The sequence below is a fragment of the Engystomops pustulosus genome, chromosome 6, assembly GCF_040894005.1.
Source record: "Engystomops pustulosus chromosome 6, aEngPut4.maternal, whole genome shotgun sequence".
NCBI classification, from domain to species: domain Eukaryota; kingdom Metazoa; phylum Chordata; class Amphibia; order Anura; family Leptodactylidae; genus Engystomops; species Engystomops pustulosus.
In genome coordinates, this window is record NC_092416.1 from 92556839 (window position 1) to 92701017 (window position 144179).

Below are 144179 nucleotides of genomic sequence, written 5' to 3' on the forward strand. Positions count from 1 at the left end.
TCATACTTGGCTAGAAAATAGCCATAGGAGAATCCAAACGTCTTACTTACGCCTACAGTAGCGTTATATATATTTGATTTCTGGTTGATCTGCTGGTGGCTGTAGTTGCTGCAGTGCATCTACTAGGAAATTGTGAGCAATTTGTAGTGAGACTTGCGACCACTGTGTTTTGCGCTTAGTGACGCACATATCCATCGCAAAGACCGAAGTGGGAAAATTTATTAGGGCCCGGGGTTGTATTTCAATTAGGCACAGTCTGCCATTTCCTTTTTTATTTTACGTTTATTTTTTTCATAACTCAGCGTCATCTCATCTGGCATAGTAGTGTGCTTTAATACTTGGCTAGAAAATAGCCATAGGAGAATCCAAACGTCTTACTTACGCCTACAGTAGCGTTATATATATTTGATTTCTGGTTGATCTGCTGGTGGCTGTAGTTGCTGCAGTGCATCTACTAGCAAATTGTGAGCAATTTGTAGTGAGACTTGCGACCACTGTGTTTTGCGCTTAGTGACGCACATATCCATCGCAAAGACCGAAGTGGGAAAATTTATTAGGGCCCAGGGTTGTATTTCAATTAGGCACAGTCTGCCATTTCCTTTTTTATTTTACGTTTATTTTTTTCATAACTCAGCGTCATCTCATCTTGCATAGTAGTGTGCTTTCATACTTGGCTAGAAAATAGCCATAGGAGAATCCAAACGTCTTACTTACGCCTACAGTAGCGTTATATATATTTGATTTCTGGTTGATCTGCTGGTGGCTGTAGTTGCTGCAGTGCATCTACTAGGAAATTGTGAGCAATTTGTAGTGAGACTTGCGACCACTGTGTTTTGCGCTTAGTGACGCACATATCCATCGCAAAGACCGAAGTGGGAAAATTTATTAGGGCCCGGGTTGTATTTCAATTAGGCACAGTCTGCCATTTCCTTTTTTATTTTACGTTTATTTTTTTCATAACTCAGCGTCATCTCATCTGGCATAGCAGTGTGCTTTAATACTTGGCTAGAAAATAGCCATAGGAGAATCCAAACGTCTTACTTACGCCTACAGTAGCGTTATATATATTTGATTTCTGGTTGATCTGCTGGTGGCTGTAGTTGCTGCAGTGCATCTACTAGCAAATTGTGAGCAATTTGTAGTGAGACTTGCGACCACTGTGTTTTGCGCTTAGTGACGCACATATCCATCGCAAAGACCGAAGTGGGAAAATTTATTAGGGCCCGGGGTTGTATTTCAATTAGGCACAGTCTGCCATTTCCTTTTTTATTTTACGTTTATTTTTTTCATAACTCAGCGTCATCTCATCTTGCATAGTAGTGTGCTTTAATACTTGGCTAGAAAATAGCCATAGGAGAATCCAAACGTCTTACTTACGCCTACAGTAGCGTTATATATATTTGATTTCTGGTTGATCTGCTGGTGGCTGTAGTTGCTGCAGTGCATCTACTAGGAAATTGTGAGCAATTTGTAGTGAGACTTGCGACCACTGTGTTTTGCGCTTAGTGACGCACATATCCATCGCAAAGACCGAAGTGGGAAAATTTATTAGGGCCCGGGGTTGTATTTCAATTAGGCACAGTCTGCCATTTCCTTTTTTATTTTACGTTTATTTTTTTCATAACTCAGCGTCATCTCATCTGGCATAGCAGTGTGCTTTAATACTTGGCTAGAAAATAGCCATAGGAGAATCCAAACGTCTTACTTACGCCTACAGTAGCGTTATATATATTTGATTTCTGGTTGATCTGCTGGTGGCTGTAGTTGCTGCAGTGCATCTACTAGGAAATTGTGAGCAATTTGTAGTGAGACTTGCGACCACTGTGTTTTGCGCTTAGTGACGCACATATCCATCGCAAAGACCGAAGTGGGAAAATTTATTAGGGCCCAGGGTTGTATTTCAATTAGGCACAGTCTGCCATTTCCTTTTTTATTTTACGTTTATTTTTTTCATAACTCAGCGTCATCTCATCTTGCATAGTAGTGTGCTTTCATACTTGGCTAGAAAATAGCCATAGGAGAATCCAAACGTCTTACTTACGCCTACAGTAGCGTTATATATATTTGATTTCTGGTTGATCTGCTGGTGGCTGTAGTTGCTGCAGTGCATCTACTAGCAAATTGTGAGCAATTTGTAGTGAGACTTGCGACCACTGTGTTTTGCGCTTAGTGACGCACATATCCATCGCAAAGACCGAAGTGGGAAAATTTATTAGGGCCCGGGGTTGTATTTCAATTAGGCACAGTCTGCCATTTCCTTTTTTATTTTACGTTTATTTTTTTCATAACTCAGCGTCATCTCATCTGGCATAGCAGTGTGCTTTAATACTTGGCTAGAAAATAGCCATAGGAGAATCCAAACGTCTTACTTACGCCTACAGTAGCGTTATATATATTTGATTTCTGGTTGATCTGCTGGTGGCTGTAGTTGCTGCAGTGCATCTACTAGCAAATTGTGAGCAATTTGTAGTGAGACTTGCGACCACTGTGTTTTGCGCTTAGTGACGCACATATCCATCGCAAAGACCGAAGTGGGAAAATTTATTAGGGCCCGGGGTTGTATTTCAATTAGGCACAGTCTGCCATTTCCTTTTTTATTTTACGTTTATTTTTTTCATAACTCAGCGTCATCTCATTTGGCATAGTAGTGTGCTTTCATACTTGGCTAGAAAATAGCCATAGCAATAGGATAGCATCGTTTGGTTTTAAAAACTAAAAAACACACACAAAAAAAAACACAAAAAAAAGTTAAAAAAAAATTAAAGTTATAACTCTCATTTTCAAAATGTTTAACCCGAGGGCTAGGGGTAGAGGACGAGGGCGGGGACGTGGGCGTCCAACTACTGCAGGGGTCAGAGGCCGTGGTCCTGGGCGGGGTGAGACACCACCTGCTTATGAGGGAGCAGGGGAACGCCGCAGAGCTACACTCCCTAGGTTCATGTCTGAAGTTACTGGGACTCGTGGTAGAGCACTGTTGAGGCCAGAACAGTGCGAACAGGTGATGTCGTGGATTGCCGACAATGCTTCGAGCAATTTGTCCACCAGTCAGTCTTCCACCCAGTCCACCCATGTCACCGAAATCGGCACTCCTCCAGCTCCTGCACCTCAGCCTCCTCCCCCCCAGTCTGCCCCCTCCCAGCAAAATTTGCCATTTGAACCGGCATACTCTGAGGAACTGTTTTCTGGACCCTTCCCACAGTCACAAACCACTTGTCCGGTTGCTGATGAGCAATTTTCCGATGCCCAGGTTTTCCACCAGTCGCAGTCTGTGGGTGATGATGACCTTGTTGACGTACTGGAAGAAGTGTGTAAAGAGGTGTCCGACGATGAGGAGACATGGTTGTCAGACAGTGGGGAAGTTGTTGTCAGGGCAGGAAGTCCGAGGGGGGAGCAGACTGAGGGATCGGAGGATGATGAGGTGACAGACCCAAGCTGGGTTGAGAGGCCCGGGTGAACACAGTGCTTCTGAGACGGAGGAGAGTCCTCGACCAGAACAGGTTGGAAGAGGCAGTGGTGGGGCCAGACGGAGAGGCAGGGCCAGAGCTGGTGCATCAGCGCCAAATGTGTCAACTAGTGAAGCTCGCGTGGCGAGGGCTCCTGCGGCGAGGGCTAGATTTTCAGAGGTTCTTTAAGGAAACACCGGATGACCGACGGACTGTGGTGTGCCACATTTGCCAAACCAGGATCAGCAGGGGTTCCACCACTAATAGCTTAACTACCACCAGTATGCGCAGGCATATGAATGCTAAACACCCCACTCAGTGGCAACAAGCGCGTTCACCTCCGGCCGTGCACACCACTGCTCCTTCCCTTGTGTCAGCTGATAGTCAGCCCCCTGCCCAGGACCCTGCCACAAAAACCCCATCGTCGCCTCCACGATCCTCCACAGCATCCACCTGCGTTCAGCTCTCCATACCCCAGACGCTGGAGCGGAAACGCAAATATAGTGCAACCCACCCGCACACCCAAGCCCTTAATGTGCACATCTCCAGATTGCTAAGCCTGGAGATGCTGCCCTATAGGCTAGTAGAGACCGAGGCCTTTCGCAGCCTCATGGCGGCGGCCGCCCCTCGGTATTCGGTCCCCAGCCGCCACTACTTTTCCCGATGTGCCGTCCCAGCCCTGCACCAGCACGTGTCAGACAACATAATCCGTGCCCTGACCAACGCCGTTTCTGACAAGGTCCACCTGACCACGGACACGTGGACGAGTGCTGCCGGGCAGGGCCACTATATATCGCTGACGGCACATTGGGTTAACTTGGTGGAGGCTGGGACCGAGTCTGACCCTGCGGCTGGTCATATACTGCCGACGCCGAGGATTGCGGGGCCTACCTCGGTCCAGGTGTTTCAGGCCTACTATGCCTCCTCCTCCTCCCACCCCTCCTCCACCTCCTCCTCCGAACGACCATCCGTGGGCATGGCGCCATCAGTCGGTAGCTCTAGGCACAGCAGCAGTGCCGTCGCTAAGCGACAGCAGGCGGTGCTGAAACTGCTGAGCCTAGGCGATAAAAGGCACACCGCCCAAGAACTATTACAGGGCATCACGGCGCAGACTGATCTGTGGCTGGCACCGCTGAACCTGAAGCCAGGCATGGTTGTGTGTGACAACGGCCGTAACCTGGTGGCGGCTCTGCAACTTGGCAGACTGACACATGTGCCATGCCTGGCCCATGTGTTAAATCTGATAGTTCAGCGTTTCCTCAAGACATACCCCAATCTGTCTGATTTGCTCACGAAGGTGCGCCGCATCTGTGCGCATTTCAGGAAGTCCAGCACAGATGCTGCCACTCTCAGGGCAGCGCAGCGCCGCCTCCAACTGCCCGCTCACCGACTGTTGTGCGACGTGCCCATGAGGTGGAATTCAACACTGACCATGTTATCCAGAGTTTACCAGCAGCGCCGAGCGATTGTAGACTGCCAGATGTCAACTTCCACCAGAACTGGTAGTCAGGTCAGTCAGCTTCCTCAAGTCTACAATGAGGAGTGGACGTGGATGTCTGATATCTGTCAGGTGCTGAGTAACTTTGAGGAGTCAACACAGATGGTCAGTGGCGATGCCGCCATCATCAGCCTCACCATCCCGCTGCTTGGCCTGTTGAAAAACTCTCTGGTCAGCATGAAGTCGGAAGCTTTGCGCTCCTCACAAGAGACGGGGGAAGAAGATTCCCTTGTTGATAGCCAAAGCACCCTTAGGTCTGTTTCTCAGCGCATATCGGAGGAGGTGGAGGAGGATGAGGAGGAAGAGGAGGAGAATGTTGGCGAGACACAAGAGGGGACCATTGTTGAGTCCTTCACTGTTGAGCGTGTATGGGCAGAAGAAGAGGAGTTGGAGGAGTTGGAGGAGGAGGAAATGGACAGTCAGGCCAGTGAGGGGAGTGAATTCTTACGCGTTGGTACTCTGGCGCATATGGCAGATTTCATGCTAGGCTGCCTATCCCGTGACCCTCGCGTTCAAAGAATTTATTCCAGCACCGATTACTGGGTGTTCACTCTCCTGGACCCACGGTACAAGCAAAATCTTTCCACTCTCATCCCTGGAGAGGAAAGGAGTGTGAGAATGCATGAATACCAGCAGGCCCTGGTGCACAAGCTGAAACAGTATTTCCCTTCTGACAGCGCTAGCGGCAGAGTGCGTAGTTCTGCGGGACAAGTAGCGAGGGAGAGTAGGCGAGCAGGCAGCTTGTCCAGCACTGGCAAGGGTACGCTTTACAAGGCTTTTGCCAGCTTTATGTCACCCCAGCAAGACACTGTCACCTGTCCCCAGTCTCGGCAGAGTAGGGCTGATCTTTACAGAAAGATGGTGAGGGAGTACGTAGCTGACCATACCATCGTCCTAAATGATCACACAGCTCCCTACAACTACTGGGTTTCAAAGCTGGACATGTGGCACGAACTGGCGCTGTACGCCTTGGAGGTTCTTGCCTGCCCTGCCGCTAGCGTCTTGTCCGAGCGGGTTTTCAGTGCAGCTGGTGGCATCATCACCGATAAGCGTACACGCCTGTCGACTGACAGCGCTGACAGGCTGACGCTTATCAAGATGAATAAAGCCTGGATTTCTCCTAATTTCCAATCTCCACCAGGTGAAGGAAGCTCAACCTGAATAATTTATCCACTCCTCCTCCTTCTCATTTTCCTCCTTCTCCTCCTCTTTGTACAGTAAAGCAGAGGAAACTGGCTATTTTTTGACAGGGCCCACTGGCTCTAGCTATAGTACTTTATGCATTTAATTTTTATGGAGGGCCACCGACCCGGTCCTCTGTTTTAAACAATTTTTGGGAGTGCCACATACAGGCACTCAATCTATTCCATTTTTCTGGAGGGCCACCTACCTGCTCCTCTGGTTTGAAAACTTTTTTGGACTGCCACATACAGGCACTCAATCTATTCCATTTTTATGGAGGGCCACCTACCTGCTCCTCTGGTTTGAAAACTTTTTGGGACTGCCACATACAGGCACTCAATCTATTCCATTTTTATGGAGGGCCACCTACCTCCTCCTCTGGTTTGAAAACTTTTTTGGACTGCCACATACAGGCACTCAATCTATTCCATTTTTATGGAGGGCCACCTACCTGCTCCTCTGGTTTGAAAACTTTTTTGGACTGCCACATACAGGCACTCAATCTATTCCATTTTTATGGAGGGCCACCTACCTCCTCCTCTGGTTTGAAAACTTTTTTGGACTGCCACATACAGGCACTCAATCTATTCCATTTTTATGGAGGGCCACCTACCTCCTCCTCTGGTTTGAAAACTTTTTTGGACTGCCACATACAGGCACTCAATCTATTCCATTTTTATGGAGGGCCACCTACCTGCTCCTCTGGTTTGAAAACTTTTTTGGACTGCCACATACAGGCACTCAATCTATTCCATTTTTATGGAGGGCCACCTACCTCCTCCTCTGGTTTGAAAACTTTTTTGGACTGCCACATACAGGCACTCAATCTATTCCATTTTTATGGAGGGCCACCTACCTGCTCCTCTGGTTTGAAAACTTTTTTGGACTGCCACATACAGGCACTATCCAAATTGAATTGTCTCCATAGCAGCCTCCACACGTTGTCTCCATTGCTACCTCCAAAAGTTGTCCATATAGCTGCCTCCATACATCGTCCCTTTATCAAACGAGGTGTGTCAGGCCGAAATTTGGGTTGTTTTCATGGATTCCACATCAAAGTTGTTAACTTTGTCGCCACCCTGCTGTGTTATCCACAAAATACACTGGCAAACTTTTACCATTTACGGATATTATTTCAGCGCTTCTTGCGCATCTGTTTACATTCCCCTCACCCGCCATATCCTAAACTTATAAGAACGCTACTACACTTGATCTTATACAAAAGGTTCTTAGAAGTGCTGTTTGGGGAGTAGCCTAGAGACAGGGGCTTGGATTGGCGAAAGCTCGCCTGGCAGCGGAGCGCCAGCTCCATGCCAAGAACCAACTAACATAGTTTTAACTGCAGCACCTTTAATCTACTACTAGTTCACTGCCTCCATACATGGTCCCCTTATCAAACGAGCTGTGTCAGGCAGAATTTTGGATTGTTTTCATGGCTTCCATGTTAACTTTGTCGCCACCCTGCTGTGTAATCCTCAAAATATACTGGCAAACTTTTACCATTTACGGATATTATTTCAGCGCTTCTTGCGCATCTGTTTACATTCCCCTCACCCGCCATATTCCAAACTTATAAGAACGCTACTACACTTAACTTGGTGCAGGCTGGGACGGAGTCTGACCCTGGGGCTGGTCATATACTGCCGACGCAGAGGATTGCGGGGGCTACCTCGGTCCAGGTGTTTCAGGCCTACTATGCCTCCTCCTCCTCCCACCCCTCCTCCACCTCCTCCTCCTCCGAATTACCATCCGTGGGCATGGCGCCATCAGTCGGTAGCTCTAGGCACAGCAGCAATGCCGTCGCTAAGCGACAGCAGGCGGTGCTCAAACTGCTGAGCCTAGGTGATAAAAGGCACACCGCCCAAGAGCTATTACAGGGCATTCCACATCAAACTTGTTAACTTTGTCGCCACCGTGCTGTGTAAGCCACAAAATATACTGGCAAACTTTTTTCATTTACGGATATTATTTCAGCGCTTCTTGCGCAGATGTTTACATTCCCCTCACCCGCCATATCCCAAACTTATAAGAACGCTACTACACTTGATCTTATACAAAAGGTTCTTAGAAGTGCTGTTTGGGGAGTAGCCTAGAGACAGGGGCTTGGATTGGCGAAAGCTCGCCTGGCAGCGGAGCGCCAGCTCCATGCCAAGATCCAACTAACATAGTTTTAACTGCAACACCTTTAATCTACTACTAGTTCACTGCCTCCATACATGGTCCCCTTATCAAACGAGCTGTGTCAGGCAGAATTTTGGATTGTTTTCATGGCTTCCATGTTAACTTTGTCGCCACCCTGCTGTGTAATCCACAAAATATACTGGCAAACTTTTATCATGTACCGATATTATTTGAGCGCTTCTTGCTCACCTCCTTTGGTTCCTCTCTGCCACCCATTGGTTTGAAGCCTGAGTCCATTTAGGGTATGTTGCCATGACACTCTCTAGCCTGCCGCTGCTGCCGCTGTCGCTGCCTCTGCATGCCGTCCCCTATAGTGTCAGGGTCAATTATTGGATGTTTTAGATGCTATCTAGCCTCATTCGGTCACTCTGTCATGGCCATGCTGTTGCCCATAATTTTGGCATAATGGTGCGATTAAGCAGCCTCAGAGGCATCCATGCATGCTGCCCCTGCTGTTTCCTGTCCATTTCCGTGGTGTTTCCATCCTTTTCTGAGGTTCCCAGGTGTTTGGCCAAGCTTCCCTGTGCAGAGCCTTGGTCCCCTTGAAAAATGCTCGAGTCTCCCATTGACTTCAATGGGGCTCGTTACTCGAAACGAGCACTCGAGCATCGGGAAAAGTTTGTCTCGAATAACGAGTACCCGAGCATTTTAGTGCTCGCTCATCTCTAGTTGTTATCCCTCGCCTCTCTAGAAGCTTTCATATTTTAATGCAACTGCAAGCTGTAATTTGACAGTGCCTTTCAGATTTTGGCACTACTGTGAACTATAGTGAAACAGCATATTTCAGATTTTGATGCAACTGGAAACATTAATGTGACAGCAACTTTCAGACTTTGATGGACCAGCAAATTATACGGCAACAACGCTTTCCAGATTTTGGTGCAACTGCAAACTTTAATGGGACAGCAACTTTCTTATTTTGATGCAACTGCAAACTATATTATGATAGCTTCTTGTAGATGTTGATGCAACTGCAAACTATGATGCAGCAGCTCCTTTCTGATTTTGATGCAACTGCAAACTATGCTGAGATTGTGCCATTAAGATATAATAATATGATCCTGTAAATGCCTCAATACTGACCTCACAGTGACATAAAAAAGACAATTATTTAAGGTTTTCAACTAACCTTAATCAAAACAGCCTCTTGTCCCTACCCAAGTGCCCTGTAAAAGGCAATCATTGGTATTGGAAAGGTGACTGACCCTTGAACAGCAGAAACCTCTCCCCAGCTCTGTCTCCTGTGTAATGGCACCTAAACATGTGACCCTGTTCTTATACTGTCCAAGCTGGCCAATCACAGCGATACCCACAGATTACATGCCTGTGTCTCATAAGGTAGTGGTCTTCAACCACCGGGCTGCAGCCCTAGACCAGGCTGTGAAGCACCGGTTCCGGGCCGCGGTCTGGCAGCTGAAGACCACTGGTATATGAAACTTGGAACTTACCTCTGGCCCTCCAGCTTCTTCTATGCTCTGCTTCCCTGCAGTGTTGGCAGAGGGCAGAGGCGAGTCTATGCACTCTGGCGCATGCACCCGCTATGATGATGTAATCAGACGGCCACACGGCCAAATCATGACGGGTGCACGTGGAAGAGAGCGTAGACTCACCTCTTCCCTCTGCCGAAACTGCAGGGAAGTGGAGGATAGAAGAAGCCGGAGCCGGGCGGTTAAGTGTAGCGCGGAAGGTAAGTGATATTTTTTATTTTTATGTGGCCTCCAATGTGGACATTTATTATGGTGGGTAAGGGGACCAATGCTGGGCACATCTTCTGGGGGGAGCATTTCTGAGGGGGACACTGCTGGGGACATTTCATTGGGGGAGGACTACTGGGGGCATTTCACTGGGGGGCTCTAATGTGGACATTACATTAATGGTGGGGAGGCTGCTGAAAACATTTTATTAATAATGGAGGCTGCTGTTGAACATGTTGTTAGTGAGAAGAGGCTGCTGCTGGACATGTGATTAGTTAAGGGGGGCCTCTGCTGGGACATGTTATTAGTGAAGGGGGGCCGCTGCTGGGACATGTTATTAGTGAAGAGAGGCCGCTGCCGGAACATGTTATAGGTGAGGGAAGCCGGTGCTGGAAATTTTATTAGTGAAGGGAGGCTGCTGCTAGACATGTTATTAGTGAGGGAAGCCGGTGATGGAAATTTTATTACTGAGGGGAGGCCGCTACTGGACATGTTATTAGTGAGAGGAGGCTGCTGCTGGACATGTTATTACTGAGGGGAAGCTCCTGCTGGACATGTTATTGCTGAAAGGAGGCTACTGCTGGACGTGTTATTATTAAGGTGAGACCACTGCTGGACATGTTATTAGTGAGGGGAGGCCACTGCTGGACATGTTATTAGTGAGGGGAGGTCACTCCTGGGACATTTTATTAGTGATGGAAGGCCACTGCTGGACATTTTATTAGTGAGGGGAGGCCACTGCTGGACATGTTATTAGTGAGGGGAGGCCCTGCTGGACATTTTATTAGTGAGGGGAGGTCACTGCTGGACATGTTATTAGTGAGGGAAGGCCGATGCTGGACGTGTTATTATTGATGGGAGGCTCCTGTTGCACCTGTTACTGAAAGGAGGACACTGCTGGACATGTTATTACTGTGGAGAGGCCACTGCTGGACATGTTAATAGTGAGGGGAGGTCACTGCTGGACATGTAATTAGTGAAGGGAGGCTGCTGGGCATGTTATTAGTGAAGGGAGGCCTCTGCTGGACATGTTATTAGTGAAGGGAAGCCACTGCTGGACATGTTATTAGTGAGGGGAGGTCACTGCTGTATATGTTATTAGTGAGGGGAGGCCACTGCTGGACATGTTATTAGTGAGGGGAGGTCACTGCTGGGACATGTCATCATATAATCAACCCATTTTATAATCTGCACCCCTTAAACTATCAGAAACTGTTTTTAGGAAGATAGTTAACCCCTTGAGATCTTCATAGTAATTAAATCAAAATGGAGGGGACATTTGGTCAAATTTTGTCGCTTATACGTTCATTTAACCCTAAAATTTATACATTTGCAAAAGATAAAAACAAAAACCCACCATATAATTTGTTATGCAATTTCTCTTGAGTACAGAGACCCCCCAAATGTGGCTGTTACTTGTTCTATGGGCGCACAGCTAGGCTCAGAAGGGAAGGAGCACCTTGCAGCTGCCAGGATTTTAGCTTTCTCATTGGCCCCTTGTAGGCTATACAATTTTAGCTTTTTTGTTATTGGGGCCATGTGATAGAATTTTTTTAGCTGGATAAGATGCTTTTTCCAGTGTTATCATTTTGGGGGTGGTATCCACTATTGTTGAAAATTTAGGAACTTTTTTTGAGGGCAGGAGTAGAAAAGCATCAATTCTATACTGGATATTTTACTTTTTTTTGTGTCTGTTCCCCATATAGCCTAATAATCATGTTATCTTTATTCTATGGGTCAATACAATTACGGGGATACCATTCATGAATATTTTTTCTTATGATTTACTAAATTTGCCAAGTAAAACCCTAATGTAGGAAAAAATCGATCATTTTTCCAATGCCGTCTTTCAAGTGGCATAACACTAACTTTTTTGGCTATGGAGCTGTTTCATGGCTTGTTTCTTTAGGGACATGTTGTAATTTGCAACAATAGCATTCTGGAGTACATATGTTTTTTTTATCACTTCTTATTGCATTTTTTGTGTGATTCAATAGGTAAAAATCAACATTTTTGGCCGATTTTTCATTTTTTTTTTAACAGCGTTCATCGTGTGGGTTCAATAATTATTCTATGGGTTGTTGTGGGTTGACACTGTGATACTATATATGTGGGGTTTATGTTATGATTAAGACTTTTATTTTAGCGTTATATGTCTCTTTATGTTATGGGGATTATGCTAATTTTTAATGATTTATTGCTTTATTTTTTTTTTTTATAACATTGCTTTCTCTTTTTTATTTTTTCCACCATTGGACATAAGCAAGCAATCATTTGATTGTTTGTTCATGATAATATCCTACAATATTGATGTATTGCAGGGTATTAGCAGTGTCAGCCTATGCACATGCACAGGCTGACACTGTGCCTTTAAGATGTCTCTGACGCCATCTTTCAGGCACTGCACTGATCAGACCTCGGGGCTTCCATAGCAATGATTGGCGCCCCCCTAAGACGGCGTGGGGGCAATCGTGGGAGAAAGACCTCCCCCCGAAAAAGGCAGGTTAAATGCCGCAGTCTAGCTGACCGCGGCATTTAGCGGGTTAAACACCCAGGATCGGAGCACAACCCGACCGCAGATCTTGAGCCGACCGGCATCAGCTCTGCGCCCCATATATCGGACACTGAGCGCTAAGTCACTGCGTCCAGCATCCGATATATCAGACACACAGTGGGAAGGGGTTAGAGAGTAGCAGCATAATTTCTCGTCCTAAGCCTATACTCAAGGTACATTTTTTCCAATTTTTTTGTGGTAAAGTTCAGTACCCCGGTTTAAACTCAGGTCACCTTATACTTGCGTATATGTGGTATGTATATTTTTTCCTCACAGAAAAAGCCCAAAGACAAGGGGACATTATAGGTGAGTGGGGGTTGCTATAGAAAAAGGGATATATTAATGTGCTCTGCTCTTTAGTCATCTTCTTATCAAGACATTAAAATGGCACTACAGAAAAAGGGCAGCTGCAGGACAGGGGGCATTTTAGACCAGGGGCTGCAGGAAAGGTGACATTATATAGCTTGGCGTTAGATATGGACTGTTTGTGGGGCAGACAATTTTCCAGGGACCATGGTAACACTGTGCTAAGGGAGTGAAATTTGGTTAATTGGATGTTCAGCTTCCAACACACAAATGGCAGCATCTTTGGGGGTCATGGACGCAAACCCAAATATTGCAGGTCAGGTTTGCTCATCACTACTCATTATGACAATGAACCCTGGTGACAATTACCCATTATCGCAATAACCCATCCCATGTGTTATAGCTCTATGACTCATTGTTACATCACAATCACCCATTTTAATATCACAATCCTCCATTGTTACAAGGTCGCATTGTAACATCCAAATGCCCCATTGTTTCATCAAAGTTGCTTAGTTGCACTTTCCTGGATGCTCATACTAATTGTGTAAAAGTTCTCCCCAAGATTTCCCCATGAGGTAAATATAGTATGATAGTTCTAGATTGCTGGCTATGGATTTTATTTTTACCCTTAAAAATAAATTTTGCAACACAAGGCGACAGCCAATGTTCTCAATATAATGTTTTTGAAGGAACATCTATTAAATCTTAATTATAAAGACAATAAAATATACAACAAACTAAGTTTTTGCAGCCATAGTATGTTCCAAACCTAACTTTGACATTTAATTAAAATCTCCCAGCTGTGAAGGAGAAACAAAAAATGTAAAAGACGAAAAAGAAAAATCCAGTTAAGAGCAAATGAATTTATTGCTCTACAGTTCCTTCGAATCAATGTGACTTTGGCAAGTCACCCTACACAGTTTCCCAGAGACAGAGAGGAAAGTATCTGAATACCATTTAAGCCTCTAAAGACATAGCTAAATTCCAATTTATCCTTTTATTATTTTTGCTTGTCTTGCAGGATCTACAATGTTTTATCTTAGTTTTTATTGTTTTTGTTCCCAGCCTTGTTTTTTCCAGGAGAACATGTTGTCACTCATGGAACTCCTTTTTTTTTCATAGAAATATTCTTTAGGTTAGTATAATGCTGTGAAACCATTATTTTTATGATTCTTTGCTTTTTAAAAACTTCAGAAACTAAAAAAAAATTATTTTGAACCACCATATTCTGGCACCCAATGCGCCACAAACCGATCGCGTGCGCCAAAATCCCGGGGCAATTCAGAGAAAATCGGCGCAAATCGGAAATATTTGGGTAACACGTTGGGAAAATGCGAATCGGCCCTTGGTAAATGACCACCAAGGCTGACAGCAGGGAAGAGGAACAAGTCCCTGCTGACAGCAGATTCCTGGCAGACAGATCAGAGGTAGAGCCCTAGGCAGGCATATACCTCTGCATACACCATTAATCCAGGAAGAGACAGTCATGCTGCTGGTGGGTGCTGTTATCCGGCCCTGGTGCTCTTCATCAGGCAAGCCTATGATCTCTCTGCATTGCTGATCACACAACACAGTAGGCAGACACTCACCCCACCTTCTGTAGACAGACACAGAGCCAGGACATGCCGTGGTCATAGTTATTTTTAGGCAGCATGTCCTGGCTTATTGGCCCCATACAGTCTCACTCCTCTATAATGCTCCTGTCCCCTATCGTACACCAGGGGTTTTAAACATAAAACATATTTGCAATTTTGCCAAATTCTGAGGCCAATAACTTTTTCACACTTTAATGTATGGACCTATGTAAGGTGTTATTTTTTTGCCGGATATGCTGGCATATCAATTTATATTAATTTGGAACCTATATGACTGTTTGGTAATTTTTTTTTAATAGAAAAATGTGAAAAAGTGGTGATTCGGACATTTGGGCGCTATTTTCTGTTACGGTGTTCTCGGGCGGTAATAAACTTTTTTATATTTTAATAGAACGGGTATTTGGGAAGCGGCAATATGTCAAGTTTATTAACTTTTACCGTTTTTTAAATTTTTATATGTGTTCTAGGGAAAGGGGGTGATTTAAAATTTTACTGTTTTTAAATTTTTTTAAATATAATTTTTTTTACATTATGTCAGACCCACCAGTGTACTTAAACCCCGCAGAGTCTGATTGCTAATACTCTTTATTTTACTGCAATTTTACTGTAGATCTCTAATAGCCTTTCATCTGCTGGCTATTAGACATCATTACACATGACAAGCCTACAAGTTTCAATGAAACGCAGGTTGCCATGGCAATCGAATGGTAAGTTAGGTGGCATGGTCGGCTTCGACTGCAGCATTTAACAGGTTAACTATTGCAATTGGTAGCAGCACGAACCACAGCAGTAACAGGCTGTTGTTAGCTGCATTATACAGCTGACACCTGCTGTGTATGGAGGGAGCTCAGCAGAGATCTCCTCACACACTCCCTACAGCACAATGGCATTATTGTATGCACGTAGGGGTCAGTTTTGGTCCCTGTATGCTCTGCAAACTCATAGTCTTGTAAAGTCTGGTTAGCTGTGTGATTGATAGAGGGCTATGCGTGCTTGTCTAGTGGTGTGACAAGGTGCCATTTCCAGCCTCCGTACAAGGACTCGGGCAACGTGTGATGGAGTTCTCCACATTGTACAGAGCAGGGCAGACAGACGGGTCTTATCTGTCCGATTCTGCATATTAATAGCACATGTGTCTTAACAAGTTTATATGGTATGGACTCCATATTGGTATCAATTGACACTACAACTGGGTGCCAGAATATGGTGGTTCAAAATAATTTTTTTTTAGTTTCTGAAGTTTTTAAAAAGCATGCACGCAACGGAAATCGGGGGCGTGGCCAAACGGTAACCCGACGGATTCGGAAAAACTGACGCATTTTAAAAAAAAAATTGCTCGCACGGGCCATACTCACATGCACCATGATGAAGGCGATGAACTCCGGGGCACCTCGGCGGACTTCAGCACAACAGCGCCACCTAGTGGACATCGGGCGCAGGACCTTCATGAATCGCCGGAAGACCCGAACGCTCGTCAGAGAAGCCGCTGCTGGAACGCGAATGGACCGGGTAAGTAAATGTGCCCCATTGTGTTCAACGAACCGGTATAGATATTGGATAATAATGTTTCATGATGATGTTACAAGTATAAGAATTTTTTTATAAATATTTACATGTGTTTTCTATTATAACGGTTTGTTCTTCACCCTTTCATTCCGGGCTTGATTAGTCTGTTCACCTGTATGTTCCTCAGGTGATCAGCTTGGCTTCCGGTTTGAAAGGGTTTTTTAACAGGAAACACTAAATAATGGGGCACATTTACTTACCCGGCCCATTCGCGATCCAGCGGCGCGTTCTCTGCACAGGATTCGGGTCCGGCTGGGATTTAAGATGGTAGTTCCTCCGCCGTCCACCAGGTGGCGCTGCAGCGCCGAAAATAATCTTAACGCCCCGGAATGCACCATCCCATAGAAGGTGAAGGTGAGCGCTCCCCAAGCGACACATTTTCGGTTTTTAAATGCGGCGGTTTTTCCGAATACGTCGGGTTTTCGTTCGGCCACGCCCCCCGATTTCTGTCGCGCGCATGCCGGCCCCGATGCGCCACAATCCGATCGCGTGCGCCAAAAACCCGGGGCAATTCATGTACAAGCGGCGCAAATCGGAAATATTCGGGTAACACGTCGGGAAAACGCGAATCGGGCCCTTAGTAAATGACCCCCATTGTGTTCAGCCATGAGTAAGACTTTATCGAAACGCGTAGGCTTTGCCTGATTTTTTCTTGTGTGCCTTTCCATGATTATGATCATTTATCAGCCTGTCTGGATGTTTTATCGCGTGTTGGAAATAAAATTTTTGGATTGATATTTTAAAAACCAAGTCTGCAGCGGGATCTTTCTTCAAAAATTTTTCTGCTTGAGTACTGCCTGAGAAGCCCAGGTGATCCTCGCACGGACTAACGGAGTTATAATGGCTATGCGGCAAGAGAGGTGAGCTGAGTCTTCGTGTTGTTGGGTATAATGTTATATAAGTGCTGTGCCTGATGTGATGTAATGTACTATATACACTCTACCTAATAGCGATGTACTATGTGTGCTCTGTCTGATAGTGATGTACTGTGTGCGCATGCCTGATAGTGATGTACTGTTTGTGCTCCGCCTGCTAGCAATGTACTGTGCACGCTGTGCCTGAAAGCGATGTAATATGTTGTGCTCTGCCTGATGGCAATGTACTATATGCAATCTGTCTGATAGCGATGTAATATGTTGCGCTCTGCCTGATGGCAATGTAATATGTTGCGCTCTGCCTGAAGGCAATGTACTATATGCGCTCTGTCTGATTGCGATGTACTATGTGCACTCTGCCTGATACAATGTACTTATGTGGGCTATGCATTATACCAATGCACTATGTGTATTCTGCCTGATAGCGATGTACTATGTGGGCTCTGTCTGATAGCAATGTACTATGTGCACTCTGCCTGATAGCAATGCACTATGTGGGCTCTGCCTGATAGCAATGTACTATGTGGGCTATGCCTTATAGCGATGTACTGTGTGCGCTCTGTCTGATAGAACACTATAGGTGTTCTGTCTGATAGCGATGTATTATGTGCACTCTGCCACATTCATAAGTGCCATTTTTGGATGCTTTTTTTTAATGCATCCCAGAAATGCATGCATCTGAACTTCAGTTTCCACTAGTACACTATGACGGCCACCTGGAGGATGCCCTTTGACCTCTGTGGGAACAGGAAGGAGAGAGGTTAAAAGTCCCCTCCCAGCATCCTCCCACCAGTGTCTACCAAATAACCACACCTGGAATGGATGCAACTATTTATTTAGTATGTTAAGTCACACACAACAATACAATACAGAACAATAAATTTTAGGGAGGGAATATATAGGCGGTCATGGTGGACTAGTGGAAACTGATTTACCAGTAGGTTCTAAATCTGAATTTCCACCACGTCCCCCATGAGACTGGAGACTTATCAAATGAGATGATAAGCTAGGGTGGGATAACCGATTGGAGCACCTTCATTCCGAAGGTCAGATCTTTATTTTTTGGAATGTCCAGTTTGTAGTGTTTGGAGGACGTATTCTGGGAAGCTAAAGTTGCTGCCTTGCAGATTTGGTCTAGTGTATCTCCCCTTCTTTCTGCCCACAAAGTGAACATGGCTCTTGTGGAGTGAGCCCTTATGTTTGATGGTACTGGCGTATTCTGGAGACTGTAGCATTTTGAAATTGCCATTTTGAGCCATCTAGCGATAGTGATCTTGGATACCTTTTTTTCCCCTGTTGGGTCCCTGGAATTGAATGAAGAAGTTATTATCTACAAGCCATGTTTCGGTGGATTGAAGGTATTTTAATACAATGCGCCTTCCGTCAAGCATGTGCCATTCAACCTCCTTGGAGGATGTTGGATTATTGCAAAAAGATGGCAGGACAATCTCCTGATTTCTGTGGAAGTCCGAGACCACCTTAGGAAGAAAAGCAGAGTCAAGAGTTATAATAATTCTGTCATCTAGAATTCTTGGGTAAGGCTCTTGTATAGAGATGGCTTGGAGTTCTCCTAGTCTTCGGGCTGAAGTTATAGCTATCAGAAAAACTGTCTTTAAGGTCAGGTTTTTGATATCAGATCTTTCTATTGGTTCGAATGGACCTTTAGTTAATGCATTGGGAACCAAGGTAAGATCCCAGGTAGGGATTCTGGTAAGGACCTGAGGACGGATTCTAGAAGAGGCGGTTAAGAATCTTTTTACCCACCTATTGTCCATAAAGCAGCAGTCGTGAAAGGCACTTAGGGCAGACGCTTGCACTTTTAAGGTGCTTGTGGATAATCCCTTTTCTAGTCCTGCTTGTAGAAACTCCAACACCTGAAAGATATTAGGGTTATCTTGTGATGGAGGTTTATCCCCCACAAAAGGATACAATTTTTTTCCATATTTTATAATATATGGCAAATGTCACATATTTTCTACTTGCCTGCAGGGTGTTCACCACTTTTGAGGAAAGACCTTTCCTTAACAGGTGTTCCCTTTCAGGATCCATGCCGATAGGTCAAAGTAGTTCGGGCTTGGATGAAGGACTGGGCCCTGAAATAGAAGGTTGTTCTCTGGAGGGAGTATGATGGGTTTCCTGAAGAGCCATGGATCTCAGGAGAGCATACCAACTCTTTTTCCTCCAATTTGGGCAGATTAGTATCACCCTGTCCCTGTCCAGGTAGATCTTGCATAGCACCTTTGAGATCAGGGGAATTGGGGGAAAGGCATAGGCTAGTGGGTGATCCCAAGTATGGCTGAACGCATCCAGATTCGAGAATGGTTCTCTTGTGTCTAGAGATAAAAAAAGATTGCATTTCACTTTTTTTTCTCGTGGCAAACAGATCTATAAGTGATCATTTGATCGTATATATCTCCTGCTTTAGGCACCACTCGTTTGGAAAGAGTGTTTTCCTGCTCAGAAAATCAGCTGTTATATTCTCCTTCCCACGAAGATGAGTTGCAGATAGGGATAGGCAATTGTCTTCTGCCCATCTGAAGATTTTTTGGGATAGAGCCAGTAGGCCTGGGGACCTGGTTCCTCCTTGTCTCTTCAGATATGATACTGTGGTGATGTTGTCGGATAGTATCAGGAGGTGTGCGTTCTTTAGGTGAGTCTTGTTGGATCTCAATGTCTCCCATACCACTCGTAACTCTCTGAAATTCGAGGATACTGGTATTGTTCTCTTGCATCCATTGACCCTGTACTAACTGATCCTGGAAACAAGCGCCCCATGACCTCTGCCTCCCTTGGGGTAGCTCCAGCAGCCTTGTTTTCCCTTTCCTCTAAAGCTCTCCCTTTGGTCCTTGGGGCCATGAAAAAACCTCTTTTTGGTATCAGATTTGTTTTCCGGAAATCCCATCTTCTTGTCGGCTGCTTTCTCTAGATTGGCATCGAGGTCTGGACCGAAGACGAACTCACCGGAAAAGGAGACTCCACACAGTTTCGTCTTGGAATGGATGTTTCCTCCCCCATTGCTTAACCAAAGCATTCTCCTGGATGCGTTAAATAGGGCCCCTTCTTTGGCTGTGAATCTGATCTTCTGAATCCATCTTTTTAGACACTTTAGAAACTTGTACGTCAACCTTCGGACATGCATCCCAAGCCTTCGAATCATTAGGTTCAATCAATAACCATTTCCTGAAATTATTGGAGACCATTATATTCTTTTCAGATACTTGCCATTCTGCTGCAATCAGATTTTTCAGGGCGTCGTTGACAGGAAAGACCCTTCTCTTTTTGCTTCTCAGGCCTCCGAAGAGGTCCTCTTCTACTGATCTGGGAGGGATTAGGTCCTCTATATTTAGAGGATCCCTTACTGCTTTAAGCAGTTTCTCCATTTCCTCAATTGGAAACAATTACCTGACTTCTGAGTCCTGTAAATCAGAATGCGTTGTTTCCCAGTCTTTATAGGAACAAGACGGAGATTCTGAGACATCTGAATCTGACGCAGGAGTGGCTAGATCTAAATCCACACTGGCTTTCTTAGGGGAGAGACCCTGAAGAACCTGAGAGGATGTAGCAAGAAATACGAACTTCTCTTCAATAAACTCTTTAATCTCATCCATAAAAGAGGTTTTTTCATCTATCAATAGCTTATCTATGCAAGATTTACATATCATTTTTTTATGCAGATCAGGTAGTTTGTTAAAGAGCGTATTATATCTTCCGTAACTCTGAGCATCAGATGATCTGGATTTAGATATTGCTACTTTTACCCCTTTCTCCTGCTTCTCCTCCTTGCCTTTCCCCCTTCCACCAGATTCCTCCTGGAAGGGAAGGAGGAGAAAGTTTTGTTGCAGGAGACCATAATTAAACGCATATATAATAACACACTTCTGCACGAGAGTCCAGAACAAACTTTGAACTAAGACCTCAGATCAACGTGTACCTGCAATACTATCAGCTTAAATAGCTTCTAGGGGAGCCCATCCCCCTGTTGAAGGCTACAGCCGCCGTTCATGTTCCGAGACCTAGCATCGGAGCATCACTTCCGGGTTCTGAATAAAATGGCAAGATTTTTGGCAGCAGTTTCACTGACTTTGTCATTTTTACTTTTTTTTACTAGAAAAGTGGGCATGGCTTATTTGCTGAGATTTATCAGCCAACTTCCAGAGTCTAGAAAGTGGGGAGACAAGAAAAAACTGAGGATAAAGCTCCCATATGACATCTCTCATTAAAGAGTTACATGCTGACCACAACTGGTCATATAGTCATCGCACGATCATCTAGTGATTACCAAAAAAAGATTTCTGTCATTTTTTGTTTAAAATTATGTGCCATTAAAATTATTTGCAATCAGTACAAAATTTCCTAAGCTCCTTTATGTTTTATAACTTTCAGATAATAAATGCATTTTAGACAAAAATATTTCATGTTTTGAAAGTCAATTTATTAAAATTTTTCCATTACTAGAGCAGTTTGATTTTTTGATTTTTTTCTGGCAGGGTAAGCTGTATTTTTTGTTTTGTTTTAAAACTGTTTTTATTAGGTACAGTCATAATAGCATACATATTGGTAATTGGCATAAAAGGTGTACCAGTTTTTCTAATGCACAGACATAAACTGCTTACACAAATAACATATTCAAACTCGTCTAGTTCAATTGAGGGGGTGGGGAAATGGTGGGCAGAGGGGGGCGGGAGATGAGTGAAAGCATCTTTAATACATTGGGGCAGATTTACTTACCCGGTCCATTCGCGATCCAGCGGCGCGTTCTCTGTGCTGGATTCGGGTCCGGCCGGGATTTAATAAGGTAGTTCCTCCGACGTCCACAAGGTGGCGCTGTTGCGCTGAAAAGCATCTGAATGCGCCGGAATACACCAGCTCGGACCAAGTGAAGGTAAGCGCTTCGCAAGCGACACTTTTTCGTTTTTTAAATGCGGCGGTTTTTGCGAATACGTCGGGTTTTCGCTCGGCCACGCCCCCCGATTTCTGTCGCGCGCATGCCGGCGCCGATGCGCCACAATCCGATCGCGTGCGCCACAATCCCAGGGCAATTCAGGTACAATCGGCGCAAATCGGAAATATTCGGGTAACACGTCGGGAAAACGCGAATCGGGCCCTTAGTAAATGACCCCCATTGTGTTGCTTTTATACAGTAGGTTAGCCATGGTGACCATGTGTGCAGGAATCTCTTCCTGGTGCCCGCAGACCAGTGGGCAATTTCTTCAAAACTACAAAGCTTGTGGACCTCTCAGGCCATTAGAGGGGGGGGGTGTGTGCAAGATTTCTAATGTCTGAGAATGAGAAGTTTAGCTGCATTTGACAAGTGGGTATGAAGATGGTTGCGACCTAATGTGTCATCTTGATTAGGAATACCTAGGAGAATGGCTTTTGGTGACTTAGGAATATTTTTGGCTCAGATTTTCTCGTTAGCCTCTAACACCGCATCCCAGTAGTCCGAGATAACCGGACAGGACCACAAAATATGTGTCATATTTCCTGTATCGAAACCACATCTCCAACACGTACTAGGGATGGCTGGGTTTATTGTATGTACCCATGATGGTGTTTAATACCATCTTGTTGTTATCATATAATGTTTTTTTTTTTATCCTAATGCATCTTGATGAACCGTTTCGCAGCAGAGCATCGGCCTCCTCTTTAGAAAAAGTAGTCTGTAATTCCCATTACCATTGGTGGATATAGGAGGGTGTCTCAGGCCTCCCCAAATGTAGGATTGCGTCACAACAGCCTGACATAAGTTGTTTATATAGAGGTTTTTTATTTGCTAGGGCTAACAGCCAATCTGCTGACTGATTCTTTTTTTAGAAATTCCTCAGAAACTTAAAAAGGAGGCTACTGAGAGATGGTATAATTGTTTCCAGTACGAGTCTGTGAATTCTCTCCGGATACACTAGATAGGGGAGTAGGCTCAGGGGTAGCAGTCCCTCTGAAATCCTGTCTCTCACTTCGCTCATAGTCTGGAACATTCCCTTGTGTAAGAGGCTGATAGGCTGACTAGAACTTTGTGGTGACTCGAAACCCCACAATTGAACCCTATCCCTCTCGGACATTATGAAATTCTCCAAAGAATTATACAGTGTCATTTCTGGAGTTTATGTGATAGAAGTCATTCTAGCTAACTGTGGGGCTTTGTAATAGCTATGCATTTCTGGGTATCTGATTCCACCCAGTCTGGTACGTAGCGCTAAGAGCCTTTGGGGTAGCCAGGCTCTCCTACCTTGCCAAAGGAAATTGGAGAACACTTTGTCATCCTTAGTAAAAAATTATTTGGGGAGTTTGATGGGTAATATTTGGTAGAGATATAATAGCTTGTTTTTTCTCCAGCACCAGGACTAGAACCTTCAAGGGTTCTAGTTGGGACTTAATTTGAGTGAGCAAAGGTATATAGTTGAGCTCGCGTAGCCTACCTATGTCCGGGAAGAGTTGAATGCCCAGATATTTAATGCTTTGCTTTTGCCATTTGTATGGTGAGTTCTGTCTTAACTCTGCCAAAGTACAGATTTTTTGTTCAGGATTTCTGACCTGGAAATTTACCTTGAAGTTGGATATTTCTCCAAATTCAGAAAATAAGTCAGTGACAATTGGGAAGAAGTGGGATGGATTGGTTGTTATTATCAGCAGATCATCAGCAAAAGTTGTCTTATGGGTGTAGTCCCCATTTGGAAACCATTTAATGAGGAGAGGAATCTTATCTTCCTGATAAGTGTCTCCATGACAAGGATTAATAATGTCGGAGAGAGGGGGAATCCCCGTTCTTAATATCGAATCAGGTAGAAAAGGTGCCATTCACTCTTATACATGCAGTTGGAGCAGTGTATAGCTTCAATATTGCGTGAATGAATTGATCTGGTATGCCAAAACAGGATAGGGTAGCTGTTAGAAAGGACCAACCTACCCGGTCAAATGCTTTCTCGGTGCCGAGAAGGACTAGGGGGGTTCTTTTGCTTAATAGCTAATTCTATTATTTGGATCAACCTGCACTTATTATCTCTTTCTTGTCTACCAGCCACAAAGCCCGTTTGCTCCTGGCCTATAAGATCTGGTAGTCTTAAGACGTTCTGCCATAGCTTTAGCCCACCATTTCAAGTTGCAGTTAAGAAGTTAAATCAGGCGATAACTGTCACAATTCTTAGGGTCTTTGCCCTCTTTATGGATAATTGTTATGTGGGCCTCCTGAGATTGCTTGGCCAGTTGTGATCCCTCCATGAGGGTTACATAGGCAAGTGAAATGGGGCAGGAGTGTGGATTGTAATTTCTTGTAGTAGGAAATATGCAGGCCGTCCAGGCCAGGGCTTTTCTCAAAGAGTATAGATTTTAGTACCTTACCCAACTCCTCTTCTGTAAATGGCTCAGTTAGACTAAGTGCTTGGTCTCTTCCTAGCCTGGGCAGGGCACAGGAGCTCAAGTGCTCCTCCAATTTGGACCGCCACTTATCTTCCAAAAATTTCTGGGCAGGGTCAGGGATTTTATAGAGTTTTTCATAAAAATTGTGAAATGCTGTGGATATCTCCTCCGTACTAGTAACCGTCTCACCTGAGTCTCTATTTATAGCTTTAATGTATGCTTTCTCTCTTTGCTTGTGCACTAAGGTGGACATCATCTTATTACCCCTATCTTGTACTGTTTAAATTGGAAAGACTGCAATGCTTTGAGCGATGCTACATTTAAGAGGTCTTTTACCTTGTTACAAAATACAGTTAAAGATGCTAGAGTCTCAGGACTCCAATGCATATATAAGAGAGAGCAAATCACTGAGCTTCTTATTTCTTGTTTTCTTAACATATGATCCCAATGAGATCATTTCACCTCTAACTTGCATTTTGTGCGCATCCCATAATATAGGGAGCGACAATCCATTATCCCTATTCTCTATTTGGCTATAAGAACTACTATTTTCTCTCTGTGAGCCAAGTCGGCCAAAAGCGTCTCATTCAGCCTCCATCATCACTCTCCTACATGTGTGTTTCTAAGGCTGATTTTGATCAAAATGGGCACGTGGTCCGACACATGTATAAAACCAATGTTTGCAGAGCTGCGAGAGCTGTTTCTAAGGTACAAATTAATAATCCAGCCTGTGGTATGTGTCGAGAAGGAGTAAAAGGTGTAGTTTTTTGTAGTGGGGTCAAGGAGTCTCCACGTATATATCAGGTTCATGTCACCCAGAGCTCTCGTAATCCTGGCTAATTTCCTATGTGAAGGAGGCTGCATGCTTGTGGTGTCTAACGGTGGCTATAAGGAAACATTTATGTCACCTCCCAAAATAATAATACCCTCTGCATAGAGCCGTAATTTCGAAAGGGTAATCCACTTAGCCTGGCCAGTATTGGCGCATATACGTTTGCGAAAGTCACTACTTAATCTCCGATGGCCCCCTTTATAAAGAGGTACCTACCCTCAGGATCTGTTAACTCTGAGAGGAGTGTGAAAGGTAAGTTTTTGTTGATAGCAATACTCACCCCACTAGAGGGTTTGTGGTAAGTGCTATGATACCACCAATGAAAATTCCTGGTGGGAAGTTTGGGAATTTTGTTTCTCTTAAAGTGTGTTTCTTGCAATAGCAAGACATCTGCTTTGAGACTAGTAACTATGCGCAGTACCTGGCTACGTTTCTGTGGAGTACCCATCCCTCTCACATTATAAGATATCACAGTACTATCACTCATCTTAAATTTCCAGTGAGGCTAATACATACAAAATGCATGGATCACCAGGTATACACCTTGTCTTTACATGTGCTCATGTCATGGGAATGAAAAGGGGAATCACATGGGGGGAGGAACAAGGTAACAAGTAATAGAAAACAAGTAAAAATCTAAACTCTTGTTTCTACACATGGGCCAAGATCTTCTTGAATTTTCACATGTCTAAACCTACCTGTGCTCGCTTTGTGGTATGCAAGGGCAGAAACTAGTCACCCCAGAGTAGGTAGGCTGAGTCCTGTTCTCCAGCCTCTGGAGAGTCATGAAGACCCCAGAGGGGGGGGGGGGAGGGTGAGTCGATGTTAGCATGACCTTATCTTGTAACTCCATGTACGGGACCTCAATAAGAAAATAAACATATCTATTATCAACTTATAACACTCAGGTGCCTGAAATGGGGTTAGCAACTTAAAAAGACCAGGGGTAAGGCACCCTGATCCATTTACTATACTCTCAGGTCCTTAATCGGAGTTGTGTCAACCATTTTAACATACGATACCGCAATAGATAAGTTTATCCAGTAGCTCTCACACATGGATAAATCAAATGGATTTCCAGTCCATGTTATTTCACGGCGTCGCTCCAGAATCTCTCGCCTGCCTCTTGTTTCTGGGTGATCTATGCTTCCCCCATGATGTTCCAGATTGTGCCGGTAGCTTGAGATCTTGAAACACTGGTAACCAGGATGGAATGTCCATTGGTTGTAGCCCCAGCAGAGGCCATGCTGTATCTAAATCCTTCGGCGTTCGTATAGTGATTTGTTTGCCATCCTTCTAAATGCTGCGGCCGAAAGGGTATAGCCATCTAAAGGGAGTATGCGAAGCTCGGAGTGCTTCCAGCAGCGGTAGGAGAGCTCTTCTGTTTGCAAGTGTCAAAGGGGCAATGTCCTAGTAAAATGTAATACCAGCATCTTGGTACTTCAGCTCGCCCTGTTCTCTGCTGGCTCGTAAAATGGTGGCTGCGTCTGTGTAGCTCAGAAAGCCGCACATGATGTCCCGTGGCCAGCTCGCCTGCTCTAGCATTGGCCCTAAGGGCCCTGTGGATACGTTCTATTTTAATCATGTCTGCTCTGTCTTGTCCCAGGAGACTTGTGAAAAGTTCTTTGGCCAACGCTGCTCTTTACGTAGCTTCGTTAATCAGGCTGTAGTGGATCTGGAGCAAGCTCTTGACCTTTGCATCAAAAGATAACATGTCAGACTGGATTAACTCCGCTTGCTCCAAGTGGTTCCCCAAGTGCTTCATATCGATTTTATCTCCGAAGATCCTTAGCCAGTGGGGGGAGTAGGGTGCTTCTGCTAGATCACCTGGATGCTGGGGCTACACTTGCTGTGCTGGTCTCTCCACCAGTGTCAGAGAAGTCCCCCATGCTCTCTACCTCTGACTCCTCTTCAATGCCTGATCTCATTCTGAGCGCCATCTTGGACAGCTGTGCGGGAGATTCGCACATCTTCTTCCACAGATATTTCTCCAGGTCAGCTTGGTTTTTCTCTCCCTTAACGGTACCGTGTGTCTCTCTGAGCTTTTCTTTGTAAGACTTGCTCATTATAGCAGCTTTATTTTCACACTAGTAGAGGTCCCATACGAGATGTGGTAAGGAACAAAGAACTATGCAACCATCACACTTTGCGGTCAAGCTTCTCCCCCTAAGCTGTATCTTTTCATGAATAAAATTTTAGGATGCATAATGCTTTTTGGCCACTTTTCGTTACATTTTAAACAAGTAAATAAGCCCCAATATGAGCCCTTTTAAAGTATTAAAGCCACACTTGGATCATTTAGCCTAAGGGACCTAAAATTTTCTACTGCTTCATATGAGGAATCCAGTACTGTACCTTATACATGATAGTAAGGGGAAGTTAAAGGCTACAGGTTACAAATAATTACATTCCTCCAAAAATAAATTCCATTTACTACCCTTCTGGAGGAGATTGAACACCTACTTCCACTTGTTACAGCTTTCCAGCTAACAACTAATCCCTTGGGATCCTATGAAATCAGATAAGTAGGTGCAACAAATTGCCCAAAATACATATCACCTTTCAAAAGCCACTTGTTACATTACATCATTTAAATAAACACCTAAGTTATTTTTTGTACCTCCTCTGTCTGATTTTTTTATCCCAGCTCCTGTATTCTGTAAAACTGAGTGGAGTTGGCAGACAGCCTGTGCGTCTTCCTTGTTGAGATTCTGCATGCCCCTTCTCTTCCCATCTGTTCTGCCAAGAAACAGTCGAAGCTAATCTGTCTTCATCCTCAGTGAACGGTGAGAAAACACAGAGCCAACACAAGCGCCTCCCTTTCCACTCATATATGATATCTGCAGAGACACATTTATAAAGTCTGTTCTCATCTTTCACAGGTACATATGTATAATTAAATCAGGAGTTGTGGACTGTACATGCTTCTCAGCTGTATCGTACCTACTAAGTGTGACAAATTGCGCTCTTAAAGTGATTGACCAATTTATCATTTCTCCACAATGCACAATGTGTAGTGCCAAAGGATTGTGAAGTGAGCAGCTTATGTAAGCAAAAATATCTGTAGTTTTACATCTATGAACCTCAACAGCATCAGAATCATAGGTAGGTCATTAAGGAATATCTTCAGAAAACTGAGTAGCTATTAATTACACTATTTCAATGTTTTTATTCATACCTCTGCATGGTAGTGGAATACTGTATGTCATTTCAAGTTAGTAAAAATGAATAATTGATTCTCTCTGCTACTGGTGTCAGCCTACCTCTTAAATTGGGGGAGGGGGAATCACACGCTTGTTTAAATGTTCCTGTCTTTGGCTAATATCAACCATAGGGTAACAGTGGTGCAATGATTGCACATTTTATATTACCTTTACAGTGCTGACTATTTCAGGGAATGATGGACAAGGGGCATGAACCAACACTCTGTTATTCAATTATTTTAAATTTAGCAAAAATCTTCTTTGTATATCACGCAGCCTGGCAAGTAATCTCACAGCATTTGAAAGATCTGTATTCCCTGATTACCTTGGAGAAGATTGGAGAAGAATAGCTCTAAGAGTACATTTTGAGATCCTACATGTCCCTAAGATAAGATTAAAGCAATCTCTGTTAGCATCCAGTAACCCTGTTCAGTACTGAAGAAGGGTAAGGATCCAGACAAAGGGCTATCTTTAGATGGTTGTTCTTAGTTTGCTTTTTATGGAAAAATTGGCAATATTTTTCCCCATTTCATAGCGCCTTACAAATGTGTCCAGACATTTGCTCTCAAGAGAGGAATTTTCTAAGGTTCTAAGGTTTTCTAAGGTTCTAAGGTATTTCATCCATTCATTCAGTAATACTGTCCTGAGTTGCAGTGTACATTGAAATGGTATAAGTTAATTTGCATACATTTATTCACACGAAGTAATATTTTCTTCAAAGAGAGACAGCATGAAAATAAAGTAGTTGCCTGCTTAATGTATATTGGCTGTGTCTGTCCCTAATAGGTCCTGAACTAGATACCTCTTCTGTTAGGTAGAAATCACTAATAAGGTTTTTACAAATGGTACAGCAAGTGACTACTTTAAATTTCAGATAGAGGGCCAGATTTACTAAAAGACAAACTGTATGCAGAGTGAAAACTGCAAAGTGCACCAGATTCATGAAAGTGCTTAACCTGTTAACAACATTAATGAGCCAGCGGCACATGGACGCCGCCACGTTAGTTTGGGTCATCACTCCCCGTGATGTCATCGCGGAGCGATGATCCATTGCTATGACAGCCTCAGGTCACACAAAGACCCTAGGCTGTTTCGTTTTAACACATTTATGACAATGTACAATTTGTACATATTAATAGATGATATGGAAAATCCCCATGTACCTCAATACGATAGGTTGAAGTACCCCAGGTGGTCTGAAAAATACTAAAAAAATTACATTAAAAAAAAATTTCAAATCACCCCCCTTTTACTAGAACTGATATAAATATAAATAAACAGTAAAAATCATAAGCATATTAGGTATCCTAAAATGTCCGATCTATCAAAATATAACAACGGTTATTCCCAGTGTTTAACCCTGTAAGGGAAAATAGCCATTATGTCAGTGTGCTTGGTTTACAATCCTTCATCTTGGTGGCATATGTCCTTTTAATGTGTTGAAAACTGCGACTAAGCACTAACACGCCTTTAGGTGCACATTTTTTCTTACTTGTTGGCACAAGGCAGTCACGACACAAAACTAACGGAAACACTTCTTAAATACTTGTGCAAGCTCCAAAGATGTTCTTTCTACTGTAACGTCAGAAAGAAAACTGGCACAGCCAGTGTAATAGATCTGGTGCAAGGTCTCATCTTCTGGTGAAATTGTATCATATGTGATCAGAATATCTCCTTTTTAGGCTAAAATCAAATATTTCATGGGATTTAAAGATTTTTTTAAACTAAAACCTGTCAGTTAATCTTTATAAGTAGTTGAGGTAAATATATTCTGCATACTACTATTATTTACGATGAATTGTATTGACGGTTATTGATATAATACTGTATGCAATGAAAATGATTGTACAAAAGTTAATCTGCTCTAAAGTCATCTATGGGACACGTTTCATCATATTTCAAGAACACCAATATTTGACTAAGAATTTTACATATGAAGCAGTGGTAAAAGAAACATTTAGACAGATGATGTGATATCCTTGAGATGCCATACTGCTGCTGCTTAGTCCCTAGAATTACCATACTGAGTTTGTATGCACCGCAGCACTATGTTGCAGTTTCTGCAGCCATTAAATCCACTCTAAATTGATTGCCAGTGAGTTGCTAATGTCTTGGCAGACTTTCATGGAAGCCATATAAGCTATAATGCATTGTCTATTGTTGGATGTCACTTAGTGGAAATTGCATAAAGTACGATAACCTCTTATAATGTATTCCAGTCAGGATATATCTTTTCACTAGTTTGAAGGGTCTTATGTGGATCTCTAACCATAGATGTATGGATTGTGACAATGCACTAAATTCTATAACAGAACCATTACTCTTTTTTTTCAGTTTCTTTTATGAGAAAACTTGCTGAGTACCATGTCCTTGATGATACAAAGGGGCACATTTACTAAGAATGTGGCAAACTGCACTAAAAGTGTTCTGCCCGTGTATAATGCTGGGTGCAACAGATTCATTAAGAACGCGCACCGGAAATCATGAATCTGTCGCTTCCCTGAACTAGCCCCAGGGGCGCACCAGCCATGAGGCGAGTTGAGACTTTCACCTCAGGGCGGTGCGCCTCCTGCTGGTGGAGAGGTGGCATTTTGCACGCTGCGCCGCTACTACTTACAATGGTACTTGCATCATTCAGATGCAAGTACCATTGCTGACAGCACCGCGCAGGACTTCCTGTGCGGTGCTGCTGTGACATAGGAAGCGCTTACTAGCGCTTCCTGTGTCACTAGCACAGAGGCAGCCTGGAGGAGCGAGGGGGAGGAAGAGCGAGGAGGAGGAGCGGGAGCGCCACATTCAAAGATGTGGCTGATCTCCCTGGAAGTGCAGCCCCGGCAGAGCTGACAGGAGAAGCCCCGCCCACCAGCCCGGCCTCCTGCACAGAGGAGACGGCTGCATAGGCCTCCACTGCCTGACCTGGACCTGCTGCTGTATACCAGGTAAGTGTAATGTATATGTGTGTGTGTTCTCTGTTTATATGTGTTTTGTCATGTGTATATGTGTGTAAAACATGTCATGTGTGTGTATTTAGAGGTATAACATGTAAACATGTAACAGGTATGACATGTAATAGCTGTATATATAGGTGTAATCCGTATGTATGTAGAGGTATGACATGTAATAGCTGTATATATATAGATTTAATGCATGTATATATAGAGGTATGACATGTAATAGCTGTATATATATAGGTGTAATGCGTGTATATGTAGAGGTATGACATGTAATAGCTGTGTGTGTGTATATATATATATATGTAATGCTTGTGTATATAGAGGTTTAACATGTAATAGCTGTATATATAGGTGTAATGTGTATGACATGTAATAGCTGTATATATATAGGTGTAATGCGTGTGTATATAGAAGTATGACTTGTAATAGCTGTATATATAGGTGTAATGTATTATATATGTGTGTATATAGTGGTATAACATGTAATAGGTGTGTATATAGAAGTATGACTTGTAATAGCTGTATATATAGGTGTAATGTGTATAACATGTAATAGCTGTATATATATAGGTGTAATGCGTGTGTATATAGAAGTATGACTTGTAATAGCTGTATATATAGGTGTAATGTATTATATATGTGTGTGTATATAGGGGTATAACATGTAATAGGTGTGTATATATAGGTGCCATGTATGTGTATATGCAGGTATACCATGTAAAGGGTGTAGATATAGGTGTAATGCGTGTATACTGTATATACAGGTATAACATGAAATAGGTTTATGTATATATATGTGTGAAATTTGTGATGTGTGTGTGTGATATATATGTATACAGTGATTGCTTGCTTTTGGGGGGAGCTGTATACAGTCATTGCCGGCGTGGGGGGTATATTACTCTTCCCTGTCTGGACTACATTCAATGGGGGCCCTGGCTGTATATGTTTTCTACTACATGACGGTACTCTATGAATTTTATACTACATGGCTGTACACTGTATCTATCTTGTACTACATGGCGGTACTCTGTATGTATTTTCACACCAAACCAATATGATGGATCTGGTCCTGACATTCCCTTATAAATGGCGGCGGGGGGGGGGGGGGGCGTCTCTCTATGGCTCGCCTCAGGCAGCAGACAGGCTTGGTACACCCCTGACTAGCCCGACAAACTTCACCAGCTTTTTTTGTGGTGCATCTTTAACATATGGCTTGCGATAGACTTTGCATGTTAAATCTGGTGCACGGTCCAACTGAGCGCCGAAACACCCCCTAATTTGTGTCGTATGGTGACTAGTGCACCTGCACCACAAAAGGGTTGCGTGCGATACAATCGCAGCACGGATACTTCTTAAAATCCTGTGCAAACAGTTTATACCTAAAAGAAAATGCAAAGTGCATCATAAAACAGGCGCAGAGCCCTTACTAAATTTGCCCCATATTGCTCAGAAATTAACCTAAGCTGAAAGCTGCAAAAACATTTGGGATCACTATATTACATTGCCCAGATCCTGCATACCTTGTTGGTCCAGCATAGAAATTTCACTGCCCTATAGGAAAGTGATTACATTATTAGATTAAAAGATAAGTTAGGAGACTATAATTGAAATGATGTTCTAGAGATGGTTGGACCAGCTCTAGCATGACACATATATAAAATAATATTCCATATGGATTCAAATAATATCTTATTTCATAAAACAATATTTGACAAGCAACTCTTGAGTAAAGGCATTAAATCCTGCACTGATTGCCAACCAGGTAGGTAACATAGGTAAGATAGTTCACAACATATTAAACAGCATAGGAGGCAGATGGGAATGTAATATATATATATATATATATATATATATATATATATATATATATATATATATATATACACAATAGGAAAGTCCATGCAGGACACTCAACCTGTTGACCAGGTGGGTGCATGGTCACATGACCTACAATGATCCGCCCACCATATTTACATATTCATGTTACAATGTATAAAAAATACATAGATACATGTTCCATGTTAGTACATCATTAGTGGTAGTGCATAAAAAATACAAAACAATGGGGGTCATTTACTAAGGGCTCGATTCGCGTTTTCCCGACTTGTTACCCGAATATTTCCGATTTGCGCCGATTGTACCTGAATTGCCCAGGGATTGTGTCGCACGCGATCGGATTGTGGTGCATCGGCACCGGCATGCGCGCGACGGAAATGGGGGGGCGTGGCCGAATGAAAACCCAACGTATTCGGAAAAACCGCCGCATTTAAAAACCGAAAAAGTGTCGCTTGGGGAGCACTTACCTTCACCTGGTCCGAGGTGGTGCATTCCGGCGCGATGAGATGACTTTCAGCGCAGCAGCGCCACCTGGTGGACGGCAGAAGAACTACATTCATAAATCCCGGCCGGACCCGAATCCAGAGCAGAGAACACGCCGCTGGATCGCGACTGAACCGGGTAAGTAAATGTGCCCCAATGTGTAAATACTTATATTTAATTCATTTTTAATGCCAGCGAGTGCATTCTGACCTTGTGACAATAAAGTGCTACAGTACATGTGCCAAAGGGAAAACTTCCGTGCCCGGTCCCTCGATGTGTCCTCATGTTTAGAGTATTCCCCGATCCTCTATGTAATAAGCGTGGCACATTAGAAATAGTGCATTTGCTCTGGAAGGCACCTGTGGAACGCACGCCCTGTGCGTGTCAAGAGCGCGTGCATGGCTATTGCCAGCTTATATACTGGATGTCATGGCAACCAAGTAGGGTAATGCACCACTGGGAATGTACAGAGGCTCACCAAATAAAATCAAAACAATATTTATTGAAAATGTCAAGTATTAGAGCATATGTATTTTTTTAAACCATCTAATGCAGGGGTCAGGAACCTTTTTGGTTGAGAGAGCCATGAACGCCACATATTTGAAAATGTTAGTCCGTAAGAGCCATACAATATGCACATGACCCCCAGTAGATGGGTAGCCACAGCAAAAAAATTAAATAGAAATGAATATACACCTACCTGCGCTCCCTGCAGCCAGCTCCTCATCGCTCCCACGCTCTTCTCTTTGACCCAAACTTAGACGATGGTGACGATGGGTCGCACAAAGGACACACACAGCAGCCATCGCTATTTATTAAAGATCTGTCTGAGAGCCAGATGCAGCCAACAAAAGAGCCATATCTGGCTCCCGAGCCGTAGGTTCCCTACCCCTGATCTAATGCATGCTATATAAAGGAAATCAAGCGAAAATAAAATATAAACTACATAAACTACATGGATCTCACACGTATTTCAACTTTAGCAACAAAAAAGTATGGGAATTTGGGTTATACAGATACCCCACAACATACCTCCCAACATTTGGGAAAAGGAAAGAGGGACAAAATGGCGATCCCCTAAGCCACACCCCCAATCACTCCCTGGCCACGCCCCAAATTTTAGCCATATTAAAAATAATAAAAATCATAATTTAAAAAAAAAAAAAAAATATATTATCCTCATTGGGATTTGAACCCAGAACCTGCAGTGTCCATGTACAATAATAACACAGCGCCTCAACCCACTGAGCTATAACCTCAGTGATTAACAAGTGGAGAATTTTGGTAACTAAGAACTATATACTGCCTTGGTATATAGGGAGGGATCTTCTCAGATTATTGTAATTATTGAGACTATTATTATTATTATTATTATTATTATTGAGATGATTATTATTTTTACCATTATTAATAATCATCTCCATAATAATAAAATTTATAATAATAATAATAATAATAATAGTCTCAATAATTACAATAATAATCTCTGAGAAGATCCCTCTCTATATATCAGTGCATTAGTCTGTGTCACAGTGTAAATGGCAGATAACATGTCTTACTTACCAGAAATCCTCAGCTCTGTATTACTGGGCTTATAGCTCAGTTAGTTAAGCTCATGTCTGCAGTGCAGAGGGTCCCAGGTTCGAATCTCAGCCTGGCCAAAACTTTATTTAATTTAATTATATAAAGAGCTTGTGTCTGGGGAAGACCTGGAGACCATATATGGACAGATAGAGATCTGAGCTGATGACGTGGTCCCTGCTCTCTCCACTAAGCCGACACTTCTCTGAAAAGGATTCCCTGCCCGATGTCTGCTCTGGGGAACCCTAGGAGATGCAGTGACCATATATGGACAGATCTGAAGCTGATGACGTGGTCCCTGCTCTGCGCTAAGCCCGACACTTCTCTGAAAAGGATTCCCTCCCGATGTCTGTAAAAGCCATTCTGTACTGTGAGTTCAGACTTTCAAAGTATTTACTATGTGGACAGACACAGCAGCGGGACACAGCGGGACCTGGGGGGAGAATCCGTGACAATATCATAGCTGCCCGTGACAAGGGGCAGGGGTACGAAAAACGGGAAAGTCCCGTCAAAATCGGGACGGTTGGGAGCTATGCCCACAATAACATTAATAACATTCCACTAGCCATATAACCCTAAGAAACTATAGCTTTCTGAAAACTATTCAAATTTACATGGTCCTTCTTCAATCTAAGTTTGAAGATTCCTTCTCACCCTCCGCCATTCACCCCAGACAGCTCTAATCCCCAAAAGAAATTCTTTTAAACCATAAAATGATTCAAGTCTATTCTATCTCCAACATCCAAACCAACAGCCTTAAATATTTCATAAAACTATCCCAACTTTTTTAAAACCACAGACATTTTCATTTCCCTACCAATAGTTCAAATCCTCTTTAACTATTTTAGCTCCACAAATAAGCTTTCTATAGCTATTGAGATCAGCGCATTATAGCCCTGCACCACATAGGCCCAGTTATAATCTGCTAGAAAACACCTCCTCTGTGGCTTTAGTCTACACACTGCACATGCTCATGGGAGGAATTATTTCAGTGTGATTATCTCAGTCCTTCTGCATCAGAAGAAACTGGCATAGAAGTTTGTTTACATAATTGATATGTAAATATTGGAACTAATTTTAATACTTGGAGCATTAAATTTGCTAAACCTTGTTCATATATGCCCACAGCTCACAGTTTATAATGTTCCCCACAGCCCTCAGTAAGTTATGTCACCAAAGCCCAGTATATGATATCCTCCACAACCCCCAGTATATATTGTCCACAACAGCTTCCAATATATAATGTCCCCCACATTAAAATTCCCTTTGCCCTGTGCTTTCACTCTCAGGTCTTGTAGTGTAGGCTGTAGTGACAGACTGATAGAGTTCAATACTTATTTCACTGTCTGTATCAAGCAAAAAACATGTTTGCAACTGACAGAAATCCAACTATTTATGTGTTACTGAGTGCAACATAAAATGAGCCCAGGTCATAATAACCATTCAGATGATTCATAATAAGATTAATAAACGCAGCCTGCTTTTCAAGTTTTTCTTCTCACACTGACTGCCATTAAAGTGAACTGTAAGTGTGATGAGCAAAATCTGTAAAGAGATATTAAAAAAAAATGTGAGAGTAGTTCATGTACACGGTACATGTACTCTGAAGCAGAGAGATATTCCTCCACTGGACAATTATTTCTTATGGAACAGAGAACTTAATAATATTGGATCCCAGATGTAGTAAATCTCTTCCTGTTCTGGAAAGATTTATCTTTCTGAACGGATATTGAATTCTTTAACAAATGCTCAATATTTGAATCATATTCACTCCAGAAATGTGAGAGCAGGAAGTATACAGGAGCTGCAATTAAATCTTTTCTCTTCCGGCCTCGTTTTGAATGAAAGCCATTGATAGCATATTTCTGAATATCTTCCGTTCCTTTTATATTCATTTTCCAAGAATTAAAATGAATAATCTACCTAAAATCTAACTAAACTAATGTCTCTCAAGCTTCATTCTTTATTTGTATGCATGCTATTTAGTACTTTGAACATCCACAGAGAGAAAACATTTTGTGAGTAATTATAATAATGTAAGGGCCATATTTAGAGATCAGCTGCCCTAGGCACTGAGCCTAAGAACCTTCCCATTTAAGGTCCATTTATACTAAATATATGTCATGATTAAAATGTTTTTTAGCAATTTTGTATTTGTTCACTGTTAACAAAGGTTAACAACAATAAAACTATTTATTATCACCTGTGAACCTGTAGATCAGTGATTTTCAACCTGTATGCCGCGGCACACTAGTGTGCCGCGACACATGGTTGAGTGTGCCGCGGGGAGCCCCTGTGTAGCGCTGCCGCCGCGCCCCCGTGTTTTGGCCCCCATACTTACCAACAAGGCCCGCGTCGGCGATCCGCCCATCTTCCGTAGCTCCTGCACCGCGCGGCCCATGTCACGTGACTGACGTGACCTGACGTCAGGTCGCGTAAGTCACGTGACATGGGCCGCGCGGTGCAGGAGCTACAGAAGATGGGCGGATCGCCATTAGGAGAGAAGTTACGCGGAAGAAGACATCAAGGGTAAGTATATAATGTTATTATTTGTATAGGGAAGGCAGCTAGGGTCTTTTTTTTATTAGTAAAGGGAGGCTGGGGCTTTTTATTAGTTAAGGGGGGCCTCTAGGGCCTTTTAATTAGTAAAGGGAGGCCTTTAGGGCCTTTTAATTAGTAAAGGGGGGCCTCTAGGGCCTTTTAATTAGTAAAGGGGGGCCTCTATGGCCTTTTAATTAGCAAAGGGAGGCCGCTAGGGCCTTTTAATTAGTAAAGGGAGGCTTTTAGGGCCTTTTAATTAGTAAAGGGAGGCCGCTAGGGGCTTTTAATTAGTAAAGGGAGGCCGCTATGAGCTTTTAATTAGTAAAGGGAGGCCGCTAGGGGCTCTTAATTAGTAAAGGGAGGCCGCTAGGGGCTCTTAATTAGTAAAGGGAGGCCGCTAGGGGCTTTTAATTAGTAAAGGGAGGCCGCTAGGTTCTTTTAATTAGTAAAGGGAGGCCGCTAGGGGCTTTTGATTAGTAAAGGGAGGCCGCTAGGGGCTTTTGATTAGTAAAGGGAGGCCGCTAGAGGTTTTTATTAGTAAAGGGAGGGCGCTAGGGGCTTTTGATTAGTAAAGGGGGCCTTTTATGACTGTTTTAGTGTCATTTTGTGCTATTTTGGTTGGTGGTGTGCCTCAGGATTTTCTAAGTATAAAAAGTGTGCCGCGGCTCAAAAAAGATAATACCCTAATCCAAAAAAACTATTACCATGGGTATCCTATCCCTATGGACTAGGGATCTGCAATGTGGCTAAAATGAAAATCTCAAGTATTTTCACAAAACATCTCTGCCAAATGTTTAGATTGCTCCCGCTTAATTCTCTTGGCCCCATCCTCGCTCTATGTGGCGTCCTTACCTCTCCATGACCCTGTCTATGTTGTATTCTCTAATCTCTTTATGTGCCCTCCTCTATGTTGCACCCTTACCTTTATTGCCACTTGTATATCCATGGCTGGAAAGGGGTGATACTTATGTGTCACCCCTTCCTCCTCACAGATTGTTTCATATGACTATGTTATTATTCTATAATCCCTTACTTTGTTTGTATAAGGACAGTATAGTGATGACACTATAAAATTATAGACATTTATTGTAAATATATTATTATATACCACCATCTATATTGAGTCTCACCTTTCTATGTCTCACTTTTAGGCTGTTTGAACAAGTTGCCGAATATCAGCATGAAACTGCATCTAATGTGCAGTGTTTTGTGATTTTTGATGCAGATGTGTGTTACTTGTAGGTTGTTTATGTGTTTTACATGCGTTTTTTCTAGATGTGATTTTACCTGTTTTGTTTTGCATCGTGCAAGTCTGCATCGTGGTGCGGATTTGATTTTCACATGCCCATTGACTTTAATGTTAAAAAAAGGGCATGCAAAAATCCATGAGGATGCACAAGATAAATGACACAATCATTATTTTATTTTCCACATTGAGGAACCTTTTTGTGTGGAAAAAAAACGCATCAATATAAATTTTTTGCGCTGCAATTAAATTTCAGGATGAACCTAAAATGCACCCTAACTTCTATAAATTTTTGAATTTAACTTTTGTCTGTTCAGTTTTTTATTACTTTTTCTACAACTTGCTGTTCGCTTTCAAGAGCTTAGCTGCAAAACTCAAAACTAGAGATGAGCGAACATACTCGTCCGAGCTTGATGCTCGATCGAGCATTAGCGTACTCGTAACTGCTCGTTGCTCGGACGAGTATTTCGCCCGCTCGAGAAAATGGCAGCTCCCGCCGTTTTGCTTTTTGGCGGCCAGAAACAGAGCCAATCACAAGCCAGGAGACTCTGCACTCCACCCAGCATGACGTGGTACCCTTACACGTAGATAGCAGTGGTTGGCTGGCCAGATCAGGTGACCCTGGGATAGACTAGCCGCTGCCCGCGCTGCTCGGATCATTCTCTGTCTGGATGCCGCTAGGGAGAGAGCTGCTGCTGCTCAGGGAAAGCGTTAGGGTGTTCTATTAGCTTACTGTTAGGCAGGAGTGATTCTAAAAGAACCCAACAGCCCTTCTTAGGGCTACAATAACGTTATAATTTTTTTTTTTTTTTATTTGCAGCTAGTACCATATTGTGAGGAATTAGCAGGGGGACTTGCTACCGTTGTGTTTAGCTCTTAGTGACACACATATCCACCTCAAACACCAAAGTGGGAAAATTTATTAGGGGTTTGAGTAGAATTAGGCACAGAGTTTTCATAACTCAGCGTCATCTCATCTGGCATAGTAGTGTGCTGTAATACTTGGCTAGAAAATAGCCATAGGAGAATACAAACGTCTTAATTACGCCTACAGTAGCGTTATATATATTTGATTTCTGGTTGATCTGCTGGTGGCTGTACTTGCTGCAGTGCATCTACTATCAAATTGGGAGCAATTTGGAGTCAGACTTGCGACCACTGTGTTTTAGTGACGCACATATCCATCGCAAAGACCTAAGTGGGAAAATTTATTAGGGCCCGGGGTTGTATTTCAATTAGGCACAGTCTGCCAGTTTCTTTTTATTTTACGTTTATTTTTTTCATAACTCAGCGTCATCTCATCTGGCATAGTAGTGTGCTGTAATACTTGGCTAGAAAATAGCCATAGGAGAATACAAACGTCTTAATTACGCCTGCAGTAGCGTTATATATATTTGATTTCTGGTTGATCTGCTGGTGGCTGTACTTGCTGCAGTGCATCTACTATCAAATTGGGAGCAATTTGGAGTCAGACTTGCGACCACTGTGTTTTAGTGACGCACATATCCATCGCAAAGACCGAAGTGGGAAAATTTATTAGGGCCCGGGGTTGTATTTCAATTAGGCACAGTCTGCCAGTTTCTTTTTATTTTACGTTTATTTTTTTCATAACTCAGCGTCATCTCATCTGGCATAGTAGTGTGCTGTAATACTTGGCTAGAAAATAGCCATAGGAGAATACAAACGTCTTAATTACGCCTACAGTAGCGTTATATATATTTGATTTCTGGTTGATTTGCTGGTGGCTGTACTTGCTGCAGTGCATCTACTATCAAATTGGGAGCAATTTGGAGTCAGACTTGCGACCACTGTGTTTTAGTGACGCACATATCCATCGCAAAGACCGAAGTGGGAAAATTTATTAGGGCCCGGGGTTGTATTTCAATTAGGCACAGTCTGCCAGTTTCTTTTTATTTTACGTTTATTTTTTTCATAACTCAGCGTCATCTCATCTGGCATAGTAGTGTGCTGTAATACTTGGCTAGAAAATAGCCATAGGAGAATACAAACGTCTTAATTACGCCTACAGTAGCGTTATATATATTTGATTTCTGGTTGATCTGCTGGTGGCTGTACTTGCTGCAGTGCATCTACTATCAAATTGGGAGCAATTTGGAGTCAGACTTGCGACCACTGTGTTTTAGTGACGCACATATCCATCGCAAAGACCGAAGTGGGAAAATTTATTAGGGCCCGGGGTTGTATTTCAATTAGGCACAGTCTGCCAGTTTCTTTTTATTTTACGTTTATTTTTTTCATAACTCAGCGTCATCTCATCTGGCATAGTAGTGTGCTGTAATACTTGGCTAGAAAATAGCCATAGGAGAATACAAACGTCTTAATTACGCCTACAGTAGCGTTATATATATTTGATTTCTGGTTGATTTGCTGGTGGCTGTACTTGCTGCAGTGCATCTACTATCAAATTGGGAGCAATTTGGAGTCAGACTTGCGACCACTGTGTTTTAGTGACGCACATATCCATCGCAAAGACCGAAGTGGGAAAATTTATTAGGGCCCGGGGTTGTATTTCAATTAGGCACAGTCTGCCAGTTTCTTTTTATTTTACGTTTATTTTTTTCATAACTCAGCGTCATCTCATCTGGCATAGTAGTGTGCTGTAATACTTGGCTAGAAAATAGCCATAGGAGAATACAAACGTCTTAATTACGCCTACAGTAGCGTTATATATATTTGATTTCTGGTTGATCTGCTGGTGGCTGTACTTGCTGCAGTGCATCTACTATCAAATTGGGAGCAATTTGGAGTCAGACTTGCGACCACTGTGTTTTAGTGACGCACATATCCATCGCAAAGACCGAAGTGGGAAAATTTATTAGGGCCCGGGGTTGTATTTCAATTAGGCACAGTCTGCCAGTTTCTTTTTATTTTACGTTTATTTTTTTCATAACTCAGCGTCATCTCATCTGGCATAGTAGTGTGCTGTAATACTTGGCTAGAAAATAGCCATAGGAGAATACAAACATCTTAATTACGCCTGCAGTAGCGTTATATATATTTGATTTCTGGTTGATCTGCTGGTGGCTGTACTTGCTGCAGTGCATCTACTATCAAATTGGGAGCAATTTGGAGTCAGACTTGCGACCACTGTGTTTTAGTGACGCACATATCCATCGCAAAGACCGAAGTGGGAAAATTTATTAGGACCCGGGGTTGTATTTCAATTAGGCACAGTCTGCCAGTTTCTTTTTATTTTACGTTTATTTTTTTCATAACTCAGCATCATCTCATCTGGCATAGTAGTGTGCTGTAATACTTGGCTAGAAAATAGCCATAGGAGAATACAAACGTCTTAATTACGCCTACAGTAGCGTTATATATATTTGATTTCTGGTTGATCTGCTGGTGGCTGTACTTGCTGCAGTGCATCTACTATCAAATTGGGAGCAATTTGGAGTCAGACTTGCGACCACTGTGTTTTAGTGACGCACATATCCATCGCAAAGACCGAAGTGGGAAAATTTATTAGGGCCCGGGGTTGTATTTCAATTAGGCACAGTCTGCCAGTTTCTTTTTATTTTACGTTTATTTTTTTCATAACTCAGCGTCATCTCATCTGGCATAGTAGTGTGCTGTAATACTTGGCTAGAAAATAGCCATAGGAGAATACAAACGTCTTAATTACGCCTACAGTAGCGTTATATATATTTGATTTCTGGTTGATCTGCTGGTGGCTGTACTTGCTGCAGTGCATCTACTATCAAATTGGGAGCAATTTGGAGTCAGACTTGCGACCACTGTGTTTTAGTGACGCACATATCCATCGCAAAGACCGAAGTGGGAAAATTTATTAGGGCCCGGGGTTGTATTTCAATTAGGCACAGTCTGCCAGTTTCTTTTTATTTTACGTTTATTTTTTTCATAACTCAGCGTCATCTCATCTGGCATAGTAGTGTGCTGTAATACTTGGCTAGAAAATAGCCATAGCAATAGGATAGCATCGTTTGGTTTTAAAAACTAAAAAACACAAAAAAAAAACAAAACAAAAAAAAAAAAAAGGTAAAAAGTTATAACTCTCATTTTCAAAATGTTTAACCCGAGGGCTAGGGGTAGAGGACGAGGGCGGGGACGTGGGCGTCCAACTACTGCAGGGGTCAGAGGCCGTGGTCCTGGGCGGGGTGAGACACCACCTGCTTATGAGGGAGCAGGGGAACGCCGCAGAGCTACACTCCCTAGGTTCATGTCTGAAGTTACTGGGAATCGTGGTAGAGCACTGTTGAGGCCAGAACAGTACGAACAGGTGATGTCGTGGATTGCCGACAATGCTTCGAGCAATTTGTCCACCAGTCAGTCTTCCACGCAGTCCACCCATGTCACCGAAATCGGCACTCCTCCAGCTCCTGCACCTCAGCCTCCTCCCCCCCAGTCTGCCCCCTCCCAGCAAAATTTGCCATTTGAACCGGCATACTCTGAGGAACTGTTTTCTGGACCCTTCCCCCAGTCACAAACCACTTGTCCGGTTGCTGATGAGCAATTTTCCGATGCCCAGGTTTTCCACCAGTCGCAGTCTGTGGGTGATGATGACCTTGTTGACGTAGTGGAAGAAGTGTGTAAAGAGGTGTCCGACGATGAGGAGACACGGTTGTCAGACAGTGGGGAAGTTGTTGTCAGGGCAGGAAGTCCGAGAGGGGAGCAGACTGAGGGATCGGAGGATGATGAGGTGACAGACCCAAGCTGGGTTGAGAGGCCGGGTGAACACAGTGCTTCTGAGACGGAGGAGAGTCCTCGACCAGAACAGGTTGGAAGAGGCAGTGGTGGGGCCAGACGGAGAGGCAGGGCCAGAGCTGGTGCATCTGTGTCAACTAGTGAAGCTCCCGTGGCGAGGGCTCCTGCGGCGAGGGCTAGATTTTCAGAAGTCTGGAGGTTCTTTAAGGAAACACCGGATGACCGACGGACTGTGGTGTGCCACATTTGCCAAACCAGGATCAGCAGGGGTTCCACCACTACTAGCTTAACTACCACCAGTATGCGCAGGCATATGAATGCTAAACACCCCACTCAGTGGCAACAAGCGCGTTCACCTCTGGCCGTGCACACCACTGCTCCTTCCCCTGTGTCAGCTGATAGTCAGCCCCCTGCCCAGGACCCTGCCACAAAAACCCCATCGTCACCTCCACGATCCTCCACAGCATCCACCAGCGTTCAGCTCTCCATACCCCAGACGCTGGAGCGGAAACGCAAATATAGTGCAACCCACCCGCACGCCCAAGCCCTTAATGTGCACATCTCCAGATTGCTAAGCCTGGAGATGCTGCCCTATAGGCTAGTAGAGACCGAGGCCTTTCGCAGCCTCATGGCGGCGGCCGCCCCTCGGTATTCGGTCCCCAGCCGCCACTACTTTTCCCGATGTGCCGTCCCAGCCCTGCACCAGCACGTGTCAGACAACATAATCCGTGCCCTGACCAACGCCGTTTCTGACAAGGTCCACCTGACCACGGACACGTGGACGAGTGCTGCTGGGCAGGGCCACTATATATCTCTGACGGCACATTGGGTTAACTTGGTGGAGGCTGGGACCGAGTGTGACCCTGCGGCTGGTCATATACTGCCGACGCCGAGGATTGCGGGGCCTACCTCGGTCCAGGTGTTTGAGGCCTACTATGCCTCCTCCTCCTCCCACCCCTCCTCCACCTCCTCCTCCGAACGACCATCCGTGGGCAAGGCGCCATCAGTCGGTAGCTCTAGGCACAGCAGCAGTGCCGTCGCTAAGCGACAGCAGGCGGTGCTCAAACTGCTGAGCCTAGGCGATAAAAGGCACACCGCCCAAGAACTATTACAGGGCATCACAGCGCAGACTGATCTGTGGCTGGCACCGCTGAACCTGAAGCCAGGCATGGTTGTGTGTGACAACGGCCGTAACCTGGTGGCGGCTCTGCAACTCGGCAGACTGACACATGTGCCATGCCTGGCCCATGTGTTAAATCTGATAGTTCAGCGTTTCCTCAAGACATACCCCAATCTGTCTGATTTGCTCACGAAGGTGCGCCGCATCTGTGCGCATTTCAGGAAGTCCAGCACAGATGCTGCCACTCTCAGGGCAGCGCAGCGCCGCCTCCAACTGCCCGCTCACCGACTGTTGTGCGACGTGCCCACGAGGTGGAATTCAACACTGACCATGTTATCCAGAGTTTACCAGCAGCGCCGAGCGATTGTAGACTGCCAGATGTCAACTTCCACCAGAACTGGTAGTCAGGTCAGTCAGCTTCCTCAAGTCTACAATGAGGAGTGGACGTGGATGTCTGATATCTGTCAGGTGCTGAGTAACTTTGAGGAGTCAACACAGATGGTCAGTGGCGATGCCGCCATCATCAGCCTCACCATCCCGCTGCTTGGCCTGTTGAAAAACTCTCTGGTCAGCATGAAGTCGGAAGCTTTGCGCTCCTCACAAGAGACAGGGGAAGAAGATTCCCTTGTTGATAGCCAAAGCACCCTTAGGTCTGTTTCTCAGCGCATATCGGAGGAGGTGGAGGTGGAGGAGGATGAGGAGGAAGAGGAGGAGAATGTTGGCGAGACACAAGAGGGGACCATTGTTGAGTCCTACACTGTTGAGCGTGTATGGGCAGAAGAAGAGGAGTTGGAGGAGTTGGAGGAGGAGGAAATGGACAGTCAGGCCAGTGAGGGGAGTGAATTCTTACGCGTTGGTACTCTGGCGCATATGGCAGATTTCATGCTAGGCTGCCTATCCCGTGACCCTCGCGTTCAAAGAATTTATTCCAGCACCGATTACTGGGTGTTCACTCTCCTGGACCCACGGTACAAGCAAAATCTTTCCACTCTCATCCCTGGAGAGGAAAGGAGTGTGAGAATGCATGAATACCAGCAGGCCCTGGTGCACAAGCTGAAACAGTATTTCCCTTCTGACAGCGCTAGCGGCAGAGTGCGTAGTTCTGCGGGACAAGTAGCGAGGGAGAGTAGGCGAGCAGGCAGCTTCTCCAGCACTGGCAAGGGTACGCTTTACAAGGCTTTTGCCAGCTTTATGTCACCCCAGCAAGACACTGTCACCTGTCCCCAGTCTCGGCAGAGTAGGGCTGATCTTTACAGAAAGATGGTGAGGGAGTACGTAGCTGACCATACCATCGTCCTAAATGATCACACAGCTCCCTACAACTACTGGGTTTCAAAGCTGGACATGTGGCACGAACTGGCGCTCTACGCCTTGGAGGTTCTTGCCTGCCCTGCCGCTAGCGTCTTGTCAGAGCGGGTTTTCAGTGCAGCTGGTGGCATCATCACCGATAAGCGTACACGCCTGTCGACTGACAGCGCTGACAGGCTGACGCTTATCAAGATGAATAAAGCATGGATTTCTCCTAATTTCAAATCTCCAGCAGGTGAAGGAAGCTCAACCTGAATAATTTATCCACTCCTCCTCCTCATTTTCCTCCTTCTCCTCCTCTTTCTACAGTAAAGCAGAGGAAACTGGCTGTTTTTTGACAGGGCCCACTGGCTCTAGGTATAGTACTTTATGCATTTAATTTTTCTGGAGGGCCACCGACACGGTCCTCTGTTTTAAACAATTTTTGGGAGTGCCACATACAGGCACTCAATCTATTCAATTTTTCTGGAGGGCCACCTACCTGCTCCTCTGGTTTAAAAACTTTTTTGGACTGCCACATACAGGCACTCAATCTATTCCATTTTTCTGGAGGGCCACCTACCTGCTCCTCTGGTTTAAAAACTTTTTTGGACTGCCACATACAGGCACTCAATCTATTCCATTTTTCTGGAGGGCCACCTACCTGCTCCTCTGGTTTGAAAACTTTTTTGGACTGCCACATACAGGCACTCAATCTATTCCATTTTTCTGGAGGGCCACCTACCTGCTCCTCTGGTTTGAAAAATTTTTTGGACTGCCACATACAGGCACTCAATCTATTCCATTTTTCTGGAGGGCCACCTACCTGCTCCTCTGGTTTGAAACATTTTTTGGACTGCCACATACAGGCACTATCCAAATTGAATTGTCTCCATAGCAGCCTCCACACGTTGTCTCCATTGCTACCTCCAAAAGTCGTCCATATAGCTGCCTCCATACATCGTCCCTTTATCAAACGAGGTTTGTCAGGCCGAAATTTGGGTTGTTTTCATGGATTCCACATCAAAGTTGTTAACTTTGTCGCCACCCTGCTGTGTTATCCACAAAATACACTGGCAAACTTTTACCATTTACGGATATTATTTCAGCGCTTCTTGCGCATCTGTTTACATTCCCCTCACCCGCCATATCCTAAACTTATAAGAACGCTACTACACTTGATCTTATACAAAAGGTTCTTAGAAGTGCTGTTTGGGGAGTAGCCTAGAGACAGGGGCTTGGATTGGCGAAAGCTCGCCTAGCAGCGGAGCGCCAGCTCCATGCGCATCATGCGCTTCTTGCGCATCTGTTTACATTCCCCTCACCCGCCATATCCCAAACTTATAAGAACGCTACTACACTTAACTTGGTGCAGGCTGGGACCGAGTCTGACCCTGGGGCTGGTCATATACTGCCGACGCAGAGGATTGCGGGGCCTACCTCGGTCCAGGTCTCAAAGGCCTACTATACCTCCAAATCCTCCCACCCCTCCTCCACCTCCTCCTCCTCCGAATTACCATCCGTGGGCATGGCGCCATCAGTCGGTAGCTCTAGGCACAGCAGCAGTGCCGTTGCTTAGCGACAGCAGGCGGTGCTCAAACTGCTGAGCCTAGGTGATAAAAGGCACACCGCCCAAGAGCTATTGCAGGGCATTCCACATCAAACTTGTTAACTTTGTCGCCACCCTGCTGTGTAAGCCACAAAATATACTGGAAAACTTTTTTCATTTACGGATATTATTTCAGCGCTTCTTGCGCAGATGTTTACATTCCCCTCACCCGCCATATCCCAAACTTATAAGAACGCTACTACACTTGATCTTATCCGAAAGGTTCTTAGAAGTGCTGTTTGGGGAGTAGCCTAGAGACAGGGGCTTGGATTGGCGAAAGCTCGCCTGGCAGCGGAGCGCCAGCTCCATGCCAAGAACCAACTAACATAGTTTTAACTGCAGCACCTTTAATCTACTACTAGTTCACTGCCTCCATACATCGTCCCCTTATCAAACGAGCTGTGTCAGGCAGAATTTTGGATTGTTTTCATGGCTTCCATGTTAACTTTGTCGCCACCCTGCTGTGTAATCCACAAAATATACTGGCAAACTTTTATCATGTACCAATATTATTTGAGCGCTTCTTGCTCACCTCCTTTGGTTCCTCTCTGCTACCCATTGGTTTGAAGCCTGAGTCCATTTAGGGTATGTCGCCATGCCACTCTCTAGCCTTCCGCTGCTGCCGCTGCCTCTGCATGCCGTCCCCTATAGTGTCAGGGTCAATTATTGGATGTTTTAGATGCTATCTAGCTTCATTCTGTCACTCTGTCATGGCCATGCTGTTGGCCATAATTTTGGCATAATGGTGCATTTAAGCAGCCTCAGAGGCATCCATGCATGCTGCCCCTGCTGTTTCCTGTCCATTTCCGTGGTGTTTCCATCCTTTTCTGAGGTTCCCAGGTGTTTGGCCAAGCTTCCCTGTGCAGAGCCTTGGTCCCCTTGAAAAATGCTCGAGTCTCCCATTGACTTCAATGGGGCTCGTTACTCGAAACGAGCACTCGAGCATCGGGAAAAGTTCGTCTCGAATAACGAGTACCCGAGCATTTTAGTGCTCGCTCATCTCTACTCAAAACGTGTGTTTAACCATTAATTGCCCAATACATGTCCTGGTTCAATAGGGAATGGAATTTTGCAAGGCTATAAAGGCTATAGTAACAAGGCATTTTTAGCTAATTTTTGTTTGTGCCGGTTTAACGGACCTTATTTTTATTTTTTTGCATGCTACCTTAAAAAATTTTTACAGTGTTTTTTTTAGGACATATAGAGCTAAAGCTCTACGCTATTTACTCTAGTATAAGCCAACCCGAGTATAAGCAGAGGTTCCTAATTTTAACACAAAAAACTGGGAAAATTGGCTCAAGTATAAGCCGAGGGTGGGAAATGCATTGGTCAAAGCCTCCCAGTATATAGCCAGCCAGCCCCCTGTAGTATATAGCCTGCCTGCCCCTGTAGTATATAGTTTGCCAGCGTCTGTAGTATATAGCTTGCCAGCCCCTATAGTATATAGCCTGCCAGCCCCATGTAGTATATAGCCTGCCAGCCTTATAGTATATAGCCAGCCTGCCCCCTGTAGTAAAAAAAAAAAAATTAACACTGTACTTACCGACCTCACCTGTAGGTCCTCTTCTGGTTTCTATGCTTCGGTGCTTCCTCTGGTCCTTCGGGTCCTCTTCAGGTCCTTCCGCTCCTCTTCGGGTCTTCACGCTCGGCCGGTACACAGAATGACGTCAGCCGCTTGCCGACATCATTAATTGTTTGCGAGCCGCAGCCATCGGGAAGGCCCAAAGGACCCAAGGAGGCACCGGAGCATCAGAAGCAGAAGAGGACCTATGGGGGACGTTGGAAAGGTGAGTACAGTGTCAATTTTTTTATAGACTCAAGTATAAGCCGAGATAGGTAATATAGGAATGATCCTGATTTTACATAGAGCAATACTAATATTCTTCCATGTCATAACTCTCTCTTAAATAATCATGTTATTTAATCTCAGATTTTTCATCAATATGTCATGTAGATTAAAGCAGCATTATATATTATTGCTGAGCATTGCGTGTTACAGAACGCCCAGTCTCTATTGTCCCTCATCAATATAAGCAAGAGTTACCCGGTAGCATATGTTTTCCCATCTTTGTGCCAGCCAGTCATCTGCAGTTTATATGAAAGCACTAATTACAAATCTTGTCAGCCATGTTGTTAGTGATTCCTTTTTTAACCTTCCCACAGTATACCGGGAGGAAACTACTGATTTACACATCACTCAAGCTATTGAAATTGAAAGGTTTACATGGAGAATGCCGGTTGTAGAGTGGAGCAGTGAAGTTGATTTTAGCCTGAAGGTCAAGAGGGGTTTCATCATAAAGAATAGCATTACCATCAACAATAGTGTTATGTTGCATCCATTTTGATGTACAGGCAGTCCTCGGGTTACGTACAATACATAGGATTGCTGTTAAGTTGAATTTGTATGCAAGTCAAAACTGTATATTTTATAATTGTAGTTTTTTTGCCCTAGTGACACTACAGCTGATCATTGCAGTCTGGGACTATAGTAAAGCATTCAGGTCACAGTGGGCAGAGAGGTCTGTCTTTAACTAGGGGTCATCTGTAAGTCGGGTGTCCTTAAGTAGGGGACCGTCTGTATTTATATGGATACATTAGGAAAAGGAATAGTGAACAAAAGGGGACATTTATCATTAGGCAGGCTCCTTGCAATAGTTCTATGACTATCTTTGCAGCACCGCTGCTTTTCAGACTTTGCCACTTTTTTGTGACTTTTTTTCAAAAACAATTTTGTGATAAATCTTCCCAAAAGACTTTATCTCAGCCTCTAAGCCCTTTTCATACAGCCCCCTCACCCCCAGCCTGAAGGGGTTTATTTGGAGATATTGTCCTCTTTGTGAATGCACATGTCAATACAGTGATTCCTTGATGGATTTAGCAACAGTGTCCTTTCATTAATTTATATACAGTGCCACCTCATTCATTTATACACAACTCCGCACACTCTATATAGTGCTCTGTCTCATTAATTTATATACAGTGCCCATTATGCCATACAATGTCTCCTTCACTAATGTATATGCAGCGCCCTCTTATTCATTTATAAACAGCACACCCACTATAAAAAGCCCACATTTTTAATTTATATAGAGCAACATTTTTCCCCTGTTTTCTGTGGAAGATGCAGCTGACAAAATGACATCATTTTGTGTGCCTGTAGGTTCCTGTTCAGTTTCCTTTACATTACTGCTCTTTTTATCAACCGTATGTGCATCAGGCTCTAATTATGAAATGGTGTTAAAACCAGGTGATGCTCTGGTCTAGGGGTGTTGTCCTTAAAGGGGTATTTAAGGAATAAGCATAATTCATATACAAAAAGCTCCTGAAAATATAATCCAATATGTAATCAGTTGTTTAAAATTTTTCTCCTCTGAGCAGAAAAATGCAGTTGACATACACTGTAATGAGTGAATTAAAATGCTACTGGCCCTTTAATCAGTCATTTTCTCTGTCTGGAGCACACACAGGACAGAAGATGGCTGCTGGTCACATGTCCACATCCCATGTCCTGCACCTGTCTGGGCAGGTCATGTGATCACCACTATGTTTAGCCGTAGTCGTTTGGTTGAAGCCAGCATGGCCAGTGTTGTGGTGAGACCCATCTCAGTGAGGCAGTTACACATCATTACTATGGTAACAGAGTAAGAAAGTCTGTTACATCATCACTGGGAGCAGAGCATAAGAAGGAGGAGGAGTTACTGAAAACTAAAGGATCATGGGGCTTTCAAGTGGCTGCCATCTTGGTGATAACTCCACCTACTTTAGAAAGCTCATAACATTTTGTGAATCATAAAATCAAACTATTCAAGCTCCATTTTGTGACTAATGAAATTGGGGCAGATTTATCAAGTGTCTGAAAGTCAGAATATTTCTAGTTGCTCATGGCAACCAATCACTGCTCAGCTTTCATTTTACCAGTACTCATCAATATTTTAAAGCTGAGCTGTGATTGGTTGCCATGGGCAACTAGGAATATTCTGACTTTCAGACACTTGATAAATCTGCCCCATTGAGTTTTGTTATATTAATTTATTTTTAGCAATATGGGTTTTGTATCGGACGTTAATATTCCGGAATGTGCCCTGTCTAACCACAAGACATTATTCAATATCTGTCTACTCTGTTTGAGTTAGATGTTGCATGGAAGAAGGGACCGGTTGGTAACAAAGAATTTGGTCAATGTATAGGTTAGGTAAATAGCTAGATATAGAAATCTGGTTTCTGCTCACTTCAATGGGAAGGGTAGACGCTGTGGATGAGATAGGAAAATTATATAATCAAATAAGCCAATTTGTTGCTCCGCATTACAGATAAAATTACCCTGGTAGATGAGCAAGGTTTGGAGTCTGGCAGTCAGTGGTTCCATCACTAAACCAAAATTTTCTGAAACTTTAAAGGGGTATTCTCGTCTGGGCACTCACATTCAGTTTCATTAATCTGCCATATATAAACATTTCTTCAATTAGATGCTATTAAAAAAAATGTTCCTGTGAGAAGATAATTTCTCATAAATGTAGTCATTTTGTCCCTTAGAAACGAGATTGCTTCCTCGGATACGGCCACCTCTGCCCAAGAGATTGCACAAATAAACAAAAAGGTTTTGTATATGAAATGTCCGGGAGTTACTGCATGTCCCACAGCCGTCCTGTGGTAATGATTGCTTAATCCTGGTGGTCCGACAGGACAATATAGCCCAAGTCTGGCCACCGCTGCCAGAGTGTGACGTGGTCGTATCCGAGGAAGCTATCTGGTTTCTAAGGGACAACATGACTTTATTTATGTGAAATTATCTTCACACAGGAACATTTTTTTTAATAACATCTAATTGAAGAAATGTTTATATATGGAAGATTAGTGAAACTGAATGTGAATGCCCAGACGAGAATACCCCTTTAAGGAAGAAATAGAAGCTGCACATATCATCCAATTTCTCATTCCCCAATATCAAATCTTTGCAAAGTAGATCTCAGCTAACCACTTCACAATGTTTAAAGCTGTCTCCATAGAGAGGAGTGCTACTCAACTTTTTTTAAATGAATAAAGCAACTTCGAATAGTTTATTCAAGTCTTGGTTTGGTGAGATGTCCTGCTGAATCCCACTATTGGTGAGACAAATGCCATTCTATGGCAAGCCTCAGAATTTATTTTCCTTGCTTCTTTCAGCACCATCCCTTATTAGAACATATCAAATGTTTTATATGTAATTGGAAGTATAATACATAAATTGTGTGTACCAGCTCAGCTATTTGCCAAACAGAAGCAAACATCCCATAGCTGCACATGGTCTAAAGATACAAATTATGTTATGGTAATTGTTTTGATCAATATGCAAGTTTTCTTTCATTAGACTGTGATTGTTTTCAATGCTTTCATCATACACACATGATCATTATCTAAGATATAAATGAACAATTATTGCATTCAAGAGAGAAATATCTGCAACTATTGTGTCTTTACAAAGCACCATTTGTTACATATTTACACTATAATTGAGGAGAATGGAGGAAAACTAAACATAAAATAATTAAAACACAGGAATTATATGGTCCTGGTATGATATTAGTTGGATTCAAAGGAATATCTCAATATGACATCCCAAATACATATGTTTTCTTAGGGTAAATAGAATAATTGCCTCTACTAGTGGCTTATGGTTTAGCAGACTACACTTACAGACTATGTACACACTTGCCAAGTTTTTTCTTTGTTCCACTTCTATCTATAAAGAGATTAATGTTTTTACAAAGCACGATAGAAAAGCCCTTCCCCACCTCGTCAACCTGTATCCATGATATTCTGACAATGTAATCAATAAAAAACTGTCTTTTATAAGGTTTGGTCTCCATGCAATCTATGTGTTAGATTCCCAACAGGTATACCCTACACTTTACTTTTCTATTGCCTGCCCCTGTCCACCATATGAGATAAAATCGTTTTTATTTTTCCTCTCCTCCTACCTCATGGGCCCTTATCTTCCTTTCCTCTCTCTTGTCCCCATTACTTCCTTTCTCTCTAATATCCGTCTTTATTTGTATTTTTCCTTGGCCTTCATTTAGGTCTCTTTTCCAGAGGCTATTTTTTGAAAAAAAAGATAAAAACATAAAATGGCCACAATACACCATGAGTACTCCTCCAAAAGCTAATGGTCCACATTTTTTAACCGGTTAAGGACCCTTTCCTGTTTTTTCATGTCCATTTTTCACTCCCCACCTTCAAAAATCTATAACTTTTTTATTTTTACATGTAAAGAGCTGTGTGACAGCTTGTTTTCTGTGTAACAAATTGCACTTCATAGTGATGGTATTAAATATTCCATGCCATGTACTCGGAAGCGAGAAAAAAATTTCAAATGCAGTGAAAATGGTGAAAAAACGCATTTGCGCCATTTTCTTGTGGGCTTGGATATTACATCTTTCACTGAGTGCCCCAAATGACATGTCTTCTTTATTTTGTGGGTCGGTACGATTAAGGGGATACCAAATTTGTATAGGTTTTATAATGTTTTCATACATTTACAAAAATTAAAGCTTCCTGTACAAAAATTATTTTTTTGATTTTGCCAACTTCTGGCGCTAATAACTTTTTTATACTTTGGTGTTCGGAGCTGTGGGTAGTGTCATTTTTTGCAAAATTTCACAATATTTTCTATGATATCATTTTTAGGACTGTACAACCTTTTTATCACTTTTTATAGATTTTTTTATATTTTTCAAAGTGGCAAAAAAGTGCCATTTTCAACTTGGGGCGCTATTTTCCGTTACGGGGTTAAATGCATTGAAAAACCGTTATCATATTTTGATAGATCGGGCATTTTCGGACGCGTCGATACCTAATGTGTTTATTAGGTATTTGAAATTTTTGGGTTTTTTTATATAATTTTTTTTAAACTTTTTTTTATTTTTATTTTTACTATTTTTCAGACTCCCTAGGGTACTTTAACCCTAGGTTTTCTGATCGATCCTATCATATACTGCCATACTATAGTATGGCAGTATATGGGGATTTTCCTCCTCAATCACTACAATGTGCTATCAGCACATTGTAATGAAGGGGTTAAAACGAAATAGCCTCGGGTCTTCGGAAGATCCGAGGCTACCATGGAGATGGATCGCCGCTCCCCGATGTCGTCGCGGGTGTTACCAGTAAGCCTTTGCTGCAATATGCAACATGAAAATTTTATGGGGTTAAAAAAATTTTAAAAAAAGTTAAAACATCCAATTTAATTCCCATTGCCAATTTCACAAATAACATTTAGCAAAGAAAAAATATTTAAATGCCGTTTCCATGCCTGAAAGTATCCAAACTTCCGGTAATAAAGAGGAAAGAAATATATAAACCACAATTTTTTTGCTTTTCTTCCCTAAACAGCTTCATAAAAAATTGATGGAAAATTCAGCTCACAGGGTGCAGAAATAAACTAGAGAATTTTACAGTCTCTCTGAATGTGCTGAGCAATGATGAAATGGTATTGGAATTCCTACAAAATACTGGGTGATGTGTGACCTTAGGGTAATTTAAGCCAAAGGCATACAAGGTAATTCCCAAAAATGATTCCTAAATCTGGCTGTAACTGAACAATGTTAATGATCTGCTGATATCATAATATGGAATATTAATCCCATTGCATCCATATACAAATTACACTGTATATTGTTGTATTCTGTATTTCCTTGCTGCGTTTTTAGATAAAGTAAATCGCTAAAATGTGCATTTCCCGTGTATAGTGAAGGAGCCGCAGATGACTGCGCAGTATTGTCTTTCAAAGGCAAAGTGGTTCATGCATGACTTATAAATGTCAGGGAAATCCAGCTGGGGTTGTCTTAAGTAGATTTCCTGCACTCTGTCCTCTCACAGCACAGGAAAACAAGCAGGGTACCTGACAAATTGTCAAAGCATATCTAAACTGAGCCAGAACAGGGCTTGCTTATCATGGAAAGTGACAAGCCAGTGGAGACTTTACAGGACCTTGAGGTTCTTTGTTGCACTGCAACCACCTCCAGCACAGATAAACGGCCCCCATCAGTCATTCACAAAGTCGTAACAGACAGGCTGTGATTTTTCTTCCAATAACATGTTGTTGACAGGGAAGTGGAACAGAGGCAGCATTTAATACAGGGACGCATAGCGTTTCTTGCCAGCTCATTACCACGTCTAAATCGACTAACCAGGTGTAAGCTCTTTAGGGAACCAGGGCTGGGAGGACATGTTACAAATACCATTGTGCTGCTCTGACTGCTGGCTTCTCAGACTATCACCTGTTAGTAACAGGTACAGAAAATATCCCTTTCAATAGTTTCTCTGATGTTGGAATGTCTATCACGTTGTACCCTGGTGGTTTGCTGTGCTAAGCTGTTCATCTGTGAGGTACAACAGAACCACATACTCCATGCTGTGTGCTATGTTCTTTGGCAATGGTAGTGTTAAAAAGTCGACATTTAACAAGTCAATCGTTGAATGTATTCTTCATTCTTATCAAGTGCATATCCTGATAAAGGGTAAAACAGAATTGTGAACTACAAATAAATGTTAACATGAAAGACAAAGTAGCAAATATCTTAATGGACTCCATTTAAAAAGAAATGGAAAGCAAATGTAGTGTTCACAGAAATACTAGCCTTGGAATTGTTGTGCAAGCATTTGGTTTAATATTCTTATGTCACACGTTTTATATTCCAGGATAGTAGCCAGACTTGGAGCACTTGGGGAGTTTCCTCAAACCACTGTGTTCTTCCATCTCTGCATTCAAACAGCTGCACAACCCCTACTCTCTACTGTAATATCTAACCAGAAGCCTACTGGAGGCCCGTAGAGTGGACCCAAGTGATCTAGCAAAATACAATCCAGTTTGTAGGCTGATAAAGTCTTTTGCGCAAAGGTGTTATGGAGGGTTCCATTTCATATGGTGGCCTCAAAGTCTGAAATAATTTTTAGCGTTGAACACAATGATGATATGGTCCAAAAGCAAAACAGCAAATTGACCCCATCTCTTATAGAGAACTCTTCAATAAGAACCATGCCATAATCAAATACAATGGGGCAAAGAAGGAAAATGCGGGGTCAAGTAGTGAGACGCGCTATGTCCAAAGTAAAGTATTAAGGATTTTATTAGAATTATGACAACGCGTTTCAACACCGTAATGGCGTCTTCATCAGGTCAAAAACTGTCAAAGTTTGAAAGATTGGTAAATGCTCACTTTACCGTGGTGAAGTCAAACCTTGTATAAGCAGAGATGAATGTATTCTTTATGACACGCCAAAAGGTTACGAGGTTCAGTGCATTGTACGAGAGAAGTAAACAACGGTTCTGGACTGTTGTAGTTTCCCGCTGAGCAATGAAGTCATTTCTTTGTTGCTGGGCGGGAAACTACAACAGTCCAGAACCGTTGTTTACCTCTCTCGTACAATGCACTGAACCTCGTAACCTTTTGGCGTGTTGTAAAGAATACAAGACATCGATGGAGGAAGCCACAGCACGCCAGGAATTCCAAAGAATGAAGGCTTTATTCACATAGAAGGCATAAGATTCGCATCTTATTGCGAATCTTAAGCCTTCTATGTGAATAAAGCCTTCATTCTTTGGAATTCCTGGCGTGCTGTGGCTTCCTCCATCGATGTCTCGGATTACACGTTCATGTACCAGAACCTCTGGCTGCGAGCACCAAATTATATGAACTAACGTGTAGGATTTGGATTGCTGTCTTTCCCTCTCTCTTCGTAAAGAATACATTCATCTCTGCTTATAAAAGGTTTGACTTCACCACGGTAAAGTGAGCATCTACCAATCTTTCACTCTTTGACAGTTTTTGATCTGATGAAGACGCCATTACGGTGTTGAAACGCGTTGTCATAATTCTAATAAAACCCTTAATACTTTACTTTGGACATAGCGTGTCTCACTACTTGACCCCGCATTTTCCTTTTTTGACGCATATTTCATCTGGATCCACATCCAGCCCTGGGGCCTGACGCTGCAACTCCACCACAACATCACGCACAAGAAAAACTACCCCCCCCCCTATTTTGTGCACAAGTTCTTTGGCGCCTGGCTCAAAAGAATCCCCCTCAAATACAATGGGGCAGATTTATCAAGCTGTCTGAAAGTCAGAATATTTCTAGTTGCCCATGGCAACCAATCACAGCTCAGCTTTCATTTTACCAGTGCTCATGAATATTTTAAAGGGGAGCTGTGATTGGTTGCCATGCAACTAGAAATATTCTGACTTTCAGACAGCTTGATAAATCTGCCCCAATGTGCGATTTATAAAAGCTTGTACGCCAGGCCTTGAAATACTATTGAAATACTATCATATAACATAAACTTCATTGCATTATTTTTTAAAGGAGTATTTATATGTAACTGTTATCATGCACTATATGTAGTACATGAGTGAAAATAAAATTCCAGCTCCAGCACTGCTGTCTATGACTGGCTTCTCGTATTCACCAATATTTGGGAATTCAGTTTGGCTATTTGTAGGCCAGTAAACCCACTTTGAAGCTTGCCAAATAGATTGTGCTACCAGTGCATTTCATTCTATTTGGCAACAAAGCTGCTCCTATAAGTCCCTATGTTGATTGATGCTTGTGGTTCCTAAGGGCAGTGCCTTAATTGCTGATTTAAAACCTACTATAGTTGCCCCCCACATGTTTCACCACCTAGTGTGGTGTATCCAGCACCCATGAGTGTGCCACATTAGTTTACATAAAGGTTATGTTTTATTAGATGTTAATGGGTAAATTGTGGAAGAGGCATGCAGTGGGATTTATCAAGCCCTGAAATAGTCACAATTCCTGGGGCATGGCCATGAATTGCAGCTATTTTCTCCCTTAAGCCAACTCCACACCAAGTGAGTGGGAACGGGGCGCTGCCCTGCAGTAGTGTGGAAGCAGGAACGCAGGCTATAGCGCAATTCTATGCCAGTAGGAACAAATTTGTTCAACAGTTAAAAGGCTGATGGACAGAGTATGGAGGCCAAAGCCAAAGCTCCTCCTCTCAGTCTGAACTCAAGATATATTGGGAAACTGCCAAATTTGTACTAAGGGGTAAGATAATGTTATATATAAAGGTGTGAGGGTGTTAGAGCAGCAAAAACAATTTCACAAATCCCTAATTGATGCAGACCTGTTCAGATCTGGCAACACACCTGTCAGTTTATTGGCCAACTTGGCTGTAGGACAGAGACAATTCACACATATAATGTTAATGAAAGACTAATTAGGAAATATTAATACTGATCCTGCAGCAACAGCACAAGGATTAAGGAATTACTGTATATATTCGAGTATAAGCCAATCCGTGTATAAGCCGAGGTAACTAATTTTAACACAAAAAACTGGGAAAACCTAGTGACTCAAGTATATGACTAGGGTGCGAAATACATTTGTCAGAGCTTTCAATCCCCTTTCCCCATTATAAAGCCATCCAGCCCATGACCTCTAGTATATAGCCAGCCAGCTAGACCTTGCCCCCTATTATACAGTCATCTAATCCTTGCCCCTTAGTATTTATGGTGTCTCTGCACCATAGTATATAGCCAGCCACCCTGCACCCTAGTATATAGACAGTAGCCCATTCCCCTAGAAAATAGCCAGCAGCCCCCGCCCCAGTATATAGCCAGGAACCCTGCCCCCAGTATATAGCCAGAAGCGCATGTTCCCCAGTATATAGCCAGCAGCCCATGCCCAACAGTATGTAGCCTGTAGCCAAAACCCCTGGTATATAGCCAGCAGCCCCTGTCCCCAGTATAAAGCCAGCAGTCCCTGCCCCCAGTATACTGTATATCCATTCAGCGCCAGTATATAGCCTGCAGCCACTGCCAGTGCAGCAGTGACCTCATTGTCTGTGCGTCGGCAGCACTCAGGGATATGGAGCCGGCGCAGTGAAGAAGACCTATGGGGGGGAGGGGGTGTCGGAAAGGTGAGTACAGGATTTATTTATAGACTTGAGAATAAGCCGATTTATGTTTTTTCAGCACATTTTTTGTGCTGAAAAATTCGGCTTTTACTTTAGTATATACAGTTTATGACAAATTATATAGATACTCTGATCTGAATACTGACTGTGAAATTGGTGCCTACCTTGATTCTGTCTCCTTCCTTAGACTCACTACAAAACAGAAAACTAAACTCAGATGTATGGGGGGAAGAAGTAGCAGCAGTAAATACGGCCAGGCCCTTTTTTTGTGTGTGTTTTCATTTCTCGCTTCCCATCTTCAAAAATTGCACTTCATAGTGACAGTATTTAATATTCCATGCCATGTACTAGAAAATGGGAAAAACATAAAGGTAACCCAGAACATTCTCCCTGTATATAGGTAGCCCAGTCAGATGATTCCTGTATAAAGGTAGCTTTTAAAATTATGCAAATTAGCCTGAGAGGCTCCAGTATTCGTCAGCCTGAAAGCCAGTGACATGGAAAGGGATGGAGCTGGGCAGTATGCCTGCATGGACGTGTACATAATTAAAAAAACAACGGAGCCCACAGCCCCGCAGGGTCATTTTCATAATTTTAAAAGCCTTTTTTTTATCAAATCAAGGGCATAAGGAACTAAAAGGAGAGCATATCCTGCCAGAGGGGCAAACACCAGCATGTAAGTGTTTTTGGTTTACAATCCTTGATCCTGGTGGTAGATTCCCTTTCAGATTCAAAGAAGAAATGAAGCATAATTCTTGTTTAGATCAATTGGGTCCTACGAGATGAGAGTAAATCTTTGAAGCCATCTTTTCACTGGCTTAAAAAAAGTGTCCTAAATATAATAATAATAACAATAATAATAATAATAATAATGTCCTATTCATTAATTCCTACCTTTAAACTTTAAAAGCTATTATAAGTGAATATTGCTTACCGGTCCATAACAAATTGTATTGCTAATGATTTTTTGTTATGTAAAGCAGCTGCATATATGTATCTCTTTGTCCATCTTTCTATGTTAGCTTTGTGTCACTTGTTCCCTTTCAATATTCCTTTGAAGGTGACTTTCAATTGAAAAGGAAACAATGAGGTATTGTGAGCATGCATGCTTTCACCTATTGATCACATTGTATCTCCAAACCACCATTGACTTGATTGAGCAAGGGATTCAATCAGACAGCACTTAACCTGTGCTTTCATGAAGGTGGTTTTGTCTGGCTGGGAGTAAAATGTGCACAATAAATGTAGAGGCACATTGTTCAAAGCAAAGTACTGTATATACTCAAGCCGAGTTTTCCAGCACAAAAAAATTTGCTGCAAGTTATACTCGAGTCAAGATAAAAAATATAGCCAAACTTATCCTTGCCGGCACCTGCAGGTCTTCTCTTCTTCTGTTGGCACCCGCAGGTCTGCGCGCAGCTGCAACATATCTATGACATCAGCCACTGGCACCATAGTGTGCACCAGCCAGGCCGTATGCATGGACCCAGCGCTGAACTGGAGCTGAAGCAAGAAGAGGACCTGCCCAGGGTGTCGAAAGGTGAGTACTTAGTTTCGTTTTTTTTGTGCTGGGAAAACTGGGGGTCGGCTAGATATATACTACACAGGTCCTGGCTAGAATTATACTTCAAAGGGCTGGCTATATAATAAAGCGGGCAGGAAGGCTATTTACTACAGGGGGCAGGCTGGCTACATACTAAAGGGGGCTGTCTGGCTATATACTAAAGGGGGCTGACTGGCTATATACTAAAGGGGGCTGGCTGGCTATAAACTACAGGTGGCTGGCTATATACTAAAGTGGATGGTTGGCTATATACTACGGGGGGCTACCTATATACTACAGGGGGATGGCTATGTACTACAGGGGACTGTGTGGCTATATACTACAAGGGGCTGGAGGGCTAGATACTCTGGGGAGCTGGGTGGTTATATACTTAAGGGGATGGGTATATACTAAAGGGGGTCAGCTTTATACTAAAGGGGGCTGGCTGGCTATATACTACAGTGGAATGGCTGGCTATATACTACAGGGGGCTTGTTGGCTATATACTGGGAGGCTGTGACCAATGCCTTCCCCACCCAAGGCTTATACTCGAGTCAATAGGTTTTCTCAGTTTTTGGTGGTAAAATTAGGTGCCTTATACTCTGGTCAGCTTATACTTGAGTATAAATGGTGGCTTCAATGTATTTTAAAGTAAAACAGTTTTTCAGGGACTTGTACTCACACACAGATGTCAGCTTGCTTACTGATGATAGTCACATGCTTCTATTCTTCCTTGACTTGGAATGTGGATAGAGTTGATTTAAATTCTATTTAAAAACACATGGTATATAGTGGCCCTCTGCTTACTGTGTAACTTAATTTCATCGACATGTGGCTCACAACGGCCCAATCTAAGCTCTCACTTTTCTGTCACACCTATTTTCTGCTAAGCCTGCCACCTTGTCAGCTGAGGTAATGAAAAGTGTTTAAAACACATACGATATAACTTTATTGATCCCTGAGGGAAATTCTTTTGTACAAGGTTCCCAGGCATAAAAGTAACAGTTAAGAGATAGGCTTACGTTTTATGGTTACAAAACCAACATTAGCTTATTTGTTACTTACTTGCTTAATAGTTACATGCATTACATACATGTTAACATAACATATTGACACAGTATTAACATTACAGGTTACACACTTGAAAGGCTAAAATACAGTTAAGAGAAATGCTTATATGTCGCATGTTACATAAAATATGACCCATGCTACAGTTACATACTGATTGGGAGAGGGTGTGCTGATGTAAGCAGTGCTTTCAATGGTACAGTAAAAACCTGGGTGTACTGCAGATAAACCTGACGAGGAAAAGGGTGTACTGTGCCTTTTGTGTACTTGTGTTGGTTAGTGTCGGCGCTCTTAGGTGCCAAGTACCCCTGCCACAGATGCCTCCAGAAACAGCACTCCAATCTCTTCAATCCCAAGTCACTTGAAGCTGAGCCCACACGGTTGAACCCGGGTAAGCTGTGGTTTACATGGGTCGCAGGCCCACCCTACATCCTGGCAGGGGTATAAATAGGAGAGGTTGGGCCCTATAGAAATTTCCTGAATTGATCCCCTATATACATATTATACACTCATGTAAACACACATCCATATACTTATATTTACAGTATAGAATAGAATGCTTTTTTTGTCCCCACAGGGGAAATTGAATGTGTCACAACAATAACACCTCCATCCACATAATCACAAATACAGATACAAACAATAAAAACAAGATGGCATACATACAAAACATAGACATAAAACAAAAAAATAAAAATAGTAAAAAGGTAGTGTTAAGAATTACATGCCTTTGGTCTATAAACCTCTATTACTTACCCAGGTTAACTAACCCAATTACCCTGGGAAGGAAATGAGTTTTTAAATCTATTTGTTCTACATTTGATTTGCAGAAACCTTTCACTGAAAGTACTACGCTGTCCCATTAGTATACTATGCAGTGGGTTTGCTTCATTGCTCAAAATGGACCTGTATTTTGAAAGCATATGTAAACCCAAGACAGACTCCCAGTCCTCCATCTTGGAGCCAACAATCGAGCTCACTTCCTAACCAGTTTCTTAAATTTGTTGGAGTCCGCCACACTCACATTGTTTCCCCAACATACAGCCGTATAAAATAGGACACTCCCAATTACAGATTGATAGTAGGACGTCAATATCCTACGGTCCACGTTAAAAGACCTCAGGGATCTTAAGAAGAAGAGTCTCCCAGAAGCCTTCTTATATAGTTTCTCCGAATAGTTTCTCCAAAGGTTCCCTTTGCTTCCCAAGGCTCATATGATGTTAGATGCGGCAGGACATTGGCGATCTCCACATGCTTCTTCGAGGCTCTGACGAGGTTGGTGGTGGGGAATGCAGAGGTTGGTGGTGGTTAATGCAGGCGCCTTACCATGTGTGCCTCCTATGCTGGCGCTTCACGATGAAGGTGGTGTTCCACTGGTGATACAGGTTCTCAACAAAGCAACACCAGGTCCGTGTACACAACTTGGTCTATCTGATGCACTGCCGAGCTCCAGGAGTTCCGCAAGTGGAGGACTTAGATTGTGACTGGGAGAGTGGAGAGAGTGGGTGCGAATCATGAAGAGAAACGTTAAGAAAACTAAAAAGACCTAACAAAATCTAGGGAAAATGAGTGGGAAAGAGGGAAAATGCACAGAGCAGAAGTACAGGCAGATGCCTAACACAGGCTTTATCATACATAATATATTAGATGCACTTAAAGTGTGATTCTGATTTCATAAAGATTTTTACCAAATGGGATTCCCCTTTATAAGAAACATAACAATATCCAATATGTACTGCTCACCTTTTTCTTTCCAATCACAAATCTTCCACAGCAGCAATGAAGTGGACAGAGCTTTTTCTGTCTTTGCGCTAAACTGAGTCAATAATAAGCTGCTCTTACTTCCCACAATGCTTTTTGTTCTCTCATGAAATTAATTAGCAGCAAATCCAGTAACATACCTAAAAGTACATACAAGACCTATAGAGAGGAGGCCTGTTGCAGAAAACGGTGGGGTTTATAATACAGCAAATAGTTTTTGTTTTTTTTTAAAACATATGTAGATGTAGTTGTTTGGCATGGATAAATTAATAAATCACCAAAACTGCCCTGTGTAGTCAAAAATTACCCATATCCGGGCACCAATTAAAATGTATCTTTTTTAAAAATATCATTAATAAAAAATGCATATATATATAAAATAGTGTAAAATAGTGACATATTGGTACTGATCAATAGGAACTCCACTTGCACCTATCATAGGTAGGTATCAAAGTATATACAGCGAGGTCAATCACTTTAGTCAGGAACTGTATCATTATGTGTATTTAAGGTAGATTAGTGAGATTATGATATATTGTAAAAAGACAAATATTGAGGATCGATTACTATAAATAAGAATTGTGTAAGAATGTATCCCAAAGTTAGACTGGTGAGTTTAGACTGCGGCAAGAAAGACACTAGGTGAATGAAATATTTGTTTCAGATATATTTCTGTTTAGAAATTTAAGATGTAGAACATTTGCTTCTCTTTGGGTCCAGAAGACATTTCCGTTTATACCTAGATCTTATATTCACATTGGTAGTCACTTAGGTGTTATTCACATTCACACTATTCAGATGGTTTCAGAATATATATATTGGTCTCTTATAGATCCATCTAATATAACCACCACTAACACCATGCTTCTGTGGTAATAAGCACTCATCTAACTGCCTCAGGTACTTGCGACATTGTCATTTTATATTCTTCTATTCCCCATAATTTGGGTATTTATTTCCTAAGCAAACATTTGAATACATATAGTACTTTCAGTAAAGAACTTTTTTTTAATTTTCTTTATTCAAATTTTCCATAAATATTGCAAAAAACATTAATCAAAAGTGAGGGATAGTTTTAACAATCACAAGATATCAACACAGTGTTAAATAACCTTTTAGTACATTAGAAATATGCTATACGTCTCCAATAATCCACTATATATTATTGATATCTGAGCATCTCAATAATCAGAAATAACCATAACACTTTCACTTATACAGCTCGCTTTTAATCACCTTAACTACAACAATAAATATTTGATATCATAGTGCTATTCTTTATCCTCAGATTCCCTCTTACCTTTTCTTTCCTCCTAATCTATTCCTTTCCCTCCCTCCGCACCCCTCCCAGTCAGCGGGAAAAAAAAAATATGCATACATATATACATAATTCCTTCTCACAGTTAGTTCTCTACATTATCGTCTAGCCATCTTTTTTTGCCACCTTTCCTCCTTTCCTAATTCTATATATTTAATTTTTTCAAAAATTTTTATTCTATCTAGTCTCTTATGCCATTCTGCCATGGATGGTCTTTTAGGGGACATCCAATTATAAATCAGTATACAGCGAGCCACCTGTAGTGCCATTCCCAACCATTTAACCTGATGTGAGGTACCAGCGATATCACACGTATTTCCCAGCACAAAGACATCTGGTGTCTTAGGGACCGTCAGTCCTGATACATGGCTTACCTCTATATATATATATATCCTCCCAGAATTCCAGTACCACAATACAGTTCCACATCATGTGGAGGAAATCTGCATTTTGTTCCTGGCACTTCGGGCAATTTACGTTCTTTGTTCTCTTAAACCGATTGATCATAGCCGGAGTGTAGTACAATCTATATATTATTTTGAACTGAATCGGACTGATTGCTTCTGAGCATACAATGTTCATATTTTGGAAGATGTTCGTCCAATGTTTATCCGATAACACTCCAATATCTCTTTCACATTTTCTTTTACTTATATGTGTGTCTGGTTCCCTTATATTATTTATTATAAATTTATATATTTTGGATAATAATTCCCCCCCCTCTAACTTTTCCAAAAATTCTATTATATTGTGATTCCCTAACCTTAAACTCTGCTTATCCCTCAACTTCCTTATTCTATGTGCTAATTGAACATAATAAAAATAGTTTGTATCATCAATATTATATAATTCTTTCACTGTGTCAAAGGGAATTAATCTACCATCTACAAACATCTGTGAAATATATTGGACTCCTTTATGCTCCCAAAAAGTCCTACCGTGAAAATTCTCTAATTCCTTTAATCTTACTTTCTGCTATAATGGTGAGTTTTTACTCATTGCTTCTGATTTTCTAGTTTCTACCTGCAAGTGGAAATGGGCCCCATGGGGGCTGAGTTTTCCCCTCCCTGGCTAACTTGTAAATGACACAATGGTGAGTTGCCTGATTCATGTCTTATGTGAAATTGACTTGAATTTGGAGTTCAGACGACAGACGCCAACTGCTGTTCGCTGCACAATGCTGTCCAGAATGGAGTTAGTGCTATTAGGTTTTTGGCAGGTAAATTTGGCTACAAATATTTTTAAGTGCCACAATGTACTTTCAGAGCCCCATTTTGGAAACTACAATCCTCAAAGAAATTATCTTGTGCCATAGTGAGCATTTGAATTCCCCAAGGGTGCTGGCCAAAATTTAGTGCAGAGCAAAAATATAATTTTTTTTTTTCAAAAGTGCCATTCTAGTGCTAAATGTATTTTGCCCACCTCATGCCACTACAGACAAACACCCCAAAGAAAATTCTGTAGGTTGACCTTAATACGTCAATATCAATAGTTTGTGTGTCCTGACTATAAACAGGTATCAGACGTGAAGGAAGGCAATTTGGTTTTGGAGTGCCATGTCGAAACCCCCAAATTGTGACACCATTTTGAAAACTACACCCCTCAATGAATTTATCTAGGATTGTAGTGAGCATTTTAATCCCTGAGATGCTGGTCAAAATGTAATACAAAGTGAACGGTATAAGGTAAAAATTGCATTTTGGAAAGGGCACCCCTCAAAGAATTTATGTATAAGCATTTTAACCCTTAAGATGCCATGTTAATCCCAAGGAGGCCACTTGTGGACATCCTTGGATAACAGGTAAAATTATAAAGTTGAATATATGGAAATCTGGGGGGAACAATTTTTACCTAAAAGATGGGTGTCAGTAAGTTACTAGGGCTCTGTAGGAACCTGCCGGTATCTGTATTTGTGAAAAATGTGGTGATAACTTTCCTCTAAAGGTAATAATGTCACCAGATGTCCACAAAGAAGGTACAGGGAAAATTGTAATGTACAGCATGCTGGGGTGGAGTATGTCATGTTTATGAGGGTGTTAGGCCCCTTCCACACTTGCGTTGCAGTTCACATCAGAGCTCGATCAGGGTGTGATCAGGATTTGGTCAGTGAAAAATTGACATTTTGCATCAGAGTTCAATCAGTTTTCAGTCAGAGTTTGTTCAGTGTCTCAGTTTTTCACGCGCGTTTTCAATGCAATTTCAATGCGTTATTATCTGCGCGTGAAATGGACTAAGGGCTGAGCTCTATCTTTTCTATGGCAATTGATGCGTTAAAAATGCATTGCACTTGCAAGTGTCTCAGAGTGCAATGCGTTTGTGATGCTTCTCCATAAACTTGCATGGTTCGTTTTTCACGCGCGTGACTTGCAAAAGTAGAACATGTCGAGATTTAAATGCGCGTAAAAAAAAACGAGCGTGTGTGCTTGAAGAAAAATGCAAGTCTGAAAAGACCCATTGATTACAATGGGTCAGAGTGCAATGCTTTTCTGCACGTCAAAAGCACACTCAGAAAACGTGCATGAAAAACGCAAGTGTGAAAGGGGCCTTATAGTGTAGGAAAAGCACTACACCAAGCCCTTTTGGGAATTAAATAACTTCCATTATTTGATACCACATTTGGAGCTCAGCCCAGAAAGGCAAATAAGATATGGATTAATAATAAACTCAAACTTTTCTTGTATATGTGTTAACAGTACTCTTTGAGGAAATTGGTAAAATCTCTTGTATAGGTTGTCCGCTTTTCAAAGACTCTTTTTGAGAAATATCCACTGCTGTTGGGACCATCAGTGATCTGCTGTAATATTTGGGAAAAATCTACAAGCAAGTGTTCATTTTTCTTATAGTCCATCTAGAGGAGAAATAGAACATTACAAAACTCTTATTGAAATAAACGGTTGGCTGGTGTAATGCTTGGGTATGTTGGGTCCTCCAGTCAGGGACGGATTAAGGTTGGATGGGGCCCCTGGGCGCAAAATCTGGTGGAGGCCCCCACCAGTGCAGCGTGCATACATACGTGCGTCCTCCTGCTCACTATCCACTATCCCTGCAGTAACACAGCTACATACAGCCGCCTCGTCCCCAGTAACACAGCTACATACAGCCGCCTCACCCCCAGTAACACAGCTACATACAGCCGCCTCGCCCCCAGTAACACAGCTACATACAGCCGCCTTGCCCCCAGTAACACAGCTACATAGAGCCGCCTCGTCCCCAGTAACACAGCTACATACAGCCGCCTCGCCCCCAGTAACACAGCTACATACAGCCCCCTCGCCCGCAGTAAAACAGCTACATACAGCCGCCTTATCCCCAGTAAAACAGCTACATACAGCCGCCTTGCCCCCAGTAACACAGCTACATACAGCCGCCTCGTCCTCAGTAACACAGCTACACACAGCCGCCTCACCCCCAGTAACACAGCTATATACAGCCGCCTCACCCCCAGTAACACAGCTACATACAGCCGCCTCGTCCCCAGTAACACAGCTACATACAGCCGCCTCACCCCCAGTAAACAAGCTACATACAGCCGCCTCACCCCCAGTAACACAGCTACATACAGCCACCTCACCCCCAGTAACACAACTACATACAGCCACCTTGCCCCCAGTAACACAGCTACATACAGCCGCCTCACCCCCAGTAACACAGCTATATACAGCCGCCTTGCCCCCAGTAACACAGCTACATACAGCCGCCTTGCCCCCAGTAACACAGCTACATACAGCTGCCTTGTCCCCAGTAACACAGCTACATACAGCCACCTCACCCCCAGTAACACAGCTACATACATCCGCCTCTCCCAAAGTAACACATCTACATACAGCCGCCTCACCCCCAGTAACACAGCTACATACAGCCGCCTTGCCCCCAGTAACACAGCTACATACAGCCGCCTCGCCCCCAGTAACACAGCTACATACAGCCGCCTCATCCCCACTAACACAGCTACATACAGGCGGCTGGCCCCCAGTAACACATTTACATACAGCCGCCTCGCCCCCAGTAACATAGCTACATACAGCCGCCTCGCCCCCAGTAACACAGCTACATACAACCGCCTCGCCCCCAGTAACACAGCTACATACAGCCGCCTCAACCCCAGTAACACAGCAACATACAGCCGACTGGTCCCCAGTAACACAGCTACATACAGCCGACTGGCCCCCAGTAACACAGCTACATACAGCCGCCTCGCCCCCAGTAACACAGCTACATACAGCCGCCTCATCCCCAGTAACACAGCTACATACAGCCGCCTCACCCCCAGTAACACAGCTACATACAGCCGCCTCACCCCCAGTAACACAGCTACATACAGCCGCCTCGCACCCAGTAACACAGCTACATACAGCCGCCTCGCACCCAGTAACACAGCTACATACAGTCGCCTCGCACCCAGTAACACAGCTACATACAGCCGCCTCGTACCCAGTAACACAGCTACATACAGCTGCCTCGCACCCAGTAACACAGTTACATACAGCCGCCACACCCCCAGTAACACAGCTACATACAGCCGCCTCGCCCCCAGTTACAGAGCTACATACAGCCGCCTCATCCCCAGTAACACAGCTACATACAGCCGCCTGGCCCCCAGTAGCATAGCTACATACAGCCGCCTCATCCCCCGTAACACAGCTACATACAGCTGCCTCACCCCCAGTAACACAGCTACACACAGCCGCCTCACCCCCAGTAACACAGCTACACACAGCCGCCTCACCCCCAGTAACACAGCTACATACAGCCGCCTCACCCCCAGTAACACAGCTACACACAGCCGCCTCACCCCCAGTAACACAGCTACATACAGCCGCCTCCCCCCCCCAGTAACACAGCTACATACAGCCGCCTTGCCCCCAGTAACACAGCTACATACAGCCGCCTCACCCCCAGTAACACAGCTACATACAGCCGCCTCACCCCCAGTAACACAGCTACATACAGCCGCCTCGCACCCAGTAACACAGCTACATACAGCCGCCTCACCCCCAGTAACACAGCTACATACAGCCGCCTCACCCCCAGTAACACAGCTACATACAGCCGCCTCCCCCCCCAGTAACACAGCTACATACAGCCGCCTGGCCCCCAGTAGCATAGCTACATACAGCCGCCTCATCCCCCGTAACACAGCTACATACAGCTGCCTCACCCCCAGTAACACAGCTACACACAGCCGCCTCACCCCCAGTAACACAGCTACACACAGCCGCCTCACCCCCAGTAACACAGCTACATACAGCCGCCTCACCCCCAGTAACACAGCTACACACAGCCGCCTCACCCCCAGTAACACAGCTACATACAGCCGCCTCCCCCCCCCAGTAACACAGCTACATACAGCCGCCTTGCCCCCAGTAACACAGCTACATACAGCCGCCTCACCCCCAGTAACACAGCTACATACAGCCGCCTCACCCCCAGTAACACAGCTACATACAGCCGCCTCGCACCCAGTAACACAGCTACATACAGCCGCCTCACCCCCAGTAACACAGCTACATACAGCCGCCTCACCCCCAGTAACACAGCTACATACAGCCGCCTCCCCCCCCAGTAACACAGCTACATACAGCCGCCTTGCCCCCAGTAACACAGCTACATACAGCCGCCTCACCCCCAGTAACACAGCTACATACAGCCGCCTCACCCCCAGTAACACAGCTACATACAGCCGCCTCGCACCCAGTAACACAGCTACACACAGCCGCCTCACCCCCAGTAACACAGCTATACACAGCCGCCTCACCCCCAGTAACACAGCTATACACAGCCGCCTCACCCCCAGTAACACATCTTTGTATCTACCTTCTCCCCTTCCAGACATGCAGTCCCATTTAACATACACCTCAGCCCGCACCAGACAACCAGTCCCGCAGTTTATACAATTACACACATTTATACACTGATATATCCACACCTTTATATACACACATAAAGTTCTACACTCGTATGCTTGCACCCATATATATACAAGTATACACACACATTTATGTACCCATATACATTTATACACTAATACACAGAGTATACACAAACTCATAAAGTATATACACACATACAGTATATATACATCACACATACGGCATACACATTATATACAATATATATATATATATATATACACACATACAGTATACACTGACCATATATACATATACATGCAGTATAAAAACACCATATACACACATGCTGCATATACATACAAAATATACACACATACAGCAAATACAGACACATTCAGTATACAGAGCATATACATACATACCATATACACAGCATATAAACATAAACATACATCATATATACATATATATTTAAATGTGCACATATATATGCTTGTACAAATATATGCGTGTATAAATACAGTATATTCATCTATACACAGTATTTACACATAAAGTAGATGCATATATACACAGTATATACACATATAGACAGTAGATGCATATTTACACAGTATATACACATATACACAGTAGATGCATATATATACATATACACAGTAGATGCATATATACACAGTATATACACATATAGACAGTAGATGCATATTTACACAGTATATACACATATACACAGTAGATGCATATATATACATATATACAGTATATACAAATATACACTTTATATACACAGTAGAATCATATATACACAGTATATAAATATATAGACAGTAGATGCATATATACACAAATGCACAGTATATACATATATACACAGTATATACATATATACATACCATTTTAGGGTGTTCGGCTGTCCCTTCAGGAGGGTGTTCGGGCGGGGGTGGGGTCTGAGGACAGCTGCTTGTTCCAGCAGGCGGGGGTAGGTTTGGCATCTAGGGGCCTTGCGGAGGATGACAGCTTGTTCGGGGGAAGGGGGGATGGCGGAACGGAGGACGACTTCTTGCTCCGGCAAGGGTGAAGGGGGTAGGCTTGGGGCGGGAGGACCGCTGGACAGCTCAATATTCCACCGGGGGGTGGGGGGAAAGGTGCGTTCTGAGCGGAGGATCGCTGGATGTTCCGGCGGGTGGGGGGGGGGGGTTGTGCGCGTGGAGCGGAGGACGGCTCGATGTTACAGTGGGGGTGGGGTTTGTGCGTTCTGAGCAGAGGTTGGCCGGATGTTCCGGCGGGGGTGGGGGCGCGTGGAGCGGAGGACGGCTCGATGTTCCGGCGCGGGGGGGGGGGTTTGTGCGTTCTGAGTGGAGGATGGCTGGATGTTCCGGCTGGGGGGGGGGCGCGTGGAGCTGAGGACGGCTCGATGTTCCGGCGGGGGGGCGGGGCGCGGGGAGCGGATGAATGTTTCAGCGGGGAGGAGTGGAGGATGCGGAGGATGGCTGTCTGTTCGGGCAGGAGGGGGGTGGCAGTGTGGGGATGCAAGGTAAGGCTGCTTGTCCCAGAGGGGGGGGAGCGCGAGCGGGATTCCGAGCGGGGATGCCTGGCAATGCAGCGGGGTGGGCGGGAAGGTTGCGGACGGCTCGGCCATGCAGCTGAAGGGCGGGGAGGCGTAACTTGTGGCGGGGGGCGGACATGTGAGCGGGTAGGCCATGCAAGGGGATATGCGTGGAGGTGGTGACCTGTGCCGAGGTCGGGCGGACGACTAAGGGAGGCGGCGGCTGAGGAGTCAGGGACCGGGGGATGCAATCTGGTGGGGGCCCCGGGGCTCGAGCCCCGGGAGCCCCGCATATAATCCGGCCCTGCCTCCAGTACAATAGCTGTTTAAAGAGAGCTCTTAAAATATGGGGTTTTTTTTTCCTACTATAGGTCATTGACCCCTTACTAAATTGTAATTAGTAGTGGCATTTAATATTTCATGTTGTGTACTGGAAAACTAGAAACATATTCCAAATGAATTTGACAAAAAAAAAAACCACATTTGTGTCTCTTTATTGTTTTTTACAGCTTTCACTGTGTGCTCCAAATGACACATTGCCTTTATTTTTTGGGTTGGTACAATCTTCAAGCAGTCTGATAAAAATTATATAGGTTTTCTAAAGTTTTAATACATTTTAAAAAATTCTAACAGATGAACATTGTTTTCCGTTTCTCTGACTTTTTAAGATTTCAGTGTATGTAGCTGTTTAGGGTATCAGAATTTACAGGACAAGTTGACATATTCATTGAGACTACTTTAACAATTGATCACTTCTTATTCAAATTTTTATGTTTTCCAAAATGGCTACACAAAATGGACCCTAGCGGAACTGATCACACATATCATATACTGCAATAATACTATTTTTTAGTGCATGGTGAATATACTGCAGCTATGTATGAGTTACCGATCTAACAGCATAACAGGCCCCAGCACAACAGACTCCCAGCTGTCATGGTAGTGAACCAGCGCTCCATTGTGACCTCAGTGAAAGTGTGGAAGGCCCGATGATCTGGCCCTAGATGGCAGTGTCTATGGACTTGCCGGTATTTAATTTTTACCAGCAATAATTAAATGGTTAACCATGCAACTGGTGCTAGCACAGATCACAGGTGTTAGTGTTGGGTGCTTTCTGTATTGTGCTGCAAATACCCACTATGTATGGGTGTTTTTAAATACATCTATAACAACAGCATTATTTATAGATCTTTGTTGTTCCATTAAGCTAGTAATAGTATTAACCTGGAAAACCCCTTTAAACCACTTTTAAGTTCTAAACATGTTTCAGTAATGTTCATCTGTTTTGCTATAACTACCATGTATTCCTAGGCCACATAGTTCCACAACAGCTGTAGAGCCTCAGGTTGCTTACCTCCACCCTTAGTCATGCATAAGAAATGTTCAGCACAGCTGTTCTTCAATGCCATCTTCCATTATGCTCAGTCAAGCAAATTGCCATGGGCTCATTTCTCTACTAGTATAGTTCCTCACTTCTATGAAACCTATTGAAATTGCAAGCAATTGAGGATGGTGCTAAACTTTGCAAAACTTTTAAGAAATGTGACATGAGCAATAAAAATTCCAGGGAGAAAACGGTAACATTATCTATAAACACTATGTAGTTGGGTCTTTGAAAAGCCACAGTGAACTAAGCAAAACGATCTGGGGTCAATACGCAATTTGAGATCTTCAAAATAATGCTCTTAAATATTGAAAACTATTTTGAAACTTTCATTACTTGAATTCATTTAATTCATTATACTCTTCTTTAAAATAGAGAATTTTCTACTAGTGATGAGCAAACTCCTTGAAATTTAGGTTGGGCTTAATTAAAAAAAAACTGTCCAGTTCCAAGTTTGGGTACCAAACCCTCGTCCCAACCAGTAACACCTGTGATCAGTACCAGTGACACTGGCAGTGGTATTTAGGTTACCAGGGGATGTGTGGCACTAACAGCCATTTTTAGGAGGGTCTTTGCTAGCAGCAATTTCAGGCATTAATGCGCGTGGGGGTAGTAGTTGATTTGAACCCACCCCAAGTGAAGTATAGGTGTTACCACCAACTGTTTTGTTACAGTGTTTGTTGTGTAAGATAGAATTTTACCATTAAACTGTACCTGTCAGGGTGATTTATCATACTAAATGACCCTATTATATCTCTGCCTAGGCATGCAAACCAAAAAAATTATACTGACCTTGGCCAGCAGCATTCAGCACCTGCACAGTCATTCAGTGTAGCCTTACTGCCTTATCGGACCCATCCCTAGATAAGTATAAATGTTTGGGTTTTTATGTAAGTAGTCACAGACCGAGGTGTGATAGGTGGGACATTTAAACAGGACATTTGTGGCAGTTGAAACTTTTGATTTGTCAACATATGTTTTATGGCCATTTCTTCATCATGCCCCAAACACCTGTCCTCACATTTTAGCTGCTGCCAAGGTAGGGCCAGGCTTTTGTTGAATGTGCAATCGGGATCAAGGTCAATAAATGGTATTTTTTTGCACAGCAATCTAGGATTTGAAAGCCTATGAAATTAATAAACTTTTGACTAGCAAAAGAGGGGGAGATACTATAAAAACTGGAAAAAATTAAGTGTTATCATCAAACTCCATTTTTGGCCTTAAAGGGATTTTTTCACAGAACAAGTTAGGCCCTATTCAAAGCATACTGCCTAACTTGCTGATCGGTGGAGGTCTCAGTGATGAGAACTCAGCAGATCACTATGGAGCTGACAAAGAATGTAAAGCACTATACATCAGACCCCATCGGATCCCCTCGTTCTTGTGATCTGTGGGGATCTCATCACTGATCTATCCCCAGGATAGGGCCTAACTTGTTTTGTCGTAAACACCTCTTTAATGACAAATTTGGAGTATCCACTGTTTATCTGTTATAAGGTTGCTTTCATTTGGGTATTGAGGTTTGAAGTTGTATATGAGTATTTACCACCTATAAGGTTGGTTACATGTGGTGTTAAGTTCCTGATATAGTAATGCTTTTTAAGTCTATGGTCTTGTGATTTCTAGGTGCCTTATGTGATACTTATTATTGGGGTCTATTGGGACTTTATTCTGTTCTGGACTGTTATTTGTTTATTGTACAACCCTGATAGTATGCAATAGTGTGTTTAATGATGTTGGGGATTGTATGTATTAAGGTTACTTTATCTTGTGGGTTTATTCAGTTTAACCTGTTCATTCTCTTCGTTGTACATGTACGGAGCAGAGGTGCTGAGGTTGTATGAAGAGTGCTCATGGAGTGAGCTCTCTTCATACGGAGGTGGGGTTTTCTGCATATTGCAGAAAAATCCCACTGCTAATACGGTGCTAATCGTTTGCCATGACAGATTCAGGTCTCTGTAGGACCTGAACCTGCATGGTTTCTGAACATTCGCTACAACCATTGTAATAAATACTATGCAAAAATACCATATAATACAATACAGTAGTACTGCAGAATATGGTTGGAACAATCAGACCATCTAAAATAAAAGAAATTCAAATCACCCCCTTTACGTATTTTTATCTTTATTTTCATAAATATTTTTAATATTTTATTTTATTAGTAATATTATTGAATATAATGATGCTATTTTAGTGCAGCTCACATTTTTAATGTAATTTTTCTTTATACACTATACATTATTTCATTTTATTTTCATTTTAATATGCTTAATATTTCACATAAGTTCTGGTATACTTTCATTCAATTTCCAATTCCTATTAATTCCAAATTAATAAATAGTAAAGTTGATACATTATTATACACTACTTTTTATTAAGTATTAACTACTATTTATTAATTTGCTTATCATTTAGTGTGGACAGCATAGATTTTTATAAATCTATTAATTTGCATATCTATTTATTGATGAAGGTGTACACCATAACATTGATTCCATATATATCATGCAGCAGTGTATTCCACAATAATCCACATTTGCACTAGGGGGACTGTTGCATAGGCAGGACATAAGATGTACTGGGATGCTGCCCATACTGATGGCCCAGGTATTTTATCACCTCTGCTCCAGTAGGTCCCCCATAAGATGGACCAGGCATTAAAACTGGCTAATATTACATCTACAGAATACTGCCAGTCTGAAAAGGTAATAGTGGTTGCATTAGTCCTTTACCATGAGCAACCACAGGGACAGATTAAAGACTCTCAGTAGTAGTGTCCATAGGGTCTTCCCTTAACCCTCTTACGTCTGTATTCACGCAGGAAACACAACAACACAGTGTGGTAACTTCAATAATATATGTGTATTTAAGCATCAATCCATATTTACATACATAGCAATAAACAGTATGTCAAATCATCCTTGTATAGGGCAGTAGGCATCAGATACACGTGGGGTACATTTAACAATGCTTCTATGCCAGTTTTCTGGCGTGTGGCATGGCATTTTTATGCAAATCTACGCCAAGTCGAACCACTATGGCCACTATCTCTCCTTTATTCTTTATTTCTTTGGCTCATGGCCATAAAAGTTTGTTGAGACATACCAAACAGGCAGAGTAGCTCCACTAGAAATGGCAGTTACAGTATGACAAAAAAATATGACATTTCAGGGGTTCCTCCTCCTTCCTCATGCTCAGATCCACAGTCAGCTTATTTAAATACACACAGCACCAGAACATCTCTGGTTACTCCATTTCTCATATAATAAACTTAAATATGGGGTGTCTGGCTGGATGCTGGACTGAGCGGAAGCGTGCTGGTGAGCTCCCAGGTAGAATAACACAAATCCACCTCCACAGCCATCCCCGTGCCAACTCACTTCATCCACGTCGCTCAGACTCTGGGCACCATCCACAGTCAGGCAGTAGAACACCACAGCGGACGCCAGGCTTGTTCTGCCGGGCTGCTAATCGGGCCCTCCTGCTCTCCTGCTCCCCTACCCGCCTGAACTATTGGCCATAATGCTGCTCCAGGGTCCCTCCCCGAAATCGCCTCACAGGAATGGAAGGTGCAGCTCCTGCCGCCGTAATGGAACAAAGATCTGCACTGTCTTGCTGACCCTGCATCCGCCAGGTGGAATTAACCCTCTCAAGCCATGTCTTGAAGGAATGAGGTAGGATCCCACACTGTATATATACCTCCTTTGCCCAGAGTCTCAACGACCTGTGCTCTGCTCACCCTGTCTGTTGACCTAGTGACTTTCCTGTGGTGTTCTATTATATATTAACCCCTTCAGAGACTGTGCTGTGCAGCATATCCTATACTTCCCTCTGGACTATCCCGAGTGCTTATTACTGAAAATACCCACTGGCTTACATATGCTCAGTCTAACTGCCCACTCCTGCTGCCTAACTATCATCATGAGTAACAGGAGGAAGACGGCAAAACTCTCCAAAATGGTGTCTAGTACCTTGGCGCCTCTTTAAGATGATTAGTCTATCCCAGAAGACCCTCCATTTTATTCACTGGATCCACTGGATGCAAGGCATGCTCCACATCTCAAGAGGTCCTGGCACAAATACAAACTAATGCTGCCAAAAAACTAGGGAAGTTTTCCCATACGCAACCATGCTCTCCACAGGGGTCTCTGGGTTCCTCGCCCTTGTTGGTCGAGGGCTCACAGAGCCTGCCACGGCTGGAATCATCAGAAGCTATTCCTGACCTCTCTGAGCCTGCTACAATGTTGGACCACAAGTTTGCAGAAGTGCTGGCGGCTATTAGCTTGTATCCATCCAAAATGGTCACCAAAGTGGATGAGTTGTGGCAGGACTTTGTTATATTGAGACATGATATACATAAGACCAAGGAAAGCATTACTGAAAATGAGTGCAGTGTGTCTGAGATTGAAGACATCCAAAAGCCAATGCCGAACAGATAAGGGATCTCCAGCGTCAGATGTTGGCTTCCATAGACAGAGCAGATGACCTTGAGAATCGAAAAAATGTCCGGGTCATAGGGCTCCCAGAAAAAGTGGAGGGGCCGGACCCTGTATACTTTTTTGAAACATCTGCTATCAGCGGAAACCTGGAGGACCATCCCACCCTGGTTCTCCAGGGGGCGACTCTAGACCCTTCCTGGCCTGTCTGCTACACTTCCGGGAGAGAGACTCTATCCTTAGGGCGTTCCGCGCCAAAGGGGAAATCCTGTATGTAAATAACAGGGTTTCCTTCTATCCTGATTTCTTTGTTTTGGTTAGAAAACATCGCTCCCAATTCACCAAAGCTTCATGATCTATCCGGGGAGACTCTGCATTGTGCATGGCCCGAAAAAAGGAATTAGTCCTTACTGGTAATTCGGTTTCCATAAGTCCACTATGACAGCCCCCTGGAGTTTTAAAAGACCCCTCTCTCAAACTCCCACCAGTGTTGTACTAAATAACTACACCAGTATAGGTTTCAACTCAAATTTATTTTTTATGTTAATTCACATACACAGGTAATAATATATACTTTTTTAAAACAAATATATGGGAGGGAAAAATCAGGGCCGTCATGACTTAAGGAAACCGAATGACCGGTAAGGACTAATTCCTGTTTGCCATATCGTCCCCCATGATGGCCTCCTGGAGACATACCTAAGGTCCTTTGGGGAGGGACCACAGCCTGAAGCATTTTCTGGCCGAAGGCCATGTCTCTAAAAGCGGGGACATTTAATCTATAATGTCTTACAAATGTGACATTTGTTCTCCATGTGGCTGCCTTACTAATTTCCTCAATAAATATCCCTCCTCTCTCTGCCCAGCATGTGGATATAGCCCTAGTAGAATGAGCTTTAACCGAGTACGGTAGCGGAACACCTTTAAGATTATAGCATTCTTTGATGGCATCTGTAATCCATTGACCAATCATGGCCTTTGAAGCTTTCTTGCCTTTTTTGAATAAATTGAATAAATAAATTTGAATCCTTCCTCCAAGTACGGGAAGCCTCAAGATATCTAAACACAGTTCATCATACATCCAAAAGATGCCATTTCTCTTCCATAGGATTCCTTGGATGATGACAAAACGTTGGCAAAATGATTTCCTGATTCTTATGGAAGTTAGAAACAACCTTAGGCAAACAATTGCTATCAAGTTTGAGCGTAATCCTTTCTTTTGTGATTGTCAAATAGGGCTCACAGATATATAAGTCTTGCAGCTCACTTAGCCTTCTAGCCATTGGCTAGAAGGAAGGAGGTTTTTAGTGTCAAGATCACATGTTGTTAAGGTCATTAGGTTCCGAGGGGCCCGTGGTTAAAGTGTCTAAGACTAAAGATAAATCCCTCTGAGGGGATGACTTTTTAATAGTAGGACGCAAGCAAAGACAGGCCTGAAAAAATCTTTTTACCCACCTCTATTCCGCCAGAGCTGTGTCAAAGATGCGCTCAGGGCCGAGACTTGGACTTTCAAGTCTTTTTCGTAGTCTTTTTCGAAAATCCTTCTATAGAAAATCAAGAATCTGACGAATATTGAGAGAATCTGGTTAGGCAAGTAATTTGACCAGGTACAAAACTTTTTCCATATGTTAAAATGAGTTACCGGCTTCCTTTCAGGATAAGTTTATATATCCTGGGTTTTGATGCAGGACTGGTACATGATGTAGAAGGTCCGGCCTTTTGGGAAGGATGAATGGAAGATCTATTGCTAATTTTTGTAGAAGTGGGAACCAATTCTTTTTTTCGGCCAAAAAGGTGCTACTAAGATTACTCTGGCTGGACTGACTAATAGTTTCTGCAGTACCTTGCTTGTCATCAGAATTGGCATATATAAAGCAAGATTTGAGAGGGGAAAATAATGCAATAGACAAATAACACATCCAAATAATGATACTTTAGAAAAGAGAGGGAAAGCGGATGTGCAAACAAGATAAATTTTATTATTTCATCAATATACAAAGATAAAAACATTTAAAACCCCAAAAAATGGGAAAAAGAACACAATGGTCTCTCCTCAGAGAAATATTTCATATATGTACAACCAACAATGGATAACAAAGCTGCTAAATATAAAGGTGTAAAAATATGCACAAAATCACATGTAATAATAAGGTGCAAAGTGCCTAGGCTAAATACATACAAAGGTTCTTGGACTGTGTGCTGTGTGGTGTACAAGACAAGTAGAGACAGTGTCTCAATGCAAGGTGTTTACATATTATGAGATCAAAAAACGAAACAAAACATAGATAAAGTGCTGCGTGCAGAAAATAGCAGCTAGTGGTGTAGATAGACAATTCAAGTAGATACAATAAAGCAGTACATCACATTATATTACCTAATGTAGAGCATGAAGAGGAGAGACCACAAACGCCCCACGCGTATCGCCCGTCTGGCGGGCTTCCTCAGGGGATAAGGAAAGGGAAATCAACCCAGCTATTTAAATCATCCAGTCCCACCCCCCAGCGGTGTGAGGATGTCCTACCATACCGGCCCCTTTTAGTGTTAGAACACATCAAAGTATGATTTATAGTTCATGGTGAGTCTAAAAAGGTACTGTATCAGAGGGTTTCCCCTGCCGATTTGTAAGTTTGTTAAGTTAATCTGATGTGTGAGCCAGGTGCGGCATAAACTACTTCCGGGTCAAGGAGGTCAGAGATCCTGAGTCAAGTATGCATGTGTTGCCAAGCAACGGGGACAGACCCCGTGCTAAGTTTGAAGATCTGATCCGTACAACAGAAAAAAGGAAAAGACGGTAAGGTATATGCAAGCCATCACTGTGGCAGATATAACTCAGATGGAGTTGTAACGATCGAACAGAGTGTGTATATAAATGAACTATAAACGCATAGACGCATGATCGTAGCAAAGTCTAACACTTGCGCTGTCTAGAAGATACCAAGGCAGCGTAATGCATATAATGCCAAACTGTATGTATAATCTGGAGTACAAAGATGACGGCGAGAGATCCAGATATGTGTAAATTGCGGCGGCGCACAGAGCTCTGGCAATCAACCGGGCGACACAATGTCCGCAATATCAAATTATGAATACATGCAATCTATGGTATAGAGGTAGCAGAAAAAAAGAAGAATGTAAACAAAAAATGTAAACAAAAAAAATAAATAAATAAAATTGAGCATGTGTCAATTTATAAATACGAAAGTTAATTGAAGCGGCGCATAATACAAACAGAAAATAAGGAAATGTAAAAATGAAACGGCGCACAGTGCATATACATATGGTACGGCGCAAGATTCATATACATGTAATGCGGCGCAAATACAAATATGAATGATGCAAAGAAGGCAAAAATTGGCATGCGTAAGAACACAATTATCGATATCTATCTATTAAGTAGAGTGCAGACTGCAAATGCGGCGTATCGCCTATTGGACTAATCTTTGCAGGTATCTATATATACAATCAAAATGGTGTAAAAGAACCCAGTATTGGATGTCTGTCCATTAATTAAGGTACAGATTGGAATTGCGACATGTCGCCGATTAGACCTGTCGTTGTAGATAACTGCGTATGGAGTCCAAATAGTACGCGCTGGAAATACATTATCTGAGAATCATCGAAGTAGCAACATGTATAAAGTATACCGCTATCCATACAGTCCTTAGATATATATACATGAATGTATGATGCAAGTCACTAAGGACAAACCAAGCAGCGCTACACAGTATATAGAAAGTAAGTAATCTAGTACAAGAACTATAGTGTGGGCAGTAGCAGGACCTAAAGATAAGTATCACTAGTCTCAGGACGCTATCCTGGTAGGGGGCGGTATGGCAAGGACATCCACCATCAGGTGGGGTGAGGGGGAGAAGGAGAGTGGAAAAATATTCAACAATTATCAGCTAGTAACATAGTACACAATTATCAATTTTTATCCTTATTATATATCAAGGTCACCAAATGGATGAATATTAAACAGCAAGAGATGGTAGCGGGCAGGAATGATGCATAACAGACTGTTATATGCAGCAGTACATTGATATAAGGGTTAAGAAGAATAGGAGTCCAACTTGTGGGAGTATACAGACATTGATTAGAGCGAAGGTGGGAGTATACAGACATTGATTAGAGCGAAGGGATCGGATCCAATAGCACCTGTGGGTGCATCGATAGCATATCTTGAAAGAGTATTGGTTATGGTCCCTCTATTAGAGCAGCAGACTGAATCTGAGAGTTAGGCAGATAAAAGTGATCTCATCATGCGTGCTGTGAAAGAAGGTTAACACCTATATAAAAAAGAAAAAAAAAAAATGCAAAACGCAAATTAGTGATACAATGCAAGTGAGAGTATTAGGGGGCCCAAATACAAACTAGACTTTAAGGGGTCCAGGACAGTGACCAAACCAGTGAGAGACTGGATAAAGAGCTAGAAATAGCTGAGTGAAATACACCAAAAAGGTGAAGAAATAAGGAATGCTGTGTCCAACTGATAAAAGAAGGGATAACCAAACAAGATAGAAATAAAGTGATAAAAAAGGCATATAGAAAATGGATTGGTGTTCCAACTATTTTTTATAATGACCTGTAAACAGTAGTTCTTCGTTCAGGCCTTGTGGAGCAACAGTATCCAAGATATAGATCCATCTTGATTCGCTTCGGAGAAGTTGTGGCACTAGGCTTCCACCTCGAACATTTTGTGAGATTTTTTCAAGACCCAAGACACGCAGATCCTGTGTTCGACATCTATGAAAATGGAGAAAATGGGCCGCTACTGAAGTGAGGGTCTTTCCTTTTTGTAGATCGGAAGCCGCTGTATTGATGGTGGACAGATGTTGTTGGCATCTCCTACGCAATTCTTGTGTGGTTTGACCCACATAGAGTTTTGGACAGGGACAGAGTAGTACATAGACCACTCCCTTGGTTTTACAATGTATGTAATCCCGAATTTTAAAGTTTCCATGATGCGTGGGGTCCTGAAATACAGAGGTTTGTATTATGTGTGGACATATCGAGCAGCCCCCGCATGGAGATGATCCTGTGAAACGGACTCCCCTCCCCAATGTGGTAGTGGGGCGCTGGAAATGACTGTTTGTGAGAGTGTCCCTCAAGTTGCGAGCACGTCGAGCCGTAAGTATCGGTTTGTCCGTGAGGAATGGGGCCAATCTCACGTCACTTTTTAAAATCCCCCAGTTTTTGTTCAGGATGTCATACAGGTCACCCCATTGATTGTTGAATGTAGTGACTAACCTTGGTCTAGAGTCCATTGTCCGAGACTTGGTTTGAAGGAGGTCCTTTCGCTCACTCAATTTAGCTCTGGTAAAGGCTCCGGAGATTATTTTCCGAGGATATCCACGTTCTTGGAATCTGTGGGTCAACTCCCGTGCGTGCCTCCTAAAATCTGATTGGTCGCTGCAGTTTCGCTTGAGTCTAAGAAATTGTCCCGTGGGGATTCCGTTCTTGAGGTGTCGAGGATGGAAGCTAGAAAAATGCAACAAGTTGTTAGTCGCAGTTTGTTTGCGAAAGAGGGAGGTAGTCAGAGTCGGATGGTTATAGGAAATGGAGATATCTAAGAAGTCGACTGTCGTTGTGGATAGGGTGGACGTTAACTTGATGTTCCAGGGGTTGTTGTTTAATTCTGATATAAATCCAACACAATCCTCTGAGGAGCCGGTCCAAAGGAGGAGAATGTCGTCAATGTATCGAAACCAGCCCGACACCTTGGTCTTGTAGGCGTCCAGGCGGTAGACGACATTCTCCTCCCACCATCCTAAAAATAAATTGGCATAGGAAGGGGCACATTTTGCCCCCATGGCCGTGCCTGATGTTTGTCTGAAATACGTCCGGTCAAAGATGAAGTAATTCTGGTGTAACACCAGATACAGAAGATCCAGCAAAAAGGAGTCATGCCTTCTGTCCGAAGACCACTGTTTATCAAGAAAGAAAGTTACTGCTTCAAGACCTACCTTGTGGTCTATGATGGTATATAAAGCTTCCACATCCAATGTGACAATTAGAGTAGGCGTAGAAGATCTGAAGTTTTCCAATTGCTGGATCAGATGTGTTGTGTCACGGACGTAAGATTCCAACCTAAAAACCAAGGGTTGCAGGTAAAAGTCGAGGTAGGAACATAGCTTCTCATTGAGGCCACCTATACCTGAGACAATGGGTCGTCCCGGTGGCTTCTCCAAAGATTTATGGACTTTGGGAAGCATATAAAAGGTGGGGATTATAGTTTTTTCAGTTGTAAGAAATTTTCGCTCACCCTTGTTGATGATACCTACCAGAAATGCCGCTGTTAGGAGTCGATCTATTTTATCTTTGAAAACTTGGGTGGGGTCCGAAGGTAAGGTGGTATAGAAGTTCGGGTTACTGAGTTGCCTTCGTGCTTCCTCCAGGTAGAGCTCAACCGGCCAAATTACAATATTGCCCCCTTTATCCGCCTCCTTGATCAAAAACCCTTTTTGTTTCTTCAAATTTGCAAGAGCAGAGCGTTCTGTCGGGGAAAGATTTTCTCCTTTGTTATTGTCAATTTGTAATGTCTTAATGTCACACAGAGTAAGTTCATAGAAAATGTTCAGTGCAGGGAACAGTCTGAAGCTTTGTGACGGGGTACGTGTGGTGAACTTTCTCTTACCTGAGTCATTAGACGCTTCCTCAAGTAGGTCCAATAAATCCCTAAAAGTTTGTCGGTCACCCTCTGGGAGAGAATCGACCAAGTCTGGTTGGTGATATAACAGCTTGAAAGCTAGTTGCCTGCAAAATAAATAAACATCTTTGGTGACCTCGAATTTATTAAGTTTATTCATGGGTGAGAAAGAAAGGCCCTTTCGTAGAACTGACAGTTCAATGTCAGAAAGATTGTACGATGACAGATTGATAACTTGTAGGCCAGTTGACTCACCCTCTCTGGACTCCTTCTTTCCTCGTCTCGTTTTCTCGCGTTTGTAACTGGGGGACCAATCTCGGTGTCTGGGACCTCTCTTTCTAGCATTGTGACTTGATGTAGAGGCATCATCCTGTGAATTCTCAGATTGACTGTTTTCAGAGGACAGGTTGGTCCCCCCTATGGCATGGCTGCGTGGTGCTGGCGGGTAGTGGCGTCTCTTGTTGCCCCTGTGGGTCCAATGGTAGGCCCTCCCTCTTTCATAGTCCTTCTTGTCCCTTTGTAGTTTATTCTGTTTTGTGAGTATGATGTTTTTCTCGTATCCCTCGATCATTTCCTTCAGTTTTTTGCGAAAGGGTTCTACTAGGGAGGTTGTATCAAAGGAGATTAGGCGAGATTCCAGTTTTTTGATGAGCTCGCGTTGCTGATTTAATAGACCACGATCATGGTCCAGAAGCATGTTTACCAGTATAAGTGAGCATTGAGAGAGGCCCCTTTCCCAATTACTCTTCTCGTCCAAGTCCACCTCCCAGGAAGGGAAAATCTGTGTTCTGAGCCCCCTGGGGAAAATCTTCAACCTGAGATATTCTTCAAGGCTTCGGATATTCCACCAGAGTCTAGTGATTGATTTGTGTGCATTAATCAATTCACTGGAGAGTTTAGAAAAATCGTCATTAGCGATCGAGTCATTTGAATCGCTGAAAATACTTGTAAATTGGCTGTTCCAAGCCATCTCACGTGCCTGTAGGTCCATTCCTGTCTTTTCCTTTTTTCTGTTGTACGGATCGGATCTTCAAACTTAGCACGGGGTCTGTCCCCGTTGCTTGGCAACACATGCATACTTGACTCAGGATCTCTGACCTCCTTGACCCGGAAGTAGTTTATGCCGCACCTGGCTCACACATCAGATTAACTTAACAAACTTACAAATCGGCAGGGGAAACCCTCTGATACAGTACCTTTTTAGACTCACCATGAACTATGAATCATACTTTGATGTGTTCTAACACTAAAAGGGGCGGTATGGTAGGACATCCATACACCGCTGGGGGGCGGGACTGGATGATTTAAATAGCTGGGTTGATTTCCCTTTCCTTATCCCCTGAGGAAGCCCGCCAGACGGGCGATACACGTAGGGCGTTTGTGGTCTCTCCTCTTCATGCTCTACATTAGGTAATATAATGTGATGTACTGCTTTATTGTATCTACTTGAATTGTGTATCTACACCACTAGCTGCTATTTTCTGCACGCAGCACTTTATCTATGTTTTGTTTCGTTTTTTGATCTCATAATATGTAAACACCTTGCATTGAGACACTGTCTCTACTTGTCTTGTACACCACACAGCACACAGTCCAAGAACCTTTGTATGTATTCAGCCTAGGCACTTTGCACCTTATGTGATTTTGTGCATATTTTTACACCTTTATATTTAGCAGCTTTGTTATCCATTGTTGGTTGTACATATATGAAATATTTCTCTGAGGAGAGACCATTGTGTTCTTTTTCCCATTTTTTGGGTTTTTAAATGTTTTTATCTTTGTATATTGATGAAATAATAAAATGTATCTTGTTTGCACATCCGCTTTCCCTCTCTTTTCTAAAGTATCATTATTTGGATGTGTTATTTGTCTATTGCATTATTTTCCCCTCTCAAATCTTGCTTGGTTCAAATCTTCTTACAGAGCTCTATCCTTACTCTGTATTTCCTGGGGTTCTTTATTGTTATAATTTTTTGTTGGGTCACATATATATTCTTTTTATCTGTATTATAGACAGCAGGACTGGGAACAAGGGGTCAGGAATGGACCTACAGGCACGCGAGATGGCTTGGAACAGCCAATTTACAAGTATTTTCAGCGATTCAAACGACTCGATCGCTAATGACGATTTTTCTAAACTCTCCAGTGAATTGATTAATGCACACAAATCAATCACTAGACTCTGGTGGAATATCCGAAGCCTTGAAGAATATCTCAGGTTGAAGATTTTCCCCAGGGGGCTCAGAACACAGATTTTCCCTTCCTGGGAGGTGGACTTGGACGAGAAGAGTAATTGGGAAAGGGGCCTCTCTCAATGCTCACTTATACTGGTAAACATGCTCCTGGACCATGATCGTGGTCTATTAAATCAGCAACGAGAGCTCATCAAAAAACTGGAATCTCGCCTAATCTCCTTTGATACAACCTCCCTAGTAGAACCCTTTCGCAAAAAACTGAAGGAAATGATCGAGGGATACGAGAAAAACATCATACTCACAAAACAGAATAAACTACAAAGGGACAAGAAGGACTATGAAAGAGGGAGGGCCTACCATTGGACCCACAGGGGCAACAAGAGACGCCACTACCCGCCAGCACCACGCAGCCATGCCATAGGGGGGACCAACCTGATTGACACGCAGTCCTCTGAAAACAGTCAATCTGAGAATTCACAGGATGATGCCTCTACATCAAGTCACAATGCTAGAAAGAGAGGTCCCAGACACCGAGATTGGTCCCCCAGTTACAAACACGAGAAAACGAGACGAGGAAAGAAGGAGTCCAGAGAGGGTGAGTCAACTGGCCTACAAGTTATCAATCTGTCATCGTACAATCTTTCTGACATTGAACTGTCAGTTCTACGAAAGGGCCTTTCTTTCTCACCCATGAATAAACTTAATAAATTCGAGGTCACCAAAGATGTTTATTTATTTTGCAGGCAACTAGCTTTCAAGCTGTTATATCACCAACTGGACTTGGTCGATTCTCTCCCAGAGGGTGACCGACAAACTTTTAGGGATTTATCGGACCTACTTGAGGAAGCGTCTAATGACTCAGGTAAGAGAAAGTTCACCACACGTACCCCGTCACAAAGCACTCCCAGCTTCAGACTGTTCCCTGCACTGTACATTTTCTATGAACTTACTCTGCGTGACATTAAGACATTACAAATTGACAATAACAAAGGAGAAAATCTTTCCCCGACAGAACGCTCTGCTCTTGCAAATTTGAAGAAACAAAAAGGGTTTTTGATCAAGGAGGCAGATAAAGGGGGCAATATTGTAATTTGGCCGGTTGAGCTCTACCTGGAGGGAGCACGAAGGCAACTCAGTAACCCGAACTTCTATACCACCTTACCTTCGGACCCCACCCAAATTTTCAAAGATAAAATAGATCGACTCCTAACAGCGGCATTTCGGGTAGGTATCATCAACAAGGGTGAGCGAAAATTTCTTACAACTGAAAAACCTATAATCCCCACCTTTTATATGCTTCCCAAAGTCCATAAATCTTTGGAGAAGCCACCGGGACGACCCATTGTCTCAGGTATAGGTGGCCTCAATGAGGAGCTATGTTCCTACCTCGACTTTTACCTGCAACCCTTGGTTTTTAGGTTGGAATCTTACGTCCGTGACACAACACATCTGATCCAGCAATTGGAAAACTTCAGATCTTCTACGCCTACTCTACTTGTCACATTGGATGTGGAAGCTTTATATACCATCATAGACCACAAGGTAGGTCTTGAAGCAGTAACTTTCTTTCTTGATAAACAGTGGTCTTCGGACAGAAGGCATGACTCCTTTTTGCTGGATCTTCTGTATCTGGTGTTACACCAGAATTACTTCATCTTTGACCGGACGTATTTCAAACAAACATCAGGCACGGCCATGGAGGCAAAATGTGCCCCTTCCTATGCCAATTTATTTTTAGGATGGTGGGAGGAGAATGTCGTCTACCGCCTGGACGCCTACAAGACCAAGGTGTCGGGCTGGTTTCGATACATTGACGACATTCTCCTCCTTTGGACCGGCTCCTCAGAGGATTGTGTTGGATTTATATCAGAATTAAACAACAACCCCTGGAACATCAAGTTAACGTCCACCCTATCCACAACGACAGTCGACTTCTTAGATATCTCCATTTCCTATAACCATCCGACTCTGACTACCTCCCTCTTTCGCAAACAAACTGCGACTAACAACTTGTTGCATTTTTCTAGCTTCCATCCTCGACACCTCAAGAACGGAATCCCCACGGGACAATTTCTTAGACTCAAGCGAAACTGCAGCGACCAATCAGATTTTAGGAGGCACGCACGGGAGTTGACCCACAGATTCCAAGAACGTGGATATCCTCGGAAAATAATCTCCGGAGCCTTTACCAGAGCTAAATTGAGTGAGCTAAAGGACCTCCTTCAAACCAAGTCTCGGACAATGGACTCTAGACCAAGGTTAGTCACTACATTCAACAATCAATGGGGTGACCTGTATGACATCCTGAACAAAAACTGGGGGATTTTAAAAAGTGACGTGAGATTGGCCCCATTCCTCACGGACAAACCGATACTTACGGCTCGACGTGCTCGCAACTTGAGGGACACTCTCACAAACAGTCATTTCCAGCGCCCCACTACCACATTGGGGAGGGGAGTCCGTTTCACAGGATCATCTCCATGCGGGGGCTGCTCGATATGTCCACACATAATACAAACCTCTGTATTTCAGGACCCCACGCATCATGGAAACTTTAAAATTCGGGATTACATACATTGTAAAACCAAGGGAGTGGTCTATGTACTACTCTGTCCCTGTCCAAAACTCTATGTGGGTCAAACCACACAAGAATTGCGTAGGAGATGCCAACAACATCTGTCCACCATCAATACAGCGGCTTCCGATCTACAAAAAGGAAAGACCCTCACTTCAGTAGCGGCCCATTTTCTCCATTTTCATAGATGTCGAACACAGGATCTGCGTGTCTTGGGTCTTGAAAAAATCTCACAAAATGTTCGAGGTGGAAGCCTAGTGCCACAACTTCTCCGAAGCAAATCAAGATGGATCTATATCTTGGATACTGTTGCTCCACAAGGCCTGAACGAAGAACTACTGTTTACAGGTCATTATAAAAAATAGTTGGAACACCAATCCATTTTCTATATGCCTTTTTTATCACTTTATTTCTATCTTGTTTGGTTATCCCTTCTTTTATCAGTTGGACACAGCATTCCTTATTTCTTCACCTTTTTGGTGTATTTCACTCAGCTATTTCTAGCTCTTTATCCAGTCTCTCACTGGTTTGGTCACTGTCCTGGACCCCTTAAAGTCTAGTTTGTATTTGGGCCCCCTAATACTCTCACTTGCATTGTATCAATAATTTGTGTTTTGCCTTTTTTTTTCTTTTTCTTTTTTATATAGGTGTTAACCTTCTTTCACAGCACGCATGATGAGATCACTTTTATCTGCCTAACTCTCAGATTCAGTCTGCTGCTCTAATAGAGGGACCATAACCAATACTCTTTCAAGATATGCTATCGATGCACCCACAGGTGCTATTGGATCCGATCCCTTCGCTCTAATCAATGTCTGTATACTCCCACAAGTTGGACTCCTATTCTTCTTTAGCCCTTATATCAATGTACTGCTGCATATAACAGTCTGTTATGCATCATTCCTGCCCGCTACCATCTCTTGCTGTTTAATATTCATCCATTTGGTGACCTTGATATATAATAAGGATAAAAATTGATAATTGTGTACTATGTTACTAGCTGATAATTGTTGAATATTTTTCCACTCTCCTTCTCCCCCTCACCCCACACTGTGCGCCGTTTCATTTTTACATTTCCTTATTTTCTGTTTGTATTATGCGCCGCTTCAATTAACTTTCGTATTTATAAATTGACACATGCTCAATTTTTTTTTTTTTTTTTTGTTTAATTTTTTGTTTACATTTTTCTTTTTTTCTGCTACCTCTATACCATAGATTGCATGTATTCATTATTTGATATTGCGGACATTGTGTCGCCCGGTTGATTGCCAGAGCTCTGTGCGCCGCCGCAATTGACACATATCTGGATCTCTCGCCGTCATCTTTGTACTCCAGATTATACATACAGTTTGGCATTATATGCATTACGCTGCCTTGGTATCTTCTAGACAGCGCAAGTGTTAGACTTTGCTACGATCATGCGTCTATGCGTTTATAGTTCATTTATATACACACTCTGTTCGATCGTTACAACTCCATCTGAGTTATATCTGCCACAGTGATGGCTTGCATATACCTTACCGTCTTTTCCTTTTTTCTGTTGTACGGATCGGATCTTCAAACTTAGCACGGGGTCTGTCCCCGTTGCTTGGCAACACATGCATACTTGACTCAGGATCTCTGACCTCCTTGACCCGGAAGTAGTTTATGCCGCACCTGGCTCACACATCAGATTAACTTAACAAACTTACAAATCGGCAGGGGAAACCCTCTGATACAGTACCTTTTTAGACTCACCATGAACTATGAATCATACTTTGATGTGTTCTAACACTAAAAGGGGCGGTATGGTAGGACATCCATACACCGCTGGGGGGCGGGACTGGATGATTTAAATAGCTGGGTTGATTTCCCTTTCCTTATCCCCTGAGGAAGCCCGCCAGACGGGCGATACGCGTGGGGCGTTTGTGGTCTCTCCTCTTCATGCTCTACATTAGGTAATATAATGTGATGTACTGCTTTATTGTATCTACTTGAAATGTGTATCTACACCACCAGCTGCTATTTTCTGCATGCAGCACTTTATCTATGTTTTGTTTCGTTTTTTGATCTCATAATATGTAAACCTTGCATTGAGACACTGTCTCTACTTGTCTTGTACACCACACAGCACACAGTCCAAGAACCTTTGTATGTATTCAGCCTAGGCACTTTGCACCTTATTATTACATGTGATTTTGTGCATATTTTTACACCTTTATATTTAGCAGCTTTGTTATCCATTGTTGGTTGTACATATATGAAATATTTCTCTGAGGAGAGACCATTGTGTTCTTTTTCCCATTTTTTGGGTTTTTAAATGTTTTTATCTTTGTATATTGATGAAATAATAAAATTTATCTTGTTTGCACATCCGCTTTCCCTCTCTTTTCTAAAATTGGCATATATAAGTCATCAGAGTATACTAGATCCTGATTCCAGATTTGTGAAAAAGCGTCTAATCCCCAGGGAACTTCTCTTGGATTCAGAGAGTAGAATTTTTTCACCTTGCAATTTTTCCTTGAGGTAAATAAGTCGATGGCAGGTAGACCCCATCTTGGAATGATCTCCAGGAAGACCTCCTCGTTTAGGCTCCATTTGTGGGAAAGGACTTGAGTCCTGCTGAGATATTCTTCTACCACATTCTCTGAGCCTTTTCAAATGGATAGCCGAAATTGACTGAATATTTTCCACTGCCCACCAAAATATTTTTTGCAATATTCTTAGAAGCTTCTCTGATCTGTTTCCACCCTGTCTTTTTAGGCAACTGTAGTTGTATTGTTGGACAGGATATCAAAGTGTTTCCCTTTCAGGTCATTGGAGCAGACTAAAATTGCCCCCAATTTTGTTTAGTTTAAAAGAGGCCACTTTCCGGGACCAGCGGCCCTGATCATATTTCCCGATAGGAGAGCACCCTTACTGGAGCTATCTGTTTGAATCTGAACTACTGGCCATTGAACCCAGTCTACTACCTTCTGTAGATTTCTGTGATTCCTCCAGCAATTCACAGATCATTTTTCTTTTGAGGGAATCACTAGATGCAAATCTAAGTGGTGATGGTTTCAGTCCCATTAAAGGAAACCTACCACTTGTAGTGGCAGGTTTCCGATGGAAATACCGGGCACCAGCTCAGGGTGAGCTGGTGCCGGAGCTTATTTTAGTTAGTGTTTTAAACCGCGGTATCGCGGTTTAAAACACTTTTTAAACTGTATAGCCGGCGCAGGCAGGTACGCGCTCGGCGCTTACCGTGCGCGCGGCTACATAGGAAGTGAATGAGAGCCGCGTGCACGGTAAGCGCCGAGCGCGTACCTGCCTGCGCCGGCTATAAAGTTTAAAACACTAACTAAAATAAGCTCCGGCACCAGCTCACCCTGAGCTGGTGCCCGGTATTTCCATCGGAAACCTGCCACTACAAGAAAGGATCCAAGATTGCAAAGTCCTTGAGCGATTTTGGCACCAGGCCACACTTTGGATGCATGACGTCATGGTCCCCAGAAGACTCATTGCTGTCCGGACTGAAACTTCTTTTGGAAATCCCTGATCTTCTTTAACAGCTTGTCCGATTTCTCCTGTGGAAGATGGGAGGTTTGTGTTACAGAATTCCATGATAGTTTAAAGAACTCTTTTATGTGATTTGGGATAAGATCTGATTTCTCTAAATTTATGATCCATCCTAGTGATTTTAGCACTTCTATTGTAACTTTCTTTTGACTCTCCAAGTGGCTTACCGATTCTCCGATCAGTAGGAAGTCATCTTTGGGACAACAAAGACTTCTTCCGTTTGTAGGTATTTTACGACTTCTGCCACGATCTTGGTGAAGATCCGAAGAACTGAAGAGAGACCAAAGGGTAATGTTTTAAACTGAAAATGAAACTCTTCTCCTCAAAACCTTTGGTCATGACTGTAAGTCTTCAGGCTGATATCTACCTATACATCAAAGGAAAGGATGAATGTTGGTGTGGGTGCATGAATTTCTGTCTGTCTTGTGTCATTGTTGTTTTATGTTATAAACAGGTTAGCTGCCATAGTATCCTGGCCTCCAGTACTGTACAGTCAGGGCTATAAGTTTTGAGAATGATATAAATGTTAATTTTTACAAAGTCTACTGCATCAGCTTTTATAATGGCAATTTGCATATACTCCAGAATGTTATAAAGAGTGAACAGCTTAACAGCAATTAATTGCAAAGTTAATATTTGCCTAGAAAATGAACCTTTCCCCCAAAACACATTTCAACTTCATTGCAGGCCTACCTTAAAAGGAGCAGCTAACATTGTTTCAGTGATTGCTCCATTAACACAGGTGTGGGTGTTGATGAGGACAGGGCTGGAGATCAATCTGTCATGATTAAGTAAGAATCACACCTCTGGACACTTTAAAAGGAGGCTGGTGCTTGCCATCATTGTTTCTCTTCTGTTAACCATGGTTATCTAAAAAGAAGCATGTGCAGTCATCATTGCACTGCACAAAACTGGCCTAACAGGGAAGAGTATCGCAGCTAGAAAGATTGCACCTCAGTCAACAATCTATCGCATCATCAAGAAATTCATGGAAAGAGGTTCCATTGTGGCCAAAAAGGCTCCAGGGCACCCAAGAAGGACCAGCAAGCGCCAGGACCGTCTCTTAAAAGTGTTTCAGCTTCGGGATCGGCCTACCAGCAGTGCAGAGCTTGCTCAGGAATGGCAGCAGGCAGGTGTGAGTGCATCTGCACGCACTGTGAGGGGGAGACTCTTGGAGTAAGGCCTAATGTCAAGGAGGGCAGGAAAGAAGCCACTTCTTTCCAGAAAAAAACATCAGGGACAGACTGATATTCTGCAAAAGGTACAGGGAGTGGACTGCTGAGGACTGGGGTAAAGTCATTTTCTCTGATGAATCCCCTTTCCAATTGTTTGGAACATCTGGAAAACAGCTTGTTCGGAGAAGACAAGGTGAGCGAAACCACCAGTCTTGTCTCTTGCCAACTGTAAAGCATCCTGCAATCAATCATGTGTGGGGTTGCTTCTCAGCCAAGGGAATCGGCTCTCTCACAGTCTTGCCTAAAAACACATCCATGAATAAAGAATGGTACCAGAATGCCCCCCAAGAACAACTTCTCCCAACCGTCCAAGAGCAGTTTGGTGATCAACAATGCCTTTTCAAGCATGATGGAGCACCTTGCCCTAAAGCAAAAGTGATAACTAAATGGCTCAGGGAACAAAACATAGAGATTTTGGGTTCATGGCCTGGCAACTCCCCAATCTTAATCCCATTGAGAACTTGTGGTCAATTATCAAGAGACGGTTGATAAACAAAAACCAACAAATTGTGACAAAATGCAAGCATTGGTTGTGCAAGAATGGATGGCTGTCAGTCAGGATTTGGTCCAGAAGTAGATTGAGAGCTTGCCAGGGAGAATTGTAGAGGTCCTGAAGAAGAAGGGTCAACACTGCAAATATTGACTTGCTGCAGTAACTCATACAATTCATATAAAGCACAAAGATTTCACTTACTGTATGCACTTGGTATAGCAAAAATACAAACAAGGATTCAAGCTCCTCCTCATAGGATAACATCACATTCAAAAGATGCAAACTACTCAGCTTCACAATCAGCCAGCCAAGCTACATATAATACCAAAAGTCAGCAGTGATAGTATAGATCCATGTTACTGGTACTGTGCTTGGATTATAGAGTCTGTAATATAAAAACATTTTCTGTATTTATCAAGAGGAATATTTTTTTTACTATTTCCCCACCAATTAAATGATAAAATAAAAAGTAATGTAAAATAAAAAGTTACCAAACAGTTCCCAAAATTAATGAATTAATGAGCCAAGAAATTCATACAATGCACAGCTCTATACAAAAAGTCACAAGTGTCATAAATGGCAATATGGAGACCAGAGGCGTAACTAGAAAAGGCATGGCCCCATAGCAGACTTCTGAATGGGGCCCCTTATGTAATATGGTGCATAAGCTTAAAAGGAACCTTTCAGCAGGACTTCAGTTATCGGTTACTGGCAGCTGCTGCAGGTCCCATTATAAACAGCACAAACACGTATTTGATTATTTTTGAGAAATCACATTTAGAAAAGGTACTTATCTCTATTCAACTTCTGGGACCCAAGTCATGTAATGATAGGAGGCGTCATGGAGTCACCGATCTGTGAAGAGTTTTGGGCTGATCTTACTAGGCCAACGCTCTCCAACATCGCCATTTTGGTGGTGATGGAGAGAGTTGTGCTTGTGATCTGTCCCTTACCTGAACCCAAAAACACACGATTATCCTCCCCAATGTCCGCTTTCCCTATCCCCCACAACCGAGTTGTGTAACGTGGAGGAGGAGTTGTAGTAGCGTGGGGAAGTAGTAGTAATGTGGAGTAGTAGGTGTTTTTTGGAGGAGCAGGCATTGTGTGGAGGAGCAGGCATTGTGTGGAGGAGCAGGCGTTGTGTGGAGGAGCAGGCGTTGTGTGGAGGAGCAGGCATTATGTGGAGGAGCAGGTATTATGTGGAGGAGCAGGCATTATGTGGAGGAGCAGGCATTGTGTGGAGGAGCAGGCATTGTATGGAGGAGCAGGCGTTGTGTGGAGGAGCAGGCATTTTGTGGAGGAGTAGGCTTTTTGTGGAGGAATAGGCGTTGTTCTGTGTTGTTCTGTGTAGGTTGTGTACTATCCCCCCCATAATGTCCCAGAAGACATATACTAACCTGGAGGCATATAATTATACGGAGTCTGCTAGTGAGGATGAGTGTGGGGACGTTTTATTTGTCCTCCTCGTCCTCACAAAGTAACCCCCGAGAAGGCGCTTTTGCAGTAGTGCTGCAGTTCCTGGGACTTCTGAAGTGCCTAGGTACAAGGACAAGAGAGAGGTCCTCGTACTAACAAAAATACATGGGCACATCACCACCCCTGCACCTGTACGAGGTACCAGTATAGAAGCCCCAAAGTCGGACTGTATAATGGATTACAATAGGTACATGGGAGGGGTGGATTTGTCGGACAATGTGCTTCAGCCATATAATGCCATGCAGAAGTCGAGGGTGTGGTACAAGAAGCTGGCCGTGCACATCACGCAGAAGGCACTGTGTAATGCTTATGTGTTACATCAATGTGCAGGCCAGAGGAGAACTTTCCTGGAATTTCAAGAGGTGGTATTCAACCAGGAAGGGGGGAGTGCCAATACGCCTCAAAGCGAGGCCACATCACGCATTGTACCAGGGCAGCACTTTCCAGTAAAAGTTCCCCAAACTGCCAGAAAGGGAATGACACAGTAGAGGTGCAGGGTGTACTCCAAAAGGGGCATAAAAAACCAGTGTGAAAGAGTGTTTCCGCATTTACCACACGTCCCTGGATATATAATTGTATACTGAACGATGCACTCTCACACAGCTTATACATCATGCCGCACCTTCCCTGCTGAGCTCTGCCATTTGCCCAGCCTGTAGATTATTGCCACATATGGGGTATTGCCGTACTCGGGAGCACCCACATCATGATTTTTGGATTGTTTGTCTCCCATGGCAGGAGCTGGGCACAAGATGACATAATGGATATTTTGTACTATGCACTATCTATTATGATCATTCTTGGGGTCCACCTGTGCGGTTAAAGTGCTCAGTACACCCCTAGATTTATTCATGGAGGGTTGTAATTTTCAAATAGGGTCAGGTCTCTACTGCACTGATCTCTAAGGGCATCTAAAAATGTTTTATGGTGCCAAAAAAAATTTTAATTTTGGTGCTCCAAATGCCATTCTCTTCCAAGCCCTGCCATGTCTCTATCTTGTAGATCAAATGACGAAAAGGCAGCACAAAAATTGGGTGAAAAAACGGTGGTTTAATCCATAAAAGACGACGTTTCGGCTTGTGAGCCTTTCTCAAGTCTTGTAGATCAGTTATGGCGAACCTATGGCACAGGTGCCAGAGGTGGCACTCGGAGCACTTTCTGCGGGCACTCAGGCCATCGCCCCAGGGCAGAGTTCACCATACACTGAATCTTCCTGCAGTCCCAGGTAACTAAAAAGGTGCTGCTCTCAGCGCTATTTTTAAGTGACACTTCATTGGCTGTTTTGTACTGTGGGACAAGTAAGAAGGTTTTGACAGAACTGCATTATCTTTGGAAGTCTTCCTGCTGGATCTAACATTATTCCTGTACAGAGTGTCTCTGGAGAGAAGCTACAATGATAGTCTGAATATGCCCTTCTTTCAATGGGCCTCAGGGGGCCAATACAATTGAAAGATGTGGAAGAACAGGTAGCAATAAGTTACTGTATAAAATTCCATGCTAGCACCTCATGGTAAATAAGTGGATTTTGGTTGTAGTTTGGGCACTCGGTCTCTAAAAGGTTCACCATCACTGTTGCTCTGCACCATTTACTTTGCATTAGATTTTGACCAGTATGCTGGGGGTGTAGGGGTTTAGTTTGCAAAATTCTATAATTTCTCTTGCACTGGTACCTCACGGTACCTGCAAACATGGCATGGCACTCCAAATCCAGACGTGTGAAAACGGAGCACCAAAAGCAAAATTTTGCTCCTTCCATTCTCAGCTCTGCTCTGTGCGCAGCCAGACCATTATTGGCACAAGTGTGGTATTGCCGTACTCGGCACAACCCGTAGAATGATTTTTGGGGTGTTTGTCAAAAGTAGCATGAGTTGGGCACAATGGGGTTACTAAGTTTACTAAGGGTCCCGCAGCCACATTTCTGTCAGGTTTTCCGACTTTTCGGGGATTGCGCCGCCGGGACAGGCATTTAGAAGGGGATTGTGCCACACACGACCGTATTTTGGCGCATCGGCGCCGGCTTTCATGCGACAGAAATCGGAGGGCGGTCTGTGAACGATCCAACGGATTTGGACTGAGTGCGGGATTTAACATTTAAATTGTGTCACAAGACATACACTTACATGCAACAGGAAGAAGAAGGTGAATTCCGGCAGAACTGAGCGGGGAAGTGACACATGCAGGAAACCGGGCGCACAATCTAAGTGAATCGCCAGAGTCCCTGGTCGTTGGACAACGCAGAGCGGAGATCGCGTCAGGATAGGGTAAGTAACTGTGCCCCAATATATAAGGCACTAAAATTAAATTTTTTTGATAAAAATACAATTTTTGCTCTGCACCATTTACTTTGCATAAGATTTTCACCAGCATTTTAGGTACATAATATGTTGTTACATGTGGGGCTATACAGTACATAAGCCTTTGTAGAGCACTTCTAAACTGAATTGGTCACCAAGAATTTAGCATTTTTCAAATCTCTTGAAAATCTGAAAAGTTGCTACTAAAACTTGAAACCTTCTCTGATCCGTAAAAAAATGGAAACGTAAAACAAATTATGGAAATAAAAAGAAGACCAATGGCAAAAGGTAAAAAGTAGAATATTTGAAACTTTGAAAATTTTAATTTTTTTCAAATTTTTCCTAAATTATTGAATTTTTACCCCCTCCCCAAAAGAAAACTGATCAGCAAAATGATACTGCTAACAAAAACTACAATGAGAAAATATACTATTAAGTTTAAGCTGTATTAACCATTAACCTCTTACTAACAAGTGACGTAATAGTATGTCACATGCTGGGTGCAGGTGCATGGAGAGGGCTCACGGGCTGAACCCTCTCCATAGCCAGTAAGTGTTTGCTGCATATTGCAGTAAAGGCTTACCGGTAACACTCGCAGCCGATGCTAGCACAGGTGCCACGATCTTGGCGAGGATTGTTGCTCCCTGTGACGTCATCAGAGAGAGGCGATATGTCGCCATGACAGCCTTAGGTCTTCCAAAGACCCGAGGCTGTCTCGTTTAAACCCTTTCATTACAATGTGCGATTAGCACATTGTAATGAATGAGGAGGAAAATCCCCATATACTTCCATACTGTAGTATGACAGGGTCGAGCAGATAACCTCTGGTTAAATTACCCTAGAGAGTCTGAAAAATAGTAAAAATAAAAAGTTTTTTAAAAATTATAATTAAAAAAAAAAAAAAAATTCGAGTTCCCTAGAACTGATATAAACAAACAGGTATTGCTGGGTCTGAAAATATAATAACATTTTTTCACTGCGTTTAACACGGAAAATAGTGCCCAAAGTCGAAAATATTAAAATTTTTTAAAAAGTTATAAAAAGGTTAGCCAGTCCTAAATATGGTTGCCTTGAAAACGGCATCAAAAGTTGCAAAAAATTACACCACCCACAGCTCCGTAGACCAAAGTATAAAAAAGTTATTAGTGCCAGAAGATAGCAAAACATATATATATATTTTTTTTTTGTACAGGTTTTAATTTTTGTAAATGTATGAAAACATTACAAAACCTATACAAATTTGGTATCGCCATAATTTTACCGCATGAAGAACATATGTCATTTGGGGTATACAGAGAAATCCGTAAAAATCCAAGATCACAAGGAAACGGCGTATATAGCCAGACGGCCCCCCCATGGGTATATAGCCAGGCAGCCAGTCCCTAGTAGTATATAGCCAGCCAGCCCCCAGTAGTGTATAGTCAGCCAGCCCCAAATAGTATATAGCTATCCCCTGTAGTATATAGCCAGCCCCCTGTAGTATACAGCTAGCCCCCTGTAGTATACCGATAGACCTCTGCAATATATAGCCAGCCCCCTGTAGTATATAGCCAGCCACCTGTAGTATATAGCCAGCCAGCCCTCTTTAGCATATAGCCAGCTCCCCTGTAGAATATAGCTAGCCCCCTGTAGTATATAGTGAGCGCCCTGTATTATATGGCTAGCAAGCCGCCTGTAGTATATGGCTAGCCAGCTCCCTATAGTATATTTCACTGCATTTGGAATTTTTTTTACTGCTTACCAGTACATGGAATGGAATATTAAATACCACCATTTTGAAGTGCAATTTATTATGCAGAAAACAAGCCATCAAACAGCTCTGTACATGGAAAAATTAAAAAGTTATACTTTGAAGGTGGGGAGTGAAAAATAAAAACGCAATAAGGGCTATGGCGGGAAAGGGTTAATGCTACTACTTAGCTCCCAGTAGCATGAAGAAAGCTCTAAGGGTCAGCGTTGTTTGTGACTTTCCATATCGTTGCTGTGTTTTGCGGCAGCTTTGTGCCAAAACACCAAACTAGCTGTTCAACAAAAATAAACATGTTTTCCTTATCCTATCAATCTAGATGTTTTCCTGTGTCTACTAATGATTTGGCGCAAAAACACTCCAGCCTGAAGCTCTTCTGCAGTGTATTCCCTGTATAGTACAGCAGCAGAGCTCAGCCAGACTCTGTTTACAGTTCATGAGCTTCTATTTACACATAATCTGCAAAAGCAGAAGCTCAGAGCAGGATAGAAAAGAAGTACATGGGAGAGAGATAGTACATAAAAGTGTCCCGGTGTAGTAGGATGACTACACTAGTGTCTGAGGAGGAACACTGGTTAGAATTAAAGGGGGGCAGCAGAAGATCAGCACCGGAGGATTCCCTCTAGGACAGTGATGGCAAACCTTTTAGAGACTGAGCGCTCAAATTACAACCAAACCCACTTATTTAAATGCAAAGTGCCAACATGGCAGCTATTAATTGTATTTGTGTCCTAAGGACACCAATACAGTTGAACGAAATTCCGATTATCATTGTAGCTTCCTTCCAGGGGCCCCTGAACAGGAAGAATTGCGAGGCCCAGAGCAGGAGCTCCAATTATAACGCAGCCTTGTCTGCACCTCCTTGCTCCTCCTATATTCCTAGGCAGCTAAGGATGTGTAGCTTTAAAATAGCACTGATCACAGCACATCCTGGGTGGCCAGGGACTGCAGGAGGAGGTTTGGAGACCTGGCCCACAGTGAGTGCTCAGTCTGGGTGCCCACAGTGAGTGCTCAGAGTGCCACCTCTGGCACCAGTGCCATAGGTTCACCACCACTGCTCTAGGAGAAGCCACTGATGAGGAGGATCACTGGGTGAAGCTTGTCAGAAACCTGGGCTCTGCTGTGAGTGTCATTTTGATGATGGGGTGTGGGAGAGAAGCAGAGTGGAGCTAGTACATGTAAGTGCCCGAATTGATGATTGCACCTATATTGCTCCTAAATTAAAGTGCAGTCGCAAAATCATTCTGAGACTCCCAAGTGATTAATAAGAGGCTTGAACTCAACTTACCACAGATCGTTGTAGCTTGTGATAATTCAGGTGCAACAATGCTCCTCATTAGGGTGCAAAAACTATACTACATCAAATCTCAATTGTGATAAATCTGGTCCTATGTTTATATTGGGCTTTGTTCCACTAATTTCGTTGAAAAATGAAGTTTTTGTAAGGGAGGCTTTGACTCAGGAAGACAAAGAAGACAGTGACCACTAAGCTAAGCCATTTAAAGCTGACATCTGCCTATTGCCTCAGCGAGTCCTAGAAGACAATCCCTCCTGACAATCTGTGCGTGAAAACACCAAAAAACTATGCGTGAAAAACTGAGACACTGAAAAAATTCTAACTGAAAATTGATTGAACTCTGATGAAAAATGTCAGTTTTTCACTGACCAAACCCTGATCGCACCCTGACGTGATTTGCAACGCAAGTGTGAAAGAGGCCTAAGGCAGAGTGGACACACCGGGTCACTAACAGCGAGAGCAATCCAAATGAGGAGTCAGAAATACAGGCCAGAGATCAGATGCCAGAAGTTTTGCAAATATAACAGCACAAAAGGGAATAAAGCAAGGGCAGAAATTTGACCATCATCCTATAAGGTGGGAGGTGAATACTTATAGTGAGGATATGCCCTGCCCCATGTGAATGGAGCAGTCAATCATAGTTAACTCTTGCTAGAAAAAGAAAAAGTGCAAAGAGAAAAGGTACGGAGGAAATTATATGAGCGGGAAACTAGAGCACAGTTCAGACGGCTGGACAAGTGAAGAACAGAAAAACTCAACGTCTCCTCAACCCACCAGCACGGATTGAGGAAAAGGCCGACACAGACTTGACAGTTTTAGATTTATTTAAAAGAAGCACAAGTGCTTTGGTGGGTGTTAATTTAGAGTTTGGAGGGACTCTGTTGACGCCCCGCCTAAGTCACTTGATTAAATGTTTATTTTATACCTACAGTACTGGAGTAAATCTCCTAATAAACATATAGTTACGTATATAAACATATATTTGGAGCTACTTGGCGGCATAAATCGTTAATACACCTCAAACATAATAGTAGATTTCCTTTACTAATGAACATTTAACAAATGTCTGCTTAATGTTGTTGTAGTTATAAGGTTCCTCTCGTTTCTGCAAGATGTTATAAAGCATGAAGGATATATTATATACAGGATTTTTTTTTACATTTTCTTGAAAAAAAAAATATATTTTGATGGACCAAAATGCAACTTTGATTTTGAGAGGCCTATATAATAAGAAAAAGTGCACACATTTAGAAACTGCAACCTTCAACATATTTTAAACAAGTTTTGGGAAGTTTTTTAACCCTTAAGTGTTACACAGGGGTTAAACCATATGTGGAGGAAAATATGGAATACTAAAAACGGAGACAACATTCCAAGCTAAAAATAATCTATATAATTGATAATTAACTCACAGCTGCTGTGAAAGGAATCATCATGGTTCATTTAGTTTAATGTAGGAGCCTTTGAATTTTGGTCTGTATTCATTATAGCTAGAGATGGGCAAATTTGTTGAAATTCGGTTCGACCCGATTCGCCGAAAGAAATTCGACCCGCATCGAATCATGACAAATCACATTAAAAAACAGGTATTTCCTGGCTGCAGAGAGCCTGTGGGGTCTTGTAGAATGTTTTGCCATGCTTAAATATGCATAGGGAGCATGATTTGGTCTTCAAACGCTTCACTCTTCAATTCCATAGCCACTTATAGAGGCCAACTTCACCAAAGAAGCAAAACGGGAACGCAGCCTGACAAGGTAACGTCTGTACCAGCTCGAAAGGACTGAGCTGAAGGCCAAAATCCTACTATAACAGTGATGGCAAACCTTTTAGACACCGAGTGCCCAAACTACAACCAAAACCCACATATTTTTTGCAAAGTGCCTATGCGACAATTTAAGCAGTAACTTATTACTCCCTGCCCTTTTACAGGTTTAAATTGCAAAGGGACCTGAGGACGCCAATACAGTAGAAAGAAGGAGAAGAAGTTTGGATTATCATTGTAGCTTCTTTCTAGGGTCCTGGGCTGACTGGGACTGCAAGAGGCCTTGAGTCCTGTCTGGCGAACCCTGCCCTGGGGTTATGGCATAGGTGCCCATATAGAGGGCCACCTCTGGCACCTGTGCCATAGGTTCGCCACCACTGTACTATAACATCAAAGAGTGCAATCTTTTTACACTGACATCAGATGATTCCATAGATTACGACAGAACCTGTTCCGTAAAACACTGATAAATGCAGAAACCCCCGAAAAGAGTGGAGAGGGTGTTGGCAGTAATTTTGCGTTGACATCACTGACTATTTTGACCTTCATTTCATCCATCAGTGTCCACTTTCAATTGGTTAATAATCCATCAGTATTGCTAAAGCCAAAAACAAACAGAAGTGGATCCAAAACCGAGATGATCAGTAAATGGGATATTTGCATGTCCTCTGTTTTCTGTATCCACTCCTGCTTTTGGCTATCAATCCTCAGGCTTTTCATTCCTTCTGACAGATGAAAAGAAGGGTAAAACTAAACATAGTAGAAAAATCATAGTGGTGGAGGGTGTAAACGGTATTATGGAAATCACAGGGTGTTCCAGGAAGACAGCAGTCAGTTGGCAGCAGCATGAATAGGTCGCAGAGTGGCACAATGACAAATTATGAAAGTGGCTGAAACATGGTATGCCACAGAGTGGCACAATGACAGTGTAGAGGTGGCAGCAACCTGGTAGGCCAGAGTGGCACAATGACAGTGTTGAAGTGGCAGCACCATGGTAGGCCACAGAGTGGCAGAATGATAGAGTGTGGAGTTGGCAACAGCAGGAGGTCAGAAAGTGGCACAATGACAGAGTGGAGGCGGCGGAAACATGGTAGGCTACAGAGTGGCACAATGACAGAGTGTGGAGGTGGCAGCAACATGGAAAGCCACAGAGTGGCACAATTACAGATTGTGTAGGTGGCGGACAATTCCAGTCCCTGGTAAAGATCATAGGAGGCAGATGGAGCAACTGGAAGCAGTTGTGTGGCATCAGGTGGGTGGCAGCATCAGCATAGTGGCTAAGGCAGGTAGTTAGAACCCAGACTCATTTCTCAACGTTTGGGGAAGGCGTCATGACTGATCTTATCTTATGCATAAGGCATTGGGGAGTTGAAATTCGGGCCGATCCAAGCCTGATTCATCTTGATAAAGGTCAGTCTCTCTGAACAAGTGGGGTTTTCTTGGGGTAATGATGGCCCCCGCTGCACTTAACGCCTGCTCTGATGCCACATTACTGGCCGGGCAAGACAGCTTCTCTACTGCAAACTCCGCAAGTTGCGGCCACACATCAAGTTTGGCTGCCTAGTAATCCAGGGGATCCTCTACCTGAGGTGGTAAAATGCTGTCCAAGTAGGCCACCACCTGCTGGTGCAAGGTCTGCTCCATGTCCTGCTGCTGCTGCTGGTGGTGGCTACCCTCCGCACTAGGCGGGTGAAGGAAGTTGCTCATTAAGAACTCCAGACTTAAGCTGCTGCTGATGGAGCTACTATTGCTCCTACCAACCCCCCCCCCCCCCCATCTCCCCAAAGCAGCCGTGGCAGTAGTATGTGAGCGATCACTGCCAGGAATCCCTTGGACAGATCTAGCAGAGGATGGAGAATGGCGCACAAAGGCAGCGGCCAACTGTGCTTTCACTATTTCTCTATAGTACGCCACTTGTTCCTTCCTCTCGGCAGCTGGAAAAAAGTCAACCATTTTTGACCGGTAGCGAGGGTCTAAGAGGGTGGAGAGCCAAAACTTATCCCTATACCGGATGTTGACTATTCTGCTGTCACTAGTTAGGCAAAGCAGCATGCTGCTGGCCATCTGCGCAAGTAAGGGAGGGACTCCCGGCCTCCATCTCCACTGTATACTGTCACGGTGCTTCTGGGTCATCTGCCTCCTCTTCTACCTCCTCTGGATGCTCCTGCTCCTCCTCTCTTGTCAACTGAGTGGAAAACCACTGATTTCAGCAGACTGCTTGTGCTGCAATGTCCTTCTCCTCCAGTTGTCACGGAAAAAGCCACAGATTGATTTCTTCTTGCATGGTGCAGAGCAGTTCCTCCCCTGTGTGACGTCGTTCGCCCAGTAAAACCAGGTGTAGTACTGCGTGACACCACTGTGCCCTGCACATGTGGTATGATGGAGCAGCAAGGAGCAGGCAGACACTGGCACAGGAGCAGCAGTTTGACAATGTGGAGGAGAAAGCGGCGTCTCTTGTTCAAGTTGTTGGTGTGGCTGGGTGGGAAGCACATTCACCCAGCGGGCCATAAAGGACATGTACTGCCCCTGACCATAGTTACAGCTCCACACGTCCACGCTGCCGTGCACCTTGGAAGAAACCGATAAGCTCAAGGATTGGCCCACCTTCTGTTCTACATATTTGTGAAGGGCTGACACTGCCTTTTTGGAAAAAACATTGCGGCTTCGAACTCTCTACCTCGGTTTGACACAAGCAATTAGTTCTCTGAAGGGTGCATAGTCCACGACTTGGAAAAGGAGGGACTGCAGTACCTTAGGGTGGCTGGACGCATACAGTTGTCTCTTTGTAATCATCTCTTTCAACGACTGCTGGCACCATGCATAGCCAAGAGCAGGAGCATCTGGAGATGATGTAAAAAAACAAACAGCTCCATTCCTTGCAGACCACCTAGAAGCTCTATGACTGAGGGAAATGAAAAGTACAGAGGCTGGTTGAGAAAAGGTCAGGGCCGCTGACCTGCTCCTGGGCCATGCCAACTAATTGTTGTATCTGACCAACCCACGGACTCTTTGCAGGGGTTTTCAGATGTTATATTTGAGGAATTGGGTGACCTAGTCAACCAATCAACAACCTTTGGGTTGTTGATCAACACACTGCAGCTAGATGACAACAGCAGTTGTGGCCTCACAGAGTCACCCCAGGTGCAAAACATCCCCTTACTGTGCTGCGACCTGTGCCTGCTCCACCTGCCACCTCTCTGTCTGACATAGTGGATAATCAAATACGTGAATTTGACACATATTTCTTGATCTCAACTTTAGCAACAAAAAAGTATGGGAATTTGTGTTATACAGATACCCCAGAATGGACACCATTTAATTGGAGCTAAAATCACTTTATAAACTATGTGGATTTGACACGTATTTCTTGCTCTCAACTTTAGCAACACAAAAATATGGGAATTTACGTTATACAGATACCCCGCAACGGACACCCTGTAATTCGAGTGAAAATCACTCTTTAAACTACGCGGATTTGACACTTATTTAAGTATAAGTATAATCCAGCATCTGTGTGGATATTAAACAGATTTCTTCCTAGTAGCTTCAGTAACAATAAAGAACTGCTATTCGGGGTATACAGATCCTCCTAAATGCACACCCTGGGATTGGAGCAGAAATTGCTTCAGCACAGTACATTAAAAGCAGCTCGACGCAACAGACATGCAATGTGAAATGCAGAGATTGCAAAAGGCTGACAGTTTATATAGGGCTGTGTGACATCACATAAGCCTGAAGGTCGCTGATGCAGATGTCATCGAGGGTGTGCCCTTCTAATTCCCAGAGTTCTCTGCCCCATGTAACACCCTGTGGCAGATTTCTCAAGCTGTCTGAAATTCAGAATACTTCTATTCTGACCAATTACAGCTCAGCTTTCATTTTACCAGTGTTGAATGAATATACAGGCGGTCCCCTACTTAAGAACACTCGACTTACATACGACTCCTAGTTACAAATGGACCTCTGGATATTGCTAATTTATTGTGCTTTAGTCCTAGGCTACAATGATTAGCTGTAACAGTTATCACTGGTGTCTGTAATGAAGATTTAGTGTTAATATTGATTCTTATGACAACCCAACATTTTTAAAATCCAATTGTCACAGAGACCAAAAAAGTTCTGTCTGGGTTTACAATGATAAAATATACAGTTCCGACTTACATACAAATTCAACTTAAGAACAAACCTGCAGACCCTATTTTGTATGTAACCCGGGGACTGCCTGTATATCGTGAATATCCATGAATATTTTAAAGGGGAGCTGTGATTGGTTGCCATGGACAACTAGAAATATTCTGACTTTCAGACAGCTTGATAAATTTGCCCCGTTGTGCTCACACCCATTTAACTAAAAAAAAGGGAAAAAATAACTTTGTTACCAAGAATCAGCGTAAACTTTGGATTAGTTACAAATCGAATTTTCTGTGAAATTCGTATTGAATTCCACTTCATTCGAATTGATTCGCCCATCTCTAAATATAGCTCCAATAATTTTGTGATGCATTGGATGCACCCTGAGTAAAATGTCCAAAGCAAAGTTTAGCCATAATTACACCGTAAAGGCGAGGCATACTGACTTTCAATGCCTTGGGATGCAATTGTTTGCAAGTCTGCATTCAGTAGTTTTTGGGGTTCCCATTAAGATACTCAAAACTAGAAGTCCTGCTTCCCCATAATGATAATTTTCCCCTTTAGACATTAAGGTTGTACACTGTACATTGAAATCTATCTTCCTTAGATTTCTTTTCTATCTTCTCTTTTAAACTGGAAATTACGGATTCCCGGAAAGATTGATGAATGCAGCACTGCCAAGGACAAAGTTCTATTATTGTCATAAGATTGCTGCATGAGTTTGCACAATACAAGAATAAAGATTTTACAGGTAATACTATGCTTTGAAAAGTTTTTACAGTTAAAGATGAACAAACATATAGATTTGAACTGCTTTGAAATAAGTATTAGTACAAGTTTGTATTTCAATGAGATCCCTCTATTCTCTAGTCTTAAAAGCAAGTTGTTTTTTTTAAGATATTTGCATTCCTGCCATCTAGAGGTGTTTATTAATATTGCATTGCAGTGTAGTTTTGGTAAGGGTTGGTGCTGTGTACAGTAGAGGCCTTTAATAGAAGCACCAACAGTGATTATAGAGGATGCACTGACCAGACCCATAAGTCAGGGGTCTCCACAAAAGATGCACTATGATCTCCCCTTCTTTCTAGTAATATAAGTATGGTAAATATTTAAACAATTCCCTGTGCAAACTTCCCCCCTTTACAAGGTCATTAACCTTTTAAATGAACTACCACAAAACTAAAGTAAAATTGCAGATAGTCACCTATAGTCCTCTTCTCCTCAATTCCGGCGCTGGTGTTCTTTAAAGGACATTAACCACCAGGATGAAAGACTGTATACACATGAGTCTGAGGGGCTCCAGGCTCCATTGACAACTATGGAGCCTGGGGCCTCTCAGCCTCATTTGCATACAGCCCTTCATCAATGGTGGTAGATGCCCTTTAATCTTGACACACCGGGATCGCTATAAAAGGAGTTATAAAAGCAGTCACGTTGTACAGGCACATTATACAGGCTGTTAATTATTCATGGCTCTCGAGTGACATCACCTACCTCTCACCTGCGTCCACGCGCACCTGCTGCTTTTTATACGTATTTTTTTACAGTGATCCTGGTGTATTAAGATTAAAGAAGACCAGCACCAAGATCGAGGAGAAGGGGACTGTAGGTGAGTTTCTGCAGTTTAATTTTATTTAAAGGACATCTACCACGAGGATCAAGGATTGTAAACCAAGAACACTGACATACTGGTGTGTGCACTATGGTAGGTTCCACTATTCTTTAATATGTTCCAGCAATACGCATAATCAATATACAAATGGGTCCTTAAAAAATAAGTTGTGCTCCATTTAGCAGTAAAATGCTGGTGACATAGACTGTAATGAGAAATTAAAATGCAACTGACCCTTTAATCAGTCCGTTGATTTTCTCCACATGGAGCAGACACAGGACAGAAGATGGCCGCTGGTCACATGTCCACATCACATGTTCTGTACCTGTCTGGGCAGGTCATGTGATTATTACTAAGTGATAAGTGATGGCAGTCACACATCATTACTATGGTAACAGTCTCATCACTGGGAGCAGCACATAAGAGGGAGGAAAAGTTACTGAGAACTAAAGGATTTTTTTGTTATATTCATTTATATAAAGCATTATGGGTTTTTGTATCAGATATTCATTTTCCTGGAATACCCCTTTAAGCTTTATATGCCCTTTTAGAAAAAGGGCTTTAATAATCATGCAAATGAACCGATGGGGCTCCAGACTGTCCTTTACGTTTAGTGGTAGATTTCCTTTAATGTCAGAAGTAGCAGTAGGTGAGCACATAGTCTACGAATGGAGACTATAAAAAACATGTAGCTCCAATTGTTAAAGTATTCTTCTACTTCATTCATAATACATTCAGAGAAAATGTCACTAGACCTAAATAGAACATAATCACTATAATCAAACAGCAACTGTATCAACTATACAAACATGGTATAATAAAAAGGTCTATAAAACTTTTACTTACCGTATATACTCGTGTATAAGCCGAGTTTTTCAGCACAAAAAATGTGCAGAAAAACGTCCCCTCGTCTTATACACAAGTCTATACGCCCAACAAAAAATACTTAAAAAATAATAAACTTATATACTCACCCTCCGGTGGCCCCGATGTGCAGCGCTGCTCCCCTGATGTCCGCTCAGGTCCTCTTCTGGCTTCCGCGCCCGTCTTCTGTCTTCTCTATCATCGTGCTAGGAGAGAGCAATGGTGGCGCCCAGAAGACAGAAGACAGAAGACAGAAGAGGAGCGAGTATATAAGTTTATTTTTTTTTAATGCTGGGCTGTGCTGTATACTACTGGGGGCTGGCTGGGCTGTGCTGTATACTACTGGGGGCTGACTGGACTGTGCTGTATACTACTGGGGGCTGGCTGGGCTGTGCTGTATACTACTGGGGGCTGACTGGGCTGTGCTGTATACTACTGGGGGCTGGCTGGGCTGTATACTACTGGGGGCAAGCTGGCTATATACTACTGGGGCTGGCTGGGCTGTGCTGTATACTACTGGGGGTTGGCTGGGCTCTGCTGTATACTACTGGGGGCAAGCTGGCTGTATACTACTGGGGGCTGGCTGGGCTGTGCTGTATACTACTGGGGGCTGGCTGGGCTCTGCTGTATACTACTGGGGGCTGGCTGGGTTAGGCTGTATACTACTGGGGGCAGGCAGGGCTGGCTGTATACTACTGGGGGCTGGCTGGGCTGGGCTGTATACTACAGGGGGCTAGCTGGGCTGTGCTGTATACTACTGGGGGCAGGCTGGGCAGTGCTGTATACTACTGGGAGCAGGCTGGGCTGTGCTGTATACTACTGGGGGAAGGCTGGGCAGTGCTGTATACTACTGGGGGCAGGCTGGGCAGTGCTGTATAATACTGGTGAAGGCTGTGCAGTGCTGTATACTACTGGGGGCTGGCTGGGCTCTGCTGTATACTACTGGGGGCTGGCTGGACTGTATACTACTGGGGGCAAGCTGGCTATATACTACTGGGGGCTGGCTGGGCTCTGCTGTATACTACTGGGGGCTGGCTGGGTTGGGCTGTATACTACTGGGGGCAGGCAGAGCTGGCTGTATACTACTGGGGGCTGGCTGGGCTGTATACTACTGGGGGCTGGCTGGGCTGTGCTGTATACTACTGGGGGCAGACTGGGCAGTGCTGTATACTACTGGGGGCAGGCTGGGCAGTGCTGTATACTACAGGGGGCATGCTGGGCAGTGCTGTATACTACTGTGGGCAGGCTGTATACTACTGGGGGCTGGCTGGGCAGTGCTGTATACTACTGGGGGCTGGCTGGGCAGTGCTGTATACTACTGGGGGCTGGCTGGGCAGTGCTGTATACTACTGGGGGCAGGCTGGGCTGTGCTGTATACTACTGGGGGAAGGCTGGGCTGTGCTGTATACTGCTGGGGGAAGGCTGGGCAGTGCTGTATACTACTGGGGGCAGGCTGGGCAGTGGTGTATACTACTGGGGAAGGCAGTGCAGTGCTCTTTACTACTGGGGGCTGGCTGGAATCTGCTGTAAACTACTGGGGGCTGGCTGGGCTGTATACTACTGGAGGCAAGCTGGCTATATACTACTGGGGGCTGGCTGGGCTGTGCTGTATACTACTGGGGGCTGGCTGGGCTGGGCTGTATACTACTGGGGGCTGGCTGGGCTGGGCTCTGCTGTATACTACTGGGGGCTGGCTGGGTTGGGCTGTTTACTACAGGGGGCAGGCAGGGCTGGCTGTATACTACTGGGGGCTGGCTGGGCTGTATACTACTGGGGGCTGGCTGGGCTGTGCTCTATACTACTGGGGGCTGGCTGGGCAGTGCTGTATACTACTGGGGGCAGGCTGGGCTGTGCTGTATACTGCTGGGGGAAGGCTGGGCAGTGCTGTATACTACTGGGGGCAGGCTGGGCAGTGCTGTATACTACTGGGGAAGGCAGTGCAGTGCTCTTTACTACTGGGGGCAGGCTGGACTCTGCTGTAAACTACTGGGGGCTGGCTGGGCTGTATACTACTGGAGGTAAGCTGGCTATATACTACTGGGGGCTGGCTGGGCTGTGCTGTATACTACTGGGGGCTGGCTGGGCTGGGCTGTATACTACTGGGGGCTGGCTGGGCTGGGCTCTGCTGTATACTACTGGGGGCTGGCTGGGTTGGGCTGTTTACTACAGGGGGCAGGCAGGGCTGGCTGTATACTACTGGGGGCTTGCTGGGCTGTATACTACTGGGGGCTGGCTGGGCTGTGCTCTATACTACTGGGGGCTGGCTGGGCAGTGCTGTATACTACTGGGGGCAGGCTGGGCTGTGCTGTATACTACTGGGGGAAGGCTGGGCTGTGCTGTATACTACAGGGGGCATGCTCGGCAGTGCTGTATACTACTGGGGGCAGGCTGTATACTACTGGGGGCAGGCTGGCTATATACTGGGGGGGGGGTCTGTGACCAATGCATTTCCCACCCTCGGCTTATACTCGAGCCAATAGGTTTTCTCAGTTTTTGGTGGTAAAATTAGGGGTCTAGGCTTATACTCGAGTATATACGGTAGATAAATTAAAAAAAAATCAAAAAGACAAATAAATATTATTAATTCAAATCATGACAAGAACCACCCGCGCACAAATATAAAAAGAACGGTCTAAGGCTGCTTCCCCACTGACGCATGCTCATTGCATATGGGGGTGGTTCTCCATTTGAAACAGCGTGGCCCAGCCGTAGGTATGGTAGAGGAGTTTTTTCCCCATGTACGAAACCGGGGGACAAATATACATCCACACAACGGCCATGTGAATGGGGCCTGGCATGAATGTTGCAGTGGTTTGGTTATTTAAACAGAGATATCAGATAGCACCTGGGAAGCATTCCTCTGTCCCTCCTAGTGAATAGGTACCTGTTCACCCGTTCAGCTAATTTATGGGTTACACACATGTTAGATCTTTAAAATATCAATGAATATATAGAGGTGATGTGGAACCTGCAACAAAAATGCTGAGTGTCTGACAGCATCCAAATAGTTTGGCTAAATCTCAAGAAAATCTGAATAGACTATGATCCACATGTACTAAGGTCCTTGCAGCAGTTTTCTCCTGACTTTGCTTTCTCGTGCAAACTGCTTGCACATGTAATTTAGAAGTGTACTGTGTATACTGGATGTGACACAAATTTACAGTGCTATGGGTATTATTTGTTACATGAATGTGAACTCCATACAATTAGGGACATATAGAGGGTTCCATTAAAGAACATAATTTCTAAATTTAGATTTTCATAATGCCATGTAAGCTCTTAAAATAAAATGAGTTCCGTTTTTTTAGATTCAGGTTTCAGATACCTTTTCAGTGCTGCGCAAGCGGAGAATACAAAAATTCTCGGGAGACATCGAGGATTGCAGTTGTGATATGTGATAACCCTCTAAAATATCATTAATTGAGCTAGACAAAACACTGCCCTCCATTAACCCATGATTAAGTACACTTGCACATCAACACATAAGCGAGGCTGAAGTGGCTCATTATGTATAATTTGTACTTCAGCATACACAGCTGCAAACTAATTTATCAGTCCTGCCACTGTGATAATCACCGAGTCACAGGAATATTACCACTGACTAGTCATCACCTTTCAACCTTCAGTGATCGTATTAAATAGGAATAATTACTAATAACCAATCCCGCAGGGTCATATTTTACTTACAGCAATCCATGTACTGTGAACATGCTGAAGAAATAAATTTAAAATAAAAATCAACAAGTGACCACCTTGTTCTGATGTCAATCCCTAGCCACCGCATTCCTAAGCTACTTTTGTTCTATTGACCTCTATTATTTTTAAACTTGTTGTAAACCCATAAAATCTGAATGATATGGGAATTTTTATAGTAGACCTCACTCATTATCTGGCCACCGAAATTCCAAAAACTCAACAACATTGGTTTTCAGCAAACCCATAGAAAACTTTTGGTGTATAGGGTAGAAATCCTTTGATGGTGTTGGGATCTAAATTAAAATGACTCTATTATCAGCTGTTAAAACACTAAGCTAACAGAACCCTTGGGTATGGTATGAAATAACTTGTCTGTCACTCCTGTCATTATGTTAAAACATATCCATTCAACAATAAAAAAAATCTACATCTAAGTCATATACAAATGACTGACATGTGCCAAGTTTTGTCTTTAAAAGAGTGTCACTTAAGGCATGCCTATCTTGGGCTGTAAAGAACTTTAATCCATGGTTCTAGTATCATATTAAAGATAAGAATCTGAGAGCTGCATAACTGGAGATATGGGCAGTAAAACATATTGGGGGTCATTTATTAAGGGCCCGATTCGCGTTTTCCCGACGTGTTACCCGAATATTTCCGTTTTGCGCCGCTTGTACTTAAATTGCCCCGGGATTTTGGCGCACGCGATCGGATTGTGGCGCATCGGCGCTGGCATGCGCGCGACGGAAATCGGGGGGCGTGGCCGAACGAAAACCCGACGTATTCGGAAGAACCGCCGCATTTAAAAACCGAAAATGTGTCGCATAAGGACCGCTTACCTTCACCTGGTCCAGCTCGGTGCATTCCGGCGCGATGAGTTTACTTTCAGCGCAGCAGCGCCACCTGGTGGACGGCGGAAGAACTACCTTATTAAATCCCGGCCGGACCCGAATCCAGAGCGGAGAAGCCGCCGCTGGAACGCGAATGGACCGGGTAAGTAAATTTGCCCCATTCTGTCTAATACAGAAACAGGGTCACAACAGGAAATCCAAACACAGGCACAAGGCAGGGACACAAGCTTTCTCAACTGCATAAGCACAAAGATCCATCAGGGAATGCTGGGAGAGGCCAGCTTTTAACAATTTCCTGGAAATGCCCAGCATCAGCGGTGTGCTGGTTCTTTAAATATTCGCGAGCCGGCACGCATGCAATAGGGCGCTGCGCTGGCGGGGCACGAGGGTCACGGGTGAGCCCACGACCGGAAATATGGGTCATGGGAGCACCCGTGACACACAACATAGTAAAATACATAAGATAACATTTTCCATCAGTGTTACCGAGTATAAGCTGAGATTTCCCACTTGGCTTATACTCGGGTACATTAAAAAAAACAAAAATAAACTCAGTACTCACCATTCCAGCCCAGGTAGCTCCTCTTCTATCCTCATGTATGTGGCAGGTCCGCGACAGCTCAGTCTGTAGCACCTACTGGGGGCTGGCTGTATACTACAGGGTCAGGCAGGCTATATACTTGGGTCGGCTTATACTTGAGTATATACGGTATGTTGTCATAAGGCGGAAACTGGTAAGTCTCTGAGTTCCATCTGGATGGCTTTATAAGTATAAAATTTGTTATATTGTGAGTGTCAGGAATCAGGGTTGCTGTGTGCTGGACCACGACCAATCAAGTAGCTGCTTTGCTACAAGCAGAGTCAGACGCCAGCTCACGGCTAAGCAAAAAGCAGGCTGGCAAGGAAGTGGCAAAGAAAATTATCCCCAGCATCCAAGAAGCTGTCTCTGTAGCTATTGAGGAAACTTTGCAAGGCTTACAGTCTGAGGTGGATGTACATTTGTCCTGAAGAGGAGAAGAGAATCTATACCTTGGAAGATGATTTGGCGATTGCACTCACCAAGCTAAAAATGGTGACATCAGAAACTGCACGATCCTAAGAGCTTACAGAAAACACAGAGAACTGCTACAGATTGATAATACAAACATTGTGGGGCTTATTTACTACAGGCCCATATCACACTTTTGTCGGCCTGTTTTCGGGATTTGTCCACAGTTTTCGGGATTTGCGCAGCTTTGACAGGTATTTAACAGGAGTTTGGGAGGCGGGCCATCAGACGATCTGAAACATTTGGACTGAGCGGGGGATTTAGGATTCAACTTGTGTCGCAAAACAATGCACTTACATACACCAGGAAGAAGAAGGTGAACTCCGTCGGGTGCACGATCTAAGTGATTCACAGCACAGTGCATTATCGTCGGACAATGCACTTTCGTGAACTACACGTGACCGGCTAAGTAAATGTGCCCCATTGTTGTTCTCACACTACTTGGCTAAACTCACAAAACAATGACAACGCTTGAATGCTGCTCTTGATTTGCATCTGCCATATATAATTCCAGATATGATGGAGTTAGTCCCAGGGGGTTTGGACACCAACTGCGATCCATGATATGTGAAAATAGGGTGAGAGAAGCCCTGACGGGGTCCAACCCGTTACTAGCATGGTGTACCTAATAAAGTGGCCGGTGAGTGTACATAAAGTCAGTTAGTTAGTGTTAGAATCAATCAGTGTCAGTCAGTGTCCTGATAACTCACAATCTATAAGGAAGCTTTCAGTTTCTTAGTTTTTTGTAAAAAAAAAGTTTGTTTTAGTTAGTGTTAGAATTAATCAGCATCAGTCAGCGTCCCTCAGTCAGGCTGCATTCACACACATGTATTGGGGACGTATATATATACGGCCGATATACGTCCCCCATACACTTCTATGGGCTGACGGCATCACACGGGAGCGGTATGGTGCAGCACACGTGCGTCACCGTACCGCTTCGTAGCCCGGGAAAAGATAGGACACATCTTTTCCCTTATTACGGCGCCGTGGCCCATATGTTCCTATGGAGAGGGGCGGGGGTGAGCTGTGCTCACCTCCTCCTCCTCTCCCCGTGCGCTGCAGTGTGCATGTAGCCTTAGTCAGTGTCCGTCAGTCAGTCAGCATTCATCAGAGTTAGTCAGTGTTCATCAGTATGTCAGCGTTCATCAGACATCAGTCAGTAAGCGTCTGTCAGAGTCAGCATCCGTCCATCAGGGAGATTTCAGTTTCTTTTTTTTGTCGAAAAACCTAAAAAAAAATCAGTGCTAGTTACTGTTAGAATCAATCAGTGTCAGTCAGCACCAGACAGCATCCATAAAAGTCAGTCAGCATCTGTCAGAGTCAGTCAGTGTCCTCCAGCGTCAGACAGCATCCGTCAGTGTCAGTCAGTGTCCTGATAATGGCTTTGTGTTTTTATCAAAAAACAACAAAAAAAAAGATATATATACTTGACTATAAGCTGATCCAAGTATAAGCTGAGGCCCCTAATTTTACCACCAAAAACTGGGAAAACTTATTGACTCAAGTATAAGCCGAGGGTGGGAAATGCATTGGTTACAGCCTGCCAGTATATAGCCTGCCAGCCCCTGTAGTATATAGCCTGCCAGTCCCCTGTAGTATATAGCCAGCCCCCAGTAGTATATAGCCTGTCAACCCCTGTAGTATACAGCCTGCCAGCCCCAGTAGTATATAGCCTGCCAGCCCCAGAAGTATATAGCCTGCCAGCCCCAGAAGTATATAGCCTGCCAGCCCCCTGTGGTATATAGCCCACCCCTGTAGTATATAGCCTGCCAGCCTCTGTAGTATATAGCCAGCCAGCCCCAGTAGTATATAGTCAGCCAGCCCCCAGTAGTATATAGCCAGCCAGCCCCCATTAGTATATAGCCAGCCAACCTCTGTAATATATAGCCAGCCAGCCCCCAGTAGTATATAGCCAGCCAGCCCTCAGTAGTACATAGCCAGCCCCCAGTATTATATAGCCAGCCAGCCCCCACTAGTATATAGCCAGCCAGCCCCCTTAAGTACACAGCCAGCCCCCTTAAGTATACAGCCAGTCAGTTCATTTACATATATAGGGAGCCAGCCACCTTAAGTACACAGCCTACCCCCTTTACTCTACAGGCAGCCCCCTTTAGTGTATAGCTAGCCTGTATTAAAAAAAAAAAATAACATACTCACCGTCACGCAATGCCGCAATGAGCATTGGGGATGCTGGGAGGTGAGTATGTAAGTTTCTTTTTTTTTATTGACGTGTGTAAGCCAAGGTCCGATTTTTCAGCACATTTTTTGTATAATGTCAGTTAGTTAGTGTTAGAATCAATCAGTGTCAGTCAGCCTCAGTCACTGTCCTGATAACTCCCAATCTATAAGGGAGCATTCAGTTTCTTTGTTTTTTTGTCCAAAAAAATAAAAAATAAAAAAAAATTAAAAGTCAGTTTTAGCTAGTGTTGGAATCAATCAGCGTCAGTCAGTGTCCACCAGCGTCAGTCTGCATCTGTCAGCGTTAATGAGTTTCAGTCAGCGTCTGTCAGCATCAGTCAGGATCAGTCAATCAGCATCAGTCAGTGTCCTGATAACACCTTTGTTTTTTTTTTACAAAAAAAAAACTAAAAAGAAATATATCTATATATATATATAAAGTCAGTTTTAGTTAGTGTTAGGATCAATCAGTGTCAGCCAGTGTCCTTCAGTCAGTCAGCATCCTCCAGTCAGTCAGCATTCATCAGAGTTAGTCCTTCTGTCAGTCAGCGTCCATCAGTAAGTTAGTGTCTGTCAGAGTCAGTCAGCATCCATCCATCAGGGAGCTTTTTTTTTGTTAGTGTTAGAATCAGTGTCAGTCAGCATCCGTCAGTGTCAGCGCCAGTCCAACAGCATTATTCACTGTCAGACTGACAGCTTCAATCAGTGACTGTTCGTCAGTATCCACCAGCAGCAGTCAGTGTCAGTCCAGCTGTCAGTTTGCACAGTTGTTATAGTTGCAAATAAAGTATGTTACACATTGGGGCAGATTTATCAAGTGTCTGAAAGTCAGAATATTTCTAGTTGCCCATGGCAACCAATCACAGCTCCCCTTTAAAATATTCATGAGCACTGGTAAAATGAAAGCTGAGCTGTGAGTGGTTGTCATGGGCAACTAGAAATATTCTGACTTTCAGACACTTGATAAATTTGCCCCATTGTTACTGGTGCAAATAAAGTGCATTAGACAAAATGACCCAAAGAACATATGGGGGAGATTTAGCATAAGTCTCTTAGAGCAGAACTGTTCTAGTTGCCCATGGTCAACCATTCAGAGCTCAGCTTTCATTTTTCCACAGCTTTTTATAAAATTCAAGCTGAACTCTGATTGGTTTCCATGGGCAACTAGAACAATTTTACCTCAGAAACTTCATTATAAATCTCCTCCATAGTAATGAAGAGGCGTATGTTATGTTAGCCTCAGACAGAATCAGGGAGTGAGGGAGGCTTAGAATGTTTTCTGTCCTCCTTTTTTTCCTCATCTGATAGTGAAGAACCTCCGGGCAGGGTTAGGAGGGCCATAAATCCAGTTTTACCTCCACCTCCAGAAAGTAACTGGTTTCCCACAGCCTCCAATACCCCAAGTACTTGAGTTTACCGCTGCTGCAGGAGCCCAAGAACAAACAGGAGGGTTATCTGGAATTGGCCATTTCAAATTATTTTTTTCAGATGCCCTGCCGGACATAGTTGTTGAGCAAACCAACTTATATGCCCAGCAATTTTTAGAAACCAACCCCAGGTCCTTTTATACCAGGCCATGTAAATGGTATCCAACCACTAGAGCAGAAATTCAAAAATTTTGGGAATTGGTCCTGAATATGGGCCTGACAAAAAAATTATCCGTAAGGGACTATTGGTCTACAGATCTCTTACATCATACCCCCTTGTATTGATCAACAATGCCCAGGGCCATCCAAAAATCTCTCCATTTCGTTGAGAATTCCCAATGCTCCCCACAGACTGTATAAAATTCGAGTCTGTGGTGCATTTCAAGGGGAGAGTAAAGTTTAGGCAATATTTGCTTAACAAATGTGCCTGATATGGCATAAAAGTGTACAAAATGTATGAGTCTGAAACAGGCTATTTCATATTTATGAGGGGATGGAATTCAGCCCCCTGATTGTCCTCCATCTCTCAAAATAACTGGGAATCTCCTGCATTCAGTGTTTGACCATGGGTACCATGTGTTGGTACACAAGTGTGCCCTTGTTTCAGTTCCTAGCTGAAAAAAAAGACACTTGCATGTGGGCCGGTCCGCAGGAATCAGAGGCACCTTCCCAAGAGCCTAATAGGCCAAACTATACAGGTTGGGGAGAGCAGGGTACTACATAGTGATGGGATACTGTTTTTAAAATTTAGGGACAAAAAAGATGTGTTGATGCTACCAACCATCCATGATGCTAGCAGCCCCCTTGTCAATGTCGGTGGAACAGCAGCTCCTATTTCATGTCAACTCATTGTAATAAATTTATGGGGGAAGTGGACATGTCTGACCAGATGCTCAAACTGTGTAATGCCATGCGGAAATGTAGAATATGGTGCAAAAAGCTGTCAGTATATTTTATCCAAATGGCATTGTACAACTCCATCTTTAGGAGCACTGGTCGCCAGGGAAAATATCTGGAATACCAGGAGAAGATAATTAACTCTCTTCTCTTTGGTGACGATGCGGCAGAGGGAGGAGAAAGTTCCACCTCTGCGACTGCTGTCTGCAGAATTGTTCCTGGACAGCACTTTCCTGGAACAAAAAGTTTTCACCACAAAAAAAAGTCACCCCCAGAAGAGATGTTTTGTCTGCTTCAAAAATGGCATAGACACAACATAAAAATGCGACGCATATCCCTCCCACAATGGTCTTTGTATTAAAAACTGCTTCCGCATTTACCAAACATTCCTGGACTCCCATTATACCACTAAATGAATACTAAGTAAAAGAAGGCCTCAGAATCCTTGTGGTGTTCTACCACTTCCAGGCCCTGCCATGTGTCCAGGCAGTATACAGGGGCCATTTCAGGGGATTTTTTTTTACGAAAGTAGGAGAAATAACCTTATAAATGTCAGAGTTTATTTTTACACTTTATACCGTTGCGCAAAAATTATGTTCTAAGAGGACATTTTAGCTAAAGATCTGTTCCAAAAAAACAAGACCTCAGGATGGCAAGACCTCAGGATGGCAGGACCGCCACAGGAATACGGGACCACCACCGGAATACAGGAACGCCACAGGAATACAGGAACACCACAGGAATACAGGAACTCAGAGGAACACTAGGAAACACAGGAAGGCTTTCACTTCAGGGAAATGACTTGAAGATCCGGCAGTGAGTGAAGGGAGATTTGTGCAGTGCTGCATAATTTGTGTGCACTATATAAATAAAGAATTATTATTATTATTATTATTATTATATTGTTTATTAAATGAATTAGGATGCCATTTTTTGGATTTTGCAGGGTATACTAGTCGCCCAACACTTGGTACTGAATTTGTCAAGGCAAGAGTCTACAAGGGCTGGACAAACCGTCAGAGAGTCTCTGTAGAGAGAGTCTGTGGAACCTCTGGACCACCGCGAGGGTTGGTAGTATGCTCACAGGGGCAGCCAAGGTAGCAAGCAGGAACCGTCTGAGCCTGGGATGACCGCAGGAGTGCAACATTGCTACACAGGATGGCACAGGAACGCTGGGACGGATCACCGGAGTAGGAACCAGACACAGGAACGGCAGGACCTCGGAAAGGCAGGACCTTGGGAAGGCAGGACCTTGGGATGGCAGGACCTCGGGATGGCAGGACCTCGGGATGGCAGGACCTCAGGATGGCAAGACCTCAGGATGGCAGGACCGCCACAGGAATACGGGACCGCCACAGGAATACAGGAACGCCACAGAAATACAGGAACACCACAGGAATACAGGAACTCAGAGGAACACTAGGAAACACAGGAAGGCTTTCACTTTAGGGAAATGACTTGAAGATCCGGCAGTGAGTGAAGGGAGATTTGTGCAGTGCTGCATAATTTGTGTGCACTATATAAATAAAGAATTATTATTATTATATTGTTTATTAAATGAATTAGGATGCCATTTTTTGGATTTTGCAGGGTATACTTGTCTCCTAACATTTGGTACTGACCTTGTCTAGGCAGGAGTCTACAAGGGCTGGACAAACCGTCAGAGAGTATCTGTAGAGAGAGTCTGTGGACCCTCTGGACCACCGCGAGGGTTGGTAGTATGCTCACAGGGGCAGCCAAGGTAGCAAGCAGGAACCGTCTGTGCCTGGGATGACCGCAGGAGTGCAACATTGCTACACAGGATGGCACAGGAACGCTGGGACGGATCACTGGAGTAGGAACCAGACACAGGAACGGCAGGACTTCGGGAAGGCAGGACCATGGGAAGGCAGGACCTTGGGATGGCAGGACCTCGGGATGGCAAGACCTCAGGATGGCAGGACCTCATTATAGCCACCGCGATACAGGACCTCCACAGGAATACGGGACCGCCACAGGAATACAGGAACGTCACACGAATACAGGAACGCCACAGGCATACAGGAACTCAGAGGAACACTAGAAAACACAGGAAGGCTTTCACTTTAGGGAAATGACTTGAAGATCCGGCAGTGAGTGAAGGGAGATTTGTGCAGTGCTGCATAGTTTGTGTGCACTATATAAATAAAGAATTATTATTATTATATTGTTTATTAAATAAATTAGGATGCCATTTTTTGGATTTTGCAGGGTATACTAGTCTCCCAACACTTGGTACTGACCTTGTCTAGGCAGGAGTCTACAAGGGCTGGACAAACAGTCAGAGAGTATCTGTAGAGAGAGTCTGTGGACCCTCTGGACCACCGCGAGGGTTGGTAGTATGCTCACAGGGGCAGCCAAGGTAGCAAGCAGGAACCGTCTGTGCCTGGGATGACCGCAGGAGTGCAACATTGCTACACAGGATGGCACAGGAACGCTGGGACGGATCACTGGAGTAGGAACCAGACACAGGAACGGCAGGACCTCGGAAAGGCAGGACCTTGGGAAGGCAGGACCTTGGGATGGCAGGACCTTGGGATGGCAGGACCTCGGGATGGCAGGACCTCGGGATGGCAGGACCTCAGGATGGCAAGACCTCAGGATGGCAGGACCGCCACAGGAATACGGAGCCGCCACAGGAATACAGGAATGCCACAGAAATACAGGAACACCACAGGAATACAGGAACTCAGAGGAACACTAGGAAACACAGGAAGGCTTTCACTTTAGGGAAATGACTTGAAGACCCGGCAGTGAGTGAAGGGAGATTTGTGCAGTGCTGCATAATTTGTGTGCACTATATAAATAAAGAATTATTATTATTATATTGTTTATTAAATAAATTAGGATGCCATTTTTTGGATTTTGCAGGGTATACTAGTCTCCCAACACTTGGTACTGACCTTGTCTAGGCAGGAGTCTACAAGGGCTGGACAAACCGTCAGAGAGTATCTGTAGAGAGAGTCTGTGGACCCTCTGGACCACCGCGAGGGTTGGTAGTATACTCACAGGGGCAGCCAAGGTAGCAAGCAGGAACCGTCTGAGCCTGGGATGACCGCAGGAGTGCAACATTGCTACACAGGATGGCACAGGAACGCTGGGACGGATCACTGGAGTAGGAACCAGACACAGGAACGGCAGGACCTCGGGAAGGCAGGACCATGGGATGGCAGGACCTTGGGATGGCAGGACCTCGGGATGGCAAGACCTCAAGATGGCAGGACCTCATTATAGCCACCACGATACAGGACCTCCACAGGAATACGGGACCGCCATAGGAATACAGGAACGCCACACGAATACAGGAACGCCACAGGAATACAGGAACTCAGAGGAACACTAGAAAACACAGGAAGGCTTTCACTTCAGGGAAATGACTTGAAGATCCGGCAGTGAGTGAAGGGAGATGCCGGATTTTAAGGGTGAGCTAATCAGATGGACACTGGCCCTTTAAATTCTAAGAGACTGACTGACCATAGAGACTGGGGACGCGCGCTGACGGAAGCAATGGGAAGCAGGCTCATGGACAGGTGAGTCAGAGAATGGGGACGGAGTAGGCACGCCACAGCGGAGCACAGGTGTACCCACGATCCGCGACATGGATCTGGGCAGGGGAGCCACGCGGCACATCAGAAAACGGGTGCACCGCAATCCAATACATGGAACACGGTACAAGAAGTGGTTTCGTTTTTCAGTGTAGGATGCATTGGGGCTATATATGATGTTACTGAGAATGTGCTCCTGCAATTCTGCATCTTTGCTAAAATCCAACCATTCCACTTTTTAATGCATATTAAGTAAACGTTATGTTTTAATGTTCTTCAACTGCACCTGTTTTTGGTGCTAACAGCCTCTTGATTTGCGACAGAGGACTGGTTTCTAGCTACAATTGGGTTCCTGAACCATACTACAGTATCCAAGTAAACCAAGTTTACTACATAAATATAGTATCAGCACCAAATTTCATTCATAGATACAGTGGGAGTTAATTATTATATGCTCGTGCTTGTGGTAGCCCGAGTCTTCGCACCAACCTGGCATAGAAATATGAAATTTGCCGGCTCCATCCCTCTGCCGGCCGTGAAACCCTCCCCCCACCCCCTGCGCTTCATGCCCCTAAATTCCCCTGACAATGGCAGAAGGGGGAAAACAATTGCAAGTGCTAGCAGAAACCCTGTTACATACCCCCAGTAGCTGTATATTTGGTACCTGAATTTAGCTTATTATATAGTACAACTGAACACTTTAAACACACAATAGTAAAATCAAGCTCCGTGCATGTTGGAAAAACTGACAAATCTTCCTAGTGGTTTTCATCAAACACACATACACTTTAAAGCACACACGTGAGATGATGAAACATCCTCTTTTGTATGGACATTGTACCTGTTTTTGCATATAAGTTTATGCCCTTGCTTTGCATGGACTGACATCCTGCTGTTGAAAAACTGATGTCCCGCAGCTTTCAATGTGGATAAAAATGTTTTCTTTTATTGAATACATGCAAATGTTCTTAGGCACAGAAAACAACGATCCATGTGTTTCAGCCACTCCTGGCTTTAGTCATGATCTAATGCTAGTTACATTGCAAACTATTTAAAACCAACTCCCACTCCCGTAATTCCTGTGACATCACAGGGTGGGTTGTAGAAATTTGGTGTAATTTCATAAAAACAAATGAGTATAACATCAGTGTATCACTATAACTTGTAGCACATACGGAACTCTATGAACATGAATTTTTTAGGAATATTTCATTAATCGTATGTTTGTGATCATGTCTGTGAGACATCTGTGACCTAGAAAAAAGGAACAGCAAGACATATACATTACAGGGAGGTATGTTCATTACTTGGGATTTTTCTGACTTACTTTCTAAGAGGACAAAATTAAATCATGTTTTTGATTGAATCCTTCCGGATATGTTGTACCCAAGGCAAACATCCAGTACAATTCCCTAGTGAGTAGTTTTTTGCCAGCATTTGCCTCCACTAATGGGAACATTAACCCTGTCTATCCCTCCAACACTCCAAATGCAATGGTAAGTAGTTTAGATTGTGTGCCCCATGGGAACCGGGACCAATTCGGCAGCTTTGTGCAGCTTGCGTAATCTGTAGGCACTATATAAATTTATATATATATATATATATATATATATATATATATATATATATATATATATATATATATAAACAAATATATTATTATTATTATTATTTCTAAACTGTCCAGACAGGACTAATCAACAAGAACTGGATGACTCATACACAGCAGATGGGAGATGGTGTAGCAATTACTTCTGCCTGTCAGAGGCAACACAGTTAGGGTGAGGAAAAGTGCTAAGGCAGGAGCTACAGAGCCTCATTATCTTAATTTTATAATTGCTTTTTTTTTTAACAAAACCACTCAGAAACACAATTCAGGGATTAAACAAGATATGTTTCTGCATCAGTGCAGCTACAGCCTTCTAAAGGTATGTTTGGTTCATAATGCATCAAATCAAATGGTATAATTCCTTTAAAATCATACTCTCTATTTGGTGAATATGATTTAAATTTATTTCATTCACAGTGGATGTATTTACACACTTTTTAGATAGAGTGACCACATTTATAGCTTCCTTTGTTATTTAACCAAGTACAATTCTTTTGTTCTTTACTTGAGAATAAACTAGGAGATATCATTGTACCTATAGAATGAGCTCTCAATACAACCAAATGTCCACATTTAAAAGGTGGTTATATTGAAGAGACCCAAGTCAGTATAAGAACTAAATCTCACTGTATCATCACAATGGGTAAACAAGTAGCTTGATGCCACACAACGAATAGCATCTCTTATTTGAACATAGTCAGTGAGAATCTTCTGTGGCAGACCTGGGCATTGTACAGCCGGAGGGCCACATGCGGCCTTTTAATTATCTCTGACCGGCCTGCCTATGTAGGCACAGGTTAAATACTGAATACAGTATATACACTACCGCTCAAAAGTTTGGGGTGAAAATTTGATACATATTTTTTTCATTTGAGATAATTTTCTCCTTCAAACTTTGCTTTCATCAAAGATTGCTCCCTTTGCTGCAATTCTAGCATTGCAGACCTTTGGCATTGTAGCTGTTAATTTGCTGAACTAATCTGGAGATATTTCACCCCTTGCTTCCAGAAGCCCGTCCCACAAGTTGGATTGGGTTGATGGGCACTTTTTGCGTACCATACTGTCAAGCTGCTCCCACAACAGCTCAACAGGGTTGAGATCTGGTGACTGGGCTGGCCACTCCATTAGGCTGGATTCACACGACCGTTGGGGGATGTATATACGGCCACAAGCTTGCCACAGTATATATGCCTCCCATAGGCCAGCAATGGGTGCACGGAACGTTACAGTACCACACACGTGCGGCACTGTACCGCTACATACTAGGGAAAAGTTCTTTCCCCGTATTACAGCACTGTGCACCATGTATCTCTATGGAGAGGGAAGGGGTCACCCCATCCTCCTCTACAGCGCAACGAACACACGCTCACCGTGCTACGGCCCAGCAGGCATACGTTAGTAAGAATTTAGCCTTACAAATAGAATACCAGCTCCCTTCTTCTTCACGCATAATTTGGAGGTGGCTTTGGGTCATTGTACTGTTGTATGATGAAATCAGCTACATTCAAGTGCCCATATTTATCTTTTCCTTTTATTAGCCAGTCTCAGATATAGACTTTTTCTTTGCCACTCTGCGCTGAAGTCGCCTCTTCACTGTAGTGGTTGACACTGGCATTTGGCGGGTACTATTTCATGAATTGCAAATTGATGACCCGTGAGACGTCAGTTTCTCAAACTAGAGACTCTAATGTACTTGTCTTGTTGCTTAGTTGTAAAGCAGGCCTTCCAAATTCCCTTTCTACTCTGGTTTCAGCCTGTTTGTGCTCTCTTCTGAAGTAAGTAGTATATACCGTTGAAGGAAATCTTCAGTTTCTTGGCAATTTGTTGCATGGATAGGACTTCATTTCTAAGAACAAGATTTGACTGTCGAATTTCACATGAAAGTTCTTTTTTTCTTGCCAGTGTGAGAGTTTCATAGAACAAACAAATATGATGCTCCAGATTCTCAACCAGCTCAACGGAAGGTCAGTTTTATAGCTTCTCTAATCAGCCAAACTGTTTTCAGCTTTGCTAGCATACTTGATCAAAAGTTTTCAAAGGTTTTCTAAACAACCATTAGCATTCTTACATACATACATTTACATACATACATTTAGCAAACACAATGTACCATTAAACCACTGGAGTGGTGGTTGTTGGAAATGGGCCTATATATACCTATGTATATATTGCATTAAAAAGCAGACGTTTGCAGCTACAATAGTCATGTACCACATCAATAATGTGTAGATTGTATTTATGATTCATTTAATGTTAGCTTCAATGAAAGAAAATGTGCTTTTATAATAGGTTGTTTAACTTTCTCTCATTTGGCTAACAAACTGGTTTCTATTTGTATTTTACTGTCATATTTAGTTTGAGGGATAGAGTGAATTCTTGATAAATTGTAAGCTGTTGTGTCAAGGATATTAGCAGATAACAAGGAGCTGGTGTATTGAAGCCTGGATACAGGGAAATATAAAGAATATACCGTTAGGAAACACTTTCAGAGATGGGCAAATTTGTTGAAATTCAATTCGCCAAATTTTTCAAAAAAATTTGATTTGACCTGAATCAAAGCATGACAAATCACGTTAAAAAACAGGTATTTCTTGGTGGGGGCTGACCTCCTCACTAGATGGGTGAACGAAGCTGCTCATTAAGGACTCCAGACTTAAGCTGCTGCTGATGGAGCTGCTACTGCTCCTACCCCCATTCTTCCCACAGCAGCCGTAGGAGTAGTATGTGAATGATGACTGCCAGGAATCCCCTGGTCAGACCTGACAGTGGATGGACAATGGCGTACATAGGCAGCGGACAACTGTCTGCACAGTATATCTCTATAGTATGCCAGTTGTTCCTCCCTCTCGGCAGCTGGAAAAAAAGCACCCATTTTTGAACGTTAGAGAGAGTCCGAGAGGGTGGAGAGCCAAAAGTCATCCCTATGCCGGATGTTGACTAGTCGGCTGTCACGGCTGCCATCTGAGCAAGTGACTCTGAGGGACTCCCGGCCTCCATCTCCACTGGTGAAGCCATGGTGCTTCTGGATTATCTGCCTCGTCTTCTACCTCCTCCGGATGCTCCTACTATTCCTATCCTGCCACCTGAGTAGAAAAACCACTAATTTCATCAGAATCTGCTAGTGCTTCAATGTCCTCCTCCTCCTCCAGTTCAACCACCACCCGACTTACTTGGCCATGAGATGTAGTCGCCACTTCTTCAGTGCCCTGACCAGACAGATTTTGCAGCATCTGTTCCAGGATATTAAGTAGTGGAATGACGTTATTCATCCCACAGTCCTGGCGACTGACAGATAACATGGCCTCTTCAAAAGGCCTGAGCAAACGGCAGGTGTCACGCATGAGCTGCCAGTGGCTGACACCAAAAGTTACACGAGGGAGTACATTGCATCATCAAAAAATCATTAATGGCTTTTCTCTGTGCATACAGGCGGTCTAACATATGGAGGCTGGAATTCCATCAGGTGGAAACATTGCATATCAGCCTATGCTGCCGCTGCAATTCGAGGAGGTTGTGCTTGACAGATACCCCACAACGGACACCCTGTAATTGGAGCGAAAATCACTCTATAAACTACGTGGATTTGACATAAATTTTTTGCTCTCAACTGTAGCAACAAAAAAGTATTGGAATAAGCGTTATACAGATACCCCACAACGGACAATTTGTAATTGGAGCAAAAATCACTCTATAAACTACGTGGATCTGACACATATTTCGTGCTCTCAACTTTAGCAACAAAAAAATATTGGAATTTGCGTTATACATATACCCCACAACTGACAACCTGTGACAACCTATGTGGATTTGACAAGTATTTCTTGCTCTCAACTTTAGCAATAGAAAAGTATTGGAATTTGCATTGTACAGATAACCCACGATGGACACCCTGTAGTTGGAGCGAAAATCACTTTATAAACAACATGGATTTGACATGTATATCTCGCTCTCAACTTTAGCAACAAAAAAGCATTGAAATTTGCTTTTTACAGATACCCCACTATGGACACCCTGTAATTGGAGTGAAAATCACTCTATAAAATACGTGGATATGACACAAATTTCTTGCTCTCAACTTAAGCAACAAAAAACTATTGTAATTTGTGGTATGCAGATGCCCCAAAACGCACATCCTGGGAGAGGTCCACAAATCACTACAGCAGCTGTGTGGATATAAAAAGGTTTTCTTCCTAGTCGCTTCAGTAACAAAAAAAGAACTGCTATTTGTGATATACAGATCTCCTTATACGCACATCCTGGGAGAGGCGCAGAACAGTAAAAGCAGCTAGACAGCTTCAGACAGCACATGCTGTGTGAAATACCAAGATTACATATGGCTCACAGTTTTTATAGGGCTGTTTGACATCACATAAGCCTGCTGGTCGCTGATTGGCTTACAGATCTGCAGATGTCATCGAGGGTGTTCTTTTCTTCTTCTCAAAGTTCTCTACCCCATGTAACATGCTTTAACCCATTTAGCTAAAAAAAGAGGGGGAAAAAAACTTTGTTCCCACGAATCAGTGTGAACTTCAGATCCGGGACAAATCAAATTTTCAGTGAAATTCGTATCGAATTCCACTTCATTCGAATCGATTCGCCCATCTCTAATCACTAGGGGACACGTGTGTGCTATAACACTTAAAGTAAAATCTGGAATTTTTTTAAGGTTTTTTTTTGCTTAAGGAGATAAACACAACATGGATAACAATTATTTCTCTTTTCATTTTAGGGTTATAGTTCACTTGACAATTTGTTTATCGCTGACTGTCCCTGGAGACATAAGCCTGGCCTGTGACTTTGATTAACATGTAAATCTCTGTATATAGAAATGTCAATCATCACCCTGATTTGTCTAACCACTCAGATGGCCAATGAGGAGTGACAGCCACTTGAGTCAAATCTCACTGAAGAATCTGCACACGTTTAACTTAAAAGTTGACTGCTTCTGCATAAACCAAGCCAATATTTCATCATCCCTATGTATATATAATTGGTGGAAATTTTCCCTTGGATTAAGTATATTTACATTATATGAAGTGGTGTCAAGATCTTGAAATGCCTGTAGCTAAGAACGGATCTCAGGAGATCTGAATCAAGAAGCTTTTATTCTTTATTCCAGAGCAGAGCAGATGAATTTTGTTTTATTTCATCTCTATGAAAGACAAGATGCTGAATAGACTTGTCATTGCTTTATCACTACAAGATGGTGGGAACAGCTCCCTTAACAAATTAGATATTAAAACAGTGAAGGAAGCAGAATACCATTAAGTCAACAGAAAATCCTTCAAGGGATATCCTTTTAGTATCACTTCTGGTATTGGAATGTAAGAAAATCTACAAGTAAAAATTCATTTCACATAATCTTTAATGATTAACCCCTACGGGACACAGCATCTTTTGGCCTAAAGGACGCGGCCCCATTTTTCAAATCTGGCCTGTGTCACTATAAGTGGTTATAGCGTGGGAACGCTGTGAGATATCCAGGGGATTTTGAGATTGTTTTCTCGTGACACATTGTACTTCAAATTAGTTTAAAAATTTGGATGAAATCTTTTGCGTTTAGTTGTGAAAAAAAACAAAATTTGGCAAAAAATTTGAAAAATTCTTTATTTTCAACGTTCTAAATTCTCTACTTTTGATTCAGAAAGTCATAGCACCCAAATAAATTCATAACTTACATTTCCCAAATGTCTGCTTTATGTTGGCATGGTTTTTTAAGATTCCACATATTTTACTAGAATGTTATGAGGCTCAGAATTTGGGTGCCATTTTTCACATTTTTTGTAAAATCGCCAAAACCCGTACTTAGATGGACCTGATCAACTTCTAATTGACACTGAGAGGCCTAAATAATAGCAAGACTCGTAAATTACCCCATTGTGGAAACTACACCCCTCAACGTATGAAAAACTACTTTTAAGAAGTTTGTTAACCCTTTACGTGTTTTATAGGGGTTAAAACAAAATGGAGGTGCAGTCTGCAAATTGTAATATTTTTTCACAATACACTCATTTTGGGTGGAAAATTAAACATTTAAAATGGATTAAATTAAAAAAGGCTCCACAAAGTTTGATACCCAATTTCTCCCGAGTACACGGATACTCTATATGTGGTGGTAACTTCTGTATGGGCGCACGGCCGGGCATAGAAGGGAAGGAGGCGCCATCCAAATCAGATTTGCTATGTCACATTGTACAGGCTATAATTTTTTTCTTTTTTTTAATGAGGACCTATAGGGGCTTATTTCTTTTGCCACATGAGATGCACTTTTCTGGTATGTAATTTTGGGGCATCTACATTTAATTGGTGAGATTTAATTAACTCTTTGTTGGTGGAGGAAATGAAAATCATCAATTTTTAGGAAAATTTTTATGTGTTTTTTATTTGGCCGTTAACCATACCATAAAAATAGTATATTATTTTTATTCTATGGGTCGCCACGATTATGAAAATACTTCATTTATATATATTTTTAATTTTTTACCATTTTTACTGAATAAAAAGTAATTTGGCAAAATTGTTGTTAATTTTAGCATCACCGTCTTTCATATGTATAACTTTTTTATTTTTCACCTCACAAATCTGTTTAAGGGCTTATTTTTTGCAAGAATGATAGCTCTTTTTAGTGGTCTTATTTTAGATTGCGTAACTTTTTAAAATCACTTTTTTTAGAGCATTTTTAAAGGGCATTAATAAAAAATCATCTTTTTCAGAGAGAGTTTTTTTAGGTTGTTTTTTACGGGGTTCACTTTGCGGATCTAATAACAATTCTGTTTTATTATACAGATTGTTACGGACGCAGGGATACCAAATATGTGGGGGTTTTGTGTATTTTATTCAATTGTACTGAATAAAAACAAATTTGGAGAAAATCTTATTCATTTTAGCATCACCATCTTTTCATATGCATAACTTTTTTATTTTTTGGCTGACAAATCTGGTTAGGGGCTTATTTTTTGCGAGAACAGTTGTTCTTTTTAGTGGGCTTATTTTAGAGTGCATAAAATTTTTAAAATCACTTTTTAGAGCATTTTTTATAGGGTATTAATTAAAAATTATCTTTTTTCGGAACGTTTTTTGCGTTTTTTTCCTCCGGCGTTTACCGTGCGGGTCCAGTAACAATTCTGTTTTATTATGCAGATTGTTACGGACGCGGCAATACCAAATATGCAGGTTTTTTTTGTGTTTTTATGTTTTTTATACTTTATTAAGTTTTTTATGGGAAAGTGACATTTTAGGGGCTTATATTTTATGTATTTATTTTTTATTTATTATAATGTGTAGTGTTAACTGTTTTTGCATTTTTTTTTACTTATACATACTTGAACTTAAACCAGTGATGCTCTGATCACTGGTTTAAGTTCAATACACTGCTCTACAATACTATTTTATTGTAGAGCAGTGTAAACTGTCTGAGCAAGCTTGCGCATGCTCAGACAGTTTACAGCCAGACCCGGAAGGGGTCTGGCTGCCATGGAGACCGGGCAGCTCCGGGGCACATGCCAGTCCTCGGAGCTGCCCGGAAGAGGATCGGATCCCCCGGTAAGCGGCACGGGGGATCCGATCCACAGCAGGAACACCCTTACACGCCGCGGTCATGCTTGACCGCGGCGTGTAAGGGGTTAACACCCGCGATCGGAGCCGGCTCCGATCGCGGGTGTTACAGCGCGGTGTCAGCTGTGATAGACAGCTGACAGCCGCTGCTTCTGGTACCGGCTCCGTTCGTGAGCCGGTCCCAGAAGCTAGACGTTATACTACGTCCCGGTGCGCTAAGCATCTAGCCCCGGGGACGTAGTATAACGTCGTGGTGCGCCTAGGGGTTAAATGGGTTATACAACAAATACATTTGTATATAAAAGAATACTACCAGAGAAACACTTTTATAGTATAATGTACTTGTCACGGGTGCCCCTGTGACTCATGTCTCGGGTCGCATTGACAACCATGTATCTCCATGTGCCCCTCCGTGCAGGCGGCAGTCAGACTTACCTCTCTGTGCTCCAGCGGTGTCTCCTGGAGCTTGGCGCGTGCAACCCCGCCTCCTAGGGTGCATGCATTTAAAGGCCCAGCGCACCGCATAATGGTGCTGGCCACCTGGTACTTAAAGTGTAACCGTGGTTTCAAAAAACTTTTGATATGTTTATACATAGATAAATAGATAGAGCCTTGAAAAAGGCTCCTTGGAACTATTGACGCCCTGGAGTGCTGCTTAAATCTCGTGTATTAGATAGGTAGGTAGCAGGGGTGAACCTAGCCTTTCTGCTGCCTGAGGCAAGCTATAAAAAGACGCCCCCCCCCCCACAATCCATATATGTATTACATCAAGGAGTGTCAGGACCAGACCCAAATCATATTGGTTTAATTTGAAAATAAAGCTATGCAAAATACATAATAGCGTGCCACCATGTACTATATAATGTACACAGCGAGCTACCATATAGAACAAAATACATACAAGAATCAATACATCATGCCACCATATATTATAAAATACATCCAGCGTCCTCAATGTAATATATAATAGATCCAGTGTGCCACCGTATACCATATAATACATACAATGTGCCGCCATATACCATATAATACATACAGCGTGCCGCCATATACCATATAATACATACAGTGTGCCCCCATATACCATATAATACATACAGCATGCCGCCATATACCATATAATACATACAGCGTGCCGCCATAAACCATATAAAACATACAGCGTGCCGCCATATACCATATAATACATACAGGGTGCCGCCATATACCATATAATCCATACAGTGTGCCTCCATATACCATATAATACATACAGTGTGCCTCCATATACCATATAATACATACAGTGTGCCGCCATATACCATATAATACATACAGTGTGCCCCCATATACCATATAATATATACAGCATGCACCCATATACCATACAATACATACAGCGTGCCGCCATATACCATATAATACATACAGTGTGCCCCCATATACCATATAATACATACAGCATGCCGCCATATACCATATAATACATACAGCGTGCCGCCATAAACCATATAAAACATACAGCGTGCCGCCATATACCATACAATACATACAGCGTGCCGCCATATACCATATAATACATACAGGGTGCCGCCATATACCATATAATCCATACAGTGTGCCTCCATATACCATATAATACATACAGTGTGCCGCCATATACCATATAATCGATACAGTGTGCCTCCATATACCATATAATACATACAGCGTGCAGCCATATACCATATAATAATACAGCGTGCCGCCATATACCATACAATACATACAGCGTGCCGCTATATACCATATAATACATACAGCATGCCGCCATATACCATATAATACATACAGTGGTATGCTGTATGTATTATATACTATATGGCGGTATGCTGTATGTATTATATACTATATGGCGGTATGCTGTATGTATTATATGTATATTGTATGTATTGGCATGCCGCCATGTTATATAAAATACACACATTGTGCCGCCATATACCATACAATACATACAGCGAGCCGCTATATATATATATATATATATATATATACACACAGTATACACACACACACTCATACAGCTTGTACACATATATACAGCATATATACTCATATAGCATGCATATACACACACTCACCACACACATACAGTATACACACACTTATATACAGTCATACAGTATACAAACACACACACTCACCGTACAGTATATACATGTATACAGAGATGCATATAAATATACATGTGTGTGTATATATATGTGTATATACATGTATACACATGTAAATTTAGATGCATCTTAGGATATAATAAATACATACTTACCATGACGGCGGCCGCGGACGGGTGAAGCAGGCGGCCGGGAGAGTCGGGCGGGCCACGGAGGCATGAGGCTGACTGCCGGGAGTTGTGGGCCGAGGAGGCTTGAAGCGGGCGGCTGGGAGAAGCGGGCGAGCCGCGGAGGCGGGTGGCTGGGAGTGGCGGGCTGCGCACGAGTGAACCGTGCGCCCGGGAGACACTGGCGGGCTGCGCAGGTGTGAGCCCGGCGGCTGGGCCGCGGACAATTGAAGCAGGCGGCCGGGCCGTGGAGGCGGGCGGCCAGGAGTGGCGGGCCGTGGATGGGTGAAGCGGGTGGCCGGGAGACGTGAGCAGGCCGCGGAGGTGTGAGGCGGGCGGCCGGAAGTGGCGGGAGAGGTGGGCGGCCCGCGGATCCATGAGGCGGGTGGTCGGGGACAGGGGAGGCGGGCCTCAGATGGGAGACGTCGGCCGGCCAGAGGCAAAGAGGGAGGGGGGCGGACCACGGACTGGAGAGGCGAGCCGGGGGTCCGGGAGAGGAGGGTCAGAAGGCGGCCGCAGACAGAAGGGGCCGAGCTGCGGTGAGTGACCTGCCTGATGCCGCCCCACTGTCCACCAGGAGGCGGTGCCGCCTGAGGCGAGTTTCTCAACTCGCCTCATGGTAGGTGCGCCCCTGGTAGGTAGATAGATAGATAGATAGATAGATAGATAGATAGATAGATAGATAGATAGATAGATATGGGGATAAATAGATAGATATGATATAGATAGGATATACATAGATAGGAGATAGAAAGATATTAGATAGATAGATAGATAGATAGATAGATAGATAGATAGATAGATAGATAGATATGACTAGATAATAGTTACACCGATAGATATGATATAGACATATAGATAGTTAGATATGATGTATAGATAGATATGAGACAGATAGATGATAGATAGATAGATAGATAGATAGATAGATAGATATCCAAACGAAAAAAGCAGCACTCCCACAGGCAAGGATGAAGAAAAGTGGACCCTTTATTCCATCAAAATTGCGACGTTTCAGCCCCTATGGAGCCTTTCTCAAGCCTTGAGAAAGGCTCCATAGGGGCTGAAACGTCACAATTTTGATGGAATAAAGGGTCCACTTTTCTTCATCCTTGCCTGTGGGAGTGCTGCTTTTTTCATTGGATACTTTTGAAGGTCCGTTGCCTGGTCCTTATTGAGCTTGCACCCACCATTTTGGACTATTGTTTGTGCTGCTGGATTTCTTCCCGTTGTAGATAGATAGATAGATAGATAGATAGATAGATAGATAGATAGATAGATAGATAAATATGGTGTCTCTGGTAATCAGCATGTGCTTGTGATGAGGTGACAGGAGGCAGGTGCCGCCCCTCCATCTAGTTCCCTTTTGCCCTGCCAGAACTTTGTGCTTTGTATCTTGTGCGTCTGAGAAAGCTTTGTTTCTGATGCCCTGTGCTCGTGTTTTGAATTCCCGTTGTGACCCCAGTTCTGTCCCTGACTACGCTCCTTTGCTTCCTGCCATGACCTTCCGCTATGATCCCGTGCTGCCTGACCTGACCTCCTGCCTGTCCCCGACTACGATTCTGCTCAGTGTCTCTGAACTTCGCCTCTGCCGCTACCACGGGAAACGTTGCGCCTATGGAGTGACCTGGTGGTACCACGCTGCAACAAGTCCAACCTGCTTTGCGGCCATTTGTTTGCTGCCTCCATGATAGGTGGTGTCAGGAATTGCTCTACTATTCCCTGTCTAGTTTGCCTTACCCTCAAGTTTGCTCTCAGTTAAGATGGTGGATGTTGTCTCCTCTTACTTCCTGTTTGATATATATTTCCTGTCCTGCTCATTAGACATTACTTGAGTATTGTGTTTTAGCTCCTGCTTAAACAGTCCTCTTGCTTGGAACTCCTTCTCCGGATTGTTCCTCTATCCTGCGATTTACCCTGCAGAACTACTGCTCTCAGATTGCTCACCTGGCTCTTGCACGTCTGCTTGCCTGTTTGCTTTAGAACTACTGCTCCCAGCCTGCAAGTTGCACCTCCTGTGTCCACCCCTGGTACCTCAAGTGTCCTGTCTAGTCCCTGCTATTGGATTCCAGAAATATCGCACAAGTATTGTGACATATGGCTTGTTTATTGGATTCTGCCCAATTACCCACTGCCCACTGTTTTCCCTGATCTCTGGCATTGCAATCCAGATTCTTTTAACTCACCTTGGACGCCTCACTTCCTTAAATACAAATGATGTTAACATCAAATTAACTTGGAAATCCGATCCCTGTCAAATTGAATTTCTGGATATACTCATTAAAAAGGATGATCAAGGCTTCTTGCAGACTGATCTATACCGCGAAGAAACTTCTGTAAATTCTCTTTTACTGGCTTCTTCTTCTCATCCACACCGACTCAAGGATGCTATCCCAATTGGACAGTTCCTGAGGACAAAGAGGATTTGTTCTATAAACTCTGACTTTCAGGAACAATCCAAGGACCTACAAAATCGTTTCTTTGAATGCGGATACTCACGAAGTGTTATTGGAAAAGCATACAAAAGAGCCCAGGATACACCTCGGGACACTCTGTTACAACCACGCCCTAAGAAGCCCAAGGAAAATGTTGCCAGGTATGTAACAACATTCCATAGCAACTAGTCTACAATGTACCAATGTTTGGATAAATTTTGGCCAATCCTCTTGTCTGATCCCACTCTATCACAGATCATACCCCCTCATCCGTCGTTGTCTGTTAGAAGAGCCAGGAACTTAAGGGACCACTTGGTCCACAGCTATTATCCCCCTCCACCAACTCAATCGATTTTTGGGGCATCTAAACCCAAGTGGGGTTGTGCTCCTTGTGGCAGCTGTGTCGCATGCACCAACATCGAAAGGAGTACAACATTTACTGACTCTCGAGGAAGCAAGAGTTTTGACATCACCTGGCCAATTACGTGCTCCACAAGGGGTGTGATTTATTATGCCGTTTGCCCGTGTCCTAAAATATATAAAGGACTTACGAGTCGTGAACTCAAAGTGAGAGTGCGAGAACACGTGATCAGGATTTCTAATGCAAGAAATACTGAACAAGATCAATTTCCAAACCTAAAGACCATTCCCCGACATTACTTCGAACATCATTCTTGTGACTCGAGTTTATTGCGTGTTCGAGGAATTGACCACGTTGAAACAACTCTCCGCGGTGGTTCTCTGATGAGAAGACTACAACAGACTGAAATAAAATGGATTTGGCGTCTGAAAACCATGCAATCTTTTGGTCTCAATGAGTGTCTGTCCTTTGCGGCATTCCTGTGATTTCTCGGTAAGTCCCCCTAGTGTAGGGCGTATGGGGTAAATGCGTTTTCCCCAAGTCCCGGTTTTATCATTTGTTTTTATCATGTTTATTAATTTAGTTTCTCTTCTTCTTTCTCCTTGCAGGGCTCATTACAAATTGACTCACTACGTGAATAGATAAGGATTAACTTTTTCTCCATAGTTTCAAGTGCGCATAGTGGACTGATCCTCTGTCCCAGGCCAAAATATTCATCCATCAAGAATTCTTCACTGTCCCTAGTGGTGTCCACGAAACATACTGTTTTTTGCTGCTGTCTGATCTCATTTTCTGCTCATTTTTTGTATGTTTTTTCACACAACACCATACTTTCCACATTTTTTCACTATCAGGCTCACCATTTTTTGCGTCGCCTGTCAGAAATTATTCATCATTCTCTTCACTCATCTGCATATTTTTTCTTTCCCATTCACTTTATCACTTTCTCTTGTTTCTACAATCAGTTTTTCACCTCATGCACTATATGCACTTTATATACATGTCTCATTAAAACCTTTTATACATCAGGAATATATTTCTTGTTCAATCATGCACCTTTTGCCCATGTTGCACATTATCCACACACTCAGCAGTTGCCACTGATCTATCTACTGCATACACCACATACACTCTGGGCACAAATAATATACGACCTGGGTGGAAAGCTGTACGTGCGTCGGGGTCAGCGTGGGGCTCATTCACACTATGGGTGAGGACAGTTTGATGCATTTATGCACTTTATGATCATTCAACAGCTCATGTCTGTCTATGTATTTACTGTCTCTTGATATTACTCATGTACACAAATCCCATATTTGGTGTTTGTTCTTACATTGTTCTCACCTGCGCATACATGATAACCTATGTTATCATTTGTATCATACAGTTTAAATGTTGCCATTGTGCCAAACACTATATATAGCTCCTGCCCACGCTGTCTAGTGCCGGGGTATACTCCGCCTGGGCACAGCAGTCCATCAATTTGTGTGTATATATATGTTCCTATTAGATTTTTTCTATAATAAAATTTATTAACATTCAAATACTTTTTTCTAGTATAATAGTATATACTTTTTCTACTGAAATTAAATACTATGTGATGGCCTCCTAATAACTTCCATCACAGCCAAAGGCTTTGGTGTTAAGGCTTTGTGCGGTCAAAAAGATACATCTCAACTATTCCTTGGGTTAGTGCATTCATAGAAACACCCACCGTATATTCTCGAGTATAAGCCGACCCGAGTATAAGCCGAGGCCCCTAATTTTACCACCAAAAACTGGGAAAACCTATTGACTCGAGTATAAGCCGAGGGTGGGAAATGCATTGGTCACAGACCCCACCAGTATATAACCAACCAGCCCCCTATAGTATACAGCCTGCCCCCAGTAGTATACAGCCCAGCCCATCTTGCCCCCAGTAGTATACAACCAGCCCATCTTTCCCCCAGTAGTATACAGCCCAGCCTAGCTTGCCCCCAGTAGTATACAGCCAGCCCAGCTTGCCCCCAGTAGTATACAGCCAGCCCAGCTTGCCCCCAGTAGTATACAGCCTTCCCCCAGTAGTATACAGCCTTCCCCCAGTAGTATACAGCCTGCCCCCAGTAGTATACAGCCAGCCTGCCCCCAGTAGTATACAGCCAGCCTGCCCCCATGTAGTATACAGCCAGCCCCATGTAGTATACAGCTTGCCCCTAGTAGTATACAGCCAGTCCCCAGTAGTATACAGCCACCTCAGCCTGCCCCCAGTAGTATACAGCTTGCCCCCAGTAGTATATAGCCTGCCCCAAGTAGTATATAGCTTGCCCCCAGTAGTATACAGCACCCCAGCATAAAAAAAAAAAAATTATATACTCACCCTCCGGTGGCCCCGATGTGCAGCGCTGCTCCCCCGATGTCCGCGTGGCTCGTCTTCAGGCTTCTGTGCCCGTCTTCTTCTGCGGGGCACCGCCATTGCTCTCTCCCGGGCCGGCACCTAGTATGACACGCTGCTGCTGACGTCATGCTAGGCGCCGCCCGGGAGAAAAACAATGGCAGCGCCGAGCAGAAGAAAGGAGACGGGCACAGAAGCCTGAAGACGAGCCGCGCGTACATCGGGGGAGCAGCGCTGCGCATCGGGGCCACCGGAGGGTGAGTATATAAGTTTATTTATTTATTTTAAGTAATTTTTATTGACTGACTGCTGTATTGACTCGTGTATAAGCCGAGGGGATGTTTTTCAGCACATTTTTTGTGCTGAAAAACTTGGCTTACACACAAGTATATACGGTAATTTATATAGTTTTGTTAAAAGAAATCCACCATCAAAATCAAGCATGATAAACCAGAGACGCTTACTCATAGATCCTGGCAGCGTAACTGTGGTAATCTTCTTATACAGACGGTCCCCTACTTAAAGAGTATGCAAAATAACCCCCTAAGCTAAATATATTTTCATAAACTGTCATTAGAGAGCATTGCCTCTATCCCTTTATTGTGCCTCTATATGCCTGTAAACCTAAGCAATGAGGTCCTAAAGCTGTATGCAAATGACCTGTGAAATGTCCAATGAGTCATTAGCATATTCAAGCTGTCCAGCTTATTCATTAGTAGGAGGCACAGCCACACCCCCAGTGCTTGACTGACAGTTGCTCCATGTAATGGCTGCTCCATGTGCTTGCTGGTGGCCATGCCTTCTGCAGCCTGTGTGTGTGTATAGGAGAGATACAACAGCTCCAGGCAGCCATGTTATAGCAGAACATGTCAGGCACTTGTGTAGCTGATGTCTGTGTCTCTGTGTATTAGGAGGATGCAGCATGTCAGCAGATGCAGCACACACACTAGCCTTGCTTTACTATACAATACACACACACCTGAGCAGGTGGAGGAGAGGGGAGGAGTAACAGGGGTGACATCACTGCCTCTGACCATGTGACCAGCATCATTTACATAATAAAGAATAGATGATTTTGCAATGATTACTGTATGAAATAACTAGATAAAGGCTGTGATGGGATCCTTGTGAGCTGCTCCAACAGGTAGAGGTGACAGGACTAGTGACAGAGACCTGATGACAGGTGTCCTTTAAGAACACCTGACTTACAGATGACCCCTAGTTACAAATGGACCTCTGGATATTGGTAATTTATTGTGCTTTAGCCCTGGGCTACAATAAAAAGCTATAACAGTTATCAAAGGTATTTGCAATGAAGCTTTATTGTTAATCTTGGTTCTTATGAGAATTCAACATTTTTAAAATTTAAAAACATTTTTGCCACAGAGACCAAAAAAAAATTGGCTGGGGTTACAATGATAAAATATACAGTTCTGACTTATATACAAATTCAACTTAAGAAAAAACTACAGAACCTATCTTGTATGTAATTCAGGGCCTGCCTGAATTTGGTATCTATTGCCTTCTTCCTTCAAACATCAACTTTTACAATTATGCTGAAGGGCACCTGGGATTAATATCCGAGCCCCTCTGTGCTGCAGATTCAAAAGCCTTACAATATACAAGGATCACTATTCTCTCCCACTATGTACTGAAAGTAGGGTGGAAGTGCAGGAAGAGCAGGGGGAAGGGTGAGACAAGGTGAAGCGGCCTGTGAAACTACAGCACAGAGGGGCTCTGATAATGCCTTCCAGGGCATTCTCTTTAAAAAATTAATGTACTGTCACACTCCGCAACCTTTTTATACTTGAAGAGACATATGTATGTTGTCATTATTTTGACATTCTGATAACATTTGTAACCTTTTAATCATTTTTCATTACATTTTTTATGGGTGGAGCAAGAAGGGCGATTCATTTTCTTCACTATGCCATCATTCATATTATAAGTGATAATTGTTTTTTAATTACAGAGTACAAACAGTCATATCGGACAATAGAAGTGAGGGCCCTGCTGCAAGAGCTTAAAGTCTATAAGGGTGAAGGGGGTTATACAAGAGGGTTAAGAGCTTGTATAATGGTACAGAGACATTCTTTATAAGGGAGCAGAATAAAATAGTTTAATACATACAAATGCTGCTGCTTGAACCAGCTATCCGCTGCCATCTAATATACAAAATCCAAGGCTAATGGGACTGTAGATAAGCCTGAAGCTTGGTATCTATCTAGTGTTTGCCGGATAACTGATAGGAGGAGGACATAGAATGAATTAGTAAAGAGAAAATTGACATTTCTTCCAGTTAACGAGTGTCATAGGTTTGCCTAAAGAGATGGGTTTTATTTTAATATAGCTAACATTTTTTTAATATACGCAATGGGGGTCATTTACTAAGGGCCCGATTCGCGTTTTCCCAACGTGTTACCCGAATATTTCCGATTTGCGCCGATTGTACCTGAATTGCCCCGGGATTGTGGCGCACGCGATCGGATTGTGGCGCATCGGCGCCGGCATGCGCGCGACGGAAATCGGGGGGCGTGGCCGAACGAAAACCCGACGTATTCGGAAAAACCGCCGCATTTAAAAACCGAAAAAGTGTCGCTTGGGGAGTGCTTACCTTCACCTGGTCCGAGGTGGTGCATTCCGGCGCGATGAGATGACTTTCAGCGCAGCAGCGCCACCTGGTGGACGGCGGAAGAACTACATTCATAAATCCCGGCCGGACCCGAATCCAGAGCAGAGAACGCACCGCTGGATCGCGACTGGACCGGGTAAGTAAATGTGCCCCAATGTGTTTTTGTTTCATAATTATTTTATGTTATATGTTCTAGGGTAAAGGATTTCATTTTGGTGAATTGAATATTTATAAACCAATTTTCCCCAAGAAAGTACATAGATTTTGGTGTGAACATCCAAAAGATAAATGTATAAAAATTAATAGTGTCCAAAGTCTGAGGAACACAATGTAGTTATCTCGAGGAATTAATAGAGGATGGCTATGGCCATAATAGCACAATAATATATGTGAGACACTGAAGGGGTTAACTGTGGATGGGCGGTATGTTTCCCCTAGGTTTTGCTTCTATGCAAGGCCTTAGTGCTGAGGTGGGTTTGTCCAGCACCTTGGACACAGGTGATGGGAACAGCCTAATTAGCCTGGATAAAATGACTCAGCAGAGTTGAGTGGGTTGTCTCTCTGTGGAAGGAGGCTGAGAGGACACAGCTCTGACCTGTGTGTCTGGAGCAGCCACGTGATCTTTGGTTAGTGTAAGCTAGTGGACTGTTTGTATAGTTAGCACCCTGACGGGTAGGTTTTCTTTTGTTTATTCAAATACCTGAATGTAAAGGCTGGTTTTATTTTGCTGCAATAAACGCAGGCGAGACCTGTTTGGACTGTACCCTGGTGTCCCTGTCTTGAACTGCATCCCAGCACCCCGCTACCACGGTCTCTACTGGGCCAAATCTTCCACATATGGTGCTTCGGATTGCGGGCAGTTCAAAAGACACACACCTGAAAGGCTTGCTACATCCTGCAACATTGCATGGCCTGGGTGAAAGCAGCAGGCA

The 144179-nt window shown here is 43.3% G+C and overlaps 1 long non-coding RNA gene across 1 annotated transcript; it reads left to right on the plus strand.

The window, feature by feature from the left end:
• Nucleotides 1-88428: 88428 nt before the first annotated feature.
• Nucleotides 88429-89446, plus strand: LOC140065807 (uncharacterized). Its single transcript, XR_011848060.1, has 3 exons — nt 88429-88521; nt 88716-88839; nt 89325-89446. It is a non-coding gene; the product is annotated as an uncharacterized lncRNA (long non-coding RNA).
• Nucleotides 89447-144179: the final 54733 nt, after the last annotated feature.